The sequence below is a fragment of the Quercus robur genome, chromosome 2 (assembly GCF_932294415.1).
Source record: "Quercus robur chromosome 2, dhQueRobu3.1, whole genome shotgun sequence".
Lineage (NCBI taxonomy): Eukaryota > Viridiplantae > Streptophyta > Magnoliopsida > Fagales > Fagaceae > Quercus > Quercus robur.
The window spans coordinates 88,618,309-88,725,089 of record NC_065535.1 but is presented as its reverse complement, the minus strand read 5'-3'; the positions used below and the strand labels follow the sequence as shown (position 1 = coordinate 88,725,089).

Below are 106,781 nucleotides of genomic sequence, written 5' to 3'. Positions count from 1 at the left end.
AATTTTTATTTTATTTTTTATATTAGAGTTATACAAACAACATTTAATACGTGTCATATTTTATACTTTTAAATTTTAATTAAAAAAGGGCATTTTTTCAGAATATTTTTTTCTTATATGGTAAGCAAGTTTTATAATGCTTTCATTAATAATATATTAAATGGTATAATAGTTTACTAACCATATTTCATAGTTGAGTAATGCTACATACACAAACTATTTTATAACATTTTTACAAACTACTGATGTGACTTTAGTATTTTTCAAATAGTTATTGTAAGTAAAAATATGATGTTCGTGATGGACTCATATTAGAATAAGTAAGAATTTGTCACATCAATAGGTTGTAAAAATATTGTAAAATAATTTGTATTTGTATTATTACTCTGCTCAAAATGTATATAACGAAACGTACTAAGGAATATACCCACTTAAGCAACTTATCGCAAAGCACTACCTGTTAATAATTACGTGTTGTTCCCATCAAGTTATCTAGCAAATAGCCCAAACCTACATAGCCATTGAGCTTTCCACAACTTTGAGACCAATAACAAATACTAATAATTAAAAAATAAATAAATTGCGAGACCAATAACAAAGAGGCATATGTTTCTTGAAAATAATGCATGCTATAGTTATCAACAAAAAATTTTCGGATAATCTAAGTATCTAAGTAGTCAAGGTTACAATCAAAGTGCCATGTAGCCTTTGTCCTACAGCTATCAAGATTAGAATCTTTCTGTCGATAAAAGGCACCTGCTATATCATTATCTTATTGTCAATTTTGTGTTTATATGTTGTCAAATTAACGTAAGAGAAAGCTATTGCCACGTCTCTTTTTTCTAAATATTCTATGTGTTCGTACACACAGTGAAAAGTTTTGTAATAAATGGCCTGATTCTTCCCTAATTTTCTCATCTGTCCGATTGTCCGGTGAGTGTGACAATGCAAATTTTGTACTGCATTTCTGTGATGCTCTTCCATTTTTGCACAACCTAATTGTGCCTTAATTCTCAAAGCCAACAATTATATTGTATAAACTTCAAGAAGTTGGTTTAGTGGTTCATAAGATCTCATAATATCCATGAAAAATTGAATTTGAAACCTCTTGTCATTTGCTAGTATTTTAGGATCACTTTCAAGAGATTTTTTCTTGTAATAACAATGTGTGGGACGAAAAGACTGTACATGCTCAAGGAAATAATCATGGTTTGGAGGACCTAGTTTCTAAAAAATTAAAATAAATAAATAAACAAAACAATTGCATTACATAAACATTATAGAAAGTCTCATCCATACAAGAGCCAAAACCGTGCATAATATTTAAGCTAGCATTATAAATTACGACTGAACCCCTTTGCTAACATTTCTATAATTGATGCATATTACTTTCTTTTTATTTTTATTTTGTGGATGCCCTGAAATTAAGTTTCTGATCTGTGTAAGTAGTGAGATGCTTTGTCGGTAAGAGAGATTAACAAAGCCAATAAATAAATAAAATGTCCAAATCATAATACCAGAATTGGCAACAGAGCTAGCTGGCTCTCTCAAGTATCTTCACTTATAAAAACTAAAAAGCAACTCAAATGCCACAATATGAGACATCTATTATGATTCATGACTTCAACCTGAATATCAAGCAATGATGTCCTGGCAATTTTGATTATTTAAAATTTTCTTCTTAATATATATATACACACACCTGGCAATTGTAATTCGTATTAAGTGGTAAAGCAATTAGCCACAAGAGAGAAATTAGTAGTATTAGAATTTCCAACATTGTTCATCAGGTTTGCAACTACTTTAACATTCAATTCAACTTCTAGAGCATTAATTCGCAGGTTTACTATGTGTTTAAATCTGCAGATTAATGTTCTAGAAGTTGAATTGGATGCTAAAGTAGTTGCAGACCTGATAAGTCTAATGAACGATGTTGGAAATTCTAACGCTACTAATTCCTCTCTTGTGACTGATTGCATGCTCCTAATTTCCCAAGTTTTTCAAATTAAGGTGACTCATTGCCATCGAAAAGCCAATCGCTATGCTAATGCTCTTGCTAAATTAGTAACCCATCAAATTTCTAATGTTTTGTATAATAACTCTCCCCCTCTAATCTGTTTTTCCTTTCGGATTTGTTTGGCCTTTATCATTTCTGGCTTTGCCCTGACTCTCTGATGTAGCTCCTTCTATTTCTTAGTTGATTGCATTTTCCTTTTTACCAAAAAAGAGAAAAGAAAAGAAAAGTAATGTGACTTTGAGCTGGGCTCTGGAGTTGTAGGCCTAACACTAGACTTAACGGTGCTGATATGGGCCTTCATATATTAGTCTTTCCAGGCTTTCTAGATAGTTTGAGCTCGGCCCTTTTATTATGATATGAGCCCAAATCCGTTTACGACAAACGGTCAAAAGACTCAAAAGAGTCAAACCATTGATAAGACGTGTTTGGTTCCATATATATATATATATATATATATATTTTTTTTTTTGAGAATCTTTGGTTCCATTCAGTAAAAAGTATTTTTTAAGGAGTAGGACTATATCTATAATGTTAAGTTTGCATTTCTTACTGTCGAATAAAATATCCGGAGTTTAATCTCCATCTACACTAAAAGTTCATTAGTATTTTGGTATGATAATAAATAACTATTATCAGAAGCGGATGTCATAGGTTGAAATTATTTTTCAAAAAAAAAAAAGTGAGCATTATTTACACAACTTTTTTTTCCTATATTATTAAAAATGCATGTTATATAATTAATACAAAGTCACTTTTACATGAATTTTCTTAGACACCGGATATTTTAATAATTATGAAAAAATTGTGATTTATTTATTACCAAACTTATTTAATGTACAAAATCTTCTAGAAATTGCATTATATAGAGATTTTGGTTGAAAAAAAGTTTGGGTTACAAATTTTCCTCACATTTGTTATATCAAGTTATAATTGATGAAATGTTATTTTCATATAGGTTAATGAAAGATGCTATTTGTATTATGCATCTATCTCAACAATCTTTTGTTCTTAAGTGTAGTGGAAAAATTTGAGTTTCAGTTTAGTTCAATTGATCAAGTTTTTTGTTGTCAAATAAGATATGAGGCTCAAACATCACCTATACCAAAAACAAATTTGTGTCTTTTCATAATGATATATAAAGCAAGTGGTGGAAAAAATTTAGACTTTTTATTCGTAGAGGAAAAATATAGAATACTTGGGGATTACAATGAAAGCGTACTCTCTCCTTAAAGGTTCGGTTAACGGATGCCTTTAGAGTGTTTGTTAATAAACCATTTTGGGAATGTTTTGATATAACTTTTATAGGAAATATAAAAACCGAATCAGTTTTTTTTCTTTACCATAAAAATTTCTAAAAAGTATTTCCAAAACAAATGTCTTTATGACACCTATTAACAAAATCTCTTAATTAATAAGAACAATATTCATTATATAAGAGGAGAGCTAGTGTATTTATTGAACCTATAATTACCAAACCAAACATGCCCTTAATTAAGAGTTTAAATCTTCTATCCCACTTTTTTTTCTCTACTCTTTACCTATTTAATTAAATTCTAATTTTTTGTTTTTCTTATTTTGGATAACTAAAATATATAAATAAAATTAAAAACCAATACATTCCAACCACTGCCATTACCTCTCTCTCTCTCTCTTTGGTGTAACCACTGCCATTAGCCTACCTTCAGAAGAAGCCCACCTCCACCTCACTGTTCCCTCCAGATCCACGACTTTGTCTACTAGACCAAGCCAAATTGCTTCGTTGATTTGAATTGAAAGTCAGAAAGCATAAACTTTCTAGGCTTGCAATCTGTTGTGATTTAAAATTTAAAAAGGAAAAAGGAAAAAATTTGGTGCCTTGATGATTGAAGAGGAAAGCTACAGAAATAGTAAAGGCAATGAATAATCATAAGGTGAAAATATACTTTTGGTCTCTACATTTTTGGTCAATTCCCGTTTCGGTCTCTACTTTTTTGGAATGCCTATTTTGGTCCTTGAAAATAAAAAATTGTTACCATTTTGGTCCTTACTGTCATCTCATTAATGAAAATTGCATATGTGACAAACGGAGTGCACCGTTTGCATGTTAAATGTTGACGTGACTAATAAAATAAAATAAAAAATTATTCAGCATTTAAAAAAGCCATGGTAGCATATAAATTGAAAAAAAAAATTAAAAACAAAAAAAAAATTTAATTTTAAGTGAAAAAATTCAAACAAATAAATAAATCATTTTCAATTTTAAAGATTGAGAAAAAATTTTATAGCAACTTTCTCAAATTTTCTTGAACTTTCTTAGTCACTCAACACAACATCACACAAACCCAAATTAAAACCCTTGAGTCCCCAACCCGATGGATTCTCTCTCTCTCTCTTCAAACTAGGGGTGTGCATGAGTCGGGTTGAGTCGGGTTAAGGGGATTTTTTAACCCAACTCACCATGGTAGGTCAAAAAAAATTCAACCCAACCTAACCCATAACATAAGTCCAACCCAACCCAGCCTAACCCAACCCAACCCACATGGGTTGGGTTGGGTCGGGTTGAACCCATGGGTTGGACAATTTTTTTTATTACTATTATTATTAAATTGAGCAAAAAAAATATATATCACACCTGCCACCTGAGTTGATAAACAAAATATACATTAATATATAAACTAATATTCCAACTCAGTTGTAAACAAAATATGTCTAAGTGTTCAATTGAGTTGATAAACAACATATAAATGAACTAGTATCCTAATTCACTTATAAACAAAATATACATGAGTTCCTAACTCAGTTATAAACAAATTATATCTAATTGAGTTAATAAAAAATATATATATAATATATGATAGTAGGAACCGAAGTGCCCTACAGATGGTTTTTTTTTTTTAATTTATTAAATATATAATATATATTAAATATGGGTGGGTCGGGTTGGGTTTGGCGGGTTTGTAATTTTATGACCCAAACCCAACCCGACCCGCAAATTTTTTTTTTGTAACCCAACCCAACCCAACCCACCAAGCCCTAAAAACCGACTCAACTCGGCGGGTCAGGTTGGGTCGGGTCGAGTTTGGTGGGTCGGTGGGTTTTCTGCACACCCCTACTTCAAATAGGCTAAACCCGCTGGTTGTCTCTCTCTCTTGGTTCAAGTTCTCCCATTTTCTTAGTTCAAGCTCTCGACCCCTCTGTTTCTCTCAAAGCATTGTGACCAAACAAGCCGAGTCATAGATCACACCACCGCCACCCCCACCAATTGCCAAAAACCTAGATCTTTAAGGCTCTGTAGGTTCAGGCTCTTGATGTCTAGTTCGTTCTCTTTCTAATTCATTATCTTTGTGTCTCTCTTTAAACCCATTGCCAAAAACCCAGATTGGTAGTGATTGGGTAGTTTGATTGGTCTAGATATGAAAGGGAGAGAAACATAGAGGACATCCGAGTTAGAGGAGGGTCAATTGGATTGGGTTTTCTTTGGTGTATGTAGCAGATTTGTGCTTTGATGATTTTGACTGAAATTTATGGAAGCAGAGAGGTTGGGTTTTGCTGATTTGTTAGGTGATATGTTGTTTTCTTGTTGATTTTGGCTAGTTTTGATGTTTTGTTGTTGATTTGGTTGGGTTTCAGTTTACTAGTTTTGGAGATATGTTGGGATGAAATCTATGTATTTAGTTGAATTTATGTTATGATAAATGTTGTTTTAGGATAACAATTTTTGGTTGAATGTATAACTGATTTTTGTGGAAGAACGTATACAAATTTTGGACTAGAAATTCTTTGAGTACTATGTCCTTCGTTCTTCCATTAGTATTTAATTTTTTTTTTCATTTGCATTTTTGTGTTCTTGTGATATGGGTTTGTGATCTGGGTTTATGTTTTTGTATATTCATGTTCTTGAACATGATATGAATTTATGTGTTCTTTTGTTTTTAATTTTGTTAAAATTGATAAATTAATTTTTTAAAAATCAAATGATGATGTGGATGCTAAAGTGGTATTTATTATTATTATTTTATTATCCATGTTAGCATTTAACATGCCAAAAAAAAAAAAAAGTGCCAACGGTGCACTTCGTCTGCCACGTAGGCAATTTCTGTTACTGAGATTATGGTAGGGACCAAAATGATAATGATTTTTGATTTTCAGGAACCAATAGGTGCTCTAAAAAAGTAAGAACCAAACGAGAATTTACCCAAAATATAGGGACCAAAAGTGTATATTTGCCTAATTACAAACAAAAATCAAACTTTATTTGAGTTTTTAGAACATAGAGGGCTGCTCCTTTGTCAAAACAATAGGGATTTAATATTTGGGTTTCTTGAACATAGAGGCGGTTGATGACTGTGATTGGCCGTATTGATGGCACCAACAATCTCTTGCCAGCGGTGTTAGTGATCTCCGCTAGTGGTGACCAGTGGTGGTGAGAATGTGTTGGGTTATTTATTTTTTATTTCTCTTAGGTATCTAAAATAAATAAATAAAAAAGAAAAAAAAATTAAATAAGTAGACATGTCTTAAGTTTTTATTTGTAGAGTATAGAGTAGAGTAGGAAAAGTGGAATAGAAGATTTGGACCCAAAAAGTAGGGGCATCTTCTATCCCACTTTTCTTACTCCACTCTATGCTCTACAAATAAAAATGTGGCAAGTGTTGAATTATTTAATTAAACACCCTAATTTTGTGCCTTTTACTCATTTAAATTCTCTAAATAAAATAAATAAATAGAACAAGAGCAAAACAAACTATTTTACAACATTTTCAGAAATTGTTGATATGGCTTTAGCATTTTCCAAATAGTTATTGTCTTATTGGTAAATAAAAAGGTGATGTTAGTAGTCGACTCAAATTAAAACTAGTAATAATTTGTCACATCAATAGTTATGTTGTAAAATAGTTTTTAACTGTAACATTACTCATAAAACAAAAAAGTTGTGGTTGTGGACGGGTGATGGTGGTAATGTGATGGTTTTTTTTTTTTGTTTATTTATTTTATTTCGATAGTTTAAATAAGTAAAAGGCAAAAAATTAGGGTGTTTAATTAAAGGATAAACTACACATTCGGTCCCTAACTTTTTAATTGTGTCAATTTGGTCTCTAACATTTCAGTGTCGTGTCAATTTAGTCTTTGCTGTTATATATTGGATGAAAATTGCTAACATGGCAAATAGCTAAAATAAAATTTTAGTTTATTCTCACATAAATGGAAGCTAATTTTTTTATTTTAGCCATTAAGCACATCATCAATTTTTATCCAAAAGATAACGACAGTGACTAAATTGACACTGTACTGAAAGGTTAGAGACCAAATTGGTACAATTGAAAATTAGGGATCAAATTGAAATATAGTGTATAGGATAGGGATGGAAAAATGTAGTTTACCCTTAATTCAATAATTCAACTTTTGCCACATTTTTATTTGTGGAGTATAAAGTGGAGTTGAAAAAGTTGGGCAAATAATTTGGACCCAAAATTTGTGAAGCTTTGAGTGGAGTATGAAAAGTGGGACTAAAGATTGGACAGCATAACTAGCCAAGCTTTGCTTGTTGCTGTCAGTAAAAAAAAAAAAGAAAAGAAAAATCAAAGTCAACATCATGGAAACCATTTATATATCATTCTACTCAATGGCAGAGCTAGGATTTTAGTCTAGAGGGGGTAAAATTAATAAACAATATTAATCTAAAAATATTAATCAATAATAATAACAAAATAAATAAACAATTGCAAGAAAATATGAATATATTTCATAGTATTAAAATAAATAAATAAAAATAACCAATTCATAGTCATAGCTACTACAAATTTTACAAACAAATGTGGTAAAAATGTGATTAGTATTACTTAAACAATATAATGAATATATGTTTGAAATTATTTTTTGTGGTTGGTGAGATGTCAATTTGTAAGACATAAGTAGTAAAATTTGTAATATCTCTATCACCACTCAATGATAAAATGTTGTGAAAAATATTACAGTAAAAATTGTGAAAATAATGATATTAAATAAAAAAGAAAAAAAAATACTAAAATAGGTGTAACACTGGGACAGACCAAAGCTGCTTATAAGAATAGTAAAATTGGTGAAAACGTACGGTTTGGTTTTTAAGATTAACTTCTTTTTCCTTTCTTTTTTCTTGTCACTTTCAAGTTTCAAGTGGGAGTTCTTTTTTTCTTTTTCTTTTTTGCTCTATGTCAGGGAGTAACTAGAGTAGACTACATATGCAAGGAAATTTTAGGAGCCAGGGGGGAGGTGCCCCCCTCGCCCCCCACTGGCTCCGCCCTTGATTCTACTCCTAACCAATTAAGATTTGGACTCTTAATTAAGAACATGTTTGGTTTGGTAATTATAGGTAAAATAAATACATTATCTCTCCTCTAATATAATAAATATTGTTCTTATTACCCTCTCTCAAAAAAAAAAAAACTGTTCTTATTAATTATGATATTTTGTTAACATATGTCATAAAGACACTCGTTTAGGAAATTCTTTTATATATTTTTTATGGTAAAGAAAAAAAGACTTTGCTGACAACAACAAAAATAATATATATAATATATTTATGGTTCCCTGATGTTGACTTTGTTTGTTTTGCTAACAACGACAAGCAAAGCCTGCTGGTTTTGCCGACAAATCTTGAGTCCCTTTTTTTTTAACTCCACTTAGTGCTTCACAAATTTTGGGTCTAAATATTTTATTCCACTTTTCTTACTCCATTCTATACTTCACAAATAAAAATATGACAAGTGTCAAAATATTTAATTAAACATCGTAAGTTTTTGCCTTTTACTTATTTAAATTATCTAAATAAAATAAATAAATAAAAAGATTAAATTCTGTAAGGACGTTGTGAAAAACTTATGTTTTATTCACCTATATTTTACCCTTCCAATCCCAACATGTCATATCATCTTATCACATATTTAAGAATAAGCACAACCTCACCCAATCAATTCTAATACCCATATATAAATCCAACCAAATTAGGAGTTTATTAAAATGTTATTAGGTTTGGTAGGATGTATTGAATTCTAACTAAAATGCAGATGTGGTAATTTCTTATTGGATAGTGTAAAATATGGGTTTTACACCTCATCCTTACCAAATTCGAACTCATAAATAAAACATGAGTAAAGTTACACACAAACTATTTTATAACATTTTTACAAACTGCTGACGTGAATTTAGCATTTTCAAAATAGTTATTAGTAAGTAAAAAATATGATGTAAGTGATAGGTCTAGATTAGAACTAGCAAGAATTTGTCATATCAATAGTTATGTTATAAGATAGTTTATAATGATAGCCTTACTCATAAATTAAAAAAAAAAACTGTGATGGTGGGAATGTGTTGGATTTTTTTATGTATTTATTTATTTGTTTTACTTTATTTAGATAACTTAAATGAGTCAGACAAAAAACGAGGGTGTTTAATTAAATAATTCAACACTGGCCACATTTTTAATTGCGGAGCACAAAATGGACCCAAAATTTGTGGAGCATTGGGTGGAGGAAGAGGAAGAAAAGTGGGACAGAAATATGTCGACAAAGCCAGCCAGGCTTGCTCGTTGTTGTCAGTAAAACAAAGAAAGTGAACATCATAGTAACCATTTATATATCATTCAAGTTTCAACTCCTAAGTCCTACCTAATACCCACATCCTCAACCAGCCGGGCTCTGCTTGTTGTTGTCAGTAAAACAAAGTCATTCTACTCCTGCCCAATACCCACATCCTCAATCCCCATGCAAAGAAATGACCCATCCAAGAGGACCCTTTGGTTTTGTTAACAAAATCTTGACCATCTTCATATATGTCTATCTGGGCATCACTATCGCAGCCTCTTCTACAGACCCACTTGCCCAACAACAACTGGACAAGGTTCTACAACTCCCAGGACAGAACTTTAACGTGAGCTTTGCACACTATGCTGGTTACATAACAGTCAATGAAGATTCTGGGAGAGCTCTTTTCTATTGGTTCATTGAGGCTACTAAGGATCCTGACTCAAAGCCTCTTGTTCTTTGGCTTAATGGAGGTCAAACTTCAATATTATTCATACCCTTTTCATAGTTGTTATTGTTGTCTTTATAAATTATTTTGTTTTTGACGTTCTTTTTGAATTAACATATGGTTATTCTTTTACTGTTTAAATTATTCTGTACTGTTAGATAGATAAGTTAGAACAGTATGTAATAGTAAAAAGTCTTTATTTCTTAAATGATTCTCTATCATGATGCTTTTTTTTTTTTTTTTTCTTTTGGGATGATGAAAGAGGGATTTTACAAACAACACAATATAGAATTATCTAACTTGATCTGTTTTTTTGCTTTGTGACCCTCTTGTCTCTTGAGAACTTATTATAGCTCGTCTACTTTTCTAATTGCTATTGATATAGTACAATCTTTTGAAATAAGTTCCTGACCAAAGACTAATTTCTTTAGGGCCTGGATGTTCATCCATTGCTTATGGGGAGGCAGAGGAAATTGGCCCTTTTCACATTAAGCCTGATGGGAAGACCCTTTATTTGAACCCTTACTCTTGGAATAAAGGTAAGAAACATCTACTATTTTGTCAAATTTTCAAAACTCTTTGTCTATAACAAATATTTGAGCAAAAAAACAAGTAGCCAATAACCAAATGCAGATGAGCTGGTGGGTCTTGAACCTACAGTCTCACTCTCTCCACCTTGCTGTTACAAGAGGAGGAAGTTCCATGAGAGTTGATATACAATGGCATGGTGATCGATACACACTCACACACTATTTTTTTTTTTATCTTGGCTATTAAGTGATGCTAAAGATTTCTTAAAAAATGGATGAATTACATAAAAAAAGTCTGAACCCTGAATTGGAGATATTTGCAACTAGCTGAAGCATGACTGTTATGGATTGGAATTAGTCAATTAGCGCATCTTTTTACTCAGTTACATGTAAGCCACATCCTACAGACTAAATATCTGAATTATATTTATCGCCCCCTATGAGTAATGTGTGTGTGTGAGAGAGAGAGAGAGAGAGAGAGAGAGAGAGAGAGATAAAAGACATTTGGTTGTCATTCCTGCACTTCATTTGAGACAGATATCATATGATTAATGTAATGTATTAGTAATATGCATCCAAGACGGGCGGAGCCAGGGGAGGTTTTTGTCATTCCAGTATCATGCCAAAAGTTTTCTTCTTTGCCCCACCTAAAATAGAAAAGAACAAAACACACTCCACGTCCACACTAACAACTACAAATTATCACTGGAAAATAAAAGGCAACAAAACGCTCATTGACACTATTGATAGCATATCTCTTTGATTTTTATTTTGACCCATTTATCTTTATACCCTTCTCACTGAGTAAACTTGTTTTATTTCGTTATTAATACTAATCAAAAATTTTAAATTAATTGCACTTTTAATACTGTCTCCACCACTAATCCAAGACAAGCAGAGCAATAGGGCAAATAAACACACATTACCTGGTTTATAAGGGTAGCTGAGCACGAAATAAGTTTAATATCATTCCCACTGAAAATGAGCTAATCCTTCTCTAGAGGCATAGCTAGAAATTTTTGATTGGGGGCCAACATATAATACTAATTTATTAGCTTATACAAACTTTCATAAACATGCACAAAACTTAGTATCCTTCATACAATATAAGTTACCAAATTGTCTATCAAAGTAAGTAAAAAAATTTTAATTGAACTAATGAAGTATTCAAAGACATGAATGATGCAAAACTTTAACAAACACAAGAATACATTTTACAATAAAAAATAAATGTGAGAAAAAAAAAACATTTTCTATAACTACTAGATCAATTGGACAATTTTTTAAGAGCATCATTAGACTAGCTCAAATATTTGAGGAGGGGATGAGGGGGGTGGGGGTTGAGTCCCATTTTTGTAGGCTAATAATTAAAATGTTAAATATTTATATATAGTATTAAAATATTTTTAAAATTTTTTGGGGGCCATGTCCCCCACTCATACCTGTAGCTCCACTCCTGTCCTTCACCTTCTCAAATTGAACAATTCTCACACCTTCAAGCATATCCACTTTCCTTACTTAATTGATCATATATCATTCAAAATGCACAACCTCTTTGAGCCCTAAGCCTAGAGAAATCGATTGTGCAATATAGGGGGAGAGGAACAACTGCACATTGAATGAAGTGCAGATATCAGTTATTGAACTAAAATTTTTTGTTTTCGAGATCCCTGCACTCTTGGCACTAGTGATATGCATTCGAATGTAGATTTTATACTCTCATTTAGGACAAAATGGGCTTCTGCCCTTTTCAGCCAAATTAATTAGCCTTTTGCCCTTCTTCCCAAACTAAATAGGGAAATGCTCCTCTTTTGAAACTCGACTTTCTCAAAATCGAGTTAAAAAAAAAAATTATGAAACCCTATAGTGACGTTTTTAAGGACCTATAGTGACGTTTTGTAACATGATATCCATGGAATCGAGTTATAGGCAGTAAAATTGCCTATAACTCAATTTCATGGATATCAAGTTACAAAACACCACTATAGGTCTTTAAAAACGTCACTATAGGTTCTTGAAAACGTCACTATAGGACTTAACTCGATTTTGAAAAAGTCAAGTTTCAAAAGAAGGGCATTTCCTTATTTAGTTTGGGAAGAAGGGCAAAAAGCTAATTAATTTGCTTGAAAAGGGCAGAAGCCCATTTTGTCCCTCTCATTTAGAATGTAAGTATTTAAAAGAGCTTTGTACACATCTTCTGTACATGAGATTTCTCCCCGCACATCAATATAAGTCAATTAACTATAAGTAAATAATATTTATAGCATGGTGAAATAATATATAAAGTTTATTTGTAGATAAATTACCAATTAATATATATAGGCAAAACTTAGAAAAAAAAATTCAATTAAATTTCAAATTGGAATTCAATTAGAGTCTAATTTTGCACCATGTGTCCCATCTAATTTAAGTTTTTAAATTTTTGTGTCAAGTTAATTAATTCAGTGTAAAAATTAGAATTCAATTAGAGTTTAATTTTGTGCCACGTGTCTCATCTAATGTAAGTTTTTTAATTTTGTGCCAAGTGAGTTAATTAAATGTTGAAAATTCAGTCTATTTCTAACTAGGTAATTTATAAATAAATAAATATATATAGATACACACACATATGTATACATAGGTAAAACTGAGAGAAAATCCAATTAAATTTCAAATTGGAATTTAATTAGAGTCTAATTTTGCGTTACGTGTCCCATCTAATTTAAGTTTTTAAATTTTTATGCCAAGTTAATTAATTCAATGTAACAATTAGAATTCAATTAGAGTTTAATTTTGTGCCACGTTCTCATTTAATGTAAATTTTTTAATTTTTGTGCCAAGTGAGTTAATTCAATATAGAAAATACAGTCCATTTCTATTGAATTTTAATTAGATTCAAAATTGAATTTTACTTTTGTTAGCTTTCCATAAAAATTAAATTGTTTAGATTTTTGCTATTACTTTTTCTCTGAACTAATGAGCATATTTTTTATACTATTTCTATTGAGATATTTTTTATGCCAGGATTTGGAACGTAATAAATTGTAATTGAGCTAAACAATCTCATTCACCTATCCCCATTCAATTTAGGAGATACTATTGGACTAATTTATTCTTTTTATTTTGTGTTGTATTTAGTAGAATTTTACGAATAGTGATTGTGAATTGATATTGTATATGTAGTTCCAATAGTGATTTTCAAAATTATATACATAATAGTAGTGTAATGAGAAACTTGGCATAGCTAATATCATGAAAATTGCAAGAAAAAACTATTTTAGTACCTCCAAATATTCTGGTTGAACTAATATCCTATATGTTTTAAATTTCTTGTAGATTCTAAATTTGATTTCAATTAAGGCCTAATATTGTGCCATGTGTCTAATTTAAGATTTTTAATTTTTGTGCCAAGTTAATTAATTATTCATTGAAAAAAAACAAAGAGTCCAATATTAAGTGAACCATCTATAAAACCAAGCATACACTTAATCTAATCTTTTTTATTATTATTTATTAATCCATATGATTTAAACCACCTTTTAAGGTTGATCTTGGGATAATATGTGACATTTTATGGACCATGTAACATGCTAGAAGCACTATTTGGGTAATTGATAAGTTTCGTTTTAGTACCTACAAAAATGATAAATATTTTTATTGACCAAATTGTAATTATATACATGTTAATTCATATCAAAATCCAACCCTAATGCTGTGTGATAGAATATTATGCTAATAAAAAATTACATGAAATTATCATAGTTAAAGTTAAAAAAGAGGCTTAAAATTAAAAAATACAACCTAAAAATATTAAAACTACTATAAACTAAACATATGATCTACAAATCTTAGTGAATATAGAATTGTAGCCGCACATAGTGTGGGTTACATGCTAGTTTAAATAATTATACAAATTTATTTGAGAAACACAGATTGTTAGGCATATATGCTTCTTTCCTTAAAGACTCTTTCTTTTGTTCATCTTCTACTTAAGAGGACCTAATTGGTTGATTATTACAACTTGCTGGCATGACTATTGTTTCCATGTTGCTCTTTTGTGCTTTACATTTTCTGGAATGATAAAATCACATCAATGTATTCCTTATGATGGTTTACTCAAACTACTTTTACCCTTCTGCAGTTGCCAATCTTATATTTCTTGATTCCCCTGTTGGAGTTGGTTTTTCTTATTCGAAAAATTCCTCCGATGTGCTGAATAATGGAGATAAAAGAACTGGTATTGCTTGGACCATTTAATTTTGTGCTTCTGCTTTGAACAGTTTATTATTGTTGCTAGCTTTTGTACCTTAAATTCATCATTTTCTGGTTTGCAGCTGAGGACTCTCTAGCATTTTTATTGAAGTGGTTTGAACGCTTTCCTCAATTCAAAGGAAGGGACTTTTATATTGCAGGAGAGAGCTATGCAGGTTGTGTTCAATCTTTGTATGTAGTTCTAAAGTAATGACAATGTTTTTATTCTAAATTGTTCAATAGATGACACTAAAATGCCTCTGTAGCTCTTTTATTCCAGTTACATGATATATGGGCCTTTTTCAAGCATCACTTATTTTTGGGTCAAAATTAGGGACAACGAATTATTGGTATGTGTCACATTATTCTGTGTTGCTGAATATGAATAATTTATACAAGTATCTTGTTTCTGCTGATTCTTTACAACCCTTATGAAGTAGATGCCATGAGTTCGGATCCTGTTGTTTAATATAGGAAAAGGAAAAACTTCTCCTAATAATCAAAGGATACAAACATAGTGTTTGTCATAATACAAGGTTGTTTAAGAAAACAGAAAGAATGATTTAGTAGATTGAACATGCTATATGGAGTCAGTGAGCCTAGACTTTGAAGATGTGAGAGAAATAAAAATTTGTCATTCTAATCACAAGTGGTTCTTCGTCTATTCACTTCTGGAAGGCCGTTGTAAAGGACATACAAAGGCTTTCCACCTACCACCCATCTGAAAGAAATTTTTAGGATAAATCCCTTAGATTGACCAAATTTTATCTAAATACTGCTTAGTTCATAAAAAATGGTATCATTGTTGTAAAAAAAATTACAAAGTAATATATTATGCTTATAATGTGGAATTATTTTAGTAATTTCATCATTAATCTGACCTTGCTAGCCTCCATATCCATCCCATTGTATAAGATTATTTTATATCATTGAAATGAGTAATGTAAAACAAGGGAAGTAGCTCTTTGTTCATTAGTTTGACTAAGGGCTGAAGAGGTTTGTCATATTTTATTTTCTGCATTTATATTTATAACTTCTTTTGATGGCTAAGGAGGTTGTGTATTATGGTTTAATAACTGAAATCTGTGTTTCAGGACATTATGTTCCTCAACTAAGCCAAGCCATTGTAAGGTACAACGCAGCATTAAAGGAAAAAGCAATTAAGCTGAAAGGATATATGGTATAGACTCTGTTCTTTGCTATAGCTAAAATTCCTGATTTGTTATGTATTATGTTGACAATTAAAACACCAAAGTCTATTTGTTATGCAGGTTGGAAATGCTCTAACTGACGATCACCATGACCACTTGGGTATTTTCCAGTTTTTGTGGACTACTGGTTTAATTTCTGATCAAACATACAGGCAGCTGAACCTTCTCTGTGCTTTTCAGCCATTTCTTAACGTCTCAGAAGCATGTTATAATATTTTAGTCGTTGCTAGTACAGAACTTGGAAACATTGACCAATATAGCATCTTCACTCCCCCTTGCACTGCTAACGTAAGCCAGTCAAATAGGCTGAAGAAAAGAATGAATCATGTGAGTTATGCTAAACCATCAATATATATATGGATTTTAGTAACAGGCATATATTAGTAAAACTATTTTAGGAAATTTATTATGAAAAAGTGACTGACTGACTTTTCAAGCAGTTATTTCAATTTTCCGTAAAAAATTTACTAAAATGAATGATTAATGTATGTTTAAGGACACACGTTAACCGAACCCTATATGTAGTATCATCTTTGAAAGGTCAAACTCTTCTTCCCAGCCTGGAAGGTTCCTTGACTTTGTCTTTTGTTCTTCAACGTATTTAAATGGATTAAATCAAATATGTTTACAACGGTAATCTAAACTTACTTTGCAGTACTTCAATGACTGAGAAAGCATTCTTGCTAAACAAAATTAAATATATGGCTATAGATAGTAAAAATTGAAAATAGTAATATAATATTGTTTTGGTCATCTATTATCTATGTCCTTGAATTTCTTTTCTGTGCCAAATTGATGCACATACCTGCCATCGTCAAAGAGTAGTGTATTGATTCTCTGCCATATTCAGAGTTTGGAATTATCAAGTCCTGGATCAAACTTTTCCTATTTTTAGTTCTAGAGCTATGTTAACTTATTTAATCAGCTTTGGCCTCAATAGTCACCAAATCTAATATGAAATTGAATACATACATACATATATATATATATGTATATATATTATTTTTTTTTTGCTTTTCTGAAGAGATTTTTCATGATGCCTCTGAAATAGCTGAAATACTTGGTCAGATGGTTAATGATTTGTAATGTGATAATGTCATCTGATAGATGGTTGGTCACATCAAAATGAAGTATGATCCTTGCACCGAGGAGCACGCAATTGTTTACTTCAATTTACCTTCGGTACAAAAGGCACTTCATGTTGATCCAGCTCATGCACCATCTCCATGGTCAACCTGCAGGTATATAGCTCTTTGAAGTTAAACAGCTTAGAGCATCCACATTGGTGGAGCTATAAATTTAGTTATTTGACATTATAAAAAGTTATTTTATCTTCTTATTTTACAAAACATCCAATATCAGCGGTTTTATTTTAACTTTTAACATAATAAAATAATATAAACAATATAATAAAATAATATATTAACTACAATAAACAACAATTATTGTCAAAAAAAAAAAAAAAAAAAAAAAAAACAAACAAACAAGCACCACACAAACCGATTAATGACACAAGCCACGAGAAAACGTCAGTAGCTCAAGTTCTAATTGCATTGCTAACTTTAGGTGGGTGAATGATAATTTGGCCACTAGAAAATGTCAGTAGCTCAAGTATTCCTTTTGGTTAATTGGAATTTCCTGGTGATGGTACCCCCACAAATGTGCAGGTGGCAGTCCCAAATGATTTTAAGCAACATTCTTATATTCACTAATATGAACGTTAAGTTTTGATTGAGTTACAATGTCCTCTCAAAAAAAAAAAAAAAAAAGATTGAGTTACAATGATTCAGAACATGCATAATGCAGCAAAGTGATGGGGAGGGTAAGGGACGAGGTAGAGAATCCAGCCATTAACTAATATCTTTAATTAACTTTTTTCCAATTAAGTTTTAGTCATAATTTTTAATTTTTTTTTTGAGAGTTTCAACTTATGGCATCTGTTTCTGATGATAGCTTTTTATTATCAGACTAAGACACCAATCAGTTTTTGGTGTAAACGGGGATTGAACCCCAGATCTCTTATAAAATCATCAGAGACTTTACTAGTTAAGCTAACTGGAACCCACTTTTAGTTTTAGTTTCCTTTAGAAGATTCATTCAATTTTAAAAAAAAAAAAAAAAAAGATAAAACAAAGGTAGAGTACATTGTATTTCCCTATTAAACTCATCCATATTGAATTTAATTCTTCTTAAAAATAATAGACCATTTGTATTTTATTGGTCATGTAAACAAGTATTTGAATTTAATTAAAAAACCTAATGTACTACAATTAAGTTACCATCCTTAAGAAGTTTTGTCATTTCCCATGATATTCCCTTACACTTTATAGCCACCAAAAAGACTCTTCTCATTACTGGTGTTCTCTCTTCAATTTTAATTTATTAATTCTTCCTTATGATGCTCTCACATAGTCACATTTTAATTAACTCTTCTGGCTCTTAACAAAGAGTTTTCTTATTTTAAATTTAAGCAAATCTTGAGAGGTATAAATTCTTTTTCTTCTTTTTCATTGATATTTAAGTTTAATTTCTATTTATATATGAATTATGACTTACTTTGGATTTCTTCAAAAAATAATAATTAATGCATAAAGGCGCACGCGCGCGCGCACACACACACATATATATATATATATATGTATGTATGTATGTATTGTACTTTGAATTTTTCTTAAATTGCAAATCAATATGATAGTTTTACCTTGGCTCCCCAAACAAAAATTCTTGGTTTTGCCCCTGCTAACATTACCGTAATCTAAGATTATGATTGGAATGTAATTTAATGAACCAAAAACTTTAATATCACATTAAGGCAATGTGACTACATGAATCTAAAATTACAAAAACGTAGTATTACACCTTGATGTAACATTAAGCAAATCAAACGCACCCTTTAGCTTATTATAGCTTGCCTGTGACTTATTAAATTGAGTGAGGAGGTCATGCATCTTTGTTTTAGACTTGTAGTTAATACACTCAGGTGTGGATATTAGTATATACCTGAGTATACACTGCCTAGTGTGATGTGATGTCTTCATATTTTTAACTAAAACTTGATGTCATCAGCTCCTCATTCTATATACAAGTCATTCAAATTTTATGTAACTTACCATATTGAGCATCTTAAAAGGTGATATGCTGGAAGTTTTAATTTTAATTTTATTCTATTTAGATATTACTGATTAAAAAAAATTGATTTTTTGATGTCACTTGTGGAAATTGTAGCTTGCAACTGCTCGGTGCGCCACATATTATGTTTAATTTATGAGTTTTTTCTCCCAAAAGAACTTGACATAATCTTCTTCTTGCTATCTTCTATGTACATAGGTTGTGTGTACTTTGATAACCTTGACTGAAGTAATAGAAAGATGGAAGTCCTCATAATTTTTACTTATGTTGTTTTGTAGCGAATTGGTAAATACTAACTGGAAGGATTCTCCTCGGACAATGCTGGACGTTTACCATGAGCTGATTCATTCAGGACTGCGTATATGGATGTTCAGGTTCCTGTTGACATCTAAGCATATTTTTCACATACATTTACTGCCTGTAGTATTGCTTTCATTTGTAATGAACATTTGCATTGACCTGTACCTGCCAAAAATCACATGCATTTGCTTCCTTGTTAATTACTGGTATCAAAGCTAGGAAGCACCCTGCAAAAATTCACATGCATGTCTAATGGAAAAATTGTAAAAATAAAATTTGATTTCTAAAATTAAATTGAACTATAAAATTGTTTTCATGCTTCTTGCATCATGCTGGTTCTGCTGGCAAATGATTTTTTCTTTTCCTTTCTGATTCAAGTTATTTCAGAAAAACTTCTGGTAATGATCCAAGTTTTATTCATCTTTCCTGTATGACAGTGGTGACACAGATGCCGTACTCCCAGTTACAGCGACCCGGATGAGTATAGATGCTCTTAAGCTTGCGACTTTGGGACCTTGGCGTGCCTGGTATGATGATGGACAGGTACATAAAGATAACCATTTTCTACACCAAGCTTTGTTGTTGTTGTTATTATGTACTTCTCTCTTGATAGAAAAACAATCTGTTTTTCAATTATAGACTACTTGCTTCATCTCTATAATGTACCCAATAAGTAAATTTACCACATATGGCATTAGACACTAGAAATTGAGAAAATTTGTTGAACAGGTGGGTGGATGGACTCAAGACTATGCTGGGCTTACCTATGTAACAGTCCGGGGAGCAGGACATGAAGTTCCTTTGCATAAGCCCAAACTAGCTTTGGCACTCATTAAAGCCTTCTTGTCAGGGAACTCAACGAGACTGGCCAGTGCATGATGAAGTCGCTCTTTTTCCTGTAGCTTGTTCCAGCAATAAGAAGGAAAGATTACTTTTCCTTGTGTCCACTGCATCCAGCTAACATTGTTTCAGAATGTACAATAAGTCGATTCAGGGACAACAAATTGCACAACTGCTAAGTTGGTATGTTGTGATTTGTGTCAACTATTTTTTGTACAATAAAAGTGGTTTCAACAAGGGTGTATGTTATTTGCTGGCATTGGTAAGATCAGAAAGTTGGAATTCCCATCAAGTCAAAACGTCATTGGTGGATTACATTTTTTTTCCATAACTATTCTGCTGTATAAACTCTCCCTTTTCTAGCTTATATTTTTTATAAAAAAGAAAAAGAAAAAAAGACGTGTGTTATTTCCTTCATCTAGCTCCCTGCCTCCCTCTAACACCAGACTTCATTCTCTCTAAAACTACTACATGTATAATTTAACAAAAAGATACACAAATACAATGTGCACTGAATGTAAAGTGTGCACTCTCTAAACCTATTTTTCCCCTCCAATAAATAATTTGAGAAAGAGTGGGAGGATGAAATCTATAAGCGTAATCCCAAACTCGCCCCAGAAAGGAGCACTTCACTTTACTTTAGTCCTAATTGCCTTTTAGTGTATAAGATGTAGTGCAGGAGCACTTGAGAGTAAAAAAAAGTGTAGTTCTCCAAGTGCTTGGATCTTTGTCTAAAATTTTGTTGAAAATTTTAGGGATATAGTTGAGAAGATTTCTTTTAAAGTTCTGAGGATGGAATGCTAAAATTGCTTCTAATGAATGAAGTCATATTTGCCAAACTGTTCTGGAGAATAATGAATAATCCCAAAGTTCTGAGGAACAACTACTGTAAAAATCAATTTGTTTTCACTGTCAAGTTAAAGGCTTCTAACTCTTGGGGATGGAAAGGGCATTATGCCTCACTGAAACACAATCTTGACAAGAGCTAAATGGCGTGTGAGAAATACACAAATCACCACATGCCATACCAACTCATCAGTGTAAAAAAATGGATTGGCATGCTTCTCAAGGGGGCTAACTTAAAAAATGAATTCATTTTGAACTCAAGAAGTTAGTCTTTATTAGCCTAGGAAGTGGGTTGATATGCAATCTTTGAACTCAAGAAGTGAATCCAAAATTGGCTCAAGTAGTGAGTCAATACGCAGTCCCCAAATTTCCTGTCAGTTCTAATTATTTAAAATTTTCTTTTATATATATATATATATTTATTTATTTATTTAACTTTGTAATGAGTGGTAAAGCAATCAGAGGAATTAGCAGCACTAGAATTTTCAACATTCTTCATCAGGTCTGCAACTACTTTAGCATTCAATTCAACTTCTAGAGCATTAATCCATAGGTTTAATCATGTATTTAAACCCGCAAATTAATGTTCTTGAAGTTGAATTTGGTGCTAAAGTAGTTGCAGACCAAATAAACAACGTTGGAAATTCTAACACTACTAATTCTTCTCTTGTGGTTGATTGCAGGCTCTTGATTTCTCAAGTTCCTCAAATTAAGGTGACTCATTGCCATCGGGAAGCCAATCGCTATGCTAATGCTCTTGCTAGATTATTAACCTATCAAATTTCTAATGTTTTGTATTATAATTTAATTCTCCCACTCTAATCTTTTGGATGTTTTACTTTCGGATTTGTTTGGCCTTTATCATTTCAGGCTATGCCCTGACTCTCTTATGTAGCTCCTTCTGTTTCTGAGTTGAATGCATTTTTCTTTTTACAACACCCCCCCCCCAAAAAAAAAAAAAAAAAAAAAAAGAAGAAGTAGAAGAAAAAAAGGAAAGTAATGTGGCTTTGAGCTGGGCTCTGGAGTGGTAGGCCTAACACAAGACTTGGTGGTACGGAGATGGGTCTTCATATATTAGGGTCAATTTGTTATGTGTGTTTAAACAACAGTTTTTAGTTTTTTTAAAAATACATGTTAGTAAAAAAATGTATAAAAATAAATGTAATATTTTTTAAAAACTGAAAATATGCGTTTATACACATATACCAAACATTCCCTTGTTCTTTCTGGGCTTTATGTAATCTGGCTAGTTTGAGCTCAGCCCTTTTATCATGATATGACCCCAAATCCGTTTACAACAAACAGTCAAAAGAGTCAAAATACCGATAAAGACTTGTTTGGTTCCATTTAGTAAAAGTGTTTTTTTTTTTTTTGGAGTAGGACTATATCTATATATATATATATATATAGAGAGAGAGAGAGAGAGAGAGAGTATGTGTTAAGTAAGATATGCCTTGCTTCTTGCACAAGTGAGCAATGTTTACGTAAATTTTCTTTCCCATATTGATAAAATGGCATGTTATATAATTAATACAACCTGACTTCAACGTGACTTTCACGTGAATTTATTCTTAATATTTACTCCATTTTCTAAGACGCCAATCACAACATGATATTTTACTATGAAAAAAAAAATTGTGATTTTTTTTTTTTTGGTATTACTAAACTTATTTAATGTACAAAATAGACTACTTCTAGAATGCATTATGTACGGTACCAAGGTACCCAGATCTATTTGGGCCTTGAGTTTTAGCCTAGCAACATGGCCCATAGTCATAATCTCTTTCTACCCAAAATCCCAGCCTGAACCCACACTAACTGCAGGCCCAAATTTTGCCACCTGACCCTTGCTTGGCAAATTATTCCCGAACACTAGAGAAATAATAATGTCTAAACCCACCATCCATAATGTGCCCGACAGTGCCCAGGAAACGCCGTTGCCGGGCATGCCTGTTGGAGTTGGAACTAAGTTCCAAGGCCACTTTCATCACATTCCACTCCCACCTAACCATCCATTTACAACTGATGATATTGGATCTACAATTGCACTAACTATGACAGTAATCATGATCTCTTCACTAATCCAGAGCTATAAATATAGAAGTTGGGGAAAGGAAAAAGTTGTTGAAAGGTTCTCAAGAAAACAAAGAGTAGAGGAAAGAGTGATTCAAGAAGAAAGAAAGAGAGAGAGAGAGAGAGAGGAGCAACTTCGTTGAGTCTCTGTGCCGAGAACAACTCGAAGTAGAAAATCCTAAACCCACATTACAAATAAGTTGTGAGCCTAAATGAGGCTAGACCCAACGGTCTCATTTCTGACGTGCACACATTATATAGAGATTTTGGTCGATAATAAGTTTATAGGTACAATTTTTTCAAACATTGTTATATGAAGTTATGATTGGTGAAATGTTGTTTTCATATAAATTAATGACCCATACTATTTAAAGTATGCATCCATCATGGTAATCTTAAATTCTCAAGTATAGTGGAAAAAGGTGGGATTCAATAATTTAGCTCAATTGGTCAAATTTTTGTTGTCAAATAAGATATGAGGTTCAAATCCACCTATACCAAAAATTAATTTTGGTCTTAGTGTAATGATATAAAGCAAGTGGTGAAAAAAGTTTAGAATTTTTATTTGTAGAAGAAAAATATAGAATTCTTAGGAATTATAATAAATGCATACTCTCTCTTTAATAGTCTAGTTAATGAATGTTCATTTGTTAATGAATCATTTTCAAAAAGTTTTAATACAACTTTATAAGTAATATAAAAACTATTAAAAAAATCAATAGTTTTTTTTCTTTACCATAAAACTTTTTAAAAGAATTTTTTAAAAGAATATCTTTACGACATTTGTTAACAAAATCTCTAAATTAATAAGACCAATATTTATTATATAAGAGGAAAGATAAACGTATTTATTGTATCTATAATTCCCAAACCAAACGTGCCCTTAATTATCCAAAAATATGGGGGGCAAAGTGGAGGGCTGGTGAGTGGTGTCAGCAAAAGCAGCCAGGCTTTGATTGTTGTTGTTACTTGTCAGCAAAACCAACAAACCAAACATCGTGGGAACCATTCATATATCATTCTACCCAATACCCACATGCTCAAGTCTCAACTCCCATTCAAGGAAATGACCAATCCCAGAGGACCCTTTGGTTTTGTTAACAAAACCTTGACTCTCTTCATCTATGTCTATCTGGGCATTACTATTGCAACCTCTTCTACAGACCCACTTGTCCAGCAACAACTGGACAAGGTTCTATCACTCCCAGGACAGAACTTTAACGTGAGCTTTGCACACTATGCTGGTTACATAACAGTCAATGAAGATTCTGGGAGAGCTCTTTTCTATTGGTTCATTGAGGCCACTGAGGATCCTGAATCAAAGCCTCTTGTTCTTTGGCTTAATGGAGGTCAAACTTCAATATTCTTGATACCCTTTTCATAATTGTTATTTTTTTTTTACTTGTACTTTTTGAATTAATATATTGTTGTTTTTTGATATCTTACTGTTTAAATTATTCTTTACTGTTTGATTGATAAGTTAGAACAATATGTAATTGGAAAAATTCTTTATTTTTAAAATGATTCTCTATCTTGATGCTTTTTTTTTTTTTTTTTGGGATGAAGGAGGAGGGGTTTTACAAAGAACATAGCATAGATTTATCTGACTTGTGTTTTTTTGCTTTGTGACCCTCTTGTCTCTTGAGAACTGATAGCTCGTCTTCTTTTCTAATTGCTATTGATAAAGTACGGTATTTTGAAATAAGTTCCTGACCAAAGACTAATTTCTTTAGGGCCTGGATGTTCATCCATTGCTTATGGGGAGGCAGAGGAAATTGGCCCTTTTCACATTAAAAAGGATGGGAAGACCCTTTATTTGAACCCTTACTCTTGGAATCAAGGTAAGAAACATCTACGAATTTGTCAATTATTTTTAAGTCTTTGTCTATAACAAATATTAATATTTGAGCAAAAAAAAACAAGTAGCCAATAACCAAGTGCAGATGACCTGGTGGGTCTTGAACCCATGATCTCACCATACACACACTTCTTTTCTTTTTTATCTTGGCTATTAAGTGATGCTAAAGGTTTCATAAAAATGGATGAATTACATAAAAGAGTCTGAACTCTGAACTGGAGATATTTCCAATTAGCTGAAGCATGGCCTGTTATGGATTGGAATTAGTGCATCTTTTTACTCAGTTACATGTAAGCCACATCCTACAGTCTATTATTCTCTTGGCCTGCATAATGTATATTATATCATAATCCTACTCGAACTTTGTATATAAACTACTAAAACTTTAAAAAGAAACAGATATCTGAATTATGTTTATAGTCCCCTATGAGTAATTGGGGCAATATAGGGGGAGAGGTACAACTGCACATTTAATGAAGTGCAGTTATCAGATATTGAACTAAAATTCTCGTTTTCGAGATCATTATTTGAGTGGTCCTGCACTCTTCGTACTAGTAATATGCATTTGATTGTAGATTTTATAATCTAATTTAGAATGTAAGTATTTACAAGAGCATTGTACACATCTTGTAGCATGGTCTTTAAGTATTTTCCCCCCCGCATCAATATAAGTCAATTAACTATAAATAAATAATATTTATAGCATGGTGAAATAATATATGAAGTTTATTTGTAGATAAATTACCAATTTAAATAATTATACGAATTTATTTGAGAAACAAGGATTGTTAGGCATATATGCTTCTTTCCTTAAAGACTCTTTCTTTTGTTCATCTTCTACTTATGAGGACCTAATTGGTTGAACATTACAACTTGCTGGCATGACTATTGTTTACATATTGCACTTTTGTGCTTTACATTTTCTGGAATGATAAAATCACAACAAGGTATTCCTTATGGTTTACTCAAACTACTTTCACCCTTCTACAGTTGCCAATCTTATATTTCTTGATTCCCCTGTTGGAGTTGGTTTTTCCTATTCGAACACTTCCTCTGATGTGCTGAATAATGGAGATAAAAGAACTGGTATTGCTTGGACCATTTAATTTTGTGCTTCTGCTTTGAACAGTTTATTATTGTTGCTAGCTTTTGTACCTTAAATTCATCATTTTCTGGTTTGCAGCCGAGGACTCTCTAGCATTTTTATTGAAGTGGCTTGAGCGCTTTCCTCAGTTCAAAGGAAGGGACTTTTATATTACAGGAGAGAGCTATGCAGGTTGAGTTCAATTTTTGTATGTAGTTAATCTAAAGTAATGCCAATGTTTTTGTTTCTACACCATTGAATAGATGACACTGAAAAGCCTCTGTAGGTCTATTATTCCAGATACACGATATTTGGGCCTAGCATCACTTATTGTTGGGTTAAAATTAGGGACAATGAATTATTGGTACGTGTCATGTTATTTTGTGTTGCTGAATTTGAATATATATTAAACCACAAGTATCTTGTTCTTCTAATTCTTTACAACCCTCAAGAAGCAGATGCCATGGGTTTGGATCCTGTTGTTTGATATAGGAAAAGGAAAAACTTCTCAATAATAATTAAAAGACACAAACATAGTGTTTGTCATAGTACATGGTTGTTTGGAAAAATAGAAAGAATGATTTACTAGATTGAACATGCTATATGGAGTTAGTGAGCCTAGAGTTTTGAAGATGTGAGAGAGTTAATAAAGGGACTAAAACAAGAAATGGAATTAAAAATTTGTCATTCTAATCACGGGTGGATCTTCATCTATTCAATTCTGGAAGGCCATTGTAAAGGACATACAAAGGCTTTCCACCTACTGCTCATCTGAAAGGAATTTTAAGGATAAATCCTATAGATTGATCAAATTCTACCTAAATAGTCATAAAATGGTATCATTGTTGTAAAAGAATTACAAAGTAATATATTTTGCTTATAATGTGGAAATATTTTAATAATTTCATCAACTTACTACCCTCCAGATCCATCCCATTGTATAAGATTATTTTATATCATTGCAACAGTAGTAATTACAACACTTATGTAAAACAAGGGAAGTAGTTCTTTGTTCATTAAATTGCTATGGCTGATGATGTTTATCGTATTTTATTTTCTGCATTTATATTTATAACTTCTTTTGTGGCTCAGGAGGTTGTGCATTATGGTTTAATAGCTGAAATCCGTGTTTCAGGACATTATGTTCCTCAACTAAGCCAAGCCATTGTAAGATACAACACAGCATTAAAGGAAAAAGCAATTAATCTGAAAGGTTATATGGTATAGACTCTGTTCTTCTCTATAGCTAAAGTTCCTGATTTATTGTGTATCATGTTGATGATTAAAACATCAAAGTCTATTTGTTATGCAGGTTGGAAATGCTCTAACTGACGATTACCATGACCACTTGGGTGTTTTCCAGTTTATGTGGGCAGCTGGTTTAATTTCTGATAAAACATACGGGCTGCTGAACCTTCTCTGTGATTTTCAGTCATTTATACATACTTCAGATGCATGCGATAATATTTTAGACGTTGCTAATGAAGAACTTGGAAACATTGACCCATATAGCATCTTCACTCCCACCTGCTTTGCTAATGTAAGCCAGTCAAATCGGCTGCTGAAAAGAATGAATGTGAGTTATGCTGAACAATCAATATATATACATATTTATATATAAAATTTCCTTCTTAGATAAATGTTGCACATATTGGAGCATATGAAAAATCAGTAAGTTAGGTCGCTAGTTCCGCCACCACCCCCCCCCCCCCCTCCCTCCTTTTTCCTGGGTAGAAAAAAGGGTAAAAGTGGTGGCCAGTTGTGGAGATCCTGCTGGGGCATGACCATGGTAGTTCCTACCTACCGAGAAAACAATGCTTGAGGGGTCTAGACAATAAGGGTAGGCCATAGGCGCTCCTTCAAGTGTTTGGCCATTGGATCCTAATAGATTTCAAAAGGATGAAACCATGTCAACACCCCATCCTTAATTGATTTGTTAATATTGTATCATCTTTCCGTAGTTTTTAGTGTTTTGAGTGAGTTTTAAAATAGGGAAAACACTTAGCTGGCTGAGTTTTTTGCTCTGTCAATCAGGTCCTTTTTAGCTATCTAGATGGTTCTCAATGGAAATTTCAGTTCATACATTTCCTTCTGTGGATAGAATAGTTCTGTCTAACAAACTACTACTTGATTGTAGTCAGATAATTTTCTCTCTGCTTTGGAGATGGTTCTGTTTCTTAATGCCTCAAATAATTAGTAGCAAACTTCATTTTGCCACAGTGATGGAAATGTGGTTTATTGCACGTCATTCCATATCACTACTCTTTTTGTTGTCAGAATTAAAAATCTACCAAGGTGATACAAAAACAGTATATTAGAACTGTACTTCTTCCCAAAATAGTGATTGTGGCTGCTCAACTTAAGGACTCTAGAGGAATTTAGTGTAGATTTTACATAGCTTTATTATGCTTGAAGAAAACTGCCATGGATATTGAAAATATTCAAAGGTCAAACTCTTTTTCTCATTCTGGAAGATTCCTTGACTTTGCCTTTTGTTCCTCAACTTATTTAGATGGATTAAATCAAATATGTTTACAACAGTAATCTAAACTTGCTTAGCAGTACTTTAATGCCAGAGAAAGTTTCTTGCTAAACAAAATTATGTGTGTATATATATATCATATATGGCTATAGATAATAAAAATTGAAAATATTAATATAATATTGTTTTGGTCATCTATTATCTATGTCCTTGCATTTCTTTTCTGTGCTAAATCAATGTACATACCTGTCACCGTCAAAGAGTAGTGTATAGATTCTCTGCCATATTCAGAGTTCGGAACTATCAAGTCTTGGATCAAACTTCTCCTATTTTAGTTCTAGAGCTATGTTAGTTTATTTAACCAGCTTTGGCCTCAATAGTTACCAAATCTAATATGAAATTGGAAATTAATTATTTTTTTTTTCTTTTCTGGAAAGATTTTTCATGATGCCTCTGAAATAGCTAAAACATCTGGTCAGATGGTTAATGATATGTAATGTCATCTTATAGATGGTTGGTCACATTGGTGAGAAGTACGATCCCTGCACCGAGGAGCACTCAGTTGTATACTTCAATTTACCTTTGGTACAAAAGGCACTTCATGTTGATCCAGCTTTTGCACCATCTAAATGGTCAACCTGCAGGTATATAGCTCTTTGAATATAAAAACTTATAATTGCATTGCCACCTAAGGTGGGTGAATAATTTGGCCATAAGAAAATGTCAGTAGCTCAAGTATTCCTTTTAGTTAATTGGAATTTCCTGGTGAAGGTACGCCACAAATGTGCAACCTAAGGTGGGTGAATAATTTGGCCATAAGAAAATGTCAGTAGCTCAAGTATTCCTTTTAGTTAATTGGAATTTCCTGGTGAAGGTACGCCACAAATGTGCAGGTAGCAGTCCCAAATGATTAAAGCAACATTCTTATATTCGCTAATATGAACTTTAAGTTTTGATCGAGTTACAATGATTCAGAACGTGTATAATGCAGCTAAGGGATGGAGAGGGTAAGGGACGTGGTAGAGAATCCAGCCATTAGGGTGGGATTTGGACGAAGTATTTAAGGGAAGGAGCTGCATTTAGGCTTTTTAGCCTGCCACTGGAATACACTGTCTTATTAAATTGAGTGAGGAAGTCATGCATCTTTGTTTTAAACTTGTAGTTAATATATCCAGGTGTGGATTAGTATATACCTGAGCAAACGCTGCCTAGTGTAATGTGATGCCTTCATATTTTTAACTAATACTTGATGCCATCAGCTCCCCATTCTACATACAAGTCATTCAATTTTAAGTAACTTATCATAGCATCTTAATCGGTGATATGCTGGAAGTTTTAATTTTTTATTTAGATGTTACTATTTAAAAGAAATTGATCTTTTGACGTCACTTGTGGAAATTGTAGCTTGCTTCTGCTCTCTGCGCCACATATTATGTTGAGTTTATGAGTTTTTTTCTCCCTAAAGAACTTGACATAAATCTTCTTCTTGCGATCTTCTATGTACATAAGATCTGCGTACTTTGATAACCTTAACTGAAGTGATGGAAAGATGGAAGCCCTCATAATTTTTACTTATGTTGTTTTGTAGCGAATTGATAAATACTAACTGGAAGGATTCTCCTCGGACAGTGCTGGACGTTTACCATGAGCTGATTCATTCAGGACTGCGTATATGGATGTTCAGGTTCCTGTTGACATCTAGCATATGTTTTGCATACATTTACTGCCTGTAGTATTGCTTTCGTGTGTAATGAACATTTGCATTGACCTGTACCTGCCAAAAATCACATGCACGTGCTTCCTTATTAATTGCTGGTATCAAAGCTAGGAAGCACCCTGCAAATGGTCACATGCATGTCTAATGGAAAAATTGTAAAAATAAAATTGATTTCTAAAATTAAATTGAACTAAAATTGTTTTCACGCTTCCTGCATCATTCTGGTTCTGCTGGCAAATGGTTTTTTCTTTCTGATTCAAGTGATTTCAGAAAAACTTCTGGTAATGATCCAAGTTTTATTCATCTCTCCTCTGTGACAGTGGTGATACAGATGCCATAATCCCAGTTACAGCCACCCGGTTGAGTATAGATGCTCTTAAGCTTCCGACTTCGAGACCTTGGCGTGCCTGGTATGATGATGGGCAGGTATATTAAGTTAAAATAACCATTTCCTTCTCCAAGCTTTGTTGTTGTTGTTGTTGTTGTTATCATATACTTCTCTCTTGATATAAAAACAGTCTGTTTTTCAGTTGTAGACTACTTGCTTCATCTCTATAATGTATCAATAAGTAAATTTACCACATATGGCAGTAGACACTAGAAATTAAGAAAAATTGTTGAACAGGTGGGTGGATGGACTCAAGACTATGCTGGGCTTACCTTTGTATCAGTCCGGGGAGCAGGACACGAAGTTCCTTTGCATAAGCCCAAACTAGCTTTGGCACTCATTAAAGCCTTCTTGTCAGGAAACTCAATGCCAAGTTTGGAACTAGTCAGTGCATCTTGAAGTCCCTATTGCTTGTTCCAGGAATCAGAAGGAAAGATTACTTTTCCATGTGTTTACTATAGAGTGGCGGTTATCTATCCAGTTAATGTTGTTTCAGAATGTACAATAAGTCCAGGGACAACAAATTTTACAACAATTGATTTGGTACGTTGTGATTTGTATACAATAAAAATAGTGTCAACTATGGAGTTGTTTGTTTACAATAATAGTGGCGTCAACAAGGGTGTATGTTGTTTGCTGGCATTGGCAAGATCACAAAGTTGGAATTGCCATCATGTCAAAACGTCATTGGCAGATTACATTTTTTTTTCCCATAACTATTCTGCTGTATAAACTCTCCCTTTTCTAGCTTTTTTTATTTTATTTTATTTTTTATATTAAAATAAAAAAAATAAAAAAACTGTCTCTTGTGTGTGTTATTTGCATCGTCTTGTTCCCTCTAACACCAGACTTCATTCCCTCTAAAACTACTACACGATCTAATTTAACAAAAAGATACACAAATACAAAGTGCATTGAATGTGAAGTGTGTACTCTCTAAGCCTATTTATCCCCTCCAATAAATAATTTGAGCAAGAATGGGAGGATGAAACCTATAAGTGCAATTCCAAACTCGCCCCAGAAAAGAGCAATTTACTTTAGTCCTAATTGTCTTATGGTGTTTAAGATTTAGTGCAGGAGCACTTGAGAGTAAAAATAGTGAAGTCCTCCAATTGCTTGGGTCTTAGTCTAAATTTTGTTGAAAAGGTCAATGATATTTTGGAATATGGTGGAATTTTTTTTTTCTAAGCCAAATTGCTTCTAATGAATGAAGTCATGCTTGCCAAACTGTTCTGGAGAATAAGGAATAGTTCTGAGGAACAACTTTTGTAAAAATCAATTTGTTTTCACTGTCAAGTTAAAGGCTTCAAACTCTTGGGGATGGAAAGGGCATTATGTCTCGTTGAAACACAATCTTGACAAGAGCTAAATGGCGTGTGAGAAATTACAAAAATCACTACATGCCATACTAACTCAACAGTGGAAAAAAAAATGGATTGGCATGTTCCCCAAGGGGGCCAACTTACAAAATGAATTAATTTGGAACTGAAGAAGTTAGTCTTTATTAGCCCAAGAAGTGAATTAATATGCAATCTTTGAATTCAAGAATTGAATCCAAAATTGGCTCAGGTAGTGAGTCACTACGCCATCCCCAAATTCCAAAAGCAAATCCCTCTAGCAAACAACTTAACACCCTATATATTATCATAATACCTCATGTTAGCATTGTTTATGTAATGTGTGTGTAGTGACCTAAAAGGGTAATAGGTGTAGGCCATGTGGACAAGTGTGTGCGATAAGGTGAGGGCTTGTAATTCATAGAATTCTACATCCTCTATGTGTGATAAAAGAAAAAAGCTTACACGTGAATTGAATGTCCAAAATATTAACAATGTATTTTCCCTTACTTTATGCTTGAGATAAAATAAGTTACGGAGAAAATGAATTGTCTCAACTCTAAAACCTAGAGTGGAGGTAAATTGGTTATTTACTGTTTTTTAATTTTTTTAGAATCTAATTTATGCTAATTTAAATATAAATAATTAGTGAGTTTTTTTTTTTTTTTTTAGAATGAAATAATTAGTAAGTTAAACACATAATTTAAGAAGAAGCTATAGGATATATTATGTTGAAAATATGAACTTAACATAATCTTCTAACAGAATAATTTGTCAATTTCTCTAACCTTTTACTTTAAAAAAAAAAAAAAAAAAAATTGTCTATTTCCAGTTTTAGGCATTTACCAATCAATCACGATAGCTTGATTTTATATTCTAGGCCCTAGAGAGAGAGAGAATATTTGAGGTCGACCGGTAATCTAAAATCGGACCCATTTCCCTAGCAGTTCCTATATTGGTAGCATCCTGTCTTAAGACTCAAAACTGCATAGTATCCCTCTCTCTCTCTCTCTCTCTCTCTCTCTCTGATGAAACTCGGTGCCCACAAGCCTGGTCAGAAAATGCCCGGTACGTGTTTGTTAAAATGTCTGACCCAACTTTTCACATGTCTTCATTCAACGCTTTTACCTTTACCTTAGTAAAACTAGTGTGGTTCGAACTAGACTTGCTCGCTTAATAAGCGATCATGAACCAGTGTTTTTCTTTTTGGGTGCAGAAATCTTAGCTTAAATCTTTGGGTTTGAGGACCCAACTGCAAAAAAGGTGTTCCTGACGTGGTATGGGTTTAAAAATCTGCTCTTTTTATTTAAAGTTACTCTTTTTTAATTGTTATAGTAAAATGCAGTGATGGGTCTTTTGAATACTTGAATTCTGTTGTGTTGTGTTGGAGCAGAACAGAAGGGAAGTGAATTAAAAAAGTTTGAGGGGTGCAACAAAAATGGTGGTTTCAAGTTCTAATCCGCACAGCAAGGAGATTTCTATCAGGAGGAGGATTGCCAGCATGTAATGATAGCTCTCTCTGTGTCCATTTGTAAAGAATTGAAAATCTAACTAGTTTCATGTGAATGCAATTCAGCTTTGACAATGTGGAGAACAATAGTGCATATGCATTTAACCTTTGCTTTTACCGTGATTTATGTAGAATTATTCCTTAGGTTCCAATTACTGAAGCCCGAGGACAAGGGGAAATTAGTGCATATGTATTTAACATAAGCTTTTACCATGCTTTCGCTGAATTTATTAAGAGTTGAATTACTGAAACTTGGTTGTAGGTTAAAATGTAATTTGGTTGATAATAGGGTTGTGAGTTATATGATGATACTCATGAGTACGGATATTTGGGTCTTTTTAAGTATGGTGGCATTTTTAGATTTTGGATATTGTGGATAGTAGGATATTTTGATTCTATATGTCTTTGTGATTGGTTGTTTTGCTTAGAAGAAGCTTATTTAGTGCTTTTTATACGAACTTTGATATGGCAGAAGGATCTGTTTAGATTCACAGCAGTTTTTTAATCAAATGAACTGTTAGTGAGGAAGTCAAAAGAGATAGAATGTCCGTAGGAGGTCCATAATTTTGGTTGTGTACTTCAGTCTCCAATGTCAAGTTTTAAATGACTGCTAATTTAGAACCAGTGGATCTATTCTTTTTAGAAAGGGTCTGTTCTAACACATGAATTCTGAAGAGGAAAAGATGCCAATATTGGAGTTTTTACATATCAATCGTTCAAAGCTTCCTATATGTAGGATAGATAAAGAATTTTTGTTTTATCAACTTCTACACATAATGTTTTGATAGCAATCATAGAAAAGGTAATGACTTGGGACACATTTTTAATGTTTGTGCTTTTTGAATCAGGTTCTGGTTTTGATTATCTGTTCCCTTTTTTTCTTAGCTAGTGTATTATAGTAGTATTTTTAAGTATCTTCTCTAATTATAACTTGTACAAAATTGTAGATTCAATAAACGAGAAGAGGATTTTTCGTCCCTAAAAGAATACAATGATTATTTGGAGGAAGTGGAGGACATGAGTAAGTTTATTAATTTTCCTTACTGAATTTCCATACATATGAGTACCTATTTTAACAAAAAGAAAACCAATCTGTTTCAGCATTTAACTTGATTGAAGGAATTGATGTCCCTGCTATTGAAGCAAAAATCGCAGAGTATGAAAAGGAAAATCATGACCAAATAATGATAAACAGAGCTCGGAAGGTACTTGAATAATGTTCTGTTTTCTACTTTTCTTTCCCTAACATCTGCCACTTTGTCCCTAACAAGTGGTTTGAGATTTGGTTTAATAATTTTTATTTAATGCCCTAGAGAAAAAAAAAATTATATGATATGAGTTCCTGTTGCTCGCATTGGTGAATTTTGTGATATGTCCTTTAATATTTGCTTAAAGGCCTACTAATTCTGGTGATATTATTAAAACAGGCTGAAGAATTGGCTGCAGCTCAGGCTGCAAGCAAGGGTCCTGCACAGAATGATTCTGATGGGGTGAGAAATGAGATTATTTTTTTAACTATCATATTTTTCTTGAACTAGTGAAGTGGTGTGATTTTATTTTTCCTTCTATTTGTTTATACTTTGTCAAATTTTTTATTTGAGGTTTTTGGGAGCATATTAATTGATATCTGTCATGCAACCTTTTGCCAATAGTATATAAACTAACTAGAAGCATGTAAGTGATATTGAATTGACTGTGATGACTGCTTTCAATGCTTGAAATATATGATAATTTGACTGTCCTTGACTCTTAACTATAGTGAAAACATTTCTCAATTGGCTGGGAAATCAAGAAAAGGGAAAATAGAAAAACCAGAAGGCAAACTTGGGATCTTTAATTTTTTTTGAACTTTTGACAAAATATACATGTTTTTGATATTTTCTATTTAATGCTCTGCTTTATAGAGCAGGACAATCCCATTTTAATTTTCTACTTGCAAGTTCGAACTCTAACTTATGAGCATATAAATTCATATGACCACTTTTCAAGCCTTGAGAGGAGCCAATTAATGCAGAAATGCTAAGGGAAAAGTATCTAAGCCACACTCCTAGGGCTGCACTTGGGATCAGTATTGGGTGATGACCCTTTTCAACTCTTGGTTTGCTACTTTAATGGTTGCAACTGAATAGCCTTTCTTTTAGAATGAGCCCATAGGCAGTGATATTAATATATCATTGTAACTTGAAATCTTTGGTGCTGCATGTATTAAATATTATACTCCCTTGAATCAGATAACATTATGTGTTCTTTGTATATGTGTTGCTCCTAATTTAAAAATTATTTTCATAAATCAACATTTTAGCTTTATTTTTTATTATTATTATTTTAATGTTAGAATACCTGGAATGTGGCTACACAGCTTGTGTATTGGGATTGCACTTTTCTTTAATGAATTTATTTACTAATAAATAAATTAAGAATTACTTATCAAAAAAAAACTTATAAATAAATAAAGAATACCTTGAATGTGGCAATGCAGTTCCTTTTCATTGCGCATAATAGATGTTTCTACTCAAATTTTAAGTTGATACTTGATTTACACTTGTCATAATAAAGCCAGTATCACATTATTCTTGCTACTGCTACTTGGACTTTCCAATGATTCAGAGAGATGTCTATAAATGTTTTTAAAAGGAGAAAGAATCATACTCTGATGGAGCATGGGGAGTTTGTGAATCTTCTTATATTACATTGCACAGTAGCTTGGGAATTGTGGTCACTATTTTTTTGATTATCTAAAATCCATAGGGTAACATTTGATGGAACAGAGTTACTGTTGCCACAGTTAAGTTTCTATTGCTCAGGACCTTATTTGAATGAATGATGCTTCATAGGCCTTTTTCTTCTCTTCTCTTGTACATAATTTTCTATTTCTACTTATTTTTTCTTTGCCTAGTACATTTTTTTGATGGAGTAGTCTACTATTTATATAATTCTTCTTACCTATCAAATATATATATATATATATATATTGTTTGTGTGTTTGTGTACATTTATTAATTTTCTCTCTTTCCCCTTTTGGCACTTCCTTTGTATACATCCTATGTACTATTGTGGGTGCCCCCCCCCCCCCCCCCCCCCTCTTCTCTCTCTCTCTCTCTCTCTGTGCTTTTTCAATGAACTAGAGTTACTAAATTAAATAGTCTGGTTTTATTCTCAAGCCTTTACCACACTGGGTTGAGAAATGGTTTAGTTGGATGGACCTCCAAGGAGATGCATATGATTCAAAACGGGTGGGCTAGTAAGAGAAGAATGACATATGACCTATGTCAATTTTTTGGCAATGAAAGGCATCATATATGGGTTAGAGTAAGTGTTTGTCTTAACTGTTATCAGTGTTTAGATTTTACAAAGAACCATTATAAATGAAGTTCTCCAACCAGTGATGGGACCCGTATTTGTAATTATTTTAACACACACAAGTATGTGTTTGAGTCTATTATCCTGGTCTCTCAGATGCAGCTTAGACATCTAGTCAATTCACAGGGAAAAAAAGACTGTACAATGAGAAAAATACAACGGAAAAACTGTCCACATTATACATTGCTCTGGTATAGGGAAAGTTATATTTCTGTAAATCATAAAGACTGATTGCTTTTCTTTTTCTGTTATACTTTGAACATGCAATGACATTCTACTTGGAATGCCAATGAGCTTTAGCTCAAATGGCACTCCTCCCAGAACAATCTTGGGATCTTGTTATTCCGCTCATTGACAATCATAGGATGCCAAAGAAGTTCAATAGATGTTACATTTGAGACATACACCAGATGATATGGTCATTCTTGAGAACGTTAATTGTTAATTTGCTTGTTTTCTATTTTAATTGTTGAATCCATTGGCCATTTTCAATTGGATGCTTTCTTCATGATGCTTTGAATTTATTCTGTTAGACTTTTCTAGCCTAAAAGAGATGAAAACATATTGATACTTCTCTTTACGGAGTAGAAGCAATGATGGCATTTTCTTCTTTTTATTGGGACAGGCCCCAAACCAAAGCTCTCAAACAGGATATGGTACTGGTGCACAGGGACAATATGCTCCTACATTTGCTGGAGGGCAGCCACGACCAACTGGCATGGCACAACAACCAGTTCCTCTTGGAGGGGGACTCGACCTCCATGGTTATGCTGCTGATGATGAGGAAACGATGAAGCTCCGAGCAGAGAGAGGTGGAAGGGCAGGAGGGTGGAGTGCAGAGCTGAGCAAGAGAAGGGCACTTGAAGAAGCGTTTGGAAGCATCTGGATCACTTAGGACCTATGTTTGTTTTTCCTTTCTTGTAACTCAGGGTCCTCCATGTGGGGTAGTTCAATTTTCTGTCAGATTATGACAAGCAATCTTAGAGCTTTTCTTTTTGTTTGTCAACATTGAGTGTAAATTACATATTCAGAGGATAGATCCTATATTGAAATGATAGATGAGGCTTGTCACTTAGAGACGTGCGCTCTAGCCCCCATGTACTAGCTTCCCTCCTAAATACCCAAAGCTTGGAACAAGATAATTTGTCATAACGATCAATTATCGAATGGATCAGGAGTCATTATGTTCAAAGTTCAGACTACCATACATTCAAACTATTGGATTACCATCACTCCGATTGGTGGAAGTCAATATATTTGGGATGGAAAGATAATTACTATGTTTGGATTGAGATTGCATATATGTGTGACCTAGAATGGGGCCATTTTATACAAGTCCCCTTTCTTTTCTACTCGAATACATCCTTTCTAATCAATCATTGGATTACATTTTATTCTTATACCTTTTATGTTTGCAAAATTTACCGATTATAAAATAATAATAATAATAATAATAATAACCATCTCATCTATGTTTTTATTGGAACAAGTTTCTAAAAATAAAAAAAAAAAAGCTTTTATTGGAACAAAAACCACTTTCATGTTTCAAACTTTGTTGAGGATACACAAATAAGATATGTGCCTATGACAAAGAAAGACAGAAAGGGTACCAACTACCAAGTTACCACCAACATCTACTAGATTTGTGTCTTAGCTAGATAAGTGGGTTTCAATTAACTTAATTGATAAAGTTTTTTGTCCCAAAAAAAGAGATCTGGGGTTTGAATTCTACTAACATGAAAAACCGATTGATATTTTAGCATAATAATAAAGAGCAATCATATTGTTATATGACCTTAAAAGAAACATATTAGTTATCAACAATGTCTACTGGATTGGCGTTTTAGCTTTGATAAGTGGGTTCTAGTTAGTTTAATTAATAAAGTCTCTTGTTTCTATACAAGAGATTTGAGATTCAATTCTCACTACCATAGAAAAACTAATTGGCATATTAGCCTAATAATAAAGTGAAAAACATATCGCAGTATGACATCAAACAAAACATATTAGCTATGTAACCTCATTTGTAACACACCAGCACAAAAAAACAAAACAAACAGTGTAGTATAAGACCCAAATGATGGGCTAATTTTTCCAAATAGCATAATTTTAGAAAAAAATTTAGTAGAAATGCATACGGCCAAACTTATTTACTTATATTTATATAGCATTTTTTTTGGAACTCAAGTTCCAGGCATTATGGGCTCGCGTGGCAATCCAATCGCTTGGAACTCGAGTTCCAAAAAAGTACTATATGACTAAATAAGTTTAGCCAGATAGGTTTCTCTTAAATTTTTCCTAAAATTATGCTATTTGGCAAAATAAGTAGGAATGACAATTTAAACCTGAACTTGAGGGTACCCCCCTCACCCGCCCTAGTGGACAAGTTTTACTCGCCCCGCATAACATATGGGGCAGGGATGGAGGTTAACATTTTCCCCTGCACCGGCTCTGCTTATATTTAAATAATTTAAAAATATTTTTATAGGTTTTTCACAAGACATTCATGTGTGTTTTTGGCCATCTACCTTTAAATTTATGAATTTTTTTTATATTATATTATTGAACTTATACTTTTATGTTTTTAATATTTATGTTGTTGTATTGTTATGTTTGAATTGTTTTTGAATTTTTTATTACTTAAATTGTTGTATTGTTTTGCTTAGAGAAGGTTTTGAAAAAAAAAAAAAAAAAAAAAAAAACCACCCCGAAGTGGTAGTGGGGCAGAGGCGGAGAATAGAAAACCCGCTTCATATCCACTTGTTTTGCTGGTCCAAAAAAAAAAAATCCCCCACGAAATATCTCCGTTTCTTATGTCCGTTATATAAAAAAAAAAAATCTTGGCTCTGATTTGGACAACAATTTACACACGTGCACACTGGTTCTAATTTCCTCCACTGCTTCAACTACCGTTATCACTAAAACCCAAGGTATGCCTAGCATCACACATACACACACTCTTGCTGGGTTTCATTGTTACAAATTCCATAACAAATTCATTCACTGATCCATGGAACTTGTTTGTAAGTAGGTCACTGTGAATCATGGCCTCGCTGAAGCTTTCCATTTCGTTGGAAACCTATGATTCCAAGAAGTTCAATGTAAACCCACCTCAACCCTTGAATTGGTGCTCTGTTTCTTCAATTTTTAGTTACATTCATGTAAGTAAAGCTTGTACAATCAATTCCTTGAATAGGGTCACTCACATTAAGGTCTCTCGGTTTGAGACTGACTTGCCCAACACTTCTGAGTCTAATGGTTTTGATAATGAGAGCTTGGTTGAGAAAAGGCTGTTGGGTACGAAGAAGGGGATTAAAAGGGAGGTGGGTTTGAAATATAGGTTCAAAAGGTATGGTATTGAACGAGAAATAGAGAATTTGTTTGTGGGTGATGGTGAATTGGATGTTAATTACTCTGCTATTGGGCCTGGCTTGAGCTTAGAGCATTGTAATGCTGTTTTGAAACGGCTCGAGAAGTGTAGTGATAGCAAAACTCTGACATTTTTTGAGTGGATGAGAAACAATGGAAAGTTAGAGCAGAATGTGAGTGCTTATAATTTAGTTCTTCGGGTGATGGGTAGAAGACAAGATTGGGATGCAGCGGAGACAATGGTTCGTGAATTAAGTAATAAATTTGGTAGTGAATTAGATTGTCGGGTTTTTAATACAGTTATTTATGCTTGTTGTAAGTTGGGGCGAATGGAGTTGGGTGCAAAGTGGTTTCGGTTGATGTTGGAAAAAGGGGTTCAGCCTAATGTTGCTACTTTTGGGATGCTCATGGGACTTTACCAGAAGGGTTGGAATGTTGAGGAGGCAGAGTTTACTTTTTGCCAAATGAGGAATTTTGGGATTGTATGTCCTTCTGCATACTCGGCGATGATCACAATTTATACCCGATTGAGGTTGTATGACAAGGCGGAAGGGGTTATTGGCTTAATGAGAGAAGATAAAGTGGAAAAAAATCTGGAGAACTGGTTGGTAATGCTGAATACGTATAGTCAGAATGGCAAATTAGAGGAAGCTGAGTTGGCATTGGTCTCGATGCAAGAAGCAGGGTTTTCCCCAAATATTGTTGCATACAATACATTGATAACTGGGTATGGGAAGGTATCCAATATGGATGCTGCTCAACGTGTGTTTCTGAGCATTCAAGAAGTTGGACTAGAACCTGATGAAACAACTTATCGTTCCATGATTGAAGGTTGGGGTCGTGCAGACAATTATAAGGAGGCAGAATGGTACTACATGGAGCTCAAGCGGTTGGGATACACTCCTAACTCATCTAACTTGTACACGCTAATAAACCTGCAAGCCAGACATGAGGATGAGGAGGGTGCTGCCAGAACTCTTGATGATATGCTGAAGATGGAATGCCAACATTCCTCTGTCCTTGGAACTCTTTTACAGGCATATGAGAGGACTGCAAGGATTGATAAAGTGCCCCTAATTTTGAAAGGTTCGTTATATCAACACGTTCTTGTTAACCAGACTTCTTGCTCCATTTTGGTCATGGCATATGTGAAATACTGCATGGTGGATGATGCAATAAAACTGTTGGGGGAAAAACTCTGGAAGGATCCACTTTTTGAGAATAACTTGTATCATTTGTTGATTTGCTCATGCAAGGAGTGGGGTCATTTTGAGAATGCTATTAAGATATACACTCAAATGCCCAAACATGATGACAAGCCAAACTTGCACATTTCATGTACAATGATTGACATTTACAGCGTCATGGGTCTTTTCCCTGAAGCCGAGCAACTCTATTTGGAGTTGAAATCTTCGGGAATTTCTTTGGACATGATTGCTTTTAGCATTGTTGTGAGAATGTATATCAAAGCTGGATCTTTGAACAAGGCTTGCTCTGTTTTAGACATGATGGACAAGCAGAGAGACATTGTTCCAGATGTTTATCTGTTCCGTGATATGCTTCGCACATATCAGAGATGTGGTATGTTGGATAAATTAGCTGATCTATACTATAAAATCTTGAAGAGTGAAGTGACTTGGGATCAGGAAATGTACAATTGTGTGATAAACTGCTGTGCTCGTGCTCTGCCAGTTGATGAGCTTTCTAGGCTTTTTGATGAAATGCTTCACCATGGGTTTTTTCCTAATACCATTACCATCAATGTGATGCTTGATGTGTATGGAAAATCCAAGCTTTTCGTGAAAGCTAAAAAGTTGTTCTGGATGGCTCAAAAACGAGGTTTGGTAGATGTGATCTCGTACAATACTATTATAGCTGCATATGGCCAAAATAAATACTTCAAGAACATGTCATCAACAGTTCAAAAGATGCAACTTAATGGCTTTTCGGTTTCACTTGAAGCCTACAATTGTATGTTGGATGCTTATGGGAAAGACAGGCAAATGGAGATCTTTAAAAGCGTCTTACAGAGAATGAAGGAATCAGATTGTGCTTCTGACTACTACACATATAACATAATGATAAATATATATGGAGAACAGGGATGGATTGATGAAGTAGCTGGTGTGCTCACAGAATTGAAAGAGCGGGGACTTGGACCTAATTTGTGCAGCTATAACACATTGATCAAGGCATATGGAATTGCAGGAATGGTTGAAGATGCTGTGCATTTGATTAAGGAAATGAGAGAAAATGGGATAGAACCTGATAAGATAACCTACACCAATCTGATCTCTGCACTGCGTAAGAATGATAAGTTTTTGGAGGCCATTAAGTGGTCCTTGTGGATGAAGCAGATGGGTTTGTGACATGGACAACCATATATAATATGTTCGCGTGTTTTGCTTTTTAAGCCTCTCTACACTTGAAAGAAGCCTGGGCTCTAGGATTCAGATTCTACTCTAACTCCTCTCAGAATTTAGTTCTGTGGTAAGGTTTTTTTTTTTTTTTTTTTTTTTTTTGCATCTAGTTTTTTATTTATTATTTTAATCAGAATTTCTCCAATTTCATGACCTTATCCCAAGTGCTTTTTCTGTCATTAACTGTAATCATCTTATGATTGCAGCTTCTGCATTTACTAAATCTACATTTAATTTCAATTTGAGAAATGCCAAAAAATGTGGGATAACTACCCTGGTTTAGTTTAAATTTAGCACTCTTATAAGTATCCACCTCAGTTTATTTTGCTTGTAACTGTTAGATAAGGATCATGAAATAATTTTAGGCTGACTTTAAAAACTTGTTCCACTTGCAGATTACATTTATGTTATGATAGCTGAATTACACATGTAGTAATTGTTAAAAATCTTTAACATTCATGTCAAATGTGGAATGAACTGTTCTCCAGAACCTTCACAAGTTGTTTTGTTTTTCTTTTCCAGCACAATTATATTGGTTTGTGACATCTGGTGCTGCTGCAGGGACCCGTAGACAGGACGGTAGGTCCATGTGTGTCCCTTCTGTTTTGCTTGCGGAAACTGATGTAATTTGTTCCTTATTGTAAAGTTAGATAGTCCATTGTGAGCTGCAGCTCAAACAGCTTTCGAGAGGTATTGCAGATGTATTTTTGCAATAATTAAGAATGAAACATTTGTGACATGGAATCAGAATTAAAATGCCCTTGTTTGTTGAAAACATCTTGTTACTTCTTTTAAAACAAGGTACAACTGCATTCTTCTTTGAGGTCTCTGATCACTGCATATGAATGTTGGCATTGGATTTCTTTTTCAATTTCATGTTGATAATCCTGTTTGATATAAATATTTATGTATGCCTTTTTTTTTTTTTTTTTTAATTTTGTGCAGGTTGAATGATTTTGCTGATTGTAGCGTAAGACAAACCATGTGTTTTGACAGTTAAAGTAGCATATCTGCTTATATTAGGGGTTCTCCAACAGAATTGAACTGTTCTTTAAACCGAAGCCAACAAGCAGTACAGGAATTTGGTTGGCATAAGCTGTAAAAGAAGATAAAAAATTACAAACAGGCATCTTGGTAAATGCTATGACTAAGAGAGGTACAAAAAAAATGAAGGGGAGGTAAAATGCCACTAAAGAACTCAAATGAGGCCACAGATGTCACACTTCTCTAAAGAGTAGATGCCACTAAGGCGACTTTCTATGGTTGTGCTAAGAGTTTAACTTTTGGGAACACAGCAGTGTTGCTTGTTCATCCTGTCAAAGTATTGCAGTTCATTCAAGGACTGGTATCTGTAACTCTAATCTGATTATTTTACCCCATAAATCAATGTGGATTGAAACAGTTATATATAGATATCTTCAGCATTTGGCTTTGTGATTTCATTGTACTTATGCTCATGAATCTATAGGAATACTGTGAAGTACTTCTTCATGTCCAAAGATTACAAGATAACCAAAGATTAACAGCTAATATTTAGTTCACTTCTATTTGTTTCAATAGGAATTAGGAAAATTAGGCAATTGCTTGGGGCCTTGCCATACTGGATTATAAGTACCATTACTAGAATTTCAAGCCACCAAATTTCTTTGGGACACATTTTGTTGAATAGGTACCTCGCAGATTCTTTTAAAAGCAGAGTGGCAACTTAGGCACCACTTAAACCTTAAGGAATTTGCACATATGAAGAGCTATTTAAAAGAGCTAATTTATCCACTCATTCCTTAGTTATTACATAAACCGTTACTTGGCAAAAGAACAAAAGATAAATTTGTAGATATTTAACTTTTACACTGATGCATCTATTGGACCTCATGCTGGCAACATCCAGATCTAAGTCTGAAGAACTTAACATCTGGAAAACGGATCAAACTTGTTTTAACACTAGTACACACTATAGTGAATTACAAAATACATTCTCATTGTTACTAAAGATTGCTAGTTTTACAAAAATGACTGCATTATGTGTGGAAACAGATGCAATATGAAAAAGACATTGGCTATAACTATATGAGAGATGTCTAAAACACATAAAAAGTGGTATATTGAATATGAAACTGCATAATAAAAGAAGCATTACTAGCAAGAATCTCAATCATAAACATTAAATTAGATGCAAATATAATCTAACCAAGAAAGCTGAGAATTGTTGATTTATCGCCACAGATGGCTTAGAACAAAAGACAAGATAACAAACCCTGTCTTTCACTAAGATTTCGAATAACTATCCCAAATTACAATCAAGTTTGCAAATTGCAATAAAATAACCATATAATCATATAACAAACTAACGTTAATCTAATACAGCACTTAAGCATATGTAACACATAAAAGGTATTAAGCATGCTTACCCATGAGAAATGTGAATACCTGGAGCAGGAATCTTGTTCCCCATTAGAACACAAAATACAGTCTTTGTCTTTCCGTCTTTTATGTGAATAGAGAGTATACAAGGATCACATTCTTGCTAGTCATGCCCAAAAGAAAAAGATCAGGTACTAGTACTGAATCTCAAGATGCCAATATTTTAACCTCTATGCAGAGTGCAGACTGCAAAGTATGTTCAAATTGACAGTCACCGATCTTACTAGTATACCAAGAAGTTCATTTAAATTTTCAATCAAGGAGTACATATTGCGATTACAAGAGAAAATGGTCAAAGAATTAGGAAGAGTAATCTTTTCATTGTCTTTGATAAGAAAGAAAAAAAAAATTGAACAATGACATTCCAATTTTCCAAAAGATAAAATTTGTATCTAAATGCTTGTATTTCAGCTTCCTCTTACTGCACTACCAACTTTTCTTCTTCAGCTTCTTAACCTGCATTATTGGAGAACAAACTCTGACCTTTTCCACCCATTTTTGCATCTCCTCCTTCCTTAACCCCAAACCCATCAAAACCCCACCAACACAAAACCCAAAAATCCAATCTTTAGCTCCTCTATTTTTACACCACTGAATCAAAACAGCCCCAATTAGCCCAAAACCCAAAACCCCACTAAGCACATTGCTTTGTAATAGTAACTCTTTCCCAAACAACAAAAAACCCAAACCACAAATCACCAAAAACCCAGGAATCAGCATATTCCTGTTCCTTTTTCTTCTCCTTCTCCACCCATCAAACCCTCCTCCTCCAAACACTTTCCAGAACCAGAAACCACCCCCATTTCCATCTCCACCGCCGATTTCCGCAACGACCAAATCTAAGGGCTGTGGCAAAATCTTGAGTTTGGAGGCCATGGTTGTTATCAATTGGAGTATAAACCTTGTTGATCTTTGAGACCCATTTCTCCTTTTGCTTCTTCTTGCACATACAGCTGGTGTTTGGACCTTTCTTGTGTATATAATTGAGTTTTGCACCTGGGTTTGATGAGAAAGCAAAAGGGAAGAATGAATGAAAGAAGAATTTGGGGCAAATTTGGTGGTGTTGTAAAGAGAAGTATTCATTTTACAAACTGGGTATGAACGAATGGGTTTGCGTGAGAGGTGGGAATGGGGTTTGAAGTGAATGAGCTGCTGCATTGTGCTCTGTGTTCTTGAGGAAGAAGAAGAAATAGAATGGTATGAAGTTTGAACCGTTGGAAGGAGATGAGTATTATAATAATAATTTTTTTTTTCAAATTAGATTGAGAAATTGGACAAAAGACACTCCATTTTAAATTATTAACCGCCAATTCAAACATTTATGAGATGAGATTTTTGAAATTTTATGGTGAAATATTTCTCTAATGAAATATATATATATATATATATTTTTTTTTTTTTTGTAAAAAGAAAGTATACCCAAACTATGAATAAAAGACTTTATAAATAAATAAACTATGAACGAAGGAAAGTGTCATGTGTAGGGGCCTTTTTTGTATGATATGGTATGTTGGGTTGTCTCCTGCGGTAATGGGCTGGACTGTCTCCTGCAGTGATGGGCCCTAGTGTTTCTGAGTAAGGGAGTTAGGGCCGGTCCAGTTGTAACTCAACTTGGGCTGGTTTGTGCACAAACTTATGCCTTGTCTGCCAGGAGCAAGTTTACGGCAAGCAGAACTGTTGCAGATGAGTTACGGCACACAGATATAACTAAAACAGGGTACTTTGACTTATTTAAATAAACGGCTATACATTCCTTGCTAATAAAGCATGATTACAGTCATAATGATATCAATCACAGATAAAAATGAAGAAAATAATACTGGCTAATTTAAATGGGCATAAATTAAGTTTTAAACTTAGTCTGTCGCAGCAAAGCCAAAGAGGAGAGAACGCCTATTCTCAATGCAAATAACCCCCCCAGGAAAAAGATCCTGCCGTGGGGATTAATGATTTTGAGGGAGTCGGACCTGAATGGTTGTTGCCCAAAAGAAAGAGTCTTTGTTATGCGTTTTGGAAAAAGGTAAGATTTGGAGGGGGAGAGAGAGAAACCGATCTATGGGTGCATGCCCTATTGAACTAACTCCCCTTTTTCTTAGTTTTCCTTTCTTTTCCTTTCTGTTTTCTTTCTTATTTTTTTTCTTTTTCCTTTTGCTCTGTTTTTTCCTTTCACTCCGAAAATATACTCTGTTTTCGATCCCCTTGTACAGGGCACGACAAGAGCTTTTTTATAACGTCTACCGTGGCTAGTGTTTTACCGTTTTACCCCTTAACCACCTTTGTCTGGTCTGGATGTACTTGCCGACCACCAGGACTGTGCGACATCCACCCTTGCCAGACAGAGGCGGGTTTGTTTTATTCCTCTGTATACCGTAGCATTTCTTCCTACCACGATATTAATGTTTTCTCTCTCTACTCTCAGAGCATGCGCCCAACGGTTCCCCCTCAAACTTGCCTCTTTTGGGTGGTCTATCATCCCAACAGGACATACCTCCCAAAAGAGGCTTAGGCAGGAGTCGCAAATAGATCTTTTCCCCTCTCCCCACCACCAAACCATACCCCATTTACCTCTTACCTCTGGCCCATGGCCCCACCATGTCCTATATTGGCTGGGTACAGGTTGGTGGTGCCTGGGCCTTGCGCGTGCTTCCCTTTCAAATTTGTCCAAGAGTCTGCCTGTTGCTCATGCGTCTGCCGCGACCTGGAGACTCTCCGTCTGCGTTTCCTGGCCTTTCATGTGGGTTTTCCTTTGGTTTTTCGCTCCATTCAGGAGCTAGGCCTCTTATGATAATGGACTTTACATTTCTTTGGCCCACCTTTGATTTTCTTTATTGCCTGCCACGTTGAATTGTTATTCCTGCCGTAATAACTTAATCCTGCTGGCCCTCTTTTTGGGCCAGCCGTTCATCCCTTTTCTCAATGGCCTGTTGTAGGCACTGTTTTTGCTTTTACTCATGGGCTCCTATGTCCCTTTGGGCTTTTCCTTTGGGCATCCATGGCCCGATTGCTTTCTTTTGGTTTCCTCGGCCCGTTTGCTAATTCCACACTCCCATGGGCTTTTTACTAACTTCATTGGGCTTCCCCGGCCCAATAACCTTATCCTTATCTTTGGGGTTCATAGGCCTGCTATAAACCCCTTACTCTCTTAGTTTGCATTGTCTTGGGTCTGCGGCGGCCCTTTCTCACTTTTCTACCTCATACTCTGCCCATGAGATGCTATTTCTTTCTTTCCTGGCTTCTTTGAGCCCGCTTGCTTCTTCAAGACCCATTTATTTATTTGTTGAGCATGTGATCCATTATTCCTGCTGTTTGGGCCTAATGGGTTTTTTGTTATTTACCTTGTCAATTCTTTGTAGCCCTCATTATTGGGCTTTTCTGTTTGCCTGGGCTTCCGCAAATGGCCCTCAACACCATGTTCATAATATTTTCACAACAAATTTTAGTTGACAGATTTTTATTGGTTTTTAATTTAAATATACCACTGAATTTACTTTCTTACCTCAAACATTTATGAGATGAGATTTTTGAAATTTTATGGTGAAATATTTCTCTAATGAAATATATATATATATATATTTATATATTTGTTTTTTTTTTTTGTAAAAAGAAAGTATACCCAAACTATGAATAAAAGACTTTATAAATAAATAAATAAACTATGAACGAAGGAAAGTGCCATATTCATAATATTTTCACAACAAATTTTAGTTGACAGATTGTTATAGGTTTTTAATTCAAATATACCACTGAATTTACTTTTTTACCTACTAGTAACAACAAGTAACAATCTACTATATTTGATTTATTGTGAAAATGTTATGAATATAATATTCTTGTGAATAAAAGAGGCTTAAACTTTGTTACAATTCCTTAAGTAGTTTAGGTATCCAAACTATTTTAACTCTCTCCTTCACTTTTCTTTGTGCATGTATCTGGCACAATGTATGCTCCAATATATTTCAACCCATTAATCACCACACTTATAGAAAATAAAAGAATTTCTCACATTTTTAACGTGGGATTAAACATTTGACTAATTTATTATCTTCCCTATTAACTCCATATTTTTCCCTAAATTATACTTAATTTTATACTTATTTCTATCAACTATAAAAATGCATGATTTGCCTCATAAAACCAAAGCCTTCTAATCCTTAGCTCTCCTTCCGGCACTTACCTAGTTAAGTTGGATGAAAAACTTTGTCACAAGAGTTGCACATGACACCAGCTTACATAAACGGATAGACTATAGCACCATTCTTCACTAGGTTGGAAAAGAAATGTACCCAAAAAGGCAAAAATCAAAAAAAACTTTTTAGGAGAGTTTCAACTTGGGGTGTCATAAGTTGAAAGAATGGTGCTAGAGCTCTAGCACCATTTTTTATGGTCAAATTAAGACATCAATCGGTTTTTGGTATAAGCGAAGATTGAACTCTAGATCTCTTATTCAATCATAAAAAATTTTACTAGTTGAACTAATTAAATTGAATCCTAAAGTTTACATTAAAAAAAAAATTATCTGTATTTTTAATCCTTAAATCTCCACCAAATGTATCTTTCTGATTAAAATAAAAAAAAAAATTATCTATATTTTACTTCTAAATTCTAATTTTAAATCACCACATTATCATTTCAAAAATGCAACTGTGGTTCCTAACATTTTGCCCACCAAAAATACCAAGGAAACCACGGTTTTGTACATGATAAAGTGAATCTCTTCAATATAGCACCAATCTTGTCCAATCCGCACCACAAGAATCTCTTCAAGGTCAAGATCAAGTAGTTTTGGTTCCTTGTCAAAAATATTTGGTCCTCAGACTCTTTTTTTGATACATGCGGGGACATGTCTAATTCAATTGGACAAGAAGCTGTTTGATAAAAAGCTTTTTATTTTTTATTTTTTACTTTTTTTCTCAGTTTATTCATTTAAATTTATACAAACTAACTTAAAAAAAAAAAAATGTAATCTTTACTTTTTTATCACACATATAAAATTTATTAAAAATTATAAAAAATTTATTCATGGTCTCATATTTAATAAATAAATTCTTCTAAAAAAATATTAACAAGTAAATTACCAAAAACTACAAAATATTCAAATGGACACAATTCATATTATCCCCCAATGTGAAATGACAATAAAGACGAAATTGAAATAGACTAAAAAATATCAGGGACTAAATGAAACACAAATAAAACCATACAAAGACAAAAATGAAAACATCTCACAAATATAGGGTCAAAACAAAAAAGAGAATTCTAGCCTTTATTTATTATAAGAAATATCTTCAAAAATGGCCAAGGTTTTAGGGAGGTTTCACTGTCATCCTCTTCTTCTTCTTCACACATAGTGAGATTCACACACACTGAGAGTTTCTCTTCCCACTCTTCATTCAAATCCTCTATGAACTATTTTCTATTATAATCACCACAATGACATTCGCAGCCTCATTCTCTCCAAGTCCACAACCTCAAATATACACCAACACTTTGAAAAGACCCCTAAAACTCAATCCAAAGTCCCACAAAAATCTCTTCTTCCTCTTCAGCTCAAGCTCCAGTACCTTCTTCAAACCTTCACTCCCTTCCGCCACTACTTTCCCACTCAACCTCAAAACCCCTTCAAACCCAATTCAGTTCCACCCTTTATCAGATTCAATCCATGACAATCTAGTCGAAGACCTTGAGAATTCTGTGAATTCTCACATACCCATTAACGAAATTTGCCAAATTACGCCGCTAGAATCGAGCCCGAGAATCTTCATCCAAGACCCACCTTGGATTGCCTCAATATTCTTGAAGGGTCTGTACAAAAGGACCGACCAAGAAGTGAAATTGGAGTACAAAGAAATGGAGAAGAGGAAGTATAACTTGTTGAGGAGGAGGCAGATTAAGGCGGAGACCGAGGCGTGGGAGAGAATGGTGGAGGAGTATAGGGAGCTAGAAAGAGAAATGTGTGAGAAGAAGTTGGCTCCAACTTTGCCATACATAAAGGCATTGTTTTTGGGATGGTTTGAGCCTTTGAGGGATGCAATAGAGAAGGAACAGAAGATGCAGCGGACGAAGAAGCATAAGGCGGCGTTTGCACCTCACATTGATTTGTTGCCCGCGGATAAGATGGCGGTTATTGTTATGCATAAGATGATGGGGTTGTTTATGATGGGAAATCAGGAGGGGTATGTTCAGGTTGTTCAGGCTGCAATTCAAGTTGGTGTGGCTATAGAGCAGGAGGTGAGAGATAAAGTTCTGATTTTTTTTTATCTGTTGCTTTTGGTTTTTCAGTTAAAATTAGGTAAATAGTATGTTATTGGTTGATACTTATATAAAAAAAAAAAGTAAGCTTATTGGTTATTTGCATAGTTTTTAAATTAATTTCATAAATTGTGCTGATATCTAGCTATGATTGAAAATATTTTAAGTCTGCAATGTTTTGAACTATGGGGATTTGGTGTTCATGGTGGAGGAACTATTGCCAGAATTTCTCATTGTTTTCGAAGTATAATTAAGTCAATCTTAAGTAAACTTGTAAAACATATTGGTTGTGATTACAATATATTTTCATAATGTTGGTAGCTTTTCTCTTCAATTTCCTATCGGGTGCTAAATGGATTTACTAGAAAAATATGGCTACAGCCTATGGGAAATCTTTTAGACTATAAAAGTACGAAATATAAATTTTTTTTTTTTTAGAAGGAAATAAAATTAGTGAAATTGTTTATGTAGAGCAGATTTATTATTGGCATACTCAAATGATCAAATCTGACTGATCAACAATCAGATGTCTGTCTGTGAAGTTAAGAAGTAGAAACTGAATTATGGCTTGGTCCAAGAGCTAGTGAGTTGTATGCTTGATGGCATTGTCTAAATCTTATGTAATTGTTGTTTGTGTCAGATTCCCATTCCTAGAGTTTGAATGTGCTATTGCCATGGTTCCAAATAGCTCCCTGAAGCTGCCAGGATGTTAAAGGGGTCATTCTGAAAGAAAATCAAACACTCACATACAACAATCTCTTTTGATAAGTAAAAATAGTTAAGAAATATATTTATTTTTAATAATTCAATAGCTGGGGGTGGGGGGATTTGACACTCACAACAATCTTATGGTCTTGGTTAATATGTGTATGAATTTCAGACAATAGAGAACCATGGTTGCTTTGTATTCTCTTTGTTTATGGCTATGCCTAGAACAGCAGTGGATGTGTTGGTGTTTGTAGGATGAAATGGGTGCTTTGGCAGCAAAAAATAGTGAGATTTGGTGAGCCATCCCCTTGTGTCATGTTGTGCAACTGGGGATGGAGGAGCATTAGGTTATTTGAAGGTTCTGAGAAGTCAGTGGCAATTTTGAGATTGCCTTATGATTGGATAGCTGCAAATAATTGCACGACCTTCTCCATTTCACATGATTTCTTGGACCTCCTAAATTTTGTTTCTTCTTTGTTCTATTTTACTTGTTCAGGCGCTTATTAATAAATAAAAAAAACTTGTTCCGGCGGCCTCTCTTATTTAGCACCCATGTTCTGGGGTTTGCATCTTTCTTTTACTTTTATATAATGCTTTACTTGTAAAAAAAAAAAAAAAAAAACCCATAAATATGTGGTGTAGTTACTTGATCTTATTATTGTTATTATTTTCTCAGGTTAGAATTCATAGTTTCTTGGAGAAAACTAAAAATTCCCAGAGCAAGAAGATTGTAGCTGATACTGAAGATGGTCTGCACAAGGAGAAGCAGATACTCAGAAAACGTGTAAATAGTTTAATTAGAAAGAGAAAACTAAAGGAGGCACAGAAGCTATTGAAGAAAGAAGAATTTAAGCCTTGGGGTCGAGATACCCAGGCTAAGGTTTGTGGCTATTTTGAATTTTCTTCCTCACTAGAGGCTAATATGTCAAAATTTCCTATTTATATTTTATTATTTTCTAAATTTGGAAATTAATTGTCGCTAAATGCAATTTTGCAGCTGGGAAGTCGTTTGATAGAATTATTAACTGAAACAGCTTATGTACAACCTCCACTTAACCAGTCAGCGGATGGTCCACCTGACATTCGACCTGCATTCAGGCATAAATTTAAACCTGTAACAAAGAATCCAGGGTGAGAAGTTAATCTTTTTTCCTTTCCACCAGCAAATTATCTTTTAGGACTGGACCCAATGCTTCTAAATTATGATCACCTTCACACAGTCAATCATTTGGCCTTTTCTCAAGATCGGAATTTTAATTAATCTTTTTTAGTATTTGATGCTTAAGCTCCTCATATATATATTTATACTATGAGCCTGACCAGTGGTGAACTTTTATTCACTCATGTCAATATTGTCATTCTGAATCATTCTTGCTCCTTGTAGACAGAAAATTGTGAAGAATTATGGAATTATAGAATGTGACCCTCTAATCCTTATGGGGCTTGATAAAACTGTAAGTTAAGTCATCTCTTTTTGCTTTGATGTTACCTGTTTGGTGCATTAGAAATTAGTTGGGATTATGAACTCAATTATGCATTGTCATTTGGTGCAATTCTCTGACTTGAAATAGAAAAAAAAACATACCACTTTGATCTGTGATTTACCCATTTGGTCCACTTAAGACAATCAAATTATCGGAATCTAGTATATGTAAATGCATTGGCTTAATATTTCTTTCTTTTTCTACATATTTGCCAACATGTTGTCCAAGACATTGCATTTGAATGGACTTCATAATTTTTCAATTCTTTTCTTTGGGGTGGTTCTACCAAAAGATGACATGAAGTTTCTAAGCGGGATTATTCATCTTTCACTTAAGTGCATATTAGTCATGATAATATTGTCAAACTATTTGTAATTGCATGTAGAGATTCTGAGCATGGTGCAGGTATTGTGGACATGTATTTGCTTTTAACTTCTGCTACTTAATTACTATCGTATGTCTTTGTTTCTGTGCAGGCTAAGCATGCGTTGATTCCTTATGTGCCGATGTTGGTACCTCCCAAAAAATGGAAAGGGTATGATATAGATAGAATCAGTGATCTTAATGTTGAAGTTTCTCTTAGGAAGACTTGTTATTGGGTATGCTTATGTGGCTGTAAAGCTAACATGCTTGGTTAAGTTCTCCATCCCTTCCAAAAATGAAACAATAATTGATCTATGAGTGGAAAATTAAAAATTGTAATTATTGGAACTTAATAATTGACTTGAAATAGAAGAGAATAATTGGCAGTCGGCACTCCGCTGCCTGAATATTGTTAATATTTTGCAATTCTTATTTTAAAAATCTTTTGAAACTCCCACTAGGTATGACAAGGGTGGGCATTTATTCCTACCTTCTTATGTCATGCGTACTCACGGATCTAGGAAGCAACAGGATGCAGTAAAGAATGTTCCTGTTAAACAGATGCAAAAGGTTTTTGAGGTAAGAGAAATAATTAAAGTTCTCTTATTTGCTTACTTTCATCTCTCTTCTAGCGGTAGTAGGCCTAGGCCGAGGTCATAGATGGTGGCCATCTTTGTTGGTTATTTCCTTGTTCCATTTTTTTATTCCATTTTGTTTTTTCCCTTCCTTTGATAGTTGTAACTTCACCTTAAACTTTGCCTTGAAGATGCAAAGCTTGTTTTTTGTTGATGTGAGCATCAAAGGAGAGTGGCACAATTACTTTTGGGATTGCATTTAATTATCAGTTTTCCCTTTCTGTGTTAAAAAAAAAAAAAAAAAAAAATTTAATAACTATTTTTGTCTTTGTTTTACTTTCAACAGTTTCTCTACCAGTAATCATGTATAAGGACATATAAAACTCTAGACTGACTCATAATTTAAATGTATCCTAATTTATGGCTTTCTGGATGTTGTTTTCAACACGTTGTGTTAGTTTCTAAATGCAGAACACTCTTTCTAGTTGCATCATGCATGATCACAGTTTGGATCTGATTGATAATGCTTCTTTAACCTAGGACTTGGTTTTAATTTTTTCTTCATCATGAAGTTGTTGACCTATTTCTGTTCTGAATGTACAGGCTCTGGATATGCTTGGTAACACCAAATGGAGAGTAAATAGAAAAGTATTTAGTGTAGTGGAGAGCATTTGGGCTAGAGGAGGCAATATTGCTGGCTTGGTTGATTGTGAAGATGTGAGTACCTAATGAAGTTTAACATCTGAGAAACAACAATGTCTCTCTTTTTTTTTCTTTTCCTTTCTTTTTTCTTTTTTGAAACATATGTTTTGTATTCTACATTTCTTTAATTATTATAAAAAAAGGTTGTATTCTACTTTTGCATTATTGTCTTGTTAGCATTATTGAAATTAGTGTTTTCAAGGCATGCCGTAAAGGGAGGGGCAACAAATTTGCACTAAGACATAGATTGATTGCCTCTAGGCATAGATATTCTCTGTGGACACCTGAAAGGTATTCTTTGCATCTGTTGGCATAAGCATGTACATCACATGGTGGGATTTGTTTTTCCCATGTAGCCATACCAGGCAAGCCTTTTGTTGACTGCTCCTCTATTATAGATTTTGTGGTTTGAAGTAAGCCATGGTCACCTTTAGAGCCAATCATTATTAAACCAAACTATCGATATTCTTTTACCTTTCACAACTGGTGAGGCCAAACAAAGCTTTCTTAAATTGAGTTGAGGGAAAACAGAGTACAGCTGTGTTGGCAACAAATTCCTACTTGCTGTGAGTTTCTCTCTAGAAATCGATCTCAGCTAGTGTTTCTGTTTTGTCCTCTTAAAAGAAATCCTTGCCTTTATTCTGCATGTATTCATTGATTTTAGTTTCCTTTATCTTTAGTGCAAATTTTCCTCACAAAACTGGTTCAATCAAAGTTTTTTTCTTCCAGTTTTCAGTTTGCTGGATGTTGGTTGGGCAATATTTGAGGACTTAAGCATTCCTGCTTTTCAGTTTGCTCAATTGCGATAGGCATGTGTAGCTGATTGTCAGTTCTGCATTTCTTTATTTTTCAACTTTTACTATATAATTAGTCCTATTATTGCAGTTTTCAGCTGCATATTCTTAACAATATGTCCAAATGTACTCTGTTGTGTTAAGTGTTTACTATTTAATTTGGGATAACAACTTCACTTTTTGAAAATTTTCATCTTTGATTGAATAATTAAAATGAGATTTTTTTTTTTTTAATAAATTGTCAATCACATCAATCTTTTCAAAGCCCTTGCCTCACCTCAGGGTTGAGACATCACACTTTTGCCTTTTTGCTGTTTAATATATGCTTGTGAGGATGTGGAACTTGCAACAATATTATTATGGTTTTTTGCAGATGCAGGATGCCAGCACCCACCAAGTGATGGCTCCCATTTTGCAAATATTCTTTAACACCAAAATTGACTTGGTTGAATGATCCATGATTTTAATTTTTGGTGAACATGCCATTGTGGTTCCTAGATTGGGGTCGCTATCAATTCGGTCCTTATACTTTTGGTATTTAGTTAATTTAGTCCTTGTTATTTTCAACTTGTAATCAATTTGGTCCTTTCCGTCAACTCACTAATGGAAATTGATTGTGAGTTGACTACAAGTTGAAAATGACAGGGACCAAATGACTGTTACCAAAATGTGGGACCAAATTGACAGTAACCCCAAAATGTAGGGACCAAAATGATATTTTCGTCTTTTATTTTTTGCTAATAGATCCATGATATTAGATAATTATATTATTCTCCTGACACGTTGAGACAACCCATAAGAAATGCTATTGACTAAAGATCACTCAATCAATTGCTTTGTGGTAAAACTGTCCTGGCTTGAATTTTGTAGTTTCTTTTGATTGGTAATTTTTTAGCTAATTATAGTAGGATTGTTGTGTTCATCTGTTTCTCAACTGATTCATCTGGCCTGTATTTATTCTTCCATGTTCTTGTAGGTGCCTATACCTGAGAAGCCATCCTCAGAGGATTTAACAGAAATTCAAGAATGGAAATGGAGTTGGAGGAAGGCAAAGAAGATTAATCTAGAGAGGCATTCTCAACGATGTGACACTGAACTTAAGCTTTCTGTAAGATCTTCAGTTCTCACATATGAATTTAATTAATAAACTTGTGTTAGTGTCTTGTGACATTGAGAAGTCCATCGATCCACTTGCTAAGCTGGTTATCTTATGATCCTGCATATGTCACAACGACAAAAGGGGGAAAAATGTTATGTGTAGTTTACTGTGAATAGGTTATATAAATGCAATTTAACTGTATAAAACTTTCTAGACTTTGGCGGGAAGAGTTGCGTTCACACATGCTTTTCCTTTTGTAAGTATTGATATCGATCAAACTCATTGATATAGGTGGCTCGAACAATGATTGATGAGGAAGGCTTTTATTATCCTCACAATCTTGATTTTCGTGGCCGAGCATACCCAATGCATCCACATTTGAATCATTTGAGTTCTGATCTCTGTCGAGGGATACTTGAGTTCGCTGAAGGACGACCGCTAGGGAAGTCTGGCTTACACTGGCTGAAGATACATTTAGCGAACCTGTATTCAGGTGGTGTTGAGAAACTTTCACACGATGGACGTCTAGCCTTTGTTGATAATCATCTCGATGATATATTTGATTCAGCAGACAACCCTGTTAATGGAAACCAGTGGTGGTTAACAGCTGAAGATCCTTTTCAATTCTTAGCTGCTTGTATTAATCTTTCAGAAGCCTTGAGAAGCTCATCACCACATGCCGTCATCTCCCACCTGCCGATTCATCAGGTTTGTGATTCATCTGAAGCCATAAAGTAGTGAAAATAAAAATCTAACTCATGCCAATTTCTCCAAATTGAAAATATATCTTTAATTTTTTTAATAATGATTAACTTGATTTCTGTAATTAAATCATCCCTTATGTCTTTATAAATTCAAAGCAAAATGAAAATGTACTCTTCCTCTGCTGCATCTCTAAATTGCCAGGACATGACTAACAGGCACTGCTAATTTTGTCAATTTTCCCACCAAATATCTAATTGAGGTGTTCTTGGATTTGTAAGGACCTGATGTGGAGCAAAGTCCTTAAACTATTTTAGTTACTCTTTCTGCTAGACTCAGAATGAACTTGATGAATTTGCTTCTTTTGTCATCAAATATGCTATTATTGTCATGGGCTGGACCTCTGGAGAATGTCATCTTACTATCATAATGTTAACTTTTTAAGTCTGATAATTCAGATAATTGTGTAGAAGTAATCAAGTTAATACTTTTGAATTCCATTGTAGCCAGATGTTATTGGAATATAAAGTTAACACACTAGTGACAGCATGTCTTTGATAAGAGACAATTCTGTTAAAGTCACAACAGTGATTTCTTTGTGCACGGTTTTATAAAGTAGCATATACTAGGCTATCATTTCGGATTTCGGATCAACTTTTGATGTTTAAAATATTCTTAAAGAAGTCATCAGATATTTTCATGTATGTCATATAACCATCGATTAGTGATTTGTAGCCATCCTTTTTCTGTGCTGCAATCTGTGTTGAGTTTTGCCACTTTAAAGAAACGTGTGAGAGTGACCTATTACCTCATGCCTTTTTCACTAAATTTTGTTGATATTTTTCTTGCTTGTATTTGTATCGATGCCTTTTCCATTGTTTTTTCTAGTACTAAAAGCTATCTATTACCTATTATATACCTTTTCCATCGCTTCTTTACCTTTCTTATATTAATGTTTCTTTATTTAGTGTTTTTTTGGGGAGTATATTATTAATGCAGAGCTCAAATATTTTTAGGATGGTTCATGCAATGGTTTACAGCACTATGCAGCACTGGGAAGAGATAGTGTAAGTTTGCTTTGTCCACATGTACACTTTTTGTTATCTGCACTAGATGATTTATTCTTTGCTCGTCACACTCCAGATGTGTTGCCTTATTAGATTTTTGTGTTTCCTGTAAATAAATGGTTCCAGAACTCATAAGGCTGATGATACAATATAATTTAATTTAATATTCATTTATAGCTCTGGTGGGTACTTAGACTAAGTTGATTTGGTAGATCAACTTAAATTCCATTTGTTTTCATTTTTGGTCAGAATATTTTATTTGTTATCTTCTTTGTTGAATGCAATTTTGTGCTGGATATTTTAGAAATTGTGTCCTTTTCCTTATTTCACTTTGCAATTATTTTGGGATGCCTTTACCAGCGTCATCCTTTCATGTTATGCAACTTGTTCTGTAATATAGCTTCATGAACATATAATGTCAATGATGAGCACCCTTTTCTATTATCAGACTTTATTTTTCTTTTAAAATTTTCGTCGTTGTTTGTACAAATCTAGAAGGTCCTTAATGATTGACTTATTCCCAGCCCTGATGTTCTAGCCATTTTGCTGGAAATCATTTCTTTTAGCAACCTAGGAGGCATGCTTTAAATTTTCATGAAGTTGTTTCCTGGTGTTCTGAGTTGCTAAATATGAAGAGCATTGATATGAAAATCATTCTACTACTTGATTTGAAATCTGGTTATAAACTCTACTTCTGTAGCTTTTACTGTAAAATTGAGTTTTAAATCCTTGCATAGTGCTTGCCAAGTGTAAAATGTTGTAAAAGCTGTGCCTGAAATTCTATTTGTTTCTTTCTTTGATCAGAACATTTTATCTGATTCCTTACATTATACAATCTGATCATTGAGTACTTATATTATAAGATCTTTGTTTTGCTGATTGATTTGAAATGCAATTGTGTCCTAACTTGTCTCCTGTGGTAAATTCATGTTCTCAGATGGAAGCAGCTGCAGTCAACTTAACTGCTGGTGACAAACCTGCTGATGTTTACTCTGAAATTGCTGTGAGGTGTTTTAAGATTTAGTTTTAGCATATTAACTTGATCATTACCTCCCATAGGTCTCAGAGACACATTTGATGTCTTCTGAACACACACAACAGTTTTTGTTCCGTTTAGCGAAAGCTCAACGGTCAACACTTGCCTTATCTTCTACATGTTAATGTGGGCAGGGTGCATGATATTATGAAAAGGGATAGCAACAAGGACCCAGCTACAAATCCACATGCTTTATTAGCTAAGGTCTTAATTGATCAGGTTGGTCTGCCTCATTTCTTCTGAGTTTTGCATTGTACTACAAAAGAAATTATTTACATGTCAAAATTTCTAATTTTTTAAATACTTTTTGCCCTTTTCAACTGACAGTTTTAGGTTGTTGAAGCTTTCAGGTCGATCGGAAATTGGTGAAACAAACAGTGATGACTTCAGTATATGGGGTTACTTATGTTGGGGCACGGGAACAGATAAAAAGAAGACTAGAGGAGAAAGGTCTCATTACTGATGACAGACTACTGTTTACTGCAGCTTGCTATGCGGCTAAAGTAAGCAACCAGCCAGTTAACAGTTGGGATTTGGTTCTAGCTATTAGAGACCATATTTTCCTCGAAATGCATATTCTACTAAAATGTTAGGGGGTCTGGGGTTACATGCGTTTCTTGGATTTATTTATGAAGAAAATTATCCAGGAAGTTGAAGATAGATTGCAAAGTCAGCCAATTTGGTGTTATATTTCAAGTATCAGGTTTTAGACCTAGATGATGGGCTTGCATAACAGCATAATTATAAGATATTATATAATGGTTTGGGTTATGCTATTTCTGAACCCATTTTAGATTGTTCCACACCATCATGTGAGTGATGGTAGGACCCACTGTGGAACCCATCTCCACATGATGATGCAGAGTAATACAAGACCTGTGTGGAAATATAATTTCCCGTAGTTCTTTGAATCTCATATTTACATGCTTTTGTGATTCTAAACACTAGCAATTTACATCTGAATTTTCCTGTCAACAATTTATTCTCTTTTATATAGGTAACATTGGCTGCCCTTGGAGAGATTTTTGAAGCTGCACGTGGCATTATGGGTTGGCTTGGTGATTGTGCCAAGGTATATGTGTTCTTGTCAAAATCTGGATATTAAATCTCACTGACAGCCCTATAGTGGATATAGAACATTTTGTTGTAGTTTTTTAATTGTTGGATTGCCAATGAACTCTAGTTCAAATGGAATTTCCTGTTCCCACAATAATGGGTGGAGGGTGAGATCATGGATTCAAAACCCACCAGGTGTGGGTAATTACAAATAAATAAATAAATCTAAACTGTTGGAATATGAACTTCTGCAGGTAATTGCTTCTGAAAATCAACCTGTGCGTTGGACCACTCCTCTTGGTCTCCCAGTTGTACAACCCTACTGCAGAACTGAAAGGCATCTTGTGAGTGTGACATCTGATTATTACCGATCCAAATAGAGGTCATGTACATTTTGTAATATCCTTAATGGCTGGCACAAGGAAATGGAAATGGTTTATGAGTAAATTATTAGGGATAGTGTTGTTTGGTAAGAGGTCATCAATAGACGATCAGTGAGTATCTCATCAGCTGCACTGGGGGAAAAATAGTGTAAAAACCAAAAAAAAAAAAAAAATGGTTATCTTGTTGCTTAAAGCATGTTGTGTGGATAGATGACTCAATAGTCACTGACTCACTGGCATATGGAATAACGGTTGTGACCACAACTTTCTGTTGATGTGAAATGACTTGAGTGGCAACAAAACTTGAGGCTACAGATTTGGTGAACACTGTTGATACAGAAGAAGAAAACACACATGTGATGCACACATTGACCACTTTTGATACTGGCTCATATTGTAGGATGCAAAAACCATATTTGGTTCAAATTTTTACTCGATAGTATCATTCAGGAAATGTGACTAATTTTTATGCTAGCCAACAATCCATTTTCTGGGCTTGGCACTGCTTATGAGTAAAAAATAAAACACTAAGTAATAACACAGGCCGATTTACTCTCATATTGTGTCTAATCTGCTCCATAAATAATCTAAATATTGTACTAACTTTTCTGACAATGGGGCTGCAGATAAGGACGTCTCTTCAGATTTTGGCTTTGCAGCGGGAGGGTAACATGGTAGGCTTATGTCATGGTCTTGTTCTCAGCATTTCTTTCCTTGATATTATATTCAGTCATTAGAGAACTTCATTATTATGTCAATTTCAGGTAGATGTTAGAAAACAGAGAACTGCATTTCCTCCAAATTTTGTACACTCGCTTGACGGTACACATATGATGATGACTGCTGTTGCCTGCAGGGATGCTGGCTTACGTTTTGCAGGTTTGTCATGCTATTCTGTATTTGATTGAGCTTGAACTATTCACTAAGAGCCTTGAAGTGTACTTTTAAATTGTTTAAAGATTCGGATGTGGATTGAGTGTGAAGATATAACTGAGTTTATCTTGATTAACAAAATGAAACTACTTTGTATGGAGTCATGGAGCGTACTGCATGTTCTGCAATTGCAATAATTATCGCATGCATCCACTCTTTTCACAAGCCTATGGGCCCCATGGGTGTGGGACCCACGGACCTGTGAGAGGCATGTTTCCTCCTATATTTGGCAATTCACCATTGGCAATTTATTTGTTTGTTTCTTTAATGCGTAGTTCTGTGTTGAATTTTATGATATATTCCCAAGAATATAACTTGGTAACTTCAGATGACAAGGGAAAAACAAAGACTTTCCCTATTTATTAATTTACATTCTCATTATTTTGGCAAAGATTGCATAGTTTTGCTTTAAAATTAAGCCATATATTGTCATAGACAGAGTTAAAAACTAATACTTTGATTCACTGATGCCAATGAGCTTTAGCTCAAGTGTTACTTACTTCTCCCATGAGAATGGGTCGAGGGTGATGTCATGGGTTCTAAAATTACATCCTTCCTATCCCTTTGAATGTGGCTAGATGTATTGAGAAGTTACAAAGAGATTTTCTTTGGGGAGGATTGGGAGATGAATTCAAATATCACTTGGTGAGTTGGAGGAATGCGTATGAGCGACTTCAAAATGGGGGGCTAGGCGTTCAAAATTTGGTTCTATTTAATCAAGTGTTGTTGGGGAAATGGTTATGGCGGTATGTGGAGAGGGAGGCACTGTGGAGAAGGGTTATTGACACAAACAATGGAAGTTTATTTTTTTTGGGGGGGGGGGGGGGGGTGGTTGGTGGGGTTGGTGTTCCAACAGTGTTCAAGGGCCTTATGGGGTTTATCTTTGTTTGGAAGAGCATAAGGAAAGGGTGGGAGAAGTTCTGTAGTTGTGTTAATTTTAAGGTAGGGGACAGTTCTTCTATTATATTTTGGCATGATCCTTGGTGTAGAGGACCTCCTTTAAAGGAGATGTTCCCTGAACTGTATGGCATTTCTCGTCACAGAGATGCATCAGTAGCAGAGCGAATCTCTCTCTTGGGGGACAGCTACCACTGGAATATTAATTTTCATTTGATCGGTCCAAGATTGGGAGTTAGAGTCTGTGGCCTCCTTACAGAGTTGCTATATTCTGGAGTGTGGAAAGGGGAAGGGGTGGATAAGATATGGTGGAAACCGTCTGCTTGGGGAACTTTAGATGTTAGATCCTTCTATAAAGCTTTAGAAATCCCCTTCTCATATTCCTTTTCCGTGGAAGACTGCGTGGAGCTCCAAAGTGCCTTCAAGGATTAATTTCTTTGTATGGACAATGGTGTTGGGTAAAATTTTGACTAATGATAATTTGAGGAAGCATTGGCTTGTTGTGGATTGGTGTTGTTTGTGTAAGAGGGCGGGGAAGTCTTCTAACCATCTTCTCTTGCATTGCCCAATAGCCAGTCAGTTGTGGAGTATGGTGTCTATGCTTTTTGGGGTTTTTTGTGTTTTGCCCAAGGATTTAGTGGATTTACTAGCTTGCTGGCTAGGCAAGTTCAGGAAGCATAGAAATGGGGTGATTTGGAAGTTGGACATGGTTCCCCATTGTTTGATGTGGGGTATTTGGAGGGAGAGAAATGCTCGAACTTTTGAAGGAAACAAAAGTTCTATTTTTTCGTTAGCTGTTTTGCTTGATGGATGAACTTTGTTTTCTTCTTAGTTTTGTTTTCTTCCCATGCCTATCTTAGTACACGTCCTGTGTGTTTTGGTCTCTTTTGTACTAGTTTTTTCTTTCAATGAAGTATTTTACTTGTTAAAAAAGAAAAAGGGTTCTAAAGCTGGGTGCTTGCATAACTTACCAATAAACAAATAAAAAAAGCTACAATTTACTGAATTTATCTGATTTTTTGTCTCAACACACTGAATTTCATAATCTTGCTGCAAATTTGACTTGCACTTAGATGTGTAAGGCTTTGATACATTAATATCAAATTTGTCAGTATGATGTGTAATTGTTTCTCTATATTACCACAACTTTCCAAAATTTCATATTCTCGCTTCAAATTTGACTTGCACTTAGATGGGCTGCAAGGCTTTGATACATTAATATCATGACACATGGTATGAAAATATGAATATCATGCTAAAAGTGAAATATTAAAGTTGAATTGTGACTACTCAAGTATAAGAAGCACTGTTTATCATTAAAAAAAATCTAATAAATTTGGCTTTTGTTGAATGTAAAAAAAAAAAAAAAAAATTCTGACTTGTCTATATATGTGAAACTTCAATCCTGCTATATGTGCTACTTGTGAAGATCTGAGAGAGAAACTGTGTTAAAAAGCCGTTTTACTTTCTACATCAATTCTCATGATCCTGTCAAATAAATTTGTTTACAGGGGTGCACGACTCCTTCTGGACACATGCGAGTGATGTTGACAAAATGAATCAGATACTTCGAGAAAAGTTTGTGGAGCTTTATAGCAAGCCAATACTTGAAAATGTAAGTATTTCATGACCTAGATTAACTAGCGAAATTGTTAATTGAAAGCTATCGTGGGCTTGTATTTGCTACGTAACAATTTCAGGGTCTCTCTGCTCCCCTTCCAAAAAAAAGTCCTTTGCTGGGGAAAATAAGTGGATTTAAAAGTTTCACTTTTTCAGCAACTTAACTAGAATGCTTTGTGTATTATGACGCATTCCAATGTTGGGAGAAAACTTGCAGCCCTTTCTTCTGTGACTTTATTAAAAGGCTTTTTAATTAAAAATGGCACTTCAAACAATGCCTTGAATCAGGTAATATGCAGAAACCCATTTTACAAATGACACACACACACTGACATTTATAGTGTGCCAATACTTGAAATGTAAGCACCATGACCCTGTTTCTCTTCATTAACAAGAGGCCTAAATCAAGAACTGACATGAGTCTATGTTAACTTTACCTAGGGAAGAATGAATATATATTCCCAAATGAATGATTTCCTGAGACATCAACATAATAATCATCTACTTAAAAATACCAATAATAATAAAGAAAGAAACTAATTGTCTCTTGCAAGGGGAAAACAGGAAATGAATCTAAAAGCAGTGGCACTTCCCTATGTGATGAATAAGTTGATTGTATGGCTGATGTGGACAATGGACACCTACAAAAAGTAACTGTAAGGACACCGGTGTGATGCCGGCAGCAAGGTCTTTGATGCTAAAGGCATTGAACATTCTCCTTTTTGGAAAAGAAGTAGTGGAATTTTCGTTTATAATGAGGCTTGATGGCAAATATTTGCTTGGCCAGTTGGCTGCATCAAAGTGTAGAGATGCATAAATTGATATATACATATGCACATACATAATACACTGGAGAGACACCCACACCCTCATATATTGCTTCCAATCTCCAGTTTTGATTTATTCATCAGGATCATTGATTGAAATTAAGTTTATCAGACTTTTTTTTTTTTTTTTTGGGAGAAAAGGGAAAAAAGAATGAATATCCCATCTTTCTCATTTGACATTATTATAGCTTTTAATTCTTCTTGTCTCCAGTTGCTTGAGAGCTTCCAAACATCATATCCAGAACTGATGTTTCCTCCCCTCCCAGAGAGAGGTGACTTTGACTTGCAAAAGGTTCTTGAATCTCCATACTTTTTCAACTGATCCTTCATGCAAGAGCAACAATCATATCCTTATGTAGAAGCATTATTACATCTGATGCAAAAAGTGTCATCGAGTTTTCTGAGAAAATTCATCCACCAATGTGGACTTGAAATTGGAGTGGGAAAGAGCAGCACGTGGTTGCCTCTGTAGAGGCTGAGAAGTGGACAAAAATTTGATCCATGCTGTTTCCTGCAAGTACTGCTGGGACTCTTGTCCTGATATAGTGATTAAAATCATAGCAGAACAGGCTGGTTTTGGATTGAAGGCTATGGAAGGCAGCTTGATCAGGAGGCTGTTTGCTGAAATTCTCCATAATGAAAATTTATACTACTATATTGGTTGATTTTTTGAGGGGAAGATAGACGCAGATGAAATATTTGCCGCAAATGTTTCTTTGCAGTAGGAGCTAATTTTGAGAGGTCATCTTAGGGATGCAAAATCAAGAGTTTTCTTTGTACCTTTTTTATTTTTTGTGTGGGAAATAAGGGGGGGGAACAATTGTTCCCATGTAATTTGCTGTACACATGTTGTATCAAATAGAAAGGCAGGAAGGGATTTACTGTAATATTCATATGTTAAAAAGGTAAACTCAAGTGCATCTCTGGGCTAGATAATAAACTTGATAGGATTTCCCCCCCTTTTTTGTGAAATCCTTTTCCATACTGAATATCGAAATAGCAAAAGAAAAATTATGGATGTTTAGTACATGTTTCAGCCTTGTATGCAGCTTTTGACTGGTTGATTGCTAGAGACCAAAAGTTCTTGTGAAATGAACTGTTGAGACTTGAGAGTAGAACATATAAATGATAATTACAATCATAGATACTTGACAGTCCCAAGGCTTCTCTGATTTAGTTTCATCATTCTTATGTTTGCTTATGACACAAAAACAGCTCGACTCCTCAGTACCTAAAATTTCTCTCTAATGGACTACAATTCTTTTGTTCTCATTTGTTTTAAATACTTTCTAAATAAATATTTTTCCGACTTTAATTAAATCATGTTTGCAATTTTCTTGGTTATCAGTTATCACACTTGGATGAATAGGATTGAATCAAAATGTTTTAATTTTAGCTCCCAATTAGTTTGGAGCAACATCCTCCAACCCACTGTGTGCCTATGTTGATTAAAGTTTGGATCTTTGTTGTGACTACACACTCAACACCCTGATTTCAACCCAAGCTCAATCCCTCCAACTCTTTCCCCTGGGGATTTTGATCATATTTGAGAAGCCTAACCTTTATATAATTCGTATTGTAGAAATGTATCATGGTTGGACTGATAATTCCAATTAAACAAATTTGACTTAAGTAGAGTCAGCAGATACCAGCCCAGAGGGTGTTCTTCGGCATCAACCAAATAAGCCTCCTACCCCCAAATTGAAACTGACGTTCTTGCATTGGGGTGGCTTGAAGCACTTGGGGCTTAAAGTGAAAATTAATTATTTTGTTTTAAATGCAAAATTATTACTAATTAACACGAATCATGCAAATTTAAAAAAAAAAAAAAAAGAGTAGACACAAAAAATTTGAAATTTTTTTACACTCATGTTGATGTGGTAGATTAACATGTTGTAAGTAAAAGAGTAACGTTAATGGTGAATTTAGATAACAACTAGTAAAAATTTGCTAACTCAACTATTGTGAAAAATGTTGTGAATTTTTGTGTGTATTGCTTTTTTTTTTTTTTTTTTGAGAAGTGCTATATTTACAATATTTTTCACAACAAATCTTAGGTGTTAAATTATTACTGGTTTTAATTTGAACCTATCACTAAAATTATTTTTTGCCAACAATAGCATCTTGTAACCATAGTTTTAAAAACCGGTATGGTGAAAGAATCGGAAAAGGGACTGGTTATCGGTTTTCTAATTAGACCAGGGTCCAACCGTTGGTCGAACTGGTGACGTCATAAATAATTTAATTAATAATTATAAAAATAAATAGATAAATAATTTTATAACTAGTCATTTTAACTAAAAAATTAAATAATAACTCACAAGCCCACTATAAAAATATTTTAATTATTTTTTAACCTTTCTAATAACAAAAAGTAAGTGCACTAATGGGTAGCAATATTATTGCCCACTTGATCTTTTTTTCCCTCCAAACATTCTACTAAGTGCATCAATGGGTAACAATATCATTGTTCACTTGATATTTTTTTCCCTCCACACATTCTACATGTTAATATCTCAACTATTACAATATTTTTTCAACACTTTTACAACAAATCATATGTGGCTATTTTTCATTGGTTCTAATTTGAACATACTACTAAAATAACTTTTTTGCCCCACCAATAAAAACTCATAACATCCTAAAACTTAAAACTTGTTGTGAAAGTGTTGTAAAAATATTGTAAAGATTTTTTTTTTTTTTTTTTTTGTACACATATCTCAATTTTCAACCACCCTCTACCAACAAATTTTTTTAATAACTCACTTTTTTTTCACCTCCACTCATTCTCTTTTACTTTTACAATTTATCTTTCTTTATTTTAATCTTGATTTTATCTCCCCCACATGTTTACCTCCACCGAGTCTTATCTCATTTCAAATTTCAAAAAGCTAGTCTTATCTCCTTCCCTTTGGTTAGTCATCATGTGGGCACCCAAAGCAAAACTCTTTGAGAAATAGTAAAGACATAAAAAAATGAAGAAGAAGAAGAAGAAGATTAAAGGAACACAAACATTGCAGAGACCACGAAGAAAAATAAAAAGCTTAGCAAAAAAGCAACCGAGATACAAGAGAGATGCATCAGATCGTGAAATTTGTTGAGAAATTATCTCAGGTGAGTGAAAAATTACTAAGAAATCTGTGTACTGTTTGTCCGGTTTAACCGCACCGGTTTCCAGTTATGCCGGTTGAACCAGCGGTTTGTACTGTTTGTTTGGTTTTTCTTTCATTTTCGGTTTTAACTAATAACTAGACCGAATTAAGGTCTGGTTCTCGGTTGAACTGGCTAGTCCGATTCGGTTTTTAAAATCATGCCTGTAACAACTTACTATTTAGGATTTGTTGTAAAAGTGTTGTGAAAAATATTGTGGAATGTAGCAATTCTCTTTTTTATTTATTTATTTTTATTTGATAAAAAAATATTGTTTTATTTATTGGCTAATATTTGGGTTTAATTAATACTATTACAATAAATAAAAAAATCCTATTAGTTAAATTTTTGGAGGCATTTTTTTTACTTGGAGACTTAAACGACTGCATCAATTGCTTATAGCATAGGGCCAGCACTGTCACTTTCACTTATGGTCTGTGTGGTTGGAGAATGAAAAAGTGGGTGAATAGAAAATGAAGAGAGGATGAAGAAGTGAGGGGATAGAAGGGATTTCAATTTCCCTCATTTGTTTTTGGTTGAGGAATGGAAAAGTGGAGGGGTAAAAAACTTATTAGTTTGTTTGAAGAGAAAAGTGTGAGGATGGAAAATGTAGTTTGCATGAAGTTACTCTTATGTCCCGATTACATAGTATATACGATCTAATTGGATACATTATAAAAATGATACAATACAATTATTGTTATATTCTAACTTATTTCTCTTTATATATAAAAAATGTGATTAATTAAATGAGAAGTGCTATGTCTACAACATTTTCACAATAAATTATAGGTTATTATTGGTTCTAAATTAAACCTATCATTGAAATTACTTTTTTTTCCTACCAATAACATCTTTTCACATATGATTTTTTGTGAAAATCTTGTAAAATTGTTGTAAACATAGCATTTCTCTAATTAAATTGGTTTAAAAAATAAAGAAAAGAAATCCCAACTTAATTGTGGAAGTTAGGTCCTCATTCTCCTGAATTTAGTATTGTTTAATTGTTTTGGCAGGAACTACAACTATAAAAACACATTTTAGTTACAAACTTACAATTTCACTATACCATAACCAAAAAACAAAAAAAAAAGATTGGTGTTTGGGAGTCTTGCTAAAGAAGAAAGAGAACAACGAGTAGGAAGAGAGAACAATGTCTCTGGCACAAGATGGAGGCCATATTTACTGAATGATTGCGAAGGCTAAAATGACCGGCATTACTAAGCTTCGTCCAAATCTTGATAATGGTTGGCGATCACCATTTCTTGATTTTCCCATTAAGGTACTTAGCTTTCTTTATTAGTTTCTTAGTAAGTGTTTACTTATTCAGCACTTAATTCATTTTTCTTTTTCTTTTTCCATTAAGCTCATGTGTGATTATTGTGGAGATGAATCACCATTCTTGTATGTAAGTCAAAATGATAGAGTTAGGCATGAAGGTAAAGTCTACAACTTCTTGTATGAGGTAACTATTGCCCTTTTCATTTGATGGGCTTTGTGATTTCTTTAGTAGTTGCCTTTTTTTTTTTAATTATTATTTTTTTATATTTTTTATTTTTACCAACAGTGTCTAGATTGCAAGTTAAGAACTGCCCTGGGTACATTGATTAGATTGGATGGCAGACCCTTAACAAAAAATATCAACACGACTATCATATATTTGGCCATTGATGGGATGTCACCCATCAATGGACCTCTAGAATTTAATTGTGAATTCATTGCAAATAAAATAGTGGTAATCCATTCATTTATTTACATAAGTTTTTATATATAAATTTTCATGCAAGAATCCATATAAAATATTTTGAATTTTCTTTTTCAGGATAATCATGAGTCCAACCCATTTAATTTGGAAAACGAAAACACAAAAGTATTCTCCGGCGGAGAGAAATTGGGCACTGTGAGAAGTGTCAATTGCAAATACATTAGACAACATTGAAGTTATGACATATTTTCCACAAAAAGAAGAGAAAACATAGCATTATAGTTAATCTGATGGTTTGGAGCCCTAAACCTTCAGATTAATTATAATACTATGTTTTCTCTTCTTTTTGTGGAAAATATGTCATACCTTCAACGTTGCCTAATGTATTTGCAGTTGATGCTTCTCACGGTGCCTCTCCGTCGGAGAATACTTTTGTGTTTTCATTTTCCAAATTAAATGGGTTGGACTCGGGATTATCCTAAAAAAGAAAATTCAAAATATTTTATATGGATTCTTGCATGCAAATGTAAATAAATGAATGGATTACCACTATTTTATTTGCAATGAATTCGCAATTAAATTCTAGAGGCCCATTGATGTTATGGGTCTGCCATCCAATCTAATCAGTGTACCCAGGGCAGTTCTTAACTTGCAATCTGGACATTGTTGGTGCACATCAAATTAAAAGGATTGAAAAGCAATTACGAAAGAAATAAAAAATAAAAAAGAAAAAGAAAAAAAAACCCAAGAAAAGCAACTACTAAAGAAATAACGAAGCCCATCAAATGAAAAGGGCAATAGTTACCTCATACAAGAAGTTGTAGACTCTACCTTCGTGCCTAACTCAGTCATTTTGACATACATACAGGAATGGTGATTCATCTCCACAATAATCACACATGAGCTTAATGGAAAATGAAAAAGAAAAATGAATTAAGTGCTGAATAAGTAAACCCTAACTAAGAAACTAATTAAGAAAGTTAAGTACCTTAATGGGAAAATCAAGAAATGGTGATCGCCAACCATTATCAAGATTTAGATGAAGCTTAGTAATGCCGGTCATTTTAGCCTTTGCAATCATTCAATAAATACGGCCTCCATCTTATGTCAGAGACATTGTTCTCTCTTCCTACTCGTTGTTCTCTTTCTTCTTTAGCAAGACTCCCAAACACCAATCTTTTTTTATTTTTTTTGGTTATGGTATAGTGATATTGTAAGTTTGTAACTAAAATGTGTTTTTATAGTTGTAGTTCCTGCCAAAACAATTAAACAATACTAAATTCAGAAGAATGAGGACCTAACTTCCACAATTAAGTTGGGAATTTTTTTTTTAATTTTTTAAACCAATTTAATTAGAGAAATGCTATGTTTACAACAACTTTACAAGATTTTCACAAAAAATCATGTGTGGTAAGTTATTATTGGTAGGCAAAAAAAGTAATTTCAATGATAGGTTTAATTTAGAACCAATAATAACCTATAATTTGTTGTGAAAATGTTGTAGACATAGCACTTCTCATTTAATTAATCACATTTTTTATATATAAAATAAATAAAAAGAAATAAGTTAGAATATAACAATACATTAGGCAACATTGAATTTTCTTTTTCAGGATAATCGTGAGTCTGACCCATTTAATTTGGAAAATGAAAACACACAGGTATTCTTCGGTGGAGAGGAACTGGGCACTGTGAGAAGCGTCAATTGCAAATAGATTAGGCAAATTTGAAGGTATGACATTTTTCACAAAAAGGAGAGAACATAGTATTATAATTAATCTGATGGTTTGGGGTCCTAGCACTTCCCTAACAAAAATGGACACTAAATCAGCAAACCACAGAACCTTGTCATCTCAAGAGTGCTTACTGATGATGAGGTGTTTGATCTGACTTTCAGGAAGTCATCCACAGTGGGCAGTAAAACAATCTTCTTAATTAGCAATCTTGATAACTTGAGGCGGGTGGTAAATGTTGATCCTTGATGACATCTACAGAAAATTAATAACAAACATTTTAAGGTGGCAAGATTCATATATAGTATTAGCAGTGACATGATTTACAAAGTTCAGATAACATAGTAATGCTAATTGCTTTTGAAATACCTGATTCATTGTGATTGATGCCGATTAACACCAATTGGTGCTATTAGATAGATTTGATTGTTATTTGAATTTTATTTCCATGTTTCATGCAATCTCATTATGGTTTTATTTTCTTTCCATATTTGATATAATTTAGGGACTCTATCTAAACGGCCCAACATAAGGAAGCAATTATTCATTGACAAATGAAATTTGGTACTAATTCTTAGCAAGCCTAGGTGCTGATTCCTTGGTTCCTACTATATGCTTGGTGTTGATTCCTAGGTCTATCTATTTGTGTTATTCTTCTTTTGCTTCCCGACAAATACAAGTCTACGTCTCAGAGTTTATGGTCATGCTTTAAATAGGTTTAATAATATAGGTATCTTTTTCCTTTTGAGTAACTCTGCCTGTGTCTATACTTAATTGTCATGTATTTTTAGTTCACAGCCAATAGCAGTCTTCTTGCCATTTGTTTCCCAAAATAAAAAACTCAACCCCACCAGACCAATTCTTGTTCCAACCAAGCTAAGCACATCTACAAGTGAAAAAACCAACCCCAACCCCACCATACTGATACTTGTTCCAATCAAGCTATGCTCATGTATAAGTGAAAAGGCCGGAACAAGAGTCCCCCAGAAACCAAGCAGACCAAGGCCCCCCCCCCCCCCCCCCCCCCCCCCCCCCCCAAAAAAAATGAGTCTTTTGTAATTCATCAAGTTTAAAATCTAGTGTAGGAAAGATTATTAATATGAAGTTTGCAAGTTCAATTCTACAAAAGATATAATTATTTCAATTTCTTAATTTTTATATTAGTAAATTTGAAAATAATTATTAATGGACAATATGATAATAATCTAGTGATAGAAATTTTGAAAATAAAAATTTATATAAATCTCTTGTGCTTTACAAAAATACATAATTGTGAAAGCAATGATCAAAAGAGTTAAATGGAATTATCAAAATGTATTTAAAAGGCAAAGACCAAAGAGTACAAGAAGTTAAGAACAGTAAATTATCCTTGTTCGTGGCTTCTGATATGTAAACAGAATATTGGTTGTGTAATACACCACCTTAAAATAGTGTTAGTATAATAAAACATATCTGTCATTTCCTTCAAGATCAAGCATTTAATTTTAACAATTCATCCTCTTTAGAAGGAAAAAAAAGGTGGGCTTTGTGCTTCTTCAAAAAGAACTAGAAAAAGAGTGCCTAAGGCACGCTTCAATATATGAGCTTTGCTTCGACTAAGCAAAGTGCTTAGATGCTAGGAATTTGGGAGTTTGGTAGTTGAATTCAAGGACAACCAGACCTCCTAGAAAAGAGAGAGAATAGGAAAAGAGATAGAGAGAATTGAGAGGGAAATTCTGGTAAAAAATATAAATCAAGTTCATTCATTCTACAATACCCTTCCCAGTTTAATACCTTGATAGCACATCAGTCCAATAACCAACTTCCTAATTGTCTTCCTAAGCCAGCTGTGTAACTACCTTGCCAGCTAAGCCATTCAACTCATCCTAACTAACTAACTCTAATACAATACAATGCTAATGTAGGCACACCTCCAATACAAGTATATATACACTAAAGTATAAGTACACAATGCCAATTAGGCAATTACAACACCATCTATAGCACAGTTACATTGTACACTCTAGCAACCCACCTCATCAGCAATACACACGCCCCTCATCAGCACCACACGCACCCATCATCAACACCATATGCATGCAGCACCACACACACACACCACACTTCTAACAATTCCCTCCCCTTCAAAGCAGCTTGCCCAGAAGGTGTAGGAACCTCTGCTACAAATTAAACATACTTTCCCAAGTAGCATCATCCTTGCCCTCACCCAGTCTCCCATAGCAAAGGACCTATTTACTCTCTTCTTATCAGCATACCACCTCATCCTTTCCTGAGCAGCAGTCAAATTATGTTTGAGCAAAGATTAAAGTTGCTGCCTATCTTTCAAAAATGAATCAACAGCTACCACCCTTGTAGTACCTAGAACATAATCCAAAACCTTAGAAGGAGGATATCTATAAAGGGCCTCAAATGAAGTGAGCTTAAGAGAAGTATGAAAGTTTGTGTCAAACCAAAACTCAGCCAGTCCACCCAAGATTGAGGTCTGTTAGCAGCAAAAGCTCTCAAATAATGTTCTAAACTCTTATTCACCACTTTAGTTTGGCCATCCGATTGAGGTTGATAAGAAGTTGACATAGCCAAATTAATCCCTTATAATTTCATCAGTTTAGACCAAAATTTAGATGTAAAAACTAGGTCTCCGTCACTCACAATGGTTGAGGGCATACCATGTAATTTGAAAACAAATTGCACGAACAAATTAGCCACCTTGGCAGCAGTGTAAGGATGAGACAAGGGAATGAAGTGAACATATTTAGTAAGTCCGTCCACCACAACAAACACCACTGACTTAAGGTGAGACTTAGGCAAGCCCTCCACAAAATCCATACTGATATTAAGCCAAGGCCTATTTGGAATAGATAAGGGCTGTAGCAATCCAGTAGGGAAGCAAGTATCACTCTTTAATTTCTAACAAACATCACACTCCCTGACAAACTACTTCAAATCCTTTACCATACTAGTCCAATAAAAGTCTTTTTTGAGCCTATGAAAGGTCTTCAAATACCTTGAGTGACCCCCTAAAGGACTGGCATGTACCTGCTGCAACACAATAGCCTTTAAATTCTAAGCAGAACCTCCCAAATACAATTTGCCTTTATAAAGTAGTAAATCATTACAAAGGGCAAAACCAACAAGAACATTCTGCCTAAACTGAATAGCTTGAATGATTTTCTAAACAGTAGGATTAGTCACATAACTAGATTTGAGGTCATCCAGCCAAGTGGGATTAGGAAAAGAAATAATGCACAAGGTGCCAACACCATTAATATTAGCAGTAACATCCAAGGAATCCACCCTTCTAGATAGAGCATCAACAACCAAATTTTCCTTCCTATGCTTATGTTCAACTATAAAAGCATAACCAAGAAGCTTTGTGATCCACTTTTGCTATGCAAGAGTTCCAATCTTTTGTTCTAACACATATTTCAAATTTTGATGGTCTGTCTTGATCACAAAAGGCCTTCCTAGCAGATAAGGCCTCCACTTCTTCACTGACACCACCAATGCTAACAATTCCTTTTCATAAGTTGAAAAGGCAAGGTTTTTACCCTTCAATGCTAACAATCTTTTGTTCTAACACATAAGTTGAAAAGGCAAGAGTTCCAATCTTTTGTTCTAACACATATTTCAAATTTTGATGGTCTGTCTTGATCACAAAAGGCCTTCCTAGCAGATAAGGCCTCCATTTCTTCACTGACACCACCAATGCTAACAATTCCTTTTCATAAGTTGAAAAGGCAAGGTTTTTACCCTTCAATACCTGACTGTTAAAGGCAATTGACCTCTGATTTTGCATTAAGATAGCCCTAACACCTAACCCAGAAACATCACACTCCACAATAAAAGGCTTGGTGAAATCTGGTATGGCCAACACAGGTGGGTTAGACATGGCATCTTTGAGAAGTTGGAAAGCATGAGAAGCTTCATAAGTCCAAACAAAAGAATCTTTCCTTAACAAGGCAGTTAGAGGAGCTGCAATCTGTCCATACCCTTTCACAAACTTCCTATAATAGTCAGTTAGGCCTAAGAATCCTCTTAAAGCCTTCACATCCTTGGGAATAGGCCACTGCTGCATAGTAGCAGTTTTTCTTGGGTCTGTCCTTATCCCTTCACCTGAAATGAGATGCCCCAAATACTCTACTTCCTTACAAGCAAACACATAGTTGGATTTCTTAGCATACAATTGATGTTTAACCAAGATCTCTAACAGCAAACGTAGATGTCCCACATGATCAACCAGATCCTTGCTATAGACAAGAATGTCATCAAAGAAGACCAAAACAAATTTCCTTAAGAAGGGTTTAAAATGGAATTCATGAGAGATTGAAAGGTTGAAGGAGCATTTGTTAAGCCAAATGGCATCAACTAGAACTCATAATGACCCTCATGAATCCTAAAGGCAGTCTTGGGGATGTCTTCTTCTTTCATTTTAATCTGGTGGTAACTAGACCTTAAGTCAACTTTAGAAAACACAGTTGTACCAAACAATTCATCCAACAACTCATCAATGACAGGTATAGGGTACTTATCCTTAATGGTTTCTTGATTTAAAGCCCTATAGTCAATACACATTCTCCAAGAGCCATCATCCTTCCTTACTAAAAGAATAGGTGAGGCAAAAGGACTACTACTATTTTTGATAAACCCAACAGACAACAATTCATTAACAATTTTCTCAATTCCATTTTTTTGATAATAGCGGTACCTGTAAGGCCTCTGAGAAATGGTTTGAGCTCCTTCCTTCAAGCTGATCTGGTGTTCATGATCCCTTAAAGGAGGCAACCCCACAGGAGTAGCAAACACAGACTTGAATTCTAGTAACAAAGCAGCAATTTCTTCAGGCAATTGAACTTGACAATCTGCAGACAGCAACTGAGACTGAATTGAGATATGTAGAACCAATCCCCTCTTCACTGTCTCTCTTAAGAATTTGTCACCATCTTGCAATTGAGACCCTGTACTCCTCAACCCTTGCAACAAAACCTGCCTGTGACCATAGCAGAAACTCATTGTAAGCTGCTTAAAATCCCACTAAATGACTCCCAAAGTACCCAACCACTGAGTTCCTAAGACTAAATCACAACCCCCATTGGCAACACATGCAAGTGTATCAAGAACTTATGCCCTTGCAGCTAGATTAACACTTTCTCACAAACACCTTGAGTCTTAATCAAATCACCATTGGCTACCTTCACTTCTAAAATTTGAGAAGTATCAACATGAAGATACAACTGTGAAACCAAAGTAGCATCAATGAAGTTGTGAGTACTTCCTGAATCAATGAGAATTACAAAAGACCTATGTCTAATCCTTCCCATAACCCTCATACTTCCTGAGGTAGGAGTGCCACTTAAAGCATAAAGGGTAATCTTAGCTTCTTCTTGATTTTGCACAACCTGATCTGGACTTCCACCCTCCACCAATTCAGTAATTTGTACTCTAGAATTGGTTTCTTGTGCCAACTCCACATAATCAAGAAAGAACAGCATGGCATTCTTGCACTTGTGGCCAGGACCCCACTTCTCATCACAATTATAGCATAACCCATTTTTCTTCCTCTCCTCCATTTGTGCAGGGGAAATTCTCTTAATGGGCAACCTAGCTTTAGACACCAGCAGAGAAGGAGTTTTAGGAGGAACACCTAAATGGAAGGCTTTCCTTGATTCACTTGTACCTTAGAATTCTTCTTACAACTCCAATTATATTCTTTTTAGATCTTAGCCAAACCAAAAGCCTCATTCAAAGACTTGGGATTGAGCATTCTCACTAGCAGCTTTATCTCATCCCTCAATCCACTAAGAAAGCAACATAACTTGTGAGCAGCAGACAACCCTTTGATTCTATTAGACAGAACCTCAAATTGGGCTTTATATAAGGACACTGAAGTAGTTTGCCTCAGCCTGGTGAGTGTTTCCATCGGGTCATCATAAGCAATGGCACCAAATCAAATGTGCAAGGCTTGAAGCAATGACTCCCAATCAACAAAAATTCTTGCTTCCTCACTATCTTGGAATCATACTAGAGCCTTTCCCTCCATGTGAAACGAGGCTAGCATCAACTTCTCCCCAACTGGTGTATTATAATACTTGAAATATTGGTTGGCCTTGTAAACCCAACTTGCAGGACCTTCACCAGAAAACTTTGGAAATTCCAACCTCACAGGATGAGATAAAGTCAATGCTGAAGAATTAGCATATCGGGATTCCCCATTTGTTGGAGACTGAGGCAATCCCCCTTAATCAAAACCACCACGCCTCTGTACAAAAATAGCCAATTGTTGATTCATCTCGTTCAAAGTACGTGTATTATGCACTTCTTGGATGGTTCGCATCCCTTGAATTTCTTTAGCGTGATGATTTGATGTAGTTCTAAGTGAAGCAAGAGCTTCTTGAGTTACCACAGTGGTGGAACGTGTCTCAGCCATTACCAAGAAAGACCTTGCTTTGATACCAAATGCTAGGAATTTGGGAGTTTGGCAATTGAATTCGAGGACAACAAGACCTCCTAGAAGATGATCTTGTGCTTCATGAGTTTACTTTCCTTACCCAACAATTTGCTTTTGCTTTTGCTTTTGACTGAAGAAAAGAACAATTTTTTTTTTGTTTTTTTGAGAAACTGAAAAAGACCAATTGAAGTGTATTTCATACTAAAGGTTGCAATTTGAAGATTAATAATTCTCATAGCACATAAATAGCAACTAATTTTGCAAAATTGGTACATAAATCACTTTTCAGAAACCAATACTGAAATAGATGATATATAACTTAGCATTAAAGATTAGATTTTTGGCAAGATGAAATTGAAATCAATCTAGTGGAATAGAATAACGTTAACTGAAACATTCATAAAAAGCAAATTAGGATCCACTAAAAAGCAAATAGAATAAATGACCTGTTGTTGGAGTGCATTGTCAATTTTAAAATGAGAAAAAAGCATAGTTTTAAAAACGGACCGGACCGACCGGTTCAATTGGGAATCGAGAGCCAGTCCGGTCCGGTTAAAACCCCCAAAATCGGTCAACAACCGGTCAAAAATCGGAAAACCGGGGTTGAATCGGAAATTTTTTTAAAAACGGTTTGATGCCCGGTTCGGTTTTTAAAACCATGCAAAAAAGAACTTTGCGATTTCAAAACGCAGGTAATTTTCCGAATCGCAAAGCGTGATTTTGAAATCCCAAAGCGCTTTGCATTTTTTTTTTTTTCAATTTTGGGTGTTTGGTAAGATTTCCAAACTCGCACCTTTTCAAATCGCAGACCACCAAAAAGCAGGTTGCTTTCGAATGAGTGGACGAGAAAAAAATGTAGAAGACATGCATGGAAGCAAATAAAATTTAAAGGTCGATTTGGAGCTGACCCGTACTTGACTCGAGGATTGAAAAAAATATTAAATTTTGAAGCACACCCCCTAGATATTTTTGGGATTGAAAAATGTAGCAACTTCGAATTATGATTAATGAACACTATTAACCTTTACACAAAAAATAGAAGAGTTATGCGCATACTTAGAGGCTAGTCTATCTATATATATTAATTGTCAAAGCTCAGAGAAAATCCAATCAGATTTTAATTGGATTCCCAATTTTGTACCAAATTAATTATTGAGAATAAAAATTGAACAGTTCAAATCCAATTAAATTATAAATTGGATTTCAATTAGAATCCAATTTTTAGCCACACATCCAACTAAGTTTTTAATTTTTGTAGCAAGTGAATTATTGGATGCACAAACCAAAGAGCCTAATTGTGATTGTTTTTAATTGTATTCATGTATATGCACGGGGCTACATGCTAGTTTTAATAATGTTTTTGTTAGTTTTTTTTAGTGTTATAATTATTTGTTATTATTATTAATGTGACAAACTTTTACTAGTTCTAGTCCGATCCCACCACTAATATCAAGTTGTTACTTACTAATAATTATTTGGAAAACACTAAAGCTACATCAATAATTTATAAAAATGTTGTATAATAATTTGTGTATGTAGCATTTAGGGCCGTCTAGCGGGCTAGGGACTTGACCAAACCAACCAAATCTAACCAATTGGTCGAATACAAGTCTTCTTCCTTGAAATTCGAAACTTCGGTTCAGGTGGCTAATTAAAGGACTAGAGAGCCGAATAAACTGAGCTGACTGAAATAGGACTGAGATCAAGTTGGGTAGGGTCAGGTTCATGGCCACCTGTAACCCGTCTCGATAAAATCGGGTCTTCCAGATAAGAACTCGACCCAACCCAACAAAATAATTATTCCCAATTAATTTACTAAACAAGTTTATAAAATTATGAACCTAGCAACCTACTAATCCGAAAAAGCAGTTGATCTAATTAAAGCTTCAATTTTGGTAAAAGCAAAAAAAGGAAATTAGCATATATAATTACATCCCTATTAGGGATAATTTTGAAAATTTAGAATACATTAGACTACTTGATTTTCTCATTAATTAATAATGAATTTAAGTTTGACTTAAAAGTTAGTAGCTTAGTTTAGCCAATTCCTAATCTATCATGAATGACCAAATTTAAAATAGGATTCAAATTTGGAATCAAGATTTAATTGAGGAAGACAAGACTCAAAAGATAACTTAAATTTTCAAAAGGTTTGTATTAGGAAAATTTCAAAAGATGGTTATGATTGGCAAATAATTTATGAAACATTCTAAGTTAAGAAGAAAAAATATATTAGGAATAATTTTTTTAGAACACCATATTCAGAATATAACATCATAATTTTTTTTTTCTTAAATACATATGTCCATAAATGAGAAATATTACTCCTTAACTTGCTCCTGCCTTTTTTACCCTTCTTTGACTTATTACAATACTTTATGCATTGAAACAAATATCATATATCCTTAAATACATTAATTTCTTTCCATTTAAACAAATTTATTTAGTTTCATTTCCTATTTGTAATAAAGGAAATTGTCGTTTTAATGCTTTTTCAACCAAATTTATGGCTTTGGTTTCTAATTTTTATTATAAATTAATTAACAGCTTTTTGAATTTCACTTATTTCTATTTTAAATTGTTCTTTCTTTTTTTTTCTTTTTGGAGAGAAAAGATAGAATATTATTATTGAGTAAAAACCAAAGTAATACAACCTTGAATGAATTCAAGGTTGAAAATACCAAAATGAATTCAACCAAATTTTTTTTTTTTTAAATATTAATAGGTCGGGTCAAATTGACCTGAACCCGAAATAAACCCGAGTCTTTGGCCCGATCCCGACCCGAGCATCCATCAAACCCGCCCAAGACCTTTTGGGTTGGGTTGGATCGGGTCGGGTGGGCCAATTGGGCTGGGTCCATGCTCAGCCCTGCTTACACATGAAGTGATGACTTAAATAAGTTAAATTCTCTTTTATGGAGCTGTCTCTTGTATTGATCCATGTTTTGTAAAAATTTCCTTTTCACTTTCTTTTTAGGTTCTCTTACACGTTTACTATAAGACCCATCATATTAGTGCTAATGTGTCATATGTACATGAGACTAAGGAAATGTGCTTTCTCAGTATTGTTTTGTACTATTGTGACTGTCCAGCAGTTGCTAGTATTTTTCCGGTGCATGTACAAAAATAAAAAAAGAGAAGTAAACAAAATGTGCGAGCTGCATAGCCTGCATTCTAAACCAACTGGAGCTGCTATTGTGATTGCATTTGTGTGTAGCCCTCTCTGTACGCTCTATGCGCATTTTAAAAGGATTTTTACTTTTTAGTTCCTATTTTTATTTATTTATCTTTTCTTTTTAAGGATTCCTTAAGGGCCTATTTGAATTGAGGGAAAATGGAGGGGAGTAGAGTAGAATTTGTTAAAAATAAGTTAATTTTGGGCCAGTTCTTATCTATTCTACTCTATTTTTCTTCTTCCTCCTCAATCCAAACAGATCACAATGGTTTCTATAGGCATATAACTTCAAATCAAAAGAAAGTATACTAATAGAAAATATTCAATGTAGTAGACATATTTACGTGAATAACATGAAACTAATATAAAATATTCAATGTAGTAGACATATTTTATAAATTTTTTTTAAAGATTCAATAACTTGGGCGCCTAGCATGCAGATGAAGAATTTAAACAAAAACTTTGATCTATTTTCTTGACTTTTTAAACATCTTTTCTTTTTTATTTCTAGCACATTCAATGTTTTGGATGTAATATATAAGAAGCTACTCGATGAGCTCTCCTTAAACCTTAGAATTTATGGAACCACATTTAAGAAGTCATATATAATAATATTAAAAACAACAACACAACCTCTTGAATAATACCAAAAATTTAACTATACATCACTTAATCCAAATTCATGTCTAACATCACTATCTCACAATGTTATTATGGTTACCATAATAATTTAAACTGAGTTTCCTCTTCTTTATTCAATTCATCAAATAAGGTATCCTGATCTAGAGACATCTCAACTCCATTCCTTCTGGATTTCTCAATTATGACGTTTTTTAAGCAGTGCATCCAGCATTGGATCCTAGTAGAGCAGCAACAATTTGAATCTTCTCCATACAATAGTCTACCACATAAGAACTGTAATTCAAGTAGAGAGTAGTTAATATAAATTCTAAACTCTCACAACCAAGTGTAGTGTTATAGTTAATACCAGGTAATAGTCAAAAGTACATTTTAGAATTTTAACACTACCTCCCCCCCCCCTCTTTCAAAAGCTATTTGGAAATTATTTGAATGCGCAAAAAAGTTCAAACACATCCCCCAAGATGTTAGCAAAATGATGTAAGTAACCATCATAAAAGAAAAATTCAACATATGGATTGTGAACCATTTTAGGTGCATCAAAGCTATTTAAACCTAATTAATTTCAAAGAAGTAATTAGAAAAACAATGTGAATAAACTGTTATTCAAAGCACAACTCAATTTACATGAAGCATGTCTATGGACATTAAAAAAAAAAGATTTATTTTGGGAGGGGAGAAAAATAAAAAAAAAGAAAGAAGTATATATACCTTTTCGAAGTCCTTTTTAGAATTAGATGAGGCGACTAAAGTTTTAGGATGACAAGTTAAAAGCAAAGCATCGACATAATCTGAATAACGAGAGCGTGGTGACAATTCACACTGCAGCTTCAAAATCTCGAGGTCATAGGGTGGAGTTGGAATAAATTCATCCAAGTTACATTTAACCTTCATTAGCAACACAAGATGCAAAAACATTTAGATTTTTAAGCCACCAAAATAACAAAAATAAATAAAATTCTAGCTTACTTATCTAGTCGTACCTTCCCAAACAGATGCAGGAACAAAGTCTTGATCTGGATTGGTTTTTCAAGGAATTCCCTCAATTCAAGGAGCCAATCAGTGTTGAGTTGCATCCTGCTGTCTAAATGAAATTTAGCTGTTGTTTGACATGGAGCGCTCTTAAAAGACAATTTAGGAAAAGGTCTCTTAAAACCATAATCAACCATGAAATTCTGTAAATTAGGGGTGTCAATCTCTGTCTCCCGTAGCTCACAACCTTTAATCAACGTAAAATTCTTGAGCGAATGGCTTGAAATATGAACCTTTTCCAACAGATCACAAGAAAATAGAGTCAAAGAGTGAAGATGGGGGAATTTTGTATTGAGATCATAAAGCCACTGATCAGTGATGCTTGCACTTTTTAAGTATAATACTCTAAGATTTTGACAAGCATTCACCTTGATCTCACCCAACCGCCCATTAGGATGCTCATAACGAAGATATCTTAGGCTTGATCCTTCAACGTAAACCGACTCAAAAAGTCGGTATGTCGGGAAAATGCAAAAATATTTCAGGGGTTTAAGGGCTTGAAATTTTTTCAACCCCAAACAATAAATAAGAGTTAGATTCTCAATTGAAGGGCAGCGAGAAATCAGATTATGAAGCATCTCTTCGACTACATAAACACGTCGCAAAGACAGTTCTTTCAAAGAGTAGAAATTTATAGTATTCTTCAAATTAACGGGATGCTCCAAATTACAACCTGATAATTTCAATACTGTTATTGTGTTGGCAGAAAAGTCTATTTGTGGCAAAATATACCTCTCTTCGTTTTTCATTCTGACACTGACTTCAAGCACTTTGACACAATTCTCTACCGCCAATTCTATCCATTTGTCCACAAGAGCCTCTTCCATATTAGTAAAGCTCACCTGAAGCTTGAAAGTGTCCATGCAAATCTTTTGCTCACAAAATTTTAGTAAGGATTTATTCACAAAATGCATGACATCTTCTCTGGTGGAAAATTCTGGATATTTTGGCCTAAATGGCATATAATCTGTCCCCCAAGTGTGATATGGTTGGTGTATCTCATTTTTTTCTAAGCGTTGAAAGTAGTTCTCGTTAAAATCTAGAACAGGATATGAAATCGTATAACTTTTCCATCTCTTGGAAAGTAGACTGGTTTTTGCAACAGCTTTTGTGGAAAGGAAAGACAAAATATGATGGATGATGACTTTGGGCAATTCTGAGATTCGATCCATGGCACCAACTCCATCATTCATGTTATTGCTCAAATTTCTTCTTTTATGCTCCATTATAATTGATGGCTGCTCCTGCTTTGCCAAATATTAGTCATAAAAATAATTCCAAAATCTCGAGATGCAAATGCGTACCATATTTATGATACAAATTTACAAATTTATGATACCATTAAACGTGTTCATGTATGTATGAAGAACAAAAGTAATAGAAAAATTGATAGACATCGCTCACTCATAAAAAAAATCACCTATGAAATCTAGCTGTTCTAGCATGTTCAATGTCATGCATATAAAGATCGTTGTTGTGAATATTAACCTGTATGGCTGTATCTATTTTAAGATTTCTATACTATCTGTTTGATTGTATTTATTTTTAATTAGAAAAAGAAAGACATTTTTACATATAAGTATATAACAATCGACTAATAAGCTTAATTAAAACAACTATAAAGTATAAACTCTAGCTACAGGCCTACAGCTGGCTTTAAAAAATGTTGGCTTGAAATTGGGTTTCAATCTAGTCTTGTTTCAGTGTGTGAATTAAGAAAATCAATCCTCCAAAATATTATCACCCAAAGTTTCTATCAACAGTAAATTGATGTGTGTCTTGGAGCAATTATCATACAATAAACATCATAAATTTAAATTTTTAAAAATTCACATCAAATACAGTAATATTATATAATTTACCTGAGATCTTCCCGTCACAGTTATAAAATAAAAAAAAAAAATTTCTTTTTTTCTTTTTCACAAGCGCAGTTCTCTCTCTTTGGCTTGGCTGTGTTTCGGCTCTCTTTGAAAAACCACACCAAACTGTGTTATATATGTTATATATAATAACCTTTGCCGCCTTAGCATCTCCTAATTCAATTGTAATAAGAAAACCTAGCGCGATAACTATCTATTTCTTGAACCTCAAGTTGTCAAAATTCTTATTGAAATAGGATACATGTTGATTTAGGAGGCTTCACGGGGTTTAACGTTTAAACTTTAAAATACCACAATCCTTCAAACATATCTAATTAAATATATCATATATGTGGATTGGACTTTGCACTCAGGGCCGGCCCTAGGCAAAAGGGACCAACAAACCCATGTCAAGTGCTCTGTGCACTGACCAATGGTAGATGAAAACAAAAAGTTTGGGCCCTGCCGATATAAACAGTGATTTCTCCAAAGACTTCCAACCGTAGTTTCAGGCAAAGCTTTAAACAGCTTCGGTGGTTGAGTTATTAATTTTGGAGGTTTGCTTAAAAAAAATTTACTTTCTATATCAAACACTTGAAAATTTTTTATTAAAATTTTTTTATAAGTAAAATATTTCATGTATGAAAATATCTTACTTCAAAACAAATGAAACATAATATAATTGTTATTTGAATGTCAAGCTGCAGAGTTCTAGTCCTAGGTCTTTTGGATTTTTTAAGACTTGATCACCATCTATTCCAATTTAAAAATATAGTATAAAGAGATGGGTTCAAGTTCCACCTGGTGTAAAAAGTTACACCTGGTGTAAAAGTTACACCTGGTGTAAAAAGTTACACCAAGAGTTACACCAGGTGTAACTCTAAAGAGTTACACCTTTAGAGTTACACCTTTTTTAAACCGTTGGATTTAAGTAGATCCAATGGTTAAGAAAAAACCCTCATTATTACAAATATTCTTAATAAGATCTCATTAATTTCTCTCATTTATTACATTCTAAACCTATCTCTAAACCCAAAAACGTCTGACTCTCTCTCTCTCTCAACGTTTCTCTCTCTCTGTCTCCTCCACCATTCTTCCACCTCTACAGGTTGCCAGCAGAAGAAAAAAAGAAAAAAAGAAAAAAAGAAAAAAAACCAAGTCGAACACTAAGCAATCTGAAACAACAATCTGAGAGAGAATGATATTTGCTCTTTTAGCCATAATGTTGGAGCTGGTTTTAGTTTTTGTTTTTAATAAAAAAATAACTGCGTAATTGTTACTGTGTTTAATAAAAAAATAACATGAGACATTTAATTACTTGTAACAGTTACAGTATATTACTTGTTCAAAAGAGATAGCAGTCAGAGTACATGAGACATTTAATTTTTTTACTAGTCCAGCAATATAGAGATTAACTTGAATTGACTCCCTACTTTTTACATTTATACTTTGAAAATTCTGAAAAATTGCTTACTGTATCGGATGGATTTGAATACTATCTTTATTCTTCTAATAATGAAGTTGCATAATCAAATCTTTGGCTTGCTAATCAATGTAATCATTGATGTGTATTTGGTGCTTATTTCTCTCTTGACCTTGTGGATTCCCAATTATGATATGAGATTGAAAATACGTTTCTAAAACCTTCAGTTGTTTATGCGGAAGCATATGAGCAAAAACCTCTAATGTCAGTGTTCCATGGTTTTTTTTTTTTTTTTTTTTTTTAGCTGACAATCTATCCATGGAGGTGGAACAACGGTGGAGGAGAAAGAGATAGAGAGAGACATAGAGAGAGTCAAATATAACACTTTTTTTGAGTTTAGAAATAGATATAAAATACAATAAATGAGGGATAATTAATGATATTCTAATAAGAATATTAGTATTAATGAGGGTCTTTTTTTGACCGTTAGATTTATTTAAATTCAATGGTTTAAAAAATGTGTAACCCTTTAGAGTTACACCAGATGTAACTTGAATCCATTTCTAGTATAAAATGAAAATATGGATTTCTCTTAAAATGTTCTTTTGAAATTTCTGATTTCTTTACACCAATATTTTAAAGTAAGAGGTGCAAAATTGTTACAACTTGATTGGACAAATTAAAACTTATAACTTGACTAAAGCAACCAAATATCAAAAAAAATTTAATTAAATTATCTCTATTCTTCTCCAAATTGGATCCATGCTGTTTCCTGCAAGTACTGCTGGGACTCTTGTCCTGATAATGATATAGTGATTAAAATCATAGCATAACAGGCTGGTTTTGGATTGAAGGCTATGGCATGCAGCTTGCTCAGGAGGCTGTTGGCTGAAATTTTCCATAATGAAAATTTATACTACTACATTGGTTGATTTTTTGAGGGAAAGATTGACGCAGATGAAATATTTGCAGCAAATGTTTCTTTGCTGTAGGAGCTAATTTTAAGAGGTCATCTTAGGGATGCAAAATCAAGAGTTTTCTTTGTACTTTTTTTATTTTTTGTGTGTGGGGAAGAAGTGGGGGAAAAATTGTTCCCATGTAATTTGTTGTACACATGTTGTATCAAATAGAAAGGCAGGAAGGGATTTGTTCATATGTTGAAAAGGCAAACATATACTCTAAAAAGCTTGGTTTCAGGTGATGTTTTTAGGTAGGGAATAAATAAATTTAGTAGATATAAAAAGGTGTTTCACCCCTGGGGAAGAGATATGTGAAAAAATCTTGAGAGATGTCTTGTTCATTGTTTAGAGTACCTAAACCAGAGCATCAATTTAACCATCAAAGTGTCCTTAACCGAGGATCGATCACATGAAGAGGGCTTACTCTTTCTTTGCAAGAAAGATCGAGCCACCAACCATCCCTTTTCTTGTGATCTTCTCCTATTCTTAAATCCACCTCCAAAATTATATATATGCACACGCACCATGCGTGCAATAAGGGGTCATGGAGGATTATTGTTATCAACTAGCATACAACTATGTGATCACTCAGAGAATATTAACATTCAAGAATTTATATATATATATATATATATATGACCTCAGAGTAAATGCACTTTGTGTTTAATTAGTTTTCCTTTTTGTCTTTTGTCCTTACAGTTAGTTTTCTACTTCTAATTTTACCACCACATCAATCTCTTTCAGTAGGTTAGTTGCATGGTGTGCTACATCTTTGCGAGTGCAATTCATGATACCCAAATGAAATAAGCTATGGATCAACTTCTGAACTGATATCAACGTAGTGCTAAAACACATCACTCTCAGACGACAATTGTGCCAAAACCAATACCCCCAATTAATGCCAAATCACCGTCCCTAAGCGTGCCTATTATGCTACATTATCTTCCTAAACAGCACATCATCCACTAAATTAGTCCAAACTTACCACTCACAAAGAAACCCATGTTCTTCTATTCTTCAATTAAAAAAAAAAAAGAACCCACATGTTTCACAAAGCACAATATTATATTAATGAGTGGTTAAATTTAGAGACACACTCAATTGCACATATTCCTTTTGGGAATATAAACAAATTTCTAAGTATATGAGAGGCAAAAACATATACAAAAATAATACATACACAAGGCAATCACGTAACACAAGAAATTATTTGGTTTAGTAATTTGCCTATGTCCACGCAGTGATTTCATTATTTTTAAGATAAAATACAAGATGCAATAGTGCAATTTTTCTTTCTAAAAAAATACACAAAACTTTAATTTGAAATACTGGTATTTATATCCCATATAGAGGATTTACAATGGGCTAAAAATTGATGACAAATTTTTAGCCATGGGCCGACCAAGCCTAAGTCTTAGAAAATCTCCGATTAGAAAATTGTAGTAGTTTATATCGGATTGGGTTATAATTCGAATTAAACACAAATTAAGCTCCACAACTCTAACAACTTCATACATACTCCTTTAAAATTTTGTTTTTTAAAACATGATTTCAATCTAAATTATTATTAAAAAAGTTTCAAAAGAATGTGTTGGAACTTGGAAATGTGTGCAACAATGGGTGTATCATGTGTGATAATTGTTACACTTAATGGGTACGTGGGAAACAGGGAAAGTGCTTACATGTACACTTTTTTTTTTTTGGGTAAATGCTTACATGTACACCACCATTGCATTTGCTACCCGAATCTTAACGTTGCTTATGTGTCATTACATAGTTTCAAAGTTGTTTTGTGGCTATAAATACATCTTCTCCTTCAACGGCAGTTAGGCACAAAATATTAGAGTTCCCAAAGGATACAAATTTTTTGTCGCATTACAATTCCTTCTTAACATTGGACACACATACATCTTTCCCTCTCCTTATAAATCAATACCACAATGGGTTTTTGTAAATTTTCCATGTACAATTTCCTATATTTGGTCATTGTGGTTTTGTTTGGTGTCTTTGGTGAGCAAAATTCTCAGCTTATGAATGACAAAGTAGCATTGCTTTCTTTCATGTCAGAGATTTTTTCAGACCCTGGAAACGTCCTTGAGAATTGGAACTCTTCGGATGTTCACGTTTGCAACTGGGCAAGAGTGAGCTGCAACAATGCAAGTGACAGTGTCACAGAGCTTATTCTCAATGCAACATGGTTAAGTGGCACTATTTCCCCATCACTAGCCAATCTTTCTTCCTTGACTGTTCTTGATTTGTCAATGAACTTCTTTGAAGGTCCTATTCCAAAAGAGTTAGGCTCTCTCACTCAGCTCAAACAACTCAGCTTGTCATGCAACTTTCTTGAAGGGAAAATTCCCTACCACTTGGGATTTCTTCAGAAAATGGAATATCTTGATTTGGGAAGTAACAAGCTTCAAGGTGAAATCCCAGAATCACTTTTCTGTAATGGGTCTTTATCCCTGAGGTATATTGACCTTTCTAACAATTCTTTCAGTGGAGAAATCCCCTTTAAGAATGAATGTGGGCTTACAAATTTGAGTTCTCTTTTGCTTTGGTCAAATAGGCTTGTGGGACATATACCACGGGCCCTTTCAAATTCCACACGACTTAAATGGCTGGACTTGGAGTCTAATATGTTAACTGGGGAGTTACCGTCAGAGATTGTACGTGGAATGCCAAAGTTACAAGTACTCTTTTTGTCCTATAATGACTTTGTTAGCCATGGTGGTAACAACAACCTAGAACCTTTCTTTGCTTCCTTAGCAAATTGTTCTGACCTCAAAGAACTCCAATTGGTGGGAAATAACCTTGGTGGGGAAATACCTCCCATTATTGGTGATCTTTCTACCAATCTTTTAAAGCTTATTCTTAGTGAGAATCTTATCCATGGATTTATTCCACCTCACATTTCAAACCTTGCGAATCTTACCCTCTTAAACTTGTCAAGTAACTTATTGAATGGTTCAATCCCACCTGAACTATGTCAAATGGGAAAGCTAGAGAGGGTTTACTTGTCTAATAATTCACTCTCGGGTGAGATTCCGCCAGCTCTTGGCTACATTTCCCATCTAGGTCTTCTAGATTTATCGAGAAACAAGTTATCGGGTTCAATTCCAGATAGCTTTGCAAACCTTCCCCAGTTAAGAAGACTCATGCTTTATCAAAACCAGCTCTCAGGAACAATATCACCAAGTTTAGGCCAATGTGTCAATTTAGAAATTCTAGACCTCTCTCACAATAAGATTTCTGGGGTGATTCCAAGTGAAGTTGCAGGGTTGAGGAGCTTGAAGTTATACTTGAATTTGTCTAGCAATCACTTATATGGGCCTTTGCCATTAGAGCTCAGTAAAATGGATATGGTGCTAGCTATAGATTTATCCAATAACAATCTCTCTGGCACAATCCCAACGCAACTCAAAAGCTGCATTGCACTAGAGAGTCTCAACCTTTCGCGTAATATTTTAGAAGGCCCCCTTCCATTTTCAGTAGGGCAATTGCCTTATCTTCAAGCACTTGATGTGTCTTCGAACCAATTGATTGGAGAGATACCGCAATCTCTGCAGATGTCCTCTACTCTCAAGCATGTGAACTTCTCTTTCAACAAAATCTCTGGAAAAGTATCTAACGAGGGAGCGTTTTCATTGCTCACCATAGACTCTTTCCTTGGAAATGATGGCCTTTGTGGCTCAATAGAAGGCATGCCAAAGTGCTCGAATAGACATTCTCATCTTATGCTTATTTTGTCGGTTCTTCTCTCATTATTTTCAGTTCTCATTTTGTGCATATTCGGGTACTGCCTTGTACAAAAGTCAAGAATCCAATCACAGTTGGAAATATTCAATGGAGGGGACTTGGACCTCAAGCACCCTAGAATATCATATGGGCAACTCAATGAAGCCACTGACGGGTTTAGTGCTTCAAGCCTAATTGGTTCAGGCCTATTTGGTCACGTCTATAAGGGAGTTCTTCGTGATAATACAAGAATTGCTGTAAAGGTTCTAGATACAAAGACGGCTAGAGAAAGTCCATGGAGCTTTAAGAGAGAATGCCAAGTCCTAAAGAGGGCAAGGCACAGGAATTTAATAAGGATAATCACAATTTGCAGTAGGCCAGACTTTAAGGCTCTTGTTCTTCCACTGATGTCAAATGGAAGCTTGGAGAGGCATCTCTACCCAAGCCATGGATTGAAACGTGGGCTGGATTTGATACAGCTAGTGAGCATATGCAGTGATGTTGCTGAAGGAGTGGCCTACTTGCACCATCATTCTCCAGTTAAAGTTGTACACTGTGATCTAAAACCGAGCAATATTCTTCTTGATGATGACTTGACAGCTTTGGTAACTGATTTTGGAATTGCAAGGCTGGTTAAAGGGGGAGATGAGAGTGCTAATGTGAAGGAAACAATATCCATCTACTCAACAAATGGCTTATTATGCGGGTCTGTTGGCTACATAGCTCCTGGTAAGTATTTTTCTGCCAAAGCTGGAAGCCTAGAATTAAATATAATTACATTTTCCTCATGCGATTATGTGTTAGTTTTGTAGTTAGAATTCTTCATAGTGTTTATGTATCAATATGGTTACCCTTACATATTTGCTGTATACAAGGGTATGAGCAAGTCACAAATCTTTATTATATCATTCAGTTCAACACTTCTTGGCTGGTTTTTGCAAAAAAATTATATATGTTCAACATTCTGCACACCAAATGATTTGTCAAAATTAATTAGTCAGCTGGTTTTTCTTCTTAAACATTGAATAACCCCATACTTCTCAGAAAAATCATCAACAGAGTTCTCTGTAAAGTCGAGTAAAATGATAAGAATGATAATTTAATGAGTTAGGACCTTATTGGTTAAAGCATAGTATTCACTATACTACAAGATTATTTGTTCACAATGCTAGCAATAATTACAAATTAATTTAATGAGTTAGGACCTTATTGGTTAAAGCATAGTATTCTCTATACTACAAGATTATTTGTTCACAATGCTAGCAATAATTACAACGTATTGCATGTCTTGGTACCCGTTTTCCATTACACCGAAAGTCTCCTAAGGAAATGATGCATCATACTAGGATAAAATAAATTAAGGAAACTGCTAATGCTATTACTGTTTTACTAAAAAAATTATTTACAAATTGATATGACAACAATTATGATTGGTGTCACATTTACAAAATAATAAATAATTTTTTTTACCATCATACTGATGGTGCTCTTTAATCAATTTATCCAAATACAGAATATGGATTGGGCAGAAGCGCTTCACCTGAGGGAGATGTGTATAGTTTTGGGGTCCTTTTATTGGAAATTGTAACAGGAAGACGCCCTACAGAAGTTCTTATTGATGAAGGCTCAAGCTTGCATGAATGGGTTAAGAGTCACTTCCCCCATAAGTTGGATCCCATAGTTGAACATGCTCTTGATAGGTGCACTCTATCAGTCATGCCAAAGGAATACACCAAAATATGGAGAGATGTGATTCTAGAAATGATTGAGCTTGGCCTTATGTGCACACAGTTCACACCTTCAACTAGACCAACCATGCTGGATGTAGCCCATGAAATGGGAAGGTTGAAGGATTATCTCTCTAATACTTCCTCATCACTACCAATTGAAGAAGTGCCTCTTAAAGTTGATGGTGTTTGATTATGAAAATGGTTACAAGAAAATTGAAACTTAATTGAAATGTCAGATTTATTTTGATTTGTTGAGTACTAATTACATTTGTTTGATTTGTTTTTAATTTGTAAAGACAATTCTAATGCATACTTAGTTTACCATTGATTCCTCAGCCATAAATGTTATTTATTGTTTTACTTTTGATTTCTTTCTTGTTGAAATTTTACTTCTTGTATGACTATTGGAGATATTAGTTTACCATAAATGCTACTTATCATATTTTTATAATTATGTGTTATACTTCATTTCACTAACCATCTTATAACAATTTAAGAAAAATAAGGAATATAGTCGATTACTTCTTGCTATGGTAAAGATTTTCATTCTCTTGTGATTAAAATTTACTACAACAAACAACCAAAATCACACCAATGAACACACATAACACTCATTCAACCAAAAATAAATAAATCCAATACAATATCAAATGAAAATACCATTGCCATAAAATTCTGGTATGGGTTTCTTACCTGAGGTGGTAGAAATTTCAGTTCAGTTCGGAAGCAATTGTGGATCTATGGAGCAGCAGTGGAATTCAATTCAGACTGAAAGCAAGACCGTCTAAATGGGGGGAGATGTAATGGTATAACATGAGCATAACTTGATTTTAAAGATATCGATTTTGCTTTATAACTCGATAATTTTATAATTGGGTATATAACTCGATTTTACAGTAATCGAGTTATGTACGGGAAAAAAAAAGGGGGGGGGGGGGGGAGGGCAAACTCAATTATCATATCATTGAGTTTTACGTAGAACTCGATTATGGTAATGTCGAGTTTCAAAATAGGGGCATTTCCCTAAATAGTTTGAGAAATGGCGCAAAATGCTGGAAAATTTGTGAGAATGGGGTAAAACCCCATTTTGGCCTTAGAAATCATAATGGGAAGATGCCTTACGGAAGTTCTTATTGATGAAGGCTCAAGCTTGCATGAATGGGTTAAGAGTCACTTCCCCTACAAGATGGATCCCATAGTTGAATATGCTTTGGATAGGTGCACACCATCAGCCATGCCAAAGCATTACCCCAAAATATGGAGAGATGTAATTCTAGAAATGATTGAGTTTGGTCTTATATGCACTGAGTTTACTCCTTCAACTAGACGAAGCATGCTGGATGTAGCCAACAAAATGGGACGATTGAAGGATTATCTCTCTAATCCTTCCTCATTGCTAATTAAAGAAATAAAACCTCTTAACATTGATGGTGTTTGATTTGTTAGAATTTTGTGCCCTCAAAAACCAATTTTATTTGATAATAAATTTCTTTTCATATATTATTATTATCTGTATTTTTCATTTTTTAAATGTGGAATGTGATTTCAGCTTTGCAGATAAAAACATGTTGATGGTTAAAGAACCAAAGGCAAAGAGTGATGATTTTTCATAGACTTTCAAATTGTCCAAGTTGTGGATATTAACTAAATATTGTCACTTAGAGCCTACACTTGTTGTATTGTTATATGATAGGATGATTTACTCCATTATTGAGGTAGTGACCATAAGCATAGTGGGTAACAAGTACATACACTAAACTACATCTGTCAGGACATATGTGATTCACTTGTTAGGAACATATGTCACTATTTTATGTAATTGGCTAATCCTTTGACAAAATGCATTTTACTTGTATTTGGATAGATCTAGGGTGTGTTAAATACTTCAAGAAACCTTATTTCAAGTTCAAGTATTAAAGTTATGCAAGTCTGTCCAAGATTCAAGTCTGAAAATTGCCTATCATTAAAGTTCGACAGCTAGTATCTATCGAGACCTGTAGAGCTATTCTAACCAAGGTTGTCAATACTGTACCGGTTTGGCCACCGGTACGGTATATTTCGGATACCGGTTAATACCGGTGTACCGTTTCGGGTTTACCGCTATTTTATATATTTAATATATATATATACACACACACACACACACATACATACACAAAATCTCTATTTACCATAAAACAATACCTCAAAAATTCATGTTTATCATAAAACATTACTTCAATTAAGAACAAATAATTCATTGTTTGAAACTTTAACATCAACTAAAAAAAAAACACAATATAAAATTGTTCATTACACACAAAGAAAACAAATAAACACAAATTACACAAGATCTACTCCCATCCTTCAAAAGGATTTACATCAGGACCATAATACACATGAGTATTAGCATCTGTCAACACAACATCATTTTCACCATCTTCCTCATCAAGAACAACAACATCATCATCATCATCATTATCATCTTCTAAAGTCATTGTTGCTAATGGTTCTTCAATGCTATCCCAATTCACACCTTCCTCAGTTAGTAACAAAAATTCAGATTCCTCAGCTACCCAATCCTCCATTAAATCAATATTATCAAGGTTTATAGGATCCAAGTAATCCTTTGTCCTTCTAATGTTCCTACCAAAATCAATATCATACATTGGTGACATTTTCTAATCATTCAAAATAAAAATTAAATATATTTAAAAACATACCTTTCTCGTAACAACAGATTATACCGAACATACACCAAGTCATTCAAACGTTTATGCTCAAGCTTATTTCTCCTCTTGGAATGGACAAACTCAAACATGCTCCAAGCTCTTTCACAACCAGTTGCACTACAACACTGACTTAGCACTCGAATTGCAAACTTTTGTAATTTCGGAGTGTCATTTCCAAATTTCTCCCACCAAGCAACTTCCAAAAATAAAAGAAATTATTAATTTAGTACAAAGCAAATAACAAACTTTCAAATGAAATGTGTATATATATATATATATATATATGTATGTATAGATACATATAACATACCTGGACTTAGTTTTTCACGTTGGCGGATTGCCATAGGCATTCCAAAGTCACCTAAAGACTTTTTGTATGATTCAATTTGAGAACTAAGAATATCTTGCTCATCAGGATCAGAAACCAGCCTTGTAATGGTACTAAGTAGGCCTTTTGTAACATCTTTTTGCTTCTTAAATGACGGCCTAAAGAAGATTCCAGGGTTAAGATAACAACTTGCTGCATGCAATGGACTATGAAGTTGTTTATCTCATCTAGCATCAATGACACTAGTAAATGGTATATATGCAGAAATTTTATTCTTCAACCTTGCTTTTATATTCTCCTTTGCTTTATCCATTGCCTCATACAAGTATCCCATTGATGGTTTTTCATCCCCATCTACAAGACGTAGTACTCTAACCAAAGGCTCACTAATCTTCACTATTTGTTGACATTGTAACCAAAACTCTCTATCTTCCAAAACAATTGCAGCCACCTCCTTTCCCATGACATCCCTAGCATATCGAGATTCAACCCGTTGATCACAAGTAAACATTTGCCTAAGTTCTTTCTTGAACTTAGTCAAGCATTGAAGACTTAAAAACTCAGTTGCAAACCTTGTGATGGCTGGACGAATCAAATCCCTACCATTAGTGAAGTCGCTTCTCATCAAAGCTAAAATCTTGCCATGGTTGTATATGAATTTGGTAATCTTTTGAGCCTTTTGAATGGTTTCATCAATGATAGGAAAATATCTTTTATCAGAAAAATTTTCCAACATTAAATCAATGCAATGGGCTGCACAAGGAGACCAATAGAATGTCCCATATTTCTGCATTAGCTTCTTTCCTGCAGACTTGTAAGAAGCATCATTATCTGTAATGAACTGCACAACGTTCTTAGGCCCAACTTCTTGAACAACTTTATCAAACAACTTAAACAATGTATCTGCATCCTTTGTTAGGCCTGACACATTAAGGGATTTAAGAAACATGATACCTCTAGGACAATACACTAAAAAATTAATGATTGGAGCTCTCTTTTGATTTGTCCACCCATCTGACATAATTGAACACCCATAAACTTTCGAATCATTTTTCACATCTAAGAGATAATCATTCATTTCACCCACATGTTTTTGTAATAAAGGCCCCCTCAAGTCATGATAAGAAGGTCCCTTAAAACCAGGCCCAATAGCTGCTACACTATCTAAAGCTTCTTGATAATACACAGAGTGAGCGGCATGGAAAGGTATATTAGCATGGTACCACCATCTTGCAAAATTCATTCTTGCCTTCTCAACCATTTGCTTTGAGGCCAAAGAAGACCTTATGGATGGTTGAGAACCAGGTTTTGTTCTTGGAGCAAAATAGGATTTAATGTTTGACTTTTCTCCAACTTTTTCTTTCCCCTTAGTGTTATAATTACTAATTGATGAATGACTCTTTGAACCCCCTCTCTCATTATCATTATTACCTTCATCATGATGATGATCATCCTCCTCCTTCTCCTTTACATCATAGGGATTTGTAATTTCTTTATTCATTCTTCTTTTTTTCTGTTTACTTTTCTTTAAATCTTCAATCAACTGTTTCATTTGCCATTTTACATCTTCAGATACTTTTTTACATGCTTCAACATCACCCGGAATCCCAGCTAAATGATACTTGAGCCTAGTAATTCCTCCCTCCCTTATCATTTTACAACAAAAAGTACACTGGGTGTTATTTCTTGCATCCGGCACAGCACGGCCATAAGCCCATGCTGGATCCTCGGACCGTACAGCCGGGCCAGATGCTACACTTGACTGATTTTCAGTCATAATTTACACTGCATATATACCATCAATTATTTGTTAATAACTCTAGTTACCTTTTTATTAATAGTCATACTAAGTTGTAAATTACTAACCCAATATTTGAAGCTAACCAAAATCAAGAATGAAACAACAATATATATCAATTCAGGAACACAGAACCAACACAATAATCAATTTTGCTATCAATTCATAAACACAGTAATCAAGTTTTTATTTATCATATTCCACATGAAGTATAATTCCACATAGAAAAAATTAAGACAAAATGTTACCTAAGACCAAAATCAAGAATAAAACAACAATATATATCAATTCATGAACACAGAACCAACACAATAACCAATTTTGCTATCAATTCATAAACACAGTAATCAAGTTTTTATTTATCATATTCCACATGAAATATAATTCCACACATAAAAAATTAAGAAAAAACGTTACCTGAGAGTGGTCGAGAGAGTGAGAGACGGAGCAGCGGCGACTGAGAGACAGAGCAGCGGCGACTGAGAAACAGAGCAGCGGCGAGTCGGCGACTGAGAAACAAAGCAGCGGCGAGTTGGCGACTGAGAAACAGAGCAGCGGAGCTGCCAAGAGTGAGAGAAAGATTGGCCGAGAGAGTGAGAGAACAGAGCAGCTGAGAGAGAGCGTGAGAGAGAGAAAGAAAGAAAGAGGGTTGTGCGGGAACTGGGTAGTGTTAGGAACTTAGGGTTTTAGAATTAGGATTTAAGAAAATTACAATCTTGCCCTTGAAAATGTCAGAATTAACAAAACAGGTTTTTTTAACGTTTCGGTCCGGTATTCAAATACCGGCCGGTACAAGGCCGGTACGCTCGGTATTTTTACCGGTACGAAACGTAGGGGTTAACCGTACCGGATCATCGGCCGGTACGGTATATTCTGGCCGTACCGGCCGGTACGGTATGGTATTGACAACACTGATTCTAACCCATGGCGCAACAGCAGCTCGACAAATAGGTATCTGTCGAGGTTTATGAAGTTCAGTTTTTGAGGACTGTTTTTCACTCAGTCCGTGATTGTATGTTTGGGCTTTCTTTTCTTACAACCCTAAACATATAAAAGGATTATTTTAAGGGCCGTCAAAGGTGGAACAAGTTGCACAAGTGTTGAGTAAAATTTGTTCAAGCAAATTGTGACCGGAGACAAAAATTGCCATAGTTCATCTTTCTTGTGAAGAAACTGCTATGTTTGTGCACCGTAGGATTTTGTAATCAAGGAGCTTCTTGATCTTCATCGTGTGATGAATTGAAGAACTTTGTAGCCAACAACCTTCTCTAATTGGTGATTGAAGTCGCGTACTAGGATCTGCATAATTGGTTAGTCATGAACTGGGAGCCGTGCATTAAAAGGAGAGATTGTCACTATAGAACAAGTCCAATTGAGTATTGGGGTAAGGGTTCAACTGTAGGTTGGTATAAGGTACTAGGATTCCTTTACTTGTAACTGCATGTTTTGATAACAGTGGACTCTCGAGAGTGGTGACCTTAAAATCACCTGGTGGGGTTTTTGCCATATTGGTTTTCCCCATTTGTAAACAAATCATCGTGTCAATTTATTTTCCACTGCATACTTAGTTTATTGGTGATTTGTTTGTGCCACCACGCATCTTGCATGTTAATTTGATTAATTAATAAATTTAGCTAATTAATCAATTAATTTATCACAAGGGGTCAATTCGTTTTTGGCCTATCAACATCCAATCAAGAACGTCTTACAAAGTGATCATTGCTGGTTAAAACATTGTTCTAGCACAATTATCCTACTATCCTCAAACATGAGAGGTTTGCATATACTTATTTATTTATTACACACATGACTTTGACGATGTTAATTAGTAATGCTCCTTTAAAGGTTATATATGGACATGTTGGGTTATATATGTGTGTGTGTGTGTGTGTGTAATGAGTAAAATATATACATAGCTCAACAATGAATCCACCAATAAAGGATAAAGTGTATTCAATTGATTTTCATATTGGAGTTGCACACAAGACAATATATATATATATATATATATATAATATTTTTAAAGAGTACTAAAAAATTATTTTGGAGTCTGACAAAATTATGAAATTAAGAAATTAAGAGTTACATTAGTTAGGGACTTGCAAGGATATTAATCCAATCCTAGTATCTTCTGGGGAATATAATGTGGTGGAAGGACAAATACATAAATTGTAATTCTCTAATCTTTAGGAGTCAATTGCAATGTTTTCATGGACATTATTGCAATTTGTAGAAATCCCAAATACCCTCTCAATATGATTGAGAAAATTAAGGAATAATATTTGAAAGAGTTTCAAGTTAAGTCAATATTCTTCTAAAGGCATTAATCAATCATACGGTTGAAGATTAAGATCCCTAAGGATCACATGTCAAATCTCTCTTTTGGCTTTACTAAATTCTTATAAATAAGGCATGTCACATTAATAGTTGGTCATCAAAACTAGTAAGTGGAATTATAGCCATATGCAAAACCCTAAAGGAAAAAAAGAGAGAGATGTAAATACCTTGGAAGACAACATACTTGCATTGCTAAGAGAGGCACACATCCTATTCTATGTACTTAGAATACATGAATCTTAAATCAAATAGAATTTTTTTTTTTTTTTAATGTTCTATTACTTCCCTAGATCTCATATCTATATCTATATATTACTAAAAGCTGAAGCGTAGCATTTAATGCTGCTGTGCTTATGTTGAGTCATATCAACATTCACGTCATTATTTTTTTTCTTTCCATTTTTTTATAATTTTTTTACTTCATATTTACACTTCTCCAACCTTTCTACATCCCTTACCTTTTCATCTCCCCACTACTTCTCCAACCTTTCTCCTTCTCTCACCTTCTCATCTCCCCACTACTTTCTTCATTAATATCATTCTTCATTTTTCCCTTCATTTTCTTCTATTTTTGTCTCTTTTTATTCACACCCTCTTACTATAAATTTGTCACTATCTTTTTCATTCTATGCATAGTTTTCCCTTATAGAAAAAAGGTTCTCTCTCACTCTCTCTCTCTCTCTCTCTCACACACACACACACAAAATTTTTGGGTGGATTTTTATTTTTTATTTTTTATTTTTCTTGCATCTTCGCTTTAGGTTGATAAGTTTTTATATTCTTTAATATACTTTAGGTTAATGTGATTCAGTTTTTTTTTTTTTTTTCTCTCTCTCTTTGATTGTTAAATGTTATTCTATTGCGCGTAGCGTTTAATGCTGCTGCGCTCATGTTGAGCCACATCATTATCCATGTCATTATTTTTTTTCTTTCCATTTTCTTATAATTATTTATAATATTTTTTTACTTCATATTTACACTTCTCTAACCTTTCTCCATCCCTTACATTTTCATCTCCCCACTACTTCTCTAACCTTTCTCCTTCCCTCACCTTCTCATCTCCCACTACCTTCTTAATTAATATCATTCTTCATTTTTCCCTTCATCTTCTTCTATTTTTATCTCTTCTTATTCACACCTTCTTACTATAAATTTGTCACTATCTTTTTCGTTCTATGTATAGTTTTCCCTAACAGAAAAAAGGTTCTCTCTCACTATCTATTTTTTTTTTTTTCTTGCATCTTTGCTTTAGGTTGATAATTTTTTATATTCTTTAATCTACTTTAGGTTAATGCGATTCAGTTTTGTTTTTTTTTTTTTTCTCTCTCTTTGATTGTTAAATGTTATCCTATTGCGTTATAAAGGATTAAATATAGCATATAAAAATATAATATTATTTTTTACTACATAACATGATTTGGATAATTTAATTTGGTAGTTATTGTAATTTGGTAGCATGATTTTTATAGTGCTCAATTTAGATGTTAAACTATGAGATTTTAATCATTTTTGTTTATTTTTTAATCATTTGTGGTGGACGAAGTACTCATAATAATTGTATTAGAAGTACTCTATAATGCCATTTATTTAGAGAAAAGCAAAGGTTGGCTAAACAAAAATTATTAGATGAGAGACAAATTTTATCTTTCGCAATTTTACTTTAATTATTATTATTATTTTTTTTTTATAACAATGCATATATAGAAATTTAATTCTTAGGTTTTGCTAATAATTGTTTATTTGAAAATATGTTTTGAGTGGATGAAATTACAATTTCTGCAAAGAAAATAACCTTCGTAGATTATAAACAACAAAATGTTTTCCTAATTGGTCCAATTAATCATAGTTAAGTTTTATTAATTTTTTTAGTTACTTTTTTTAGTATTTTGGATTGCAGGCAGAAAAAATAAGTTTGAGAAAGTTTGTTTAAAACTAAAAGAATAATTTCCATATTTTATATTCTTTTTAATGATTCACAAAATGTTATAACTTTTATAAAAATAAATAAATATTTTCGTTAACTTGCCTTTTGAATTTTTGAGAAAAATTGTATTTTTTTCATTTTAGTACTACAAAAATTATTAATTTTATGATTTATGATTGTTCCTATATTACATTTATGATTATTCTTATAATAAATAAAAATATAATTACAAAATACATTACTCTTTATTAAATTAGTTTAAATTGTATAAAAAAATTTAATAAAACCACCATAAAAATAATTATCATGCGCAATGCGCAGGTCCGTGGCTAGTGATTATAAAAATGGTTACAAGAAAATTAAAGCTTTAACTGAAATATCGGATTTATTTTTATTTGTGAGTGTTATATATTAATTAATTAATTAATTATATTTATTAAATTAGTTTATGTAAAGGGATCATTTCAAATATTGGTTCCCTCAATCACACATGTTATATATATATATATATATATATATATTGATTCTCTTTCGACTGAAATTTTCCCAACAGATCAACAAGCTCTTTTCATCTCAATGTTGCATCATTAATATCACTTAACTCAACTTAAACTTGTGAGTTTAGATCGAATTATATTATATTAAGGTGTTATTTCCTTCAGCAGATAATATTTTAATTACTTAGTGCAATTAGGAAGGAAGGTTGTGAATCATGAATCACAAATCTCTTTTGTTCTACTAGTAAATTTATGTCTTAAAAAATTGCAAGATGTGTTTGTAACAACCCCAGAACGATTTTCATTACATTTGCACTCAGTTCTCCTTTTGCATACCAATTCATATGGAATTGCTAAATAAATAACTAGCTAGTGGAAGGTGATAATAACACAATATTCTCACTTTATATGATGATACAATTCACTTGAGATAATTTTTGTCCCTTCTGTAGCACTCGGAGGCCGCTACACCACGATGTATGCTGAAGTAGGTCAAATTGTCCTTCACAAACGATAAGATAGAGGGGTTATAAAAATGAAATATGCAAATGCGCAGCAAATTGATTTTAATACCACACAAAAGTAATGTCAATGTTTATATTTAAACAAACATAAAGATAGAAAACTTAGGCAATTGTGTTTCATGACTAGGTACATAAATATTATGTTATTACAAATTGTCAATGCTTTTTCGGTTTTTCAACACACAAATAGTAAAAGAAAAAAAGAAGAAGAGAAAGTTGCCAATTGCTTGCCTGAATTAAGAATCACTTTTCACCAATGCTCGATCTACTCTCTATTTCTTCCCCATTTCTCACCTCCTATGACCATAACCTACTACCTCTCCATCTTTTTCCTTCAGTTTTTCGTGATTTTTAGAATAAGTATGGAAGTAATTTTTTATTTAAAAAAAAAAAAAAAAAAAAAAAAAAAAAAAAACGATGAGAAAGGTATCCGTATATGCATGAAACCTTGATTAGGGAGTAGGAGAATCGCTTTCATGGCGATACTACGTTAAAAAAAACATTCTCTAGTTGTAATTACCACTGCACCATGCATAAAAATACTTGAGATTATAGCCAAATGTGCTAGCTGTTCTTGCTGCATCCATAAGTAATTAAAAATAATTGTAATAATGATAAAAAAAAAAAAAAAAAAAAAATCTTAAGCAAAGGAACTTAGTCTTTGACCTTCACATTTCGGCACTAAATTACAACTGGTATGAAGTAATGGGAGATATGCAACTGGTTCAGGTGGCTTCATATAGGTTGCAACTCAGCTATGTAAGGTGTCAATTAAATCTTTTGGTTAGTGTAGTTTAGTTGCTGAATCAAAACTTACTTTTGTTACTTTAATATAGCATTTGAAATGTCTTGTACAATTGTGTTTTTCATATTTGGTGTTCTAAATACTAAATATTTAGCATTTAGAACATCTGATATTAGTACTCTAATACTGGGTTGACTAGGATTTTTTTATTTAAAAAATTTGTTTTTGTTAAGTTTTTGAGTTTAGTAGTTACTAATTGAGTTAGGCTAATTAAAAATAAGGGGGTTTAAGTTTTTGGAAGAGGGAGACGCAACTCTAAAGATAAAAAAATATAACCAACTAGTCGCTAACCCATGCGACGCACGGGATAATTAACAAATGTTAAATAATTTCAGGCATTTATTACCTCTAGCTTTTTTTCTTCTTCTTCTTCTTCTTCTTCTTCTTCTTCTTTCTTTTTTATTATTATTATTATTATTATTATTACTCCATCTGTATTTTGCATAGAAATCTCAACCATGTTGCCACAATCGATAAATAAAAAAATAAAAAAAACATTATTCATCATGTAAAATTTCAGTTAAGTTCATATATTTCCTTGCAAAAAAATGCATAGCACTTCATAGGATCTATATATTGCTATATATTCTAAACCTTACCTCTATATATTTTTCTAGCCTTATCCACCAAAAACCACACTCCATATAACCCTAATTCCTTCCATACACTTACAAACTATAGAAACAATTTAGAAATATGAAACAACAAATAACAAATTAACTATTTATACCTAGGTTTTCTATTTCCTACTTGGATAACAAAATACTCAATACCCAAAATAATACAGTACAAATTTCTCACAAAAAAAGAAAAAGAAAAAAAAAAGAGTCCAAAAACTCTCCAGTCTCCTCCCCTCCCCAGTCCCCTCCCCTCCATCGACTTCTCTCAAGTTGCTACTCATTAAGCCATGCTTTCCACACGCCCAAAACCTTGTTAAACTCCTCAACCTCTATTTATAATAAGTTTGTCTCTCTTATTAATCATCTATCAATTGCATATGAGGATCAGATTTCTAAACTAACCCATGCTTGATAAACCAATTAAAATCTCAACTTGATAATAAAAATAATCAAAGCTGACATTGAAGACTCTCTCAAATTTGAATAAGAGGCTAAGTATTACCTATGATGCTAAATGCTTTGTACCACAAATTTCATGGGAGCTAAACAAAGACTAAAACTAAAGAAAAGCACCCAAAAAAAAAAAGAAAAAAAAAGAAAAAAAAAAGATAAGATATTAAGAAAATTACCTGTATGCATATATTTCAATGTACGTAGAATCTGATCAAGAAAAAACTGATGATTGCTTCTCATGGTAAAGCTTGCAATGAGATGCTATTGGGCCAATTGGGCATAAGCACATAATCAAATATGGAAGCCAATTAGGCCTAAGCACATGGTCCAATATGCAGCAATGCCAACACATGGACATGCCTATTTGGTGTATCAAGGAAGGTACCAAAATGGCATTGGAATTTACGAGAGTTGCAACTGTAAAGTCACAATTCAACGAAGAGCTTAGAGGAAATTGCTAAATCATTGTTCTGGAAAATAAATAGAAAGAAAGAAACATATTGAGTCACAATATTTTTGAGGGTTCATCAAAATAAATTTTTTGATTTTAGCAGCATGCAGTTTGCCTCGCATGAGGAAGGAAAAAGCTTTCTTTTTCTATGTCAAAACTCAAAAGATTGGTTTGACATCTGGTTATTCAGATTTATGAGAATGACGCAAGAGTTATATTTTATTCCATATAGTTTTCTAGTACCACTATCATACATCTAATATTGTACATCATGTTCTCAGTCCTCCATTTTAAGACAGCTTTGTGTTTCAATTTGGAATTGCAAAGTTGTTGACCAGTGTTTGAATAACGTGAACATGCTGCTGCAAGTAATATGAATTCTTTCTCTTTCTCTTAATTTTTAGAAAGGCAAAAAAAAAAGAAAAGACAAGAGTCAGTTTAATTTTTTTGTTCCTCATGTTTATGCCTAGATTAAGATTCTTAATTTCTTATATACAGAAGATCATTTATGTTGCAAGATATCTTTGTCATTGAATATTCTCTTTTTTGATACTGAAGATCATTATGCAAATTTATTGGAAGGCCTTTGCATATAATGGTACCCTCAAGCTTTGCCTTAAATCAGTCAATATTTTCTTGGCCACTTGGCTACATCAATTTAATTGTGAAACTGCTTCATTCATTCAAAGATTTTGTATCATTAAGCCGTTTTATAATGGAGAGGGATACATTCTCGTCAATTACTTAAAAAAAGAAGAAGAAGATATACATTAATTCATTATTCATATACACACATGAACATAGAAATGTAATACACACAGATACCCACACCCTCATATATTGCTTCCAATCTCCTCTCCAGGTTTTGATTTTATACATCAAAATCATTGATTGTAATCAAAATCTCTCAGACTATTCCCTCCCCCCCTCAAGAAAATTAAACGAATATCCCATTTGTCTCCTTTGAGCTTTGACATTGTCAAGGGCAGTTTGTATTTGGAACAAATCAAGTATATCCAAGGCTCACCAGACCATTCCATTTCCACAACAAGACCAAGCCCAAATGATGGACAAAGTACATGCAGAGTGGTTTACAAGCTTTACTCCGAATGGGCCCTGTAGGAGCCCAGTCCGCGGCCATGGGC

At 33.8% G+C, this 106,781-nt stretch overlaps 9 protein-coding genes across 17 annotated transcripts; 6 read left to right on the top strand and 3 right to left on the bottom strand.

The window, feature by feature from the left end:
- Positions 1–9,510: 9,510 nt before the first annotated feature.
- LOC126715676 (serine carboxypeptidase II-2-like) lies at positions 9,511–20,610 on the top strand. The gene is made up of 10 exons (XM_050416414.1): positions 9,511–10,028; positions 10,435–10,542; positions 14,654–14,749; positions 14,847–14,939; positions 15,858–15,943; positions 16,035–16,301; positions 17,082–17,215; positions 19,382–19,477; positions 19,841–19,946; positions 20,133–20,610. Exons 1-10 carry the CDS (start codon positions 9,746–9,748, stop codon positions 20,280–20,282), a joined length of 1,419 nt encoding a protein of 472 aa, XP_050272371.1. The 5' UTR covers positions 9,511–9,745; the 3' UTR covers positions 20,283–20,610.
- A 3,521-nt stretch (positions 20,611–24,131) lies between these two features.
- LOC126715674 (serine carboxypeptidase II-2) lies at positions 24,132–31,296 on the top strand. Its single transcript, XM_050416413.1, has 10 exons — positions 24,132–24,511; positions 24,896–25,003; positions 26,011–26,106; positions 26,204–26,296; positions 27,240–27,325; positions 27,417–27,680; positions 29,097–29,230; positions 30,175–30,270; positions 30,624–30,729; positions 30,929–31,296. The coding sequence occupies exons 1-10, from the start codon at positions 24,199–24,201 to the stop codon at positions 31,088–31,090; spliced, it is 1,458 nt and encodes a 485-aa protein (XP_050272370.1). The 5' UTR covers positions 24,132–24,198; the 3' UTR covers positions 31,091–31,296.
- Positions 31,297–32,830: 1,534 nt separating this feature from the next.
- LOC126715673 (uncharacterized) lies at positions 32,831–38,182 on the top strand. 2 transcript variants are annotated; one of them, XM_050416412.1, is made up of 7 exons: positions 32,831–33,096; positions 33,245–33,305; positions 33,422–33,531; positions 34,486–34,559; positions 34,658–34,743; positions 34,966–35,028; positions 37,524–38,182. In XM_050416412.1, the coding sequence occupies exons 3-7, from the start codon at positions 33,467–33,469 to the stop codon at positions 37,791–37,793; spliced, it is 558 nt and encodes a 185-aa protein (XP_050272369.1). In that variant the 5' UTR covers positions 32,831–33,096; positions 33,245–33,305; positions 33,422–33,466; the 3' UTR covers positions 37,794–38,182. The 2 variants fall into 2 exon arrangements, with proteins under 2 accessions (XP_050272369.1, XP_050272368.1); XM_050416411.1 differs by having other exon boundaries at positions 32,840–33,096; positions 34,640–34,743.
- A 1,505-nt stretch (positions 38,183–39,687) lies between these two features.
- On the top strand, positions 39,688–44,129 carry LOC126715672 (pentatricopeptide repeat-containing protein At4g30825, chloroplastic). 7 transcript variants are annotated; one of them, XM_050416410.1, is made up of 4 exons: positions 39,688–39,828; positions 39,930–39,999; positions 40,095–42,757; positions 43,633–44,129. In XM_050416410.1, exons 2-3 carry the CDS (start codon positions 39,980–39,982, stop codon positions 42,634–42,636), a joined length of 2,562 nt encoding a protein of 853 aa, XP_050272367.1. In that variant the 5' UTR covers positions 39,688–39,828; positions 39,930–39,979; the 3' UTR covers positions 42,637–42,757; positions 43,633–44,129. The 7 variants fall into 7 exon arrangements, with proteins under 7 accessions (XP_050272367.1, XP_050272362.1, XP_050272366.1 ...); XM_050416405.1 differs by having other exon boundaries at positions 39,930–42,757; XM_050416409.1 differs by adding an exon at positions 43,249–43,266 and having other exon boundaries at positions 39,748–42,757.
- Positions 44,130–45,226: 1,097 nt separating this feature from the next.
- Positions 45,227–46,360, bottom strand: LOC126715671 (uncharacterized). Its single transcript, XM_050416402.1, has one exon. It carries the CDS (start codon positions 46,264–46,266, stop codon positions 45,535–45,537), a length of 732 nt encoding a protein of 243 aa, XP_050272359.1. The 5' UTR covers positions 46,267–46,360; the 3' UTR covers positions 45,227–45,534.
- A 4,007-nt stretch (positions 46,361–50,367) lies between these two features.
- LOC126715670 (DNA-directed RNA polymerase 3, chloroplastic) lies at positions 50,368–66,627 on the top strand. Of its 2 annotated transcripts, XM_050416401.1 has the most exons (19): positions 50,372–51,336; positions 52,742–52,945; positions 53,063–53,196; positions 53,450–53,519; positions 54,026–54,084; positions 54,374–54,491; positions 55,091–55,204; positions 56,960–57,091; positions 57,374–57,790; positions 58,801–58,851; positions 59,789–59,859; positions 60,022–60,106; positions 60,238–60,390; positions 60,885–60,959; positions 61,198–61,287; positions 61,953–62,000; positions 62,091–62,205; positions 64,668–64,771; positions 65,815–66,627. In XM_050416401.1, exons 1-19 carry the CDS (start codon positions 50,539–50,541, stop codon positions 65,923–65,925), a joined length of 2,949 nt encoding a protein of 982 aa, XP_050272358.1. In that variant the 5' UTR covers positions 50,372–50,538; the 3' UTR covers positions 65,926–66,627. The 2 variants fall into 2 exon arrangements, 1 of the variants encoding a protein (XP_050272358.1); XR_007651892.1 differs by lacking the exons at positions 61,953–62,000; positions 62,091–62,205; positions 64,668–64,771; positions 65,815–66,627 and having other exon boundaries at positions 50,368–51,336; positions 60,231–60,390; positions 61,198–61,271.
- An 11,577-nt stretch (positions 66,628–78,204) lies between these two features.
- Positions 78,205–84,723, bottom strand: LOC126705051 (putative F-box/LRR-repeat protein At3g28410). The gene is made up of 3 exons (XM_050404012.1): positions 83,434–84,723; positions 83,162–83,338; positions 78,205–78,411 (listed from the first exon to the last, which is right to left on the bottom strand). Exons 1-3 carry the CDS (start codon positions 84,706–84,708, stop codon positions 78,205–78,207), a joined length of 1,659 nt encoding a protein of 552 aa, XP_050259969.1. The 5' UTR covers positions 84,709–84,723.
- Positions 84,724–89,572: 4,849 nt separating this feature from the next.
- Positions 89,573–93,519, top strand: LOC126715668 (putative leucine-rich repeat receptor-like serine/threonine-protein kinase At2g24130). The gene is made up of 2 exons (XM_050416400.1): positions 89,573–92,187; positions 92,972–93,519. The coding sequence occupies exons 1-2, from the start codon at positions 89,664–89,666 to the stop codon at positions 93,376–93,378; spliced, it is 2,931 nt and encodes a 976-aa protein (XP_050272357.1). The 5' UTR covers positions 89,573–89,663; the 3' UTR covers positions 93,379–93,519.
- Positions 93,520–95,521: 2,002 nt separating this feature from the next.
- Positions 95,522–98,004, bottom strand: LOC126705042 (uncharacterized). The gene is made up of 4 exons (XM_050404003.1): positions 96,509–98,004; positions 96,210–96,385; positions 95,891–96,095; positions 95,522–95,813 (listed from the first exon to the last, which is right to left on the bottom strand). The coding sequence occupies exons 1-4, from the start codon at positions 98,002–98,004 to the stop codon at positions 95,522–95,524; spliced, it is 2,169 nt and encodes a 722-aa protein (XP_050259960.1).
- Positions 98,005–106,781: the final 8,777 nt, after the last annotated feature.

Coding starts and splice junctions, on each gene's coding strand:
- LOC126715676 (XM_050416414.1), top strand. CDS start 9,746: ATGACCCATCCAAGAGGACCCTTTGGTTTTGTTAACAAAATCTTGACC. Junction 10,543..14,653: donor CCCTTACTCTTGGAATAAAG/GTAAGAAACATC, acceptor ACCCTTCTGCAG/TTGCCAATCTTATATTTCTT. Junction 17,216..19,381: donor TCTCCATGGTCAACCTGCAG/GTATATAGCTCT, acceptor GTTGTTTTGTAG/CGAATTGGTAAATACTAACT.
- LOC126715674 (XM_050416413.1), top strand. CDS start 24,199: ATGCTCAAGTCTCAACTCCCATTCAAGGAAATGACCAATCCCAGAGGA. Junction 25,004..26,010: donor CCCTTACTCTTGGAATCAAG/GTAAGAAACATC, acceptor ACCCTTCTACAG/TTGCCAATCTTATATTTCTT. Junction 26,297..27,239: donor TACAGGAGAGAGCTATGCAG/GTTGAGTTCAAT, acceptor TCCGTGTTTCAG/GACATTATGTTCCTCAACTA.
- LOC126715673 (XM_050416411.1), top strand. CDS start 33,467: ATGGTGGTTTCAAGTTCTAATCCGCACAGCAAGGAGATTTCTATCAGG. Junction 33,532..34,485: donor AGGAGGAGGATTGCCAGCAT/GTAATGATAGCT, acceptor ACAAAATTGTAG/ATTCAATAAACGAGAAGAGG. Junction 34,744..34,965: donor TGATAAACAGAGCTCGGAAG/GTACTTGAATAA, acceptor TTATTAAAACAG/GCTGAAGAATTGGCTGCAGC.
- LOC126715672 (XM_050416405.1), top strand. CDS start 39,943: ATGGCCTCGCTGAAGCTTTCCATTTCGTTGGAAACCTATGATTCCAAG.
- LOC126715671 (XM_050416402.1), bottom strand. CDS start 46,266: ATGCAGCAGCTCATTCACTTCAAACCCCATTCCCACCTCTCACGCAAA.
- LOC126715670 (XM_050416401.1), top strand. CDS start 50,539: ATGACATTCGCAGCCTCATTCTCTCCAAGTCCACAACCTCAAATATAC. Junction 57,092..57,373: donor ACACTGAACTTAAGCTTTCT/GTAAGATCTTCA, acceptor TCATTGATATAG/GTGGCTCGAACAATGATTGA. Junction 62,206..64,667: donor TGCTGGCTTACGTTTTGCAG/GTTTGTCATGCT, acceptor ATTTGTTTACAG/GGGTGCACGACTCCTTCTGG.
- LOC126705051 (XM_050404012.1), bottom strand. CDS start 84,708: ATGGAGCATAAAAGAAGAAATTTGAGCAATAACATGAATGATGGAGTT. Junction 83,339..83,433: donor TCCTGCATCTGTTTGGGAAG/GTACGACTAGAT, acceptor TTGCTAATGAAG/GTTAAATGTAACTTGGATGA. Junction 78,412..83,161: donor CTAAAAAGGACTTCGAAAAG/GTATATATACTT, acceptor GGATTGCCTCAG/TCTCCAACAAATGGGGAATC.
- LOC126715668 (XM_050416400.1), top strand. CDS start 89,664: ATGGGTTTTTGTAAATTTTCCATGTACAATTTCCTATATTTGGTCATT. Junction 92,188..92,971: donor TGTTGGCTACATAGCTCCTG/GTAAGTATTTTT, acceptor ATCCAAATACAG/AATATGGATTGGGCAGAAGC.
- LOC126705042 (XM_050404003.1), bottom strand. CDS start 98,004: ATGACTGAAAATCAGTCAAGTGTAGCATCTGGCCCGGCTGTACGGTCC. Junction 96,096..96,209: donor ACGTGAAAAACTAAGTCCAG/GTATGTTATATG, acceptor TATTTTTGGAAG/TTGCTTGGTGGGAGAAATTT. Junction 95,814..95,890: donor AATCTGTTGTTACGAGAAAG/GTATGTTTTTAA, acceptor TGATTTTGGTAG/GAACATTAGAAGGACAAAGG.